This window comes from Elaeis guineensis, chromosome 1 (assembly GCF_000442705.2).
Source record: "Elaeis guineensis isolate ETL-2024a chromosome 1, EG11, whole genome shotgun sequence".
In the NCBI taxonomy this organism is placed as follows: Eukaryota; Viridiplantae; Streptophyta; class Magnoliopsida; order Arecales; family Arecaceae; genus Elaeis; species Elaeis guineensis.
The window spans coordinates 167,299,211-167,443,389 of record NC_025993.2 but is presented as its reverse complement, the minus strand read 5'-3'; the positions used below and the strand labels follow the sequence as shown (position 1 = coordinate 167,443,389).

The window sequence follows — 144,179 nt, the reverse complement described above, 5'->3', positions numbered from 1 at the left end:
CAAGTTTAAGGTCACTAGGGATTGTCATATAAATGATATCAAAATTTGAGATTATAATTGATAGAGTATGATAGATAATATCAGAGTTTAAGATTATGATCATTAAGGATGTAATATAATGATATTACAGTTTAGGTTATGATCATCAGAAAATATGATTTAAGCGGTATTTGAGTTTAAGGTTATAATTATTCAGAATTATAATTCTAGTGATATCTGAACTTAGGTCATGATCATAAGGAACATGATAGATATAAAAGAGAAGATTCAATATTTAGATTTCGAATCAATAAATAGTAAGATGAAATTTATGCATAAGTGGCATATGTTATCTATAATAAAATTGACGAGTTATATCTTGGATTTCAATTAGTAGGGTGGCCTGAATATAAGAAGAGTTGACCTTGAAATGAAGTGGGAGGTATTGATAAGTTATGTTGAGTATACTAGATGATTTTGGAATGTTAAACTTATATGATTGAAGATCATGATATTTTTCTAATTTCGATGATAATTATCTGAGCATTATGAATTTTGGACTTATCAAAAGAAAGTTAATTAGGGTATGGTCTAAGAAGAAATTACATCATATGAGAGAGAAATATTTTTGAACACTGAACCTATAAAAGGTCATATATGAAACTCAATCTTAGATGAAAAATATACTTAAATTTTATTATGAGAATATGAGATACACATTTTGATGAAATCTTTGGTTACTCAAAATATCATATTCTGAATATGATTCTTTGATCTTTCAAGTTGCATTGAATTTCAAGTCAAAAGCTTACTTTTCTAAGTGGATCAAAAGTATTTTGATATTGTTGTTAAATTAGAGAAGAAAATTTATTTTATCAGAGTATGATATACAAGTTATGATGAAATCTTTAATAATTCATATTACCATCTTTGGATTAGTTTTTTTTAATTTTTCTTGTGATTATTGAAGATGGTGAAGTGTATTAATTATTCAAATCAAAGTTTGGATTTTTTTTTTATTTATTGAACTAAGATATCTTGCTAGTGTTAAATTTTAAATGACTTATACATGGAACAAGATTTTGTATGGATTTATTGATTAATATTAAGGGTTGTGATGAAGAGAGATCTATAAGAAATAATCAAGTTGATTCTACTTAAGGATGCTGGCTTGAGTTCTTCTAGTTTGTCAAGTTAGAATTAATTCTTTTAAAAAAGAAGATTGATTTAGAAATTATCTAAATGATTGTAAGGTAAATCTAAGATTAACTCCAATTAATTCTAGATATGTTGGATTCTTGAAGAGTGATGGAACTTATGCAATGATTTCAAACATAGAAAGTGGATCAAGATTTAATTTTTATATGCTATACCCAAAGGTAGTAAAGATAAAGAAACTTAAAATTTTGTCCTAAGTCTTATATGAAATTTGAAGGTTAGATCTATCCTAGATTGATCTAACATATAAGGATATTTTTATCTTTGATATAATTATATAATTTGATAAATTAAGGTCAGAGTGCGCAGCAAAAGCATGGTGATTTAAATCGATTAGAAATATTAATTCTTTGATTTCGAAGATATTATGGAATATATTAGTTGTAAATAAAGAATGATTTTTAATCTGATCATAGTCGGATAATATTTGTTAGTAGGTTGCTTCATTGTAGATAATACCAAGAAATCCTAGATATCTCAAGTTTATTAACAGCTTGATAGTTCTGTTATCAGTTCAAACTTAGAATGTCCTGACATAGATCTCATATTTTTTAAAAATTTAATATTATTATTTGGACTGATATACAAGATTGAGATTTTTCTTAAGATGAGAGTCTATATATAAAATTTGTTGGAAGGTCAAGAGAAGAAAGAAATCGATGATTGTGAAGAGTGTCCGATGTTTGACCTTTATTTATTTTCTATCAAGGATAGTCTGAGATAATTATGAATTTCGAGTGAAATGTATTAGATAAATAAGGGTGGTATATTAATACAAGTCCAAAATGTTACAGTTCTTCAAAAAGTTGAGCAATCAATAAGAAGGGATGAGTTTGAGATTTCAAATAATTTGGTTATAACAAGATCATGAGAAATAAATAATATATAAGACATTATTGTAAGCTTGAGAATGATATGAAGAATGTATACTTTAAAATATATCTCAACAACATAACTTAATTTCGAGGACGAAATTATTTGAAGGGGGGAGAATGTAACACCCCGGTCCAGAATCAGCCACAGCCAATAAAAAAAAAAAAACAGAGGAGGAAGACTCCTAGCCGAAGTCTTCTTCCTTCACGATTCCGGCAAAATCGGACTCAAAGAGTCCGATTAGGGTAGGAAACCTCCAGTATAAAGATTCTCCATCCTCTCTTAGGAAATTACAACAAAAATTTTGAGGAAAATCGAGGGATTTGAGAAATTTTCTCAAAGGTTACCGTGGGTGGTTGATCGGAAGAAAGGGGGTCGTCGAAGCTTTCTTTGGACAGCGGAACAAGGTATTCCTCTTCTCCTTTTTATTCTCCGGTCATCGATGTTTTTGGGAAGCCGGCGAGGTGCCGGTTCGGGCTCAAACAGGGATACCCTGTTTGTGTGATCTTTTTCCTTTTCTGCCGCCGGCAACAGGGACGGTGGCACTGCCACCGACAGGGTAGCACCGCCGGTGTCGGGACGTTGCCGGAAAGGGTGGCCAGAGGTGGCTCACCTGGCCGGATATGGGAGAGGCGCTCAGAAAGAGCGTGGGTTCTCTGTTTTTGACCGCGGGAAGAAGGAAGAAGAAGAAGAAAAGAAAAGAAAAAGGGAAAAGAAAAGAAAAGAAAAAGGAAAAGGAAAAAAAAAGAAAGAAAAAGAGAAAGAAGAAAAAGAGAAAAAGAAAAAAAAATAAAAATAAAAATAAAGAAAATAAAAATAGAAAAGAAGAAGAAGAAGAAGAGAGAGAAATTTTCTCTCTCTCCTCTCCCTCCTTTCTCTCTCTTTTCTCTCTCCTCTCTCTACCTTCTCTCTCTACATTTTCTCTCTCTAGATTCTCTCTCTAGACTTTTCTCTCTCTTTACGGATTTTGTCTCTCTAGGATCTTTTCTTCCTCTCTGATTGCATCATGAACCCTAGGATATATTTGAATTAAAAATATGATGAATTGAGGTTGCTCCGAAATTCGTGCGGTAGATCTGATTTCAGTCCGATCCTATTCGAAATTTGTAACACTTGATTCATATTGAGTCACCCTGATAGGACCTCTGATGATCTCGATCATGACTGCCTCATCGGAAGGATACGAAGATTTCTCTCTCCACTTTCTCTCTCTACTTTCTCTCTCTAGAATTTTCTTTTTTTTCATGAATTTTCTCTCTCTAGAAGTCTTATGGATCAGTGGAGGATCCAGATACATAGACAAGTCCTAATTTTGGTTAATCCTAAGAGAGATCCTCGATCTGTATTATTAGGATCGATTATCGGTAATTTTCTCCATATATGTGATTTTTATATTGATCAGGGTTATGAAGAGATGATTGTCTGCAAATGATATCGAGTGGAATATTTTGTTAAATAAATTCATAAATCAAAGAAGAACATTGATTTCTGTGCTTGGATCAGTCACCGGTAAAGGTAAGAATCTCTGTACATGATCACTATTATATATATGCTATTTTACTGTTGGTCTTGCATTATTGGTTTTGCATTGTCGGATTTGAGATCGATGAATTTATTATATCTGAGATACTGTTATTTGATTTTGAGCATGAGTATGTTATGTCAATATATATGTATCAGAGATTGATGGCATGATTATATAGATATGACATATCTGAGTTGATCATAATGCAAGTCGGAATTGATTTGATGAAATCAACACATAATGATTAAATGAAAAGAAAGAGATATATGGTATGGACTAGCCTTGTCATGTGGAACAGCCGGCCAAGAGCTTATGCCTGGGACAGCCCCCACTGGCTTACAGGTGGATCAGCCGGCCAGGAGCTCATGCCTGGGACAGCCCGCCAGGAGCTTATGCCTGGGACAGCCTCTCACGGGCTTTGGTACGTGGGACAGCCGGCCAGGAGCTCATCCTGGGACAGTCTTGAAAGACTTTTTAAGTGGATTCGATCCGGATGATGACTGAGGTATAGACTTGGATAGTCCAGAACCAGAAAGAAAATGTTAAAAATCATGTGATTATGAAAAGAGAAATGAAAGATAAGGCATGAAACAATTGTTGAACAAAAGTGTTTCACCTGTTAACATATGATGATGCATCTATTTTGACAAGACAGCAAATTTATGAATGTTTGCATTATTCTAGACATTGAACATGAGATTTTATATCTTACTGCTTATCCTTATTTTCAGATTATATTATTATATCAGTGTGATATGGGAATTCTTACTGGGCTGCAAAGCTCACACCCCTTCATCTTTTTTTTTCTTCTCAGAGTTACAGGATGACTTAGATTAGCTATGGTATGGATTTGTGAGTGAGCGGATGCATAGATAGAGTACCGTTGATACTTGATCAGAGGATTGAAGAAATGTTAATTGTAATTATGCAAGTTTTATGAATTATTGTTGAAATTAAATATTATGGTTGATAAGATTGTAATGATTTAATTTGGCCTTGCATATTCTTTAGGGCTTGCTCTAAGGAGTGTGCGGCCATCACGTATCCGACCCGGATGTTGGGTTCGGGGCGTGACAATTTTAGAGAGAGAAAGTAAAGAGAGAATCTATAAAGAGAAAGTGGAGAGAGAAGGCAGAGAGAAGAGAGAGGAAAGATAGAGAAAGGAGAGAGAGGAGAGAGAAAAAAATTCTCTTATTCTTTTTTTTTCTATTTTTTTCTATTTTTTTCTTTTTCTCCTTTTTTTTTTCTTTTCTTCTTCTTCTTTCTTTCTTTTTCTTTTCTTCTTTCTCTTCCCGACCGAACAGAGGATGGACCAAGGGAAACTCGGTGGCTTGGCTCCAGCGAGGGGCGGTGGCTTGACCAGATGTCCGATAGTGACGGTCGACGGCGATGAGGCAAGGGATGGCCGGTGGCAAGATTCGGCCGGCAAGAAATCAAAAAAAATCGAAAAAATAGGGTACCATCATTTTTTTTTTATTTTTCGATCATTGATCGGTCACCGACAGTCAATACTTTCATGAAAGAGAGATAAAGGGATGAGAGTCCTATTCTAGGGCTGAGACGCCGCAAACGACAGCGCCGGTGGCTGGAAAAGAAAGGAAGGTGGTCCGGCCAAACATGGGATCACCCTTTTCATGAATTTTCTGACGATCCCGATGGCCGGTGAGGATCTAAAGCCATAGGGAGAAAGAAAAGAGGGTGAGAAAGAAAAATTGGAGCCTTACCTGAGCTCCGATGGCATCTCCGACCTCTGATTTTCGATGAACACAAAAAGAGGAGGCCGCGGCTTTCAACGGAGAAAGAAAGAGGAATCTAGCTCGAATATCATCGGTGGAGGATCTTGAGGGAGGGGGAGGCCTGTTTATAGAGAGCCCTAGGCCCCGATGGTCCTAGGACTTCCATTCCGTTCGAGATTCATCGGAGAAGAAGACTCTTATCGGGAGTCTTCTTCCTGTTCTGTTTTTTTTTTTTTTGTATGGACTTTGGGCTTCTAGATTTTTATGCCTGGTCCAAGGCCCAAATGGGCCGGGTGTCACACTCCTTTTCTTCACCTTTTTTTTCCGAGTTGGAGTGCTGCCAAGAAACATGATTGGAATATATCAAAATTGAATTGATGTATGACTAATTGGTGTCAATTAATTTCAATAATCAAATCTTTTCTATTCAATTATAACAAAATACATGTGTACATGTAAACCCCAAAACAGAAATTGTTACAAAGATGCTGAGGAAAGAAATTTTAACCCACACAACGTATACAGATCTACAAGTCTGTATAAATAGAACTACGATTCACTACCAATATTTTCCCAAACAAAAGCAGAGTTATAGAAACCCAACCGAATTTGCTTTCTTTCAGCAAAGAATCATTCCCGAAGATTACTTCAGCCTATGGAGCCCCCTTCTATTATAGGAAGCCTATATAGAAAGTCCTTCTAACACTTTCTACATGAAGTGAAAATTGATATTCCTTATAAGACAGAAGATACTCATTGATTCTCTACATACAAGAATGAACATGAGAACACCTGAACTTTCAAAGTATACAGCTCATATATCAACAAATCAATCACATTTAAAAGGGCTTGTACTCCATCTCTCTCATTCTGACTTACCGAAGATGATCTACTTGAACAAGTGCTCCACACACGTCTGTGGAACAAATTTTGATCAAACTTCTAGTTGTGCCAGAAGTATTTTGGAGAGAACTAATTCATTAACCAGATGTAAGTCTGAACCCAGTTAATTAGCCAACTAAATAAAACTAGTCTAGATAACTATATAAACCTAGTCCAGATATGTGTCATCTGCTCCAAGAATAATCCGATACTTCTAACATAAATATACATATATAATATACTGCAAGTTGACGATAGCAATTACTCTGGTCCCTTGGCCAACATTTAAGTTGAATTTCATGGATTATTATGAAGACAAATATTTTTTAAAAAAATTAAAAAAGAAAAAAAAAAGTAGGAGAATTGGAGGAACAACCCATCATTCTTATTGTCTAATTAAGTTAAATTAATGCAAGTGCCACGTGATTAACAACCACACCACCTCGCCATTTTCTCCCTTCTCATTATTTCTCATGTTAATGGTGAACATATGTTTGGGTTCTCATAGGGAAAATTCACATTGATGTGATTTTCAAAGAATTTGGTATCAACAGAAGTGGAGGTTGAACAATTAATACTAATATTAAATGGCAAAGGAATTCTGACAGATATCTACAACCAATAGCAACAAATTTGAACTCTTATATGTTCACTAAATGTTATTTTGTCAAAATGATGTTATATAAGCAAGCAGGAATGTAGGCAAGCTCACCTATATTTGATAATCATGAAACAACAAGGGGAAAATATTTACCATGACAACATTGACCATATCACTCATTAAGATCTTTTACCGCCAATTCTTGAAAAGAAATGAGTTGCAGGTGATGCAAAAGTGGACACACACTTCAATAGGAGACCAACAATAATACCAAATAGATGATGCTCTAATAATGTGAAAGAAAACAGGCACAAAGGACACGATAGATATTATATAGCAATCAAGATCACATGTGCAAAGAAACATCAAGCATTAAGCAAACTATAAATTAGAAAAAAGTAAAGTATCATACAATCTTCCAAGCAGATAGACGTGTGTATAGATTTTCCTGAGATTTCATATATATTCTCGGAATGCTATGAAACATACAAATTTCATAAGTGAAGGAAATGCGATCAATTCCATAAAAGCCAAATGTAGATAAGAGGCAATCTATCAGCAGACTTCACTGGCAGGTAGCACAGTGGAACACCTCAATGATGTAACAAATTGATGATGCCACCATCAAGTTGCAAAGACAAGAGAAAACCAATATTTTCAGCATGGGTGTTAAAGCAAGAATCTTAATTGCCGATTGTAATTCCACAGGATAAGTGGAGACTAGTTGTTTTACATTTCTATATCCAGATGAGTACATTATGAAATCTCTGCCAAAAAAAAAAAAAAAAAAGAAGACACAAGTCAACGTTAGAACGCGATATAATAAAACAGCTTTCAAATACAGGTATATTTTTATGTCCCATCTATTCACATCCAAATCCTCTATAGCAATTTATGCACCACATACAATATAATGGAACACACAACTAGAACTAAGTTTCTCGCAAACGATTCTACTGCAGCTCAAAACCCATGCCCGCATTCACTAGGCTTTCTTTGTGAGAGGACCAGGGCATGCACAAAGACAAAAGATCACAAAGACCCACAAATTTCCCCTCTAGAAAGCATTCAAGAAACAAAAAGATGGGAAAGAAATGTCACGCCCCAAAGCAAACATGACTCTACTCTCTCTTACATATTGTTTGGATTGGGGGTACACAAAGATTCATAAGGAGAGGAGAGGGAAGGGTAAAGAATGAACTCCCATTTGGTAAAATTTTTTGAAAGATAAAGAAGAATAGAGAAGGGTTCTCTCAATCCCTCCGTACTCCTTAATCACTCAATTTTCTATACCCCCGATTTCGGGTGTAACAAGGGAAGGTTCACGCTTAATTTTCACTTTTCTAACTTATTCTTAATAAAACTTTAAAATTACAACTAGACCATTATATACTCTATCTTCCCAACCGTTTCTTTGTTCTTCTCACAATTCCGAAACCCTATACTCGTCCCTTCACCCACAACTCAAAAGGAACGGATATTTCAGAAAGCTAAAATCATTCTCATGTGAATGCCAAAAAAAAATAAAAAAAAAAAATAGATTTGAGAAGCATATTTGTCAGAAGGAACAGACATTTATCAAAATATCACAAACATTAAATAGTACATCTATTAATAAAAAAAATATATTTATTAAAATATATATAAAAGTTCTTCTATCCCTCCCTTAATCCTTCTATCCAAATAAGGATAAAGTATGGATCTTTCTTTACCCTTCTCCTCCCTTTCCAAACAAGAATTCATTAATTCCCCTCCCCTCCATTATCCTCATCTTCCTTCATGAAATTTTGTGTACCCCCAGTCTAAATAAAGCATTAGGATCTTGAACTCAGGCTACAGGAACAAGAAAGTCGGAAAGCTAAACGCGGCATCCCTCCACCGGTGCCCACCTCGCCACCTGCCACGGCAATGTGTGCTTCCTGAACCCAGGGCGGCGGCCATCAGCCTCAAGAATCTTCTTGTGGCACAAGAAACAAACATGAAAACCGCAAGAAATCCTGACCCCAACAATTTTGAAGTTTAATCCTTCCATCCATCCTCTCTTTCCTTTTTATTCCTTGAGCTAAAGACTTTTTACCCTGCCCACATGGTGGTGGTAATCCGGCCCCTGCCAACCACCAATGGCGCAGATTGTAGGAAAGCAAGAAGTTATTGCTCCCAATATGCGACAAATGAGAATGAGATAATAACTAAATAATAATTTCTTTTTATAGTGAAAATGGAAATCGTTATTCGAAAATCTATCATACCCATTATCTCAAGTTTTTGGTTCTCGTCATCCAACGGCGAGAAGGTTATTCTCACCTCGTGGCGCATGTGTTCTTTGGATGTCTCAATATATATGTCTCCTATAGTTTAAAAGATTGATGGCCTTCTAGATATATTTCATAGTACACCAGGAATTTTAGTTATCCGACTTACAACTTTGATTAGTGATAAAGGTTTATACTCTGTAGTCTATAAAGGTAAGCCTACAACCATCTAATATTCTTCGGTATGATGTAATTTTTCAACAAAAAATCAAATTGCATGTTTATATATCATATTTTTGTCAGTAATTTTCTGATACAGTAAAAGTCAAAAAAACAAAACATTGCTATGACGGTGAGCTTTGGCGTAACAATAAAGTTGTTTCATAATGATTAAAAAGATGAGAACGGCCTCTCCAAATGCAAGATAAGACTGCATATGTCTGACCCTGCTGAGATCCCGTAATGGCGGAGCCTGGTGCACTAAGGTGCCCTGCTTTCTAATAACTCAACAAGAGGACTTGGCAAGCAATGGCATTCTTATTTGGAAATTGATACTTCATCCGTTAGGATTATATTTCACATACAATGTTCTACCAAAACACAAATGAAGCAAAATAGCTCGTGCGACCATCAACACGGTAGGTGTATTTTATTCTATCATGCCGCCACTTCCTCCAGGTTTCAGAAGTGCTGATCTACCTTCCAGCCATATTCTCGCCATTCATAAAGCTCGAAATACAGGACCCCAGTCGGTGTTGTATCGGCAGGGTCTTCCACCACTTAACAAAAGTGGACTCCTCAAGCAACACATCCTTACCCAGCTTCCCAGAAGAAAGCCACATCGATGCCTCCTTTTCAAGTTCCAATACCTTGTCCTTCATTTCTTCGAAGGGCCTGCTGCTGCTGCTGCTGTCAATACAAAGTTCTTCAACTACTGCCCAGAAACATGATTCCATGCTGGACCATGCAGGCATTCGGTGTGCCTGCTCAAGCCATCTTTGGGTGTACTTGTAGCGTCTTGGCCTGCCTTTCACCATGTAAGGCCCTGTGTCCTCATTCTTTGCATGCCTGTAGTAGTTGGCAATGTCCAATGGCTCAACTAAGCAACGGTAACTTGTGCCCAGGTCCACCCAATCAGTCCGTCCCTCAAAGTTGTCAGGAAGTTCGTACCTTCTCAGCATTTCAACAATCTCATCCCAGAGCCCTGCAAGCTCAAGTCTCCTGACATTAGCATCGAAGTCTTCTTTGTCCTTCTGAAGTTTGAAGGTGTCATAGTAACCCAATCCGCGTATTTCACATGTCGCACGATAGTCGCTAAGGGACCTAAGAGCTTCTTGAATCTTGCTATAGTTGGCATCAATCTTGGCCTGGTTCCTGAGTCTTTGGTTCTCCCATTCTCCTGCTGCACGTAGACAAAGCCTAGCTTCCACGCTCTGAAATGCAAGGAAAACATGTGTGGTTGGTATGGAAGAAGTAAACGTATGCTAACTCAACATTTATTTAGATAACAAAAGAATATAGACAAAGGCTTTTTGTTGAGTTTGGGGGGGAGTGGGGTGAGGGGTGCCGGGGTGGGGGGGTGGGGGGAAGAGAGAGAGAGAGAGAGCAAATAAAGACTGATGCCAAATAAATATATAAAGAGCAGAAGAGTCCTGAGGATAGCATATGCACTAGATTATATAAAAATCATAGCAAGGCCTAGCATAGCTTGCATCTAAGTTGCTATATTATGTGAATAATGTCAATTTACAAGCCCAAAAAAAAAAAAAAATTATGAGACGGCAACTACCACAGATGTACAAAAAAATCTGATAAGAGTTGGGAGTGCGGCGAGGATTATGGAGTCAAATAAAATTATACTGTGATCTTAGGCCATTATTCTGTGTGGGTTACTGTGTTCCCACAGGATATGTGCTTAACAAAGGAAAACAAAGCTCGGTGATGCTCCTCAAGATTCAATAAGCAACCAACTAGAACTTCTAGTTCTTTGTCTGAATTTTGGAGTTTGGACAAGCATAGCAGAAACCATGCATCCATTGGTGGAAGAATTCCAAACAGAATGGTGATAAAGATCAAGAGAGGGTTAGAGAAAATAGCTCAATGAACAACATGAAAACGTTCCAAAGTGGTAAACTTGGAAGGGAACTCTTAAACTTCAACTCACATTTGCAGGATCCAATGGAAAAGTTTCAGGGTCAAAAGAACCAAATTGAGGCATGCGCCTAGACCTGTGACTGATCTGAATCCACATTAACATAGATGAGAATTGGAATAACGAGAATGTTGTTGTAGAAGAATTAGAAATGCTACAAAGGTGCAGAATAGATACCATAACTGATCCTGCAATCATGGCAAAAATATAGAGCCCAAACTCGGGAATAGAGGTCAACAATGAGAAGTGGGATCTGTGCATAACCAAACTAGTTCGAAAATTTGAGAAAGGCATGGAAAGGCATCTGCTATCAAGTACTCTATCCTAGTTGAAAACGAACAATGAAATAGAATGCATATGAATGACAATGTTAAGATGGGAATATGATATGTTTCAATGGACACCCTGGTATTTGGATTTACAATAGACCAAGTGAGCCAAGAGCCAAAGGTATGCAAGGAGACACTACCAATTACAGAGAACCAGGATTATAATGTCAATGCCCTCTAATTATTTATCCTGGATTTTTTGTTTTGCATGCCTTTGAAGTGGCTGATTTCGTTGGGTCTTTCTGCAGCTAAACTATTCTGGAAATAGATTACATAGCAAGCAAGCTAATACATTCAAGCATTGGATTACTTGCATTGCCTAAAAACATAAAATTGGTAAAATTATCAAAAGCTAATAAAAAAAGAACTTACCAACTGAAGATCTTCTAACATTGTTTCAATTGATTGCATCTCATCACTTATGCCATCATTCAAGCACAGTGGAATCACTTCCAAGCCGTCCATGGAAACTACATCTTGCATAGCTAAGCACTTTTTGATCTTTGGCTCATAGAGCAGATGCTCCTCTAAACATCTGTATGCAACCTCACTTAAGTCCTCTTTGGAAGTTAGCTGAAAACTGTAACATAGCACTTGTAAAATAGCATCTGGATTCTTCAAACTGACTAGCCCATTATCGCTACAGAAAACGTAAGTTCCAAAGGGTCTGTATGGAGAAAGTTTCACGAATCCAGGTATGACTTCCAGCAACGGGTTTGTACAGCCCATGGACAAACAGGCACGATGGCACGAAATGGACAGAGCATTCCTCAACACAGTGCTATAGAAAAAAATGACGAGAGGTTCTCCAATGGTGTTCAGACTGAAACACAGTGATTTTGGGCATAAGAAATGCAGAATGGCCTGAAATTCTTGCTTAAAGGATGACAGAGGGGCTAGCAAGCTACGTGGAATGACATCCACTGTGCTGACAAAATGTAAGAAGCAGCAAGACCAATCTTGGCGCTGGAGAGCATGGCTGAAAACCCTGTCACCAACTAGGGGAGACCCAAAAGTCACACAAAAAGGAAAAACTTGATCTTTATTGTCAGACTTGAAGAATTGTTCAAGAAGCCAGATTGCTGCAAGCACTGAAACAGAACCTCCTGAAGAATGCCCGGTGAACACTATTCGCTTCTTCTCAGCTAAAGCTCTATGAACCTGCATTAAAGAGCACTTGTCAACATGCTCCATTCCAACAGAAAACAACTGAAAGAATTTGAGGATATTAAAAAATTATATTATGATATTAATATGTACAGGTCACTTTCAGTGCACTCATTCTAGTAATCTGAAAAAGGAAATTCAGATTTGACAAAGCTTTACCTCTTTTTGAGGCCATAGAGAGGTCTAACAGTTATATGGCATTTGTACATCTTTTTAGCTTTTCAAAAACTAATTCATTGTTGCACTTGTGTTAAAAGAGGCCATGTCGAGTCCCAACTTCCACTCAGAAGATTAGTAAACCTCATAACATTTTACAGTTCCCCCAGCTCATCATTGCACTTGTGCTCCATCAGTAGCACTCACTTCCAACACTTTCTATTCAAAAACTAATTCATTTCTTTTTCAGCCCTATTAATTTAGCTGTTTAATTTCCACTGCATGAGTTACCCAGCTACTTAAATTCTCTATGCCGTCAATGTTTGAGCCCTGATGCTTGTATTAGACAAAGAAACTCAGCATGTCAATCTCACTATTGTGTCGTAGAACTACCAGAGAAGATTCCATATTGCTTTACCAGATAACAAAAGCAACAGCAGAACGTGAATCGAATTCCACAACTCTCCAAAACTATAATTTGTTTCCTAAAGAAGAGCCATTACATGACCTCATTGAGAGGCATAAAAACGAAGAATTTGACCAAAATTTCAGCACCTCATACCTCAGCTTGGAGCCTAGAGTCCTTGAGAAGCCTTTGGAAGGATCGCAAGAAAGCCCTATTCACACGAGCAGCCACGTCGTTGCCGACGCTCCTGAGAGAAGGGAACAAACAAGCGTCGATCTCCGACTCCCCGAAGGGGCCTCCCCATTCGCCGGCGAGAATCCAGTCGTCGACGGACCAGGACGCCGGGAAGGCGAAGACAGCGGAGGGGAAAGGATGAGAAACGGTCCGGAGAAGGAAATGGGAGGAAGGGGAGCGGTGGGCGGACATGGAGACGGAGCAACAGAGCGCGACGAGCGCCTTCTCCTCATCTCTCATCGCCGTTAGGCCCTCTCCCGACGCCATGGCCTCGCTCGGTTGGTGATGACGGGGCTCGATGTTTTATGTATTTCCCGTCTTCCGCTAGTCCTCCGGATGCCGGTGTCGGGGAGGGGGGTGTATCTTTCGCGCCAAAGAAGGATTCACCTTCCTTCGCGCGAATATACCGTTGGATCGCCAATCGTACATGCCTACACAACTCTCAAAACGATCAGTAGATGATCCAACGGTGGATTCGCCCAAAGGAAGGCGAATCCTACTTTCGCGCGAAAGATACACCCTGGACCCGAGGAGAGGACGGGTGGAGTACAAGGACTTTTTTTTCAGCATGGGGCCCGCGGGTAGTGGAGGTCTCCGTCTCCGCCTCCCCCGTCAAACACGTCGAGGACCGGATCGAGAGGTATGATTGGGGTTTTGAACAGTGTCCCTACCGTCCCTAGGGGTGGGTAGTGGGTTCCACCATTCGGTGGTTGCGATTGCTATGGACGGTGGGACCTGGCTTCAGCTAAGTTCGGATGCGAATTGCGTTCCCGGCCGGTCTGGAGCGGAATCAACTAACACTCACCAAGCCAATGAACGGTAGTGATACTCAAACGAGGAAAGCATGGAGGATGCTGGGTCCCACGTTTTGTTGAGTCAATGAACTGATTGGCGGGACCCGCTCGGATGGACAATTGGCAATTACCGTCCACCGAAGTTCGGTAAGTGGACTAGGAGGACGCTGTAAATTGCATATGAAGAGTAATTCTTTGTACACCGGGGCGTGTAATAAATCCGACATGAAGTGCACCAAGTGCACCGCATATTACAATTGGACCATATGGTATCTATGTGGAAGATGAAAAAGGATCTCATTCCACATCAAAAAAAATGAAGATGTATCAGATCGTGATGGACATTCAATGCCGGTCGCAATCTTTTTTTTTTCAAATTTTTACAGATGAATACACTCTTTTCCTCCATGATAAAATTTTTTTTGGCTTACATGTTTTTCCGCTTTATCATTTCAAATGCTGCTCTCTCTCCATCTTTGGAGATGCTCTTCTTCTGCCCTATTCAACCACTTCAACCCATCATCCAAACTTTCCAACTCCCACAAGATCTAAAGGGACCTCCAAGTCCAACTCAATGCCTTGGAGAACCATAGTTGGAACTCCACTTTCGCCATAAAGCGGGAGGATACGACAGCGAGCAGCGGCCTTTACTGCAATAGGTGCAGCGACTGTGATTTTGAAGCCGCCGCCAACGGCTTCTTCTACTACCAGCAATGCGGCTCCCAGAGCTAGGAAGTCATCGCCACCGATTGCATCGATGAGGATATCCACGACAATGGCTCCGGCATTGATTTCATGTACAGTATCTTCGACCATCGTGCCCGACGATAATCCGATACCCCCTCCACCACCCCCAATATCTCCAGAGACGAACTGCTCCACCCCCTCACCTAGTCTCTTTCCGGCTCCGTCGTTAAGAGGGAGGATGCGAAGCCCTCGATGGCACGGCCCTATGGGTTCGACAAACCCTTAGAGCCTCGCGACTTCGGGTCGAAGCTGTGGCTTGACATCGAGACTCTCATTGGCGGGATACAACTCCTGTGAGGCCCTGGTGGAGAGGTTCGGGGTGAGCCTGCTAATCTATGGGATTGTGGGGGGCATCTAGCTACGGTATGTGGCGTTGTCAAGGATTCTCTTTTATGACATCCAATACTGTTTCACGACTCTCTGTATTGTTTTATAACTTCTTCTACTGTTTTATGACATCTGGTATTATTTTATGACTTCATGCACTATTTTATGATTGCCACCACTGTTTTAACAATTCTTCTACTATTTTCTAACATCTGTTACTGTTTCATGATATCGTGCATTGTTTTATGATTTTTTCTATTATTTATGACTTTCTACACTGTTTTATCACTTCTTCTACTGTTTTATGATTTTCTACACTGTTTTATGACTTCTAGAAATGTTTGATGTCTTCCTAAAGTATTTTATAATTTTTTTCATTATTTTTTGAATTCGATACTATTTTATGATTTCTACCAATATTTCATGACGTCCGACACTGTTTTATGACTTCCGACACTGTTTTATGACTCTCTATACTGTTTTATGACTCCTTGCACTGTTTTATGACTTCCGATATTATTTCATGACACGTGACGGTACTATTTTATGACTCCACAAATGTTTCATGATATCCTATACCATTTCATATTTGATTCACCATTTCATGAACTTCATCTATATTTTATGACTTCCGACGCTGTTTTATAACTTTCGAAAATATTTCACTGTTGCATGACTTTCAGCATTATTTCATAACTTTCGATATTCTTTCATGACATTCTTCACTATTTTACGACATCCGATAATGTTTCATAACTCTCTACATTGTCTATAATGTGTTTTGGCATTGTTTCATGACTTCATAAATATGACTTCCACTATTTCATGACATCCGACATTGTTTCATGACTCTCTACACTGTTTTATAACTTCTGTCACTGTTTTCTGACATCTTGCACCATCTCATGACTTCCGACACTATTTCATGACTATCTCAACTATTTTATGACTTCGAGCATTGTTTCATCATTTTCTGTACTATTTTATGACTTTCTGCACTATTTTATGACTTTCAATAATATTTTATTAGTTCCACCAATATATTTTTATGACTTCCTCAACTATTTCTTGACATCCGACACTGTTTTATAACATCATGCACTATTTATGACTTCCTCTGCTATTTTATGATATTGTGCACTATTTTATGACTTCTGGCACTGTTTCATCATTTTCGTCAATATTTTATGATTTTTGATATTTTTTCATGACATCCGATACTATTTCATATCTTCCAACATTATTTTATGACTTTCAGTACTGTTTCATAACTTTCGATAATGTTTCATGATATCATGTATTATTTTATGACTTTCGATATTGTTTCATGACTTCATATTCTGTTTTATAACTTCTTCCACTGTTTTATAACTTTCTCCACTGCTTTATGACTTCTAGCAATAATTTCTGACACCCTGCACTATTTTATGACATCTTTTTCTCTGTTTATGACACCCTGACTCTAAATTATTCTCCAAGAAATTTTTTTGGTGATTTATTACATCTACGGCCCCATTTATAACATCCTATGGGCCTAGTCCAAATACTTTTTCCAAGGCATTTCTAATGAGATTTGTGAGATTTTTATGACTTCAAAATGACTTTCTTCAAAATGACTTTCTGACTTTCTATGTATAATAAATGATATCTTTTGCATAATATTACATCATTTATGCATTCCATTTGCGTTGTCTGATTCTAATCCTTGTGTATATCTTCTACAGAGCCTGATGCAAATGATAAAATCGATGATACTGTCGGAGGTAGTTGTCTCGAGAATCCATCTTCTTCTAGTATTGCATACAAATTTGGATAATGCTAACCTCATGTTGGAATGGAGTTCGATTCAGCAGCTAAAATATATAATATGTACAATTCTATAATGGTTATGCGAGAAGACTCGATTTTGGAATTACAACCATATGTACAACCATGTTTAGTAGGTCAAATGAGAAAAAAAGAATTATGTTTCAAATATCTAGCATGCTGGAGGGAAAGAACTTCAGATTCTTACACTATTTTATGACAACCTCCACTGCTTCATGACATCTTGCACTATTTTATGATATAAATAATGTGCAATATTAGTTACTTTCATTGGAGATGGTTGCATGATTCTTTAACTATGATCCAAATAACGTGCAATATTAGCACCTATGCCAAACCATGAGCAACATATGTTGAACTATAAAACAAAGCATAACAGCCACTTTGGTTAGGCATTAGCATTTAGTTGTGTTTGGCATTCCTTTCACTTTTCTTTTTTTTTTAATTAAGAAGTAGGAAACAAAAAAATTGAAGGTGCAGCACTATAGCACATTCATGCTTCATGCTACAGTGCTGAAGGTGCCTTCTGCAACAGTGCTATAGCTGAAGGGGCCTTTAAGGGCTTTCAGCACTATGCTACCTGAAGGTGCTTTGAGCACCGTAGCGGGAGGGGCATCTTTCAGACTATGTTGTAATACTGAAGATGCCTTCAACACTATAGCGGAAGGAGCTGAAGAAGACGCCTTCAGCACTATAGCACAAGGTTCGGAGGGTTTAGTCATCCTAAAAGGATTTAGTCTGGGTCATTGCAATCACCTAAAACTTGTTTAATCACTTAAAACTTCCTGTTTGATTTATGAAATCCATTCATGACTTCCATCATTTTAAAAAACAAACATCAAAAGAGAATTAAAAGAAATGAAATAAAAAATAAACATTCGTTATTATAACAACGATGTATATGTCATCAAATAAAAAACAATCACAATTTCGAAGTATCATCAATAACTTTTTGAAGTTTCTGAGCGAGCCCATCCCTTAATATCAAGACTCCAAGCTCACCATGATACCAAAAAATATCTTCTAGCATGAAATCCCATTACTCTAGCCTATCGCTCGAAATCTATATACTTAACACAATACAATGGATGGGCAGGCATCATCATCTAAAATTTTTCAATTCATGACTTCTATAATGTCATAAAACAATATTGAAAGTCATAAAAAAACACCCAATTTTAATGCTTGCATTGATTGTTTTATGGATGTTGGAGGAAGATTATGGCATATTTTTGTTGAATTTTTTATGATTTCATGCACGCATGATTTTACAAAACTAGTATGCAGCAAAATTTAAAAAATTTTCAGATTAAATCTAATTTAATCTAAGCATGCATAAGATCAAATCTTCAAACCATAACAAGATCATCATATGTGAGATAAGATTTAGATACAGAAATCAAATAGAAAAAAATAAATATAAAATATACCTGAATATGAATCAATCTTCAATACGAACAAATGATCATGGATATCTTTCGAAGATCCCTTTTAGCTGCTCAAGCGTCCATCCTCTACGGGTATTCACACGAGACTCTGATCTGATCAGAAGTCTTTTGATCTCACCGGGATGCTAGCTCTCTTGCAGAGATCGCATCTTGATGGTTAAAAATCTTCTTTTCTCCTAAGACACTCTTAGAGAACAAGAAGATGTAGGAGGATCTTGATCTCTATGCTAGAAATCATGAGAAGAATCATTTCTTCTCTTTTCTTCCTAAAATCTATATACCAAATCTCTACAATAGAGATGTAATAATTTTATCTAACTTTTGGACAAAAAGAAGAGAAGACATCCATGTCTAAACATGGACAAGAGGGAGGAGATAAGATATTCTAACAACCAACAATTGGTTGTTGTAAGAAAGAAGGGATATGGAGTCTCATACCTCACGCCTTGGACCTATTCACCGTCCCTTCTCTCCCTTATTTTTCTCCACACACAAGAGCTCCTTTTGGGCATCAAAACCTGGTACTAATCCTCTCTTACATGTCCCAAATTGCTAGGTATATATAGGCTAAGATAGAGTTTGAAATTGGATAGGATTCAAGAGTCCATAATGCCAAGGACTCTTATCCTTTTGATGCCGCCCACCCCAAAACTATTTCCGTCCAGATTTACACGGTAGAAAAAGGAGAAAATCTTTCTTTCTTACAAGCTAAAAAGAAAGTAAAAGTGGCGTCAAAAATTAGTGGAGGCGTGGGTTTATTTAGGCGCACAAAACTAGTTCAACGGGGAGTCCTTTTAGTGCAAGAAAAGGAAGAGTTTCAAGAACATGAGATTCTTAGATTAAATGGCTGTTTTAAACCCAATAAAACATCAATAAGTCCTAATCATATTAGGACTTGATTAGACTCAAATAGATAAGAATCCAAATCTGATTTGGAGCCCAATCTATTTAGATTAGATGTCTCCTAATTGGACGAAGAGTCCTAGTCCAATTGGACTCTTTTATGGTGCTTGAGTCAAACTTAATTTCTAATCCTAATTCAATTAGAATTTGGTATACCTATGAAAATAAGGATTCTTAGTCTAATTAAGAATACATACATCCTAGTCTAATTAGAAATTGGATCAAATCTAAATCTTAATTCAACTGGGACTAATCATCTGACCCTTTTGGGATTATCCTATAACCCTGTTGGGGTTGATCAAATCAAACTCATAATGAGTCAAATTAAATCCAATCAAATTAGACTTAATACAAGCCCCATTGCTTAATCAAATTGAGTCAATTAACAATCTTATTGCTAATTAATCATCCTATAACTCACTAACTCTTTAGTAAGTTACATAATGCAACATTTACATTGGATCAATTATCAATCAAATTGATAATCAAATTCTGTTACGATTCATAATCATAATTCAACCATCTGATCAGTCAAAAATATCTTTTGTGTGTGACCCCATAGATTTTATTCTGTCTGGTAGTGAGATATATTGTGATCTCTGTTACAATATCATTGAAACTCTTTTCAATAGATTGAAACCATTCTAACTCAACCCATCAAGAATCATTGATCATCAAGATGATCCTCATGAGTCTCACGATCCACCAGTAACACCTAGCAGTATGTAGTGGCAACCCAGCAGAATAAAAAATAAACCTCTCAGTGTAGTTACCGTATGATACAATCTCTCTATCATGAGTCCGATCAGATGGCAGGTCATGGATGAATCGTCAAACCTCAACATCGGTCATATGATAGATTTAATCAGCTCGAGTCCATTTATGATTCTATAAAAATTCTTTTCCATCAATCACACTGCTATGGTTATAGACTTAAGAACTCGGTCTCTTAAATTTTATAGGACTACTTTCTTCTTCTAGGATCGATAGATTCCATCTTGATGCATATCCTACTCCTACAGTGGATCAACTATCACCAACATCCACTACAAGGACTCATTGAGATTCATGTTGATGTATCAGTCAAACTCCTGCAGTTTTACTGTGAGCAGTAATGTCATCTCAGGTTAAAGATCAATCATACAACTGCAGCATCGAGAAAGTCACTAATGAGTGAGCAAACATCCATATGACTTCTCATATTGGTTACACTCAGTGCTAGTTATTCTCTAACAACCACCTACACTCTCGCTCCAGTGTCTCTATACTGCAGACTCGAGATCCATCTGTCTGAAGAAAGCGATCTGTGCACTGATCTATCCAGATCAATCACCATCTCCATGATGATCCTATGATCAGAAGTAATTTAAAAATTAATCATCAATGACACATGGCTCAAATTCTCAACTCCTTGAGAATATGTGTCATCATCTTGTTAATCTCTTGGATGATTCATGGATACATAAACATGAATGATAATATAACTGTCCAGTAAATACAAAATGATGTCCTAGAGATATGAAATGTGTCAGTCAAGATTGACTTCTAGGGCATACATCCAACAACCTCTCACTTGCACTAAAGCCAATCTACCATGTACTATGCCCCATCTTCACATGATAGATTTAAGTCTTAGGCTAGCTAAGTAACTTATTAGTAAGTCAACTACATCACATGTAGAGTTTGCTCTCTACACCTCTATGTATTTCTACCGAGATAGTCGCGTGTTCTGCTGCTCTATGTGCTTGGATATCTGGTGAGATCTAGGCTCCTTAGTAAGGACTATGATGCCATTGTCTTTGTAATATTATGTCACGACATCTGATGGCATGACAATTAATTTTGTAACTAACATTAAAATCAGAATGCATCCTACACATCTACAGTATACTCAGCTTTCATTGATCGATTATTTAGAATCCTTCTAAGATATCGACATAGGAACACACCCCATGATATAGACATTCTACCATCAATATCAGATATAAAATCTAAATTGATGTATCCTCCCACTCTTAGCTTTGATTCTTCTCCAAATTAAGAATATGTCCTCAGTTCTTCTTAAGAGCTTAAGAATATTTTCACATCAATCCAGTGCTCTCAGCCTGGATACAACTGATATCTACTTGTGACATTCATAATGTAATCAGTTCAAGTACTACATAGCATACGACTATGGCTGAGAGAGTAGTAGATTCCTCTTCAAGATTTCTATGCTGAACCATTTCAGCATCCAATCTATGTACTTTATCTATGAAAACACAAGCATCCAATTGCATCTATCACTATAGATCTTTAGGACACTCATTTTATGTCTTTTATGAAAAAATCTATATTCAACCATATTTTAATCGATGTCAGTATTGGACGCTCCCACTGATCTTTTTGAAATCCATAATTTCTTATATCTGATCAAACAATTTGATCATATTATCGAAATGACTATTCTAACTCCAAGATTTTTATAAACTTTGTGATCTCCTATCACAAGAAGTGAAATCTATAGGCTATTCCATATAGAAATCTTCAAAAAATCTCTACTTAGGAAAGCTATTTCATATTCCTTTCTTGGAGTCGATGTCTTGCATCACCTCATTGTTGATTCTGAGATCATCTCTATGCTCTCCATCTCCTATGAGAAACTACTTTCTCTACATCTTCTTTCAAGTATACCCAAGTACCTTTCGAGAGGATAGGAGATGCTATTATATATATGAGGTGGAGAAGAAATATACGTCTACTGGCTCATGATGAATAGGTTCTTAAGGTCCAAAAGCTCATCGCACTTCAGAGACGCTCTCTTTGAGCTTAACTTTTCTTCCACTGCTTCATCCTAATTAAACAATTTTTCAAGAATATAGCATGTCGGATCACAATCACATTGTAATCCTTTCAGAAAGTAGTATCCCAAACTCTTTTAGAATGAGCTTTATAGGTCTGTCCTCTAACATATCCACTTGCTATCTTAGATACCGACTGGACATCCTTGAATCTCAAAATAATTAAGCTTCAATTCTCACCATGCCATATCTCATACGGTGTGGTAGGAACATGTTTAGAGAGAATCCAATTCCATAGAATTAAAGTATGTCTCTAAAGAAACATAAATAAATCAGTGAATTCCATTATGGATCAGACCATATCTCATATAGTCCCATGACTCTTCTTATCTCATTGAGCTGAGATGTACTAAGAGCAGTCCAATATGAAACTATGCCATTTCATGAGATAATCGAGAAATTTTTTTTATTGATATTGCATCCTCGATCCGATTGAAGTACCTTAAGAAATTTTTTTGATTTATTTCTCTACTTTATATTTGAATTATTTGAACCTTTTAAAAATTTCAGATTTGTATCTCATATACAAAGTAGAGACAACTCTTTGGTTAGCACATCACATGGGCTACACACATCAAATGTATACAAGGATAAGTATCTCAGTGATCCTTTTCCTCTTGTCCTACAAAGATAGCTTGGTCATATTTTCTCAAAGAGATGATACACAAACTAGATTTGACTCCACAATCAATGAGCCCAAAAGTCCATATTTCTCCAGTTTGTTAATCATTTCTTCTCCAATATGATTTAGCTATAGGTTCCACATATACTTTAAATTTTATCTCAATTCTAGATGTATCAGATCCAATGACATTCACTGCTTGCTCAATTAAGTTGACATATGCATCACTATGCAAATGATAGAAATCGTCTCTAAGAACTAAATCCAAACGATGATCGTAAAGGACAGATATCTATGGCCACAACAGCAACTGTTGCCCTATAGTCAATTTAAGAGTCACTTCCTCAGCCCTCTATCTTTTCATCGACTCTACACTAGAGTCCACAGCTCAATTGCGAGAAGAAAAAATCGTAAGAATAATATTGAGTAATTTCGACATACCTACTCTAGGTGTGTCTTTGTTTCTTTAGGCTCTCCAGGTATTTACCTCTAAACTCTTTCAAGATTTCTTTGTTATCAACACTTTGATCAATTTAGATAAGGTGCCATGATGGTCTTTTATATAGTAGTTTATCATAAACTATCCATATAAACAAATCAAAAATTGCAAGATCAAATCTATAAGCAATTTCTTATGCATAATCATGTCGAGCCTTTCAAGCTCCTTAATTTTTTTGATCATTATCAAATAATGATCATAGATTGACTGCCCATCATGCATTATATATGCTGTGTGACTCTGATCACCTCATAATATTTGCAAATGAATTAACGTGTCGTAGGCAGTAAATATGTGCTCATGCATAGCACCTATCTTTATTGTCATTATCCATCCACTCATCAAGTATAGCTTGTTGACTATGGGTTGGATGGATTGTTAACATCAGAATAACCTAGTAGAGAACATAGCTTAATTTTTTAGTATTAAGAATAACTCTTAGATTTGTAAGCTAGTCTATGTAATCAGTTTCGATTAATCGGTTGATATCTAAGATTTGAGCTAGAGGGTTGGAAGCTGACACAATGAACAGCAAAGAGCAAAGATTCTAATTGGATGTTTGTACTTATTTTATGATTTGCTCTAGAAATTTTTAGATACAAAAAGAGACTCTTACTATTTTATCAGATCTTTCACACTCTCTGAGTAGAGAAATAAAAATTCTAATGCGATAATTGAGTTTTTAGTGGGTACTGCGGTCCTACCGATGCCGTGCACTTCACCTAACAATTATTGGTAATACAAATAAACATCGATGCATGGACAACTCTTTGCTCAGATGCTTCTCTAAGCATGTTGCAGCCACTTGATCTCTAAATCATGTGGGCTCACCTAATAGTTATTGCCCGTACTTCTTAGTTAAGCCAGACCCACCGTTCACAAGTAAGTGTAAAGCCATCATCGAGTTCCTCACCTAACAGTTATTGGATCCAACTCCATCTCTATCCTGCAGTAATTCTTTACTAATAGAGAGCTTACGTGATATCGATGTAATTGAACCACTGTGACCAGTCGAGAACAATCAATACCGATAGCATGCCTGCACATCTATAATGATGGAAGATCTAGGACTTAATATTTATAGAGAAATTTAGATTTAGATCTCATCTAATCAGTCATCACATGACTGATATAATTGGCATGGGCTAAATCAAATCACCAAACAACCATATTTGAGACTCAATCTTCCAAATTGGCCAGGTAAGTGAAGATTGGTGGGGGTCCCCTCGTTGTTTTTCTTAGACACCAATAAATTGATTGGATAAGCGAACGGAATCAATTAAATAACCACCTTTCAATTACTTATCTTAGACACCAATTGGATAATTGATCCGAATAGGTTAGCTTAGGTGAATCAGACTCGAGCCACAAAGTCAAATTAGGTCCTTAGATTTAATTAATTCTACATATGGGTGTCAATCGATTCGATCACAACACTTGTATGATCTTAGGCTCTATTGATCTCATTCTAATCAATACTTGATTCGGTTTGATCAGCTGCTAAATCGATGTAGACCCAACATGATCAAATCAGAAATCTTTTAATGTAATTAGATTACAGGACCTAACTTGATCTATTCATGATGAATCTCTCATGCACAAACACTAATTTTAGATTTTAAATCAAAATTTTTATATCTGAATTCTTTGCATGAAGAGTAAATTTTGATCTCGAAATAATTTTAGATCATGCATACAAATATGTATCATATATATATACAAGTTCAGATCATAGAAATAAATTTCAATCCTAAACATGCTTTCATATATCATATATATGAATTAAAACAGATCTCGAAACTCTTTTCAGATCTAAATAATAAAACATATATCATATATATGCAGTAAAAATTAGATCAAAAAAAATTTAATCTAATTAAAATTTTAACATCATTCTAAGACAACTATTCAGCATAACAAGTTATGCCAGAGCAACCTTATGTTTGAACGATATCAAAATTTTTCAGATCTGAAATTTTTCTCTACATATTTCAAATCTAAATCCTAATCTCATACATATGATATGGCTCTGATACCACTGTTAGATTTTTTATGATTTCATGCACGCATGATTTTACAAAACCAGTATGTAGCAGAATTTAAAAAATTTTCAAATTAAATTTAATTTAATCTAAGTATGCATAAGATCAAATCTTTAAACCATAATAGGATCATCATATATGAGATAAGATTCAGATACAGAAATCAAATAGAAAAAAATAAATATAAAATATATCTGGACATGAATCAATCTTCAATGCGAATAGATGATTATGGATGTCTTTCGAAGATCTCTTTTAGCCGCACAAGCATTCGGTCTCTACGGATATCCATACGAGATTTTGATCTGATCAGAAGCCTTTTGATCTCACCGAAGTGCTAGCTTCCTTGCAGAGATCACATTTTGATGGTTGAAAATCTTTTTTTTTCCTAAGACACTCTTAGAGAATAAGAAGATATAGAAGGATCTTGATTTCTACGCTAGAGATCATGAGAAGAACCCTTCCTTCTCTTTTCTTTCTAAAATCCATGCACCAAATCTCTATAATAGAGATGTAATAATTTTGTCTAACTTTTGGATAAAGAGAAGAAGAGACATCCATGTCTAAACATAGACAAGAGGGAGGAGATAAGATATTCTAACAACCAACAATTGGTTGTTGTAAGAAAGAAGAGATATGGAGTCTCATACCTCACGCCTTGGACCTATTCACCGCCCATTCTCTCCTTTATTTTTCTCCACGCACAAGAGCTCCTTTTGGGCATCAAAACCTGGTACTAATCCTCTCTTACACGTCCCAAATTGCTGGGTATATATAGGCTAAGATGGAGTTTGAAATTGGATAGGATTCAAGAGTCCATAACACCAAGGACTCTTATCCTTTTGATGCCGCCCACCCCAAAACTATTTCCGTCCAGATTTACATGGTAGGAAAAGGAGGAAATCTTTCTTTCTTACAAGCTAAAAAGAGAGTAAAAGTGGCATCAAAAATTAGTGGAGGCGTGGGTTTATTTAGATGCACAAAACTAGTTCAACGTGGAGTTCTTTTAGTGCAAGAAAAAGAAGAGTTTTAAGAACATGGGACTCTTAGATTAAATAGCTATTTTAAACCCAATAAAACATCAATAAGTCCTAATCATATTAGGACTTGATTAAACTCAAATAGATAGAAATTTAAATCTAATTTGGAGCCAATCTATTTAAATTAGATATCTCCTAATTGGAGGAGGAGTCCTAGTCCAATTGGACTCTTTTTTAGTGCTTGAGTCAAACTCAATTTCTAATCCTAATCCAATTAGGATTTAGTGCACCTATGAAAATAAAGATTTCTAGTCTAATTAGGAATACATACATCCTAGTCTAATTAAGAATTGGGTCAAACTCAAATCCTAATTTAACTGAGACTAATCATCTGACCCTTTTGGGGTTATCCTATAACTCTATTAGGGTTGATCAAATCAAACTCATAATGAGTCAAATTAAATCCAATCAGATTAGACTTAATGCAAGTCTCATTGCTCAATCAAATTAAGCCAATTAGCAATCCTATTGCTAATTAATCCTCCTATAACTCACTAACTCTTTAGTAAGTTACATAATGCAATATTTGCATTGGATCAATTATCAATCAAATTGATAATCAAATCTTATTACGATTCATAATCGTAATTCAACTATTTGATCAGTCAAAAGACTCTTTTGTGTATGACCCCATAGGTTCTATTCTATCTAGTAGTGAGATATATTGTAATCTCTATCACAATATCATGAAACTCTTTTCAATGGATTAGAACAATTCCAACTCAACCCACCAAGAATTATTGATCATCAAGATGATCCTCATGAGTCTTACGATCCACCAGTGACACCTAGCAGTATTAGTGATAATCCAGCAGAATAAAAAATGAACCTCTAAGTGTAGTTAGCGTATGATACAGTTTCTCTATCGTGAGTTCTGACCAGATGGCAGGTCATGGATGAATCGTCAAACCTCAACATCGATCATATGATAGATTCAATCAGCTCGAGTCTATTTGTGATTCTATGAAAAAAATTTTTCATCAATCACACTGCTATGGCCATAGACTTAAAGATTCAGCCTCTTAAATCCCATAGGACTACTCCCTTCTACTAGAATCGATAGATCCCATCTTGATGCATATCCTACTCTTACAGTGGACCAACTGTCGTCAACATCCACTACAAGGGCTTATTGAGACCTATGTTGATATGTCAGTCAAACTCCAGCAGTCTTACTACGAGCAGTAATGTTATCTCAGGTAAAAGATCAGTCATACAACTGCAGCATCGAGAAAATCACTAACGAGTGAGAAGACATCTATGTGACTTCTCGTATTGGTCACACTCAGTACTAGTTGTTCTCTAATAACCATCTGCACTTTCGCTCCAATATCTTTATACTGCAAACTCGAGACCCATCTGTCCGAAGAAAGCGATCCGTGCACTGGTCTATCCAGATCAATCACCATCTCCATGATGATCCTATGACCAGAAGCAATTTAGAAATTAATCATCAATAACACATGTCTCAAATTTTCAACTCCTTGAGAATATGTGCCATCATCTTGTTAATCTCTTGGATGATTCATAGACACATAAATATGAATAGTAATATAACTGCCCAATAAGTATAAAATCATGTCCTGGAGATATGAAATGTGTCAGTCAAGATTGACTTCTAAGGCATACATCCAATAATTTTCGACATATTGAATGGAGTAAGATGACCTATGGAACATCTGAAATGAAGCTTAGCTTTATAGTCGCCGTAGTCGCCTTGCTCCTCCCGCATATAAAATACTGGCAGAAGTCATAAAACAATACTGGAAGTCATGAAAGTGTAGGAAGTAATAAAACAATATAAAATGTCATGGATATCATAAATCAGTGAAGTGATTAAAATAGTATAGGATATCCTGAAGCAATGCCGGAGGTTATAAAACAACATCAGAAATCATAAAATAGTACAGAAAGTCATGAAACGGTATAGAATGTCATAAAATAATGTAGAAAATAATATCGAAAGTCATAAAATGGTGCACGACGACATAACACATTGAAAAAAGTCACAAAACAGTACCAAAAGTCATAAAATATTGCCAAAAATCATGAAACATCATAAGAAGTCAAAAAATAGTAAATGAAGTCATAAAACAATTGCGGATGCATGAAACAGTAGAGAAAGTTATAAAATAGGATATCATGAAACAGTGGAGAAAATTATAAAATAGTACAATCATAAAACAGTGAAGGAAGTTATAAAATAGTGTAGGATGTCCTGAAGCATTATCAAAAGTAATAAAATAATATAGGATGTCGTAAAACAGTTTAGAAAGTCATAAAAAGTATATGGAGTCATGAAACAATGATGGAAGTCATAAAACAGTACGAAAAGTCATGAAACAGTGTCAGAAGTCGTGAAGATGTTATAAAATATTGATGAAAGTCATAAAATATTGTCAAATATCAAAAAATAATGGAGGAAGTCATAAAATACTGTAGAAAGATATCAAATATTGCAGGAAGTCATAACCCAGTGCAGAAAGTCATAAAATAGTATAGAAAGTGATAAAATAATGTAGAAATTCATAAATAGTGGAGAAAATTATAAAATAATGTACGATATTATGAAACAGTGCCGGATGTCAGAAAATAGTAGAGAAATTGATAAAGCAGTAGCGAAAATCATAAAATAGTGCAGGAAGTCATGAAATAATGTTGGATATCATAAAAAAGAAAGTCATAAAATAAAACAGAAGTAATGAAACATTGTCGGATGTCATAAAATAGAACACCATCGATAACGCCACATACTATAGCTAGATGGTCCTCTACAATCCTGTAGATCAGCGGGCTCACCCTGAACCTCTCCATCAGGGCCTCGTACTTAGAGCTAGATCATCACCTATATCCCTTGTATGTATCGGAGCCGTATCTTGCCAGGGCATCAGGCCACAGCCCTGACCCGAAGTCACGAGGCTCCGAGGGCTCATTGTTGAACCCATAGGGCCGTGCCACCGAGGCTCCACGTCCATCCTCTTAATGACGGAGTCGAAAAGGGACTAGGTAAGGGAGCGAAGCAATTCGTCTCTGGAGATTTTGGGGGCAGCGGAAGGGACATCGGATTTTTGTCAGACGCGGTGGTGGAAGATATTGTACACAGTGCTGGGGTCGGAGCCATCACCATAGATATCCTCATCGGTGCAATCGGTGGCGACAACTTTCTAGCTCTGGGAGCTGCACTGCTGGTAGTAAAAGAAGCCTCGTCGCCGGCTTCGAAGTCATGGCCGCCGCACCTGTCACAGTAGAGGCCGCTCCTCACCACCGTGGCCTCCCGCTTCACAGCTTAAGGGGAGTTCCGGCTATGGTTCTCCAAGATGTTGAGTTGGATTTAGAGATTCCTTTAAATCTTGTGGGAATTGGGAAGCTTGGATGATGGATTGGAGCGGCCGAATAAGAAGGAAGAAGAGTGTCTTCGAGAACGAAGAGAAAAGACAGTGTTTGAAATGGCAAAGTGGAAGAATATGATAAGCCAAAAAAAATTTTGTCATAAAAAAAAAAATTATCTGCAAAAATTTGAAAAAGCAGACTGTGATGGACATTGAATGTCCATCACGAACGGGAACAAGCACGCCCTCTATTTTTTTGACGTGGAATGAGAACCTATCCCATCTTCCATGTAGATGCTACACGGCTCAATCGCAACATACGATGCGCTCTGTGTCAGATTTATTACACCACCCCCAGTGCACAAAGAGTTACTCTGCATACGAAATGCTGATGGATCTATCTTTCCTGTGCCATAAAAGAATTACTCATCTCCACCAACCGGTTAACAACCGGTCCAGTTAAATTAAAATATAAAGAAACAATCACAAAGCCACCTCCATTTTAGCTAGATCTTGGGGACCGTCCTCTCACCGGAGGACAAGTGATGTTGTCCAACATTCTAATTAAGCCTTGATAACTCCAAATAATGCGAGCCAAGTTTCTCAACATATCATTCCGAGACTTCAGTCAAAAGGCTTGTCCGCTTCAATATAGCCGTATAATAATATATGATCACATGATGAATAAGATATGATTTTTTTTTTTTCTTCAGTTGTCCTTGAAATATGATATAACAATCTAACAAATTATAATGAATACTAAATTTCAATAGACAAATTTTTGTCACATTAAGTAATTAATTTTAATAATATCCACGTATATTAATATCATTATCATTAGTAATAACGTCCGCATAGTGAATGGATTACTCTGTACAAACTTTTCTATTGGATATAAAGCAATGAACTTTAATGATGATCGAGCACGTTAATACCAGCATCCATATAGTAAATAAAAAATCTGCATATACTAATTGTTCATTTTAGATATATATAAGAAATAATAGATTGCCAAATCATTATACAGATTTAGCATTATAAGAAGAATTCAACTTGTGGGTGGAAAACTAAAGTGCAGCTCATTCCAAAGATAGTTTCATCAATCTAGTAAAGTATACACCAAGAGAAAGGAGCGGTTTCGTTGACTCATTAGCTATGCAGGTTGAACAGTTGGGTTTCCTCCAACCGGTCAAGGAAAAGAAATAAAAGATTGGGAGCCGACAAAAAACTGAACACCCTCCTGTCATTTTTGGCTGTAAATGTTCCACAGACATTCACCATAATAATGTTGAACTGCAAGAGCGCAGTCAAGTATCATAAATTATTATAGCCATGCAATTAGAGCAACTGCCCACCATTTCAAGAAGGTATAGATACATATATAGGATTTTTGCAAGCTAATACATGAATTAATCCAATATATATTACTGTTGCTTTTTAATGTAAAAGTTACCAATCATAAGAAATTGTAAAATGGGATGCCCACAGTAAATTGACTCTCAATGCCTATTCTTGGGGAAAAAGAAATAAACAAAACATAATATACTGCATGAACTATCATAAATAGAATCATATCCTATGATTCTTGTGCGGTCAGTCTTTCAAATATTCCCTTGAAGGCTCCTGCAGTAATGGTACAGACATGCATGCCTACTTTACGCAATACCTGGCAGCAACAGTTGAAACCATAATCTCAGCATCAATCAGTCGCAGTCCTGAACATCCGAAACAGTCTATATGCCTTCCTCCAAAGGTCCCCCCACATGTTCCTTGGATTGGTCAGGAAGCAACTTGTTCACCATCTTTTTCTGGACAAAGCTATGAGCTGAAATAGGAGAAAAGATATGATGACTCGTGCACGCATGGTTGTCACAGGGCACACATATGGCTGTATTTCATATGTCATGCAGCTGAGTCCTACAGCAGCTTTCAACAGCAGAACCGGGGTGGTTCCCAGCTGAGTGCCTCATTCGTGAGGAGCATGTGTCTTTCAGTCAGTTTCGGTCCAGGTCCTTTTCCTTTCTGGATTAGAGTCCTTAATCTAGTATTCTTTGTAATAAAGAATTCCATTTTTCCAGTACAATAAAGAATTCCTTTAGTGATTAGACTTTTTAGCCCTTTTCAATGGCAGAGAACTAAATTTATTAATCCTATTGTTACAATAAAAATCATATATAACCTAAATCTTTAGCTTGAGGAAACTTGAAATCATGTTATCTGTATTTTAGTGGTGTTTGATTCTTCCTATGTCAAACTCCATTTCATACCAAGTTGGTAGCTTTAATAGAGGAAGTTCCGTAAATCAACATAAATCCTTTTGTAACTGCAAGTCTAGAATCGCCCAGGTTGGCCAGCCTATATTCAATGAAAGCAATAGAATTCTAGAGATGCATGTGGATCTGAGTGGATCCAATTCATACAGTTGCAGATTTAAGCAATCTGACCAGACAAAACAACATCATTCTCCCCACCAATGAAAGAGATGAAGCAACCGAAGAGTAAGCACTGAGATTTGATCAACTTCACAATCTTTTCGAACAAATAGCATAAGGATTTATAGATCCAGGTGCTGAGAGTGCATGTATTAATCTTGACTGATACAATCAAGACCCACCTCCATGGAGTGATGCTCTATGTGATAAGTTATGTAGAGAATAAGCCATAAATATACATGAAAATCTAGCAAGGAAGACATTGCCAAGAGCAAGCCTGCTATAGGAATCAATGTTGGAAAGTTCCTCGATTAAAGAAGTTGGAAAGTTCAATAATTAAATATCACTCAAGCACCAAAACTTGTGCCCAAAGATGTTCATTCCAAGTTATTGATCTCCAATTGTAGAATCCACAAAGATTGACAAAAAAGTAGTTTTCTCCAGCTAAAAGTCATGCAAGCAACCACAAGGCTTTACAACAAAGGACCTTTAATGGAATATATTTGAGTCTAGCCATCTAGGCTCCTAAGATCCCTAGGAATATTAGTCTTTTAGGCAATCCCAGTCCCGAGCCTGTCTTTTGATTGTAGCACATGCATACTTCAATCAACAAACTTTAAGTGAGGCATTTGAGTTACAAAAGGATTACATTGAGGATTTAATCTATCAATTATCAGCAGCATTTGAAAAATATGTAACTTCATTTTTGGTTACAAAAGATGTTAAAAAGTATTCTACTATGCATAGGCCGAGTTGAAGATATTTTTATCAGGATAATGTTCATATGGTAGTTCTGAAGTTCTTTTATAACATAATTATGTAACCTTATATTGATGGTTTTGAAAATTAAAAAAGAGGTTCGACACTCAAAGGACTTTGGTCCATCCTCAATGCTTGCATTGGAACACAAGTGGCTGCATCCCCTTTGTCCTATAGCTAGAAATGAAAGAGAAAGCGGAGGAGGAAAAGGAGGTTGGATTAAAACCACTTCAAATAGGCCACCAAACTGTGGCTACAAGGAAGGACACTCTATAGTTAAAAGTGAAGATATTTCTATCACTCATCTAATATAAACTCAACATTTCAGCAATCCATCTTCCACATTGTTTCTTTTACTTATTTCTTGTCTTAGTTTCTTTCCATATTTAGTTGTATTTATATGTTCCATTTGTATTGTTTGGAGTATCACTGATTTGTAAAGGGTTATAATGAAAAGTGATGTAATTCCATTTCCATGGATATGTGAAAGCTAAAGATTTCACTCAGCAATCCATGTGTTAGTGATTTCAGTAAAAAAGAAGGGGTAATTCACTAACCTGACGAGCAACCTGTGCCACTCTCCTACTGTCTCTGGATGACTCCCTTACTAAACTAGGTTTCTGAGGCTCCAGCGAGGCTATTTGTTTATCTCCCATCATTTTTGATGCACTCCTTTTTTCTATAGAAACAGTTTCATTGTTGCTAACTGGAGATTCTCTCTTCCGCTTCCTCTGAAATGTCTTGAGAATTCTATAACTTCCAGCTTCAGCAGGTCCACTCGACCTGCAAGTTTTCTCATCCTTCAAATCAGGATTTTCGAATAGAGCATTGCCTGTTCCATGGGTCACTTTTTTCTCATGCATAGAAACATCCAAATCCACTGCTACTCTATGATCTGATGTTGTTAACTTTGAACAATTCATCGGCAAGGAGCCATTAGTATCATCATCATTAGTGTTAGTTGTGCTCAACAAAGGAGGCTCCCTGACACTATTTTCTTGACCAGTATGTCCAGTTCTAGACTGCAGGCTCCTACAAATTTGGTTCACAGAATGCCAATTATGTCTTGTTACAGTTCTCCTGGTCGTTATTATACTATTGCCATTCAAAAGCTCAGGCTTCTCATTATTTAATAATCTGCTCAAGTTACTTTCACTATCTTTTGAAGTTTTACTATTTCCAGTAGATAGATGAGCCATACGAGAACTCTGAGTTTTCTGAGGTGCCTCACTGACTGCCCCATGCAAAGTTTCACAAGATTTAGTCAGGTTATTTTTCCCAGCAATGTTAGAACAATCAATATCAGATGATCCATGACCTGACTTGCCGTACGAAGTACTGCAGCCGGTAGACTTCTTAACAAGCTTACCTCTTGCTCTTTGTTTTATCGAAGAAAGAGTCCTCAAATAATCAACATCGCATGGTTCATAATCTTCCTTTTCATGATCAGTATCACGGCTTCTACACTTTGCTGCTAGTTTCCATCTAGTTCTTTGTTTTATTGAAGAAAGCTTGCAGAACTCTAAAGCTTGGCAATTTACAGAGCTGCTAGCTTGCCGGGTCACTTCTTTAGACTCAAAGGAGTTCCCCGCCTGATTTACTGTTTTAGCTGCCAGGGCAAGATCTACATTTTTAGGTCTTTCAGCATTTCTTTTGTCACATATAGTTGCTTTGTTCTTTAAGATTGACAACCAGTCAACACTTTGCCCAGGCTGCCCTCTCCCAGTCAAAAGATTTTGTTCAAATGCACGGATCCTTTGGGTGCAACCATTTCTATAAAGCTCTGGTTCTTTGCTGCTTGGTACAAAGGATGCTAAATCATGGCTGCCAGCAGACTTTTTTGATGCAGTGCGATCCTTTAAAGCAGTGCAGTTAGTGCCAGATGTTGGAACATTTGTAGATCCACTCTTAGAACACAGCAGTGAATGAGAAGTAGATTTGCATTCTTGGCAGTAGTCATTGTCATAAGTGGCATCACCATCCGCACTTTGTTCATCCAAAAGCTTAGCTTGGGTGTGCTTTTTATTTTCCAACTCAGTTTTCACTATTTTTAATTCAGATCTAAGATAATCTATTGTATCCTTTGCTTTGTTGAGCCGACCTTCAAGCTCCTGAATCTTTCTTACCTGACCTAAGTTTGCCTTCTCTGCTTCTTTAATCTGTAAAACAATGCATCTTGTCAGCGACAATTTCAGTCTTTTTAATTTTTAAAGTAAGATAAGAAATTCCAAGCAGTTTTAGATTAATTGAGCTGAAGAACAACAGCATACAATAAAAACTACTCAAAAATTGGGAATAAGAATAAAAACTAGTTAAGATAAAATCATAGTCACACTACTCTCGGAGTTACTGAAATATTTTTCTATTACTAACAAATTTGGCTGCATTATCATCTGGTAACAACTGAAATATTTACTAAAAGTCATAGCCCTAGATAGGAATTCTAGAAAACGAGGATTTGTAAATGGTTGGGACAAGGCTTGATGGTTATGGTTATGATTGTGATTTATGATATATTTAGCCATTTATCAAAGTGCACAAATTACTCATAGCTAATTCATGAAACATCAAGTATCTATTCATATTTTAATTGTCGTTGCTTTGATCACTAACATGCTTGTATGTCACGATAACCATAAATTTTGTGTAGTTAAAATTACCAAAAGATGGCCAAACAATATGCACCACAGGGAGAAGCAATAAAATTCAAGCCATTCAAGTATGATTCAAATGGATTCTGCAGCCAACCAATCCATAATGATCTCAGTAACAAATAACTAACCATGAGAACTTACACTTATCTGTCGGCAATAAAGCTTCCTCGAGTTGAGAAAATGCATTGTGTGTGCAAATAGAAATGGAATAACAGAATGTGTGGAGAGACATATAAATTTAGAAACCACCAAATTGGTCATCTTTTACACATGTAGGAAGACATCTATACCAGATCTATACCAAAAAATGTAGAGGACTCTATCGGCGTTCGTTTTATAATTGAAATTTACATTGTCACTGATAGATGCAGAAGAGGCCTCTAAACATTTAAATTTACTCTTTGATTATCTTTTATATTCGTTCACCGTTTTATTTGAAGCATACATGCAGATACAAACATATGTATGTATTCATGCACATGTATATAAATCAATTAGATTTATATATTCTAAGTGTGCAAATACATATACGTATACATATACATATACATGTATACAGGTGTGCACATTACATACTTGTAACTGGAATACTTACCCCATGACCATTATGGGATATTTGGTAGTGAAGGGCTATATGTAGGTCAGTTTCATCTTTGATATGATCTAGGAAGGTGAACTTGAACCTTTGTAAGTTGTAACAGTGTTTGCATGGATAAGATGAACCTACTTCACGCATACCGATGAGAGCAACCTGTGCATTGAAGCATGCATCCTGTCTCTAAGGAAGAAGGATCAACTAATTGAATCATGAATTCATGATTTACATGTTAAAAAGATCTTGAAACTTTCTTCCAGCAAGCATATCTGCCACATTCTGAGCTTGTCTTTCAACATACCAAAAATATTACTCCTATGGTGTTTGATGGTTTTTGTAAATTCTCCCATATACAAAAATATAACCTCCTCCTTTTAGAATGCAAAAAGTTTCCAATATAAAAACTGTATTACTTGGTCAAAACCAGACTTTAATCATCAAAAGAAGAAGACAGAGCAACTTCTAGGTATATATGAAAATGATCTGTTTTCTTATGGTAGTTGTCATCAGCAATACTGAAAACCTTATTTCTTAAGCTTTAACACAGTTGATCCAGCAGTGACCTTGGTCTAATTAAGAGTTGGATGGAACTAGTTGTGGGATGAAAAGGAAACAGACCTAGCATAACTTATGTAAAAATCATAAGGAAGGAAGAACCAAGCAATATAGCCCCAAATAGGAAATGTGGCATGACAAGAACCATAAAACCAATACAGAAAGGGATTTTGCTTATAACTTAAGTTGGGGAGCTAGGCACCAGTTCATAGCTCGAGAAGAGACTGTATGCGATGCAGTTTGCAACGAAATTTTAATCGCAATTATAATAACCAGAAGTAGCAGGAAGAGACTAGAAAGCAGACATGGTAACAGTTTCATCAAGCAAAACAACCTGAGCAATTCAGCTATAGCAGCGGTAGATTTGAGGAAATATCTAGGTTAGGAAAAGATTACTTTGAAGGAAATGGATTCTTAAAAAAAAAAATCGTTTTGATATCATTCCTTTGTGAATTCCACATCCAATAAGAGATATCCAGCAGTGATAGGAAAGAGAGATTAGGGATTTTAGTCAGCAATTACGGTGTAGCACATCAACCCAAATGTTACTCTTTCCCAAGTCAAGTGTGATGACGTCTTCTGCGACAATCCAAACCTCAAAAAATAATCCAAACACCCACGATCTCAGGAAAAGAACATCACAAGTAACTCTTTCGACCAAACAGATGCATAAGAATTGATATCAAGAGATCTCGACCCAGAAATAAAACAAGACCCTGTGTAGCCACGCATCTGGGATAAATGAAGCAGTGGCAACCACCTCTGAGTCCATGATGCTCTTGAGACGGAGAAGCATCGCTAAAGCCTCCTCCTTGGTGAGGGACAGGCTGTGCTGGAACCGGATGGCCCCGCGCTCCGATTCAAGAATACGAGACGCCGATTCCTTCGCCATGTTCAAGATCATGTCTGCGTATGCCCTCTTCAACGCTGTCATTTTCTGATCCTATAAATCAAAAAAAAAAAAAAAATCAGAAGAGACGAGATAAACAAGAATGAAAGCAAGAAATGACGTCGGTTTTTATATAATATATGTACGTATATCTTTTTGGAAATGAGTACCTCGGAATCCTCCGTCATCGGCAGAAGAGAGGGTTCGGTCGTTGGCGGGTCGGCGGAAGGAATGGGAGACGGAAGTGACCTGCGGTTTTACCCCCGTCTCTTCACGCTGCCGCCCCCAATCTTTCACTATATTTACTGCCGTTTGGTTGTTTCAAATCAGCATTTCGAATTTCTGGCCCTTTTCCTTTTGGGCAACTGACGCGGTGGACCAACGGACGACCGAAGTTCTAGAAGGGCAGCGGCTGTAACTTTTCGCACGAAAGATGGCTTCTCCTTGCTTCGAGCGAATCCACCGTTGGATCGCGTAATGGTCGCTTCCAGCATGAAATGAACGAATTCGTGGTGCTCGGGCGTCTGTGTGGTGCGTGATCCAATGGTCCACGTCGCAAAAGGCATGATCGAACTGGGAACGTTTGTGATGACTTTAATCGTTGAGACACGTGGTAGTGGCAATATGATCGTGCTGTTCTTTTATTGTGTGACAAAGCCGTCAACAGTGGTCAATAGCGTTGTTCCTGTAGATGGGTTTGAGCCCGTATTTTTTATGGATTGAACTTGGGTTGAGTAAAGCCAGCATTTTATAAGCCTAGAAAGTCAAAAAAAATATCTTGATTTATGGCATGGAGTGGAAATATCAGTCTACCGAGCTAGTGAAGTTCTTAAAAGTTGGACCAAGTGGTCTGAAGTTGATTTCCATCTTAATTAAGATTTGACGTTAGAAATATTTGAGAAAAAATTGCCTCTCATTATGTAACCCATTGCTTGCGCATTTTTCTATTAAACAAAATACTGTGTAATTGTGTTGTATAGGTTGATTCGACAACAGAATATGCTATGTTCCCTACATGAATTGAGTGCTTGAGCACATTCTAGCCCATTACGGATTTATTTGAAGATGTTGTAGTTTTTGATTAAAAAATAATTTTTAATAAAAACTATATTTTGATATCAAAAACTGTTTTATGATAAAATAATTTTTTACTTGACTGCAAAACTATACTGAAATTGTAAAAATAATTTATTGGATGTTTTGTTCATAGACTCAAAAATTATTTAATTTTAAATAATAAAATAATCAAAAAAATAAATATTTAAAATAATTTCAAAATTATTTGAATATAAATTTATTATTTTATATTTATAATTTTTTTGAGTGAAAAATACAACTCAACTTATTTTAAAAATAACGGATCTGTCATGCCACTCCAGAAATGCATTGTTGGGCGCATGATCGAGCGGGGAGCATTTGTGACTTTAGGTCGCTACGATACGTGGTAGTGGCAATGTGATGTTGCTATTCTTTCACAGTGCGACGAAGCTGTCAACAATGGTCAACAGCGCTATTCCCATAGACGGGTTTGAGCACGTGTTTTTTATAGGTTGAACTTGGGCTGAGTAGAGCCAACACTTTATTAGCCTCGTAAGTCAAAAAAAAAACATTTCATTTATGGCATGGAGTGGAAGTACCAGTCTATTGAGGTAGTAGAGTTCTTAATAGTTGGATCAAGTGATCTTAAGTTGATTCCCATCTTAATCAAAGTTTGGGATTAGGAATATTTGGGAAACAATTGCCTCTCGTTACATAACCCATTACTTGCAAACCTTTCTATTGAACAAAATGCAGTGCAACTATATTGTGTAGGTTGTTTCAACAATGGAATACACTATATTTCTAGTATGAATTAAGTGCTCGAGCACATTTTAACTCACTATAGGGTTGTTTAGGGATGCTGTAATTTTTGGTTATAAAATAATTTTTAATAAAAAATATATTTTGATATTAAAAATATTTAAGATAAAATAATTTTTTATTTGGATATCAATATTTTAAAATATTTTGAAACTGTTGAAATAATTTTTTGTTGCATGTTTTATTTATGGACTCAAAAAATGGCTTAATTTTGAATAATAAAATGTTCAAAAAAAATAAATATTTAATATAATTTTAAAATTATTTTAATATAAAATTTATTATTTTATATCAATCATGCTTTCGATAGAAAAATACAAGCCAACCCGTTTTAGAAATGGCACGATCACATTCGGATGTGTCATGCTGCTTCAGAAATACGTTGCTTGGCACGTGATCAAGCTGGAAGCATTTGTGATGACTTTAGGTTGCTAAGATGCATGGCATTAGCAATGTGATCGCACTATTCGTTTGCTATATAACCAAGCTATCCCTAGTGGTCGACAACACTTTCCCGTAGATGAGTTTGAGTCCGTGTCTTTTATGGGTTGAACTTGGGCTGAGTAGAGCTAGCATTTTATAAGCCTAATAAGTCAGAAAAAAAATCTTGATTTATGGCATAGAGTGGAAGTGTCAGTCTATCGAGCTAGTAAAATTCTTAATAGTTGGACCAAGTGAGCTTAAGTTGATTTCCATCTTAATCAAGGTTTAGGGTTGGGGATATTTGGGAAAGAATTGCCTCCCGTCATGTAATCCATTCCTTGCAGGCCTTTCTATTGAACAAAATGCAGTGTAATTGTGTTGTGTAGATTGATTCGACAATGGAATATGCTATGTTTCCGGCATGAATTAAGTGCTAGAGCACATTTTAGCCCATTACAGGTCTATTTGGGAATGTTGTAGCGTTTGATCAAAAAATAATTTTGAGTAAAAATCGTATTTTGATATAAAAAATTATTCTAAGATAAGATATTTTTTTATTTAATCATTAATATTTTAAAATTATTCTAAAGTTATAGAAATAATTTATTGTATATTTTGTTCGTAGACTTAAAAATTATTTAATTTTAAATAATAAAAATGATCAAAAAAAATAAATATCTAAAATAATATTAAAATTATTTAAATATATATAAAATTCGTTACTTTATGCCTATCATTCTTTCCAGCAAAAAATATAACTCAACCCATTTTAGAAATAACGACCGCATTCGGATGTGCCATGCCGCTCCAGAAATGTATTGCTTGGCGCATGATCGAGCTGAGAGCATTTGTGATGACTTGTCGTTGAGATACGTGGCAATGGCAATGCGATCATGCTGTTTTTTTGCTGTGTCATGAAGCTATCAGTAGTGCCCGACAGTATTGTTTCGATAGATGGGTTTGAGCCTGTTGGGGAATACCGACCGACCCCGCTCACGTCGATTTATAATCGGGCATACCCGACCGACCGACCGGTCGATCGATCGATCACCGGACGACATTACCGACCGATTAATGGCTCTCTACCGACTGAGGATATGTCGGTCGGGCAGATCTTTTTCGCTCTCCCGACCGACTACACCAGGGAGTCCGATGGCCGACTCTTGCAACATGCCCGACTGACCGTCGGAAGGGTCCGAATCTCCACCCGACGCCACTCAGCTGGCCACCGATCTAAGGTCGGTCGACTCCTCCGATCGTCGTACTGCTGCCAGAGACTGTCAGCCCTGACAGCAGCATGCGGCACTGCCGCCTAAGGGCATTATCCCGCCTAGGGCATTGTCAACCCTAGTGATTTGACAGTCCCACGACGACGTGACACTTTCACGGCGACTCTGACAGTCTACAGTGAGTTGACAATTCCTCAATTGTCTGCGCCATTAATGACGGCGCCATACTACGCTCCACTATATATATCGGGGAAGGCTACAGTGCTAGAGGCCCTTGGAAACACACAGGCTGGCCCTCTCTCTCTCTCTCGTTGAGTTCTTTGCTTTCTTCTCACTGTTGCCTAGTCTCCTCTCTGACTTGACCGTCGGAGGGTCCCCGTCGGAGCCGCCTCCGGTCAGTGCGGACTTTCTTTTGCAGGCGCTCGTTCTCGGCGATCAGGCGACGAAGGGATTGGCCGCAATAGATTGGCGCACCAGGAAGGGGGGAGCAGAAGACACTAATGACAAAGATAAGAGCTCAACGATCGAGAGTCACCGGATCGGCGAGGCGCTCTTCCCGTCGGGAAGAGGCCTCCCCTCCACCCTCCACGGCGGAACCCAGCTCTCCGCACCCCGCGGTGACCACGGAGGCGCAGATCGCGGCAATCGTACGGCAGATGATCGTGCTGACGGACGCGGTCAAAAGCCTCCAGCAATAACCGGCACGGCTGCCGCCATCACCGATCGGGCAACCGGCGGCACGTCCGATGCCCTCCAGGAGCAGCCGCCGACGCCCGCATCGATCTCCGTCGCCTCCGCGCGAACGCCTGCCACAGCGCTCCCACGGAGAGGAGGAGGGGCGGCTGCGGCGCGATGCCCGTCGGTCCCAGCAGCCTTCTCCCTCCCCGCTGGAACGAGCGAGGAAGGAGAAGCGACCGCGAACGCCGTCCGCCTCACTCTCGGAATCTTCCAGAGACTCCACTCCTGGGGTCTCCCAGCACCGACGGACGGACGACTACGAACGTAGGTTCGAGGAAATCGACCATCAGCTTGCACAGTTGCAGGTGGACGGACAGAAGTCCGCAAACGATGTCGACTTCCAGACCGCCCAACCTCTCTCCCGACTCATTCTCAACGAACCGATCCCTAGTCGGTTCAAGATGCCATACGTGGAGCCCTACGACGGCTCCACCAATCCAATCGACCACCTGGAGAGCTACAAAGCTCTCATGACGATTCAGGGGGCAACCGACGCTCTCTTTTGCATCGACTTCCCCGCCACGCTCCGCAAAGCTGCCAGGGCCTGGTACTCCGGTCTTCGATCGGGAAGTATCCACTCTTTCAGACAGCTCGAGCACTCTTTCGTGGCTCACTTCAGCACCAGCCGGAAGCCGCCGCGAACGCCGGACAGCCTTTTCTCCCTTAAATAGGGGGAAAATGAGACGCTCCGACACTTCGTGGTGTGATTTAATACGGCCACGCTCGAGGTCCGGGACCTCAACGAAGACATGGCTATCTCGGCCATGAAACGGGGGCTGAGGGCGTCCCGATTCACTTACTCCCTGGACAAGACCCTACCCCGGACGTATGTCGAATTATTGGAGCACGCGTACAAGTATATGCACGCGAACGAAGGAGCCTCCGACCAGCGCTCGACCGAGTTCAAGGGTCCAAAGGAGAAGCGAAGGAAGGGTCGGGACCCCGCCGGACCTAGCAGGCCCCTGACCGATGGTCGGGTCTCGCCTCCGCGACGAAACCAGAAGTCACCCCGACGGCAGACTCCAAGGCCGACACACCCCAGGTACGACTCCTACACTCCTCTCTCTACTCCCCGTGCACAGATTTTGATGGAGATCGAAGGGGAAGAATACCTGCGACGGCCTCCACCTCTGAAGGCAAAAGGCCTCGACCGATGGAAGTACTGTCGATTCCATCGGGGCCACGGCCACAATACCGAGCAATGCATCCAGCTTAAGGATGAGATCGAAACTCTCATCCGCCGAGGGTATCTCGATAAATTCTGGAGAAACCCGCCGACTCGACCAGTGGCCGACCGACGACCCCAACCGACTGAGGAAGCGACCACTAATCAGCCGACGGTCGGGGTCATCAATATGATTTCCAAACGACTTGGCCCGGGGACAACTGCTGGAGGGGAACCCACGAAGAAGCTGCGCCCGGATGACGTGATTACTTTTACGGAGGAAGACGTTCGGGGCATCCAAACTCCCCACGACGACGCTGTTGTTGTCTCGGCAACAATAGCAAACTATGATGTAAAAAGAATTTTTGTAGATAATGAAAGTTCAACAAACGTTTTGTTTTACTCGACCTTCTCCCGGATGCGACTATCAACCGACCGACTCAAGAGGGTCCCTACGCCCTTGGTAGGCTTTGCCGGGGACGCCGTCGCGACGGAAGGTGAAATTACCCTGCCCGTGACGGTCGGCACCGAGCCACGACAAAGCACAGTTTATTTGACTTTTGCGGTCGTCCGAGTGCCTTCGGCCTACAACGCCATACTTGAAAGATCCGGACTAAACACCTTCAAGGCGATTGTCTCAACGTACCATCTTCTAGTTCGATTTTCGACCAGGAACGGAGTCGGAGAGATGCGCGGAGACCAACAGCTCGCTCGTCGATGCTTCCAAATCTCCGCTCAGAGCGATAAGTTGAGGGGCTCCCTGACGATCGACATACTAGACCAACGGGAGGAGGAAGAATAGGGTTCGCCGGTCGAACAGCTCGTGTCAATCCCGATTGCGGAAAACCCCGACTGGAAGGTATGGGTCGGGTCTCAACTACCCAACCCAGAACGGCAACGGTTGACGGAGCTGCTGACGGCCAACGCCGACATATTTGCTTGGTCGGCAGCAGATATGTCGGGCATCCCCCCGGAGACAATAACCCACCGACTCAACATCGACCCGACGATGAGGTCGGTGAGGCAGAAGAAAAGGTCTTTTGCTCCCGAAAGACAGAAGGCCATCGACGAAGAAGTGGACAAGCTGCTCGAGGCGGGCTTCATCAGAGAAGCCACATATCCCGATTGGCTCGCCAATGTTGTCATGGTCAAGAAAGCCAACAAAAAGTGGAGGATTTGTATTGACTACACCGACCTGAATTGGGCCTGTCCAAAAGATAGCTTTCCACTTCCAAAGATCGACCAGCTGGTGGATGCGACCTCCGAATTTCGACTGCTCAGCTTCATGGACGCCTTTGTCGGGTACAATCAGATCCAGATGGCGCCCGAAGACGAGGAGCACACTGCCTTCGTGACCCCCAAGGGCCTCTACTACTATCGAGTAATGCCCTTCGGGCTGAAGAATGCCTGTGCCACCTACCAACGACTCGTCAATAAGGTCTTTAAAGACCAGATCGGGTGCAACATGAAAGTATACGTGGACGACATGCTGGTGAAAAGTGCGCAGATTCCGGATCATGTCCAGGATCTCGAAGAAACCTTCCGCACTCTACGACAACATCGAATGAAGCTGAATCCGACTAAGTGCGCTTTTGGGGTGACCTCGGAGAAGTTGTTCAGATTCTTCGTTTCTCAACGAGGAATCGAGGCTAACCCTGAGAAAATAAAGGCAATCATCGACATGCGTCATCCGAACACCAAGAAGGAGGTCCAGCAACTGAACGGAAAAATCGTCGCTCTCAGCCGGTTCATCTCTCGATCGGCTGAAAGGTGCCTCCCGTTCTTCAAAACTCTGAGGCAGGCAAAGGGCTTCTCTTGGTCGGATGAGTGCCAACGGGCCTTCGAGGATCTGAAGAGGTACCTGACTTCCCCACCGCTGTTTGAGAAGCCGGAGGTCGGGGAGACATTGTATCTCTATTTAGCCACCTCCCCTGAGGTGGTCAGTTCGGTGCTCGTCCGAAAAAAATGAGAGCCGAACCCATCAGCCTATCTACTATACCAGCAGAGTGCTCCGCGGTGCTGAAGCTCGATATTCGGAGACGGAAAAGATGATTTTCACCCTGACCATCTCCGCACAGCGACTCCGCCCATACTTCCAGGTGCATGCCATTGTGGTTCTCACCAACCAGCCCCTGAGGGCGATATTGCGCCGACCTGACACCTCGGGACGACTAGCGAAGTAGGCGATGAAGCTCAGCGAGTTCGACATACAGTACCGACCGTGACCTGCCTTAAAGGCCCAGGTCCTGACCGACTTCATCGCCGAATGCCCGACGGCCGACCAAGGGTCGGAAGGTATGGACCCGGGATGAGACGCGGTCTCCGAGCCAGACCCGATCTCCACCTGGGTACTGCACATCGACGGAGCTTCAAACGGTCAAGGGAGCGGGACTGGGTTCCTGCTCACCAACTCGGATGGGGTAGGCACCGAGTACGCCCTCCGATTCGACTTCAAAGCCTCCAATAACCAAGCCGAGTATGAAGTGCTCCTTGCCGTCTTGAGGATGGCGAAGGAACTTTGGATCGACAGCCTCCGGGCATTCTCCGATTCTCAGCTGATCGTGGGGCAGGTCAAAGGTGAATTCGAGGCGCGAGACCCAGCCATGGTAAAATATCTCCAGAAAGTGAAGGATCTCGTGATGCGCCTCAAGTATTTTGAAATTTTTCACATCCCTAGGTCGGAGAACGCCCGGGCCGACGCACTCTCCAGACTGGCGACCTCGGCTTTCGACTCTTTGGGCCGGATGTTCGTGGAGAACCTCGAGCAGCCGAGTATCGACCAGGGCAAAGAGGTGCTACAACTGACAGCTGAACCAAGCTGGATGGATCCGATTGTTCGGTTCCTGACTGACGGGATCAGCCCTGAAGATCCCACGGAGGCCAGGCGGCTCCGATGGTCGGCCTCCCAATATGTGATCATGGATGGCCGACTCTACAAAAGGTCGTTCTCCCTTCCCTTGCTCAGGTGCTTGGGACCGACCGACGCAGATTATGCTCTCCGAGAAGTGCACGAAGGAATCTGCGGGAGTCACTTGGGGGGCAAATTCCTAGCCCACAAAGTCCTGCAACAGGGCTACTACTGGCCCACCATGAGGAAGGACGCGGCTGAGTTGGTCCGAAAGTGCGAACCATGCCAGAAGTACGCCAACATACAATACTGACCGGCCAGCCAAATTGCTCCTATTGTCGCTCCATGGCCCTTCGCTCAGTGGAGGGTCGACATTCTCGGTCCCTTCCCTCCAGCATCGGGCCAAAGAAAGTTCATAGTCATCGCCATTGACTACTTCACCAAGTGGGTGGAGGCCGAGCCCCTGGCGCGATTACCGAGCGAAAGATGGAGGACTTCGTCCAAAAATCCATCATCTTCAGGTTCGGATTGCCGATACCATTGTCACCGACAATGGGCGATAATTCGACAACCAAGACTTCAGAGACTTCTGCGCAAAGTTTCACATCATGCACCGACTGACTTCAGTCGGGCACCCACAATCCAATGACGAAGTCGAGGTGACCAACCAGACCATACTACACGGGCTCAAAACCCGACTAAATGAAGCCAAAGGCCTCTGGGTCGACGAGCTGGGCTCCGTTCTGTGGGCTTACCGAATGACCCCCCGCGTTCCGACCGGAGAGTCGCCTTTCGGTTTGGCCTATGGGACAGAGGCGATGATTTCACTCGAGATTGGACTGCCGTCTACCAGGGTCGAGCGGTATCAAGAGCTGGACAACTCTGATTGCCAGAGGGCCGACCTAGACCTCCTCCCTGAACTGCAGAACGAGGCCCAACTTCGTATGGCTTCATACCGACAGAAGGTAGCCCGATATTACAACACCAAGGTCAGACCAAAGCTTTTCAGGCCTGGAGACTTAGTCCTGAGAAGGCAGAAGTCTCGAAGCCCCTGGATCAAGGGAAGCTGGCTCCGAACTGGGAAGGGCCCTACATGGTAGCAGACACCTATGGGCCGAGGGCTTACCGACTGGAGACTCTGGAAGAGAAACCCATTCTCCGGACCTGGAACGCCGACAACCTGAAGTTGTATCACCAATGAACTTTGTACTTGTTCATTCGGAATACAAATCCAGTTTCAAATTTCGGAGTTTTAACTCTTCGACTGACGATCGGCACTCACCAAGAAGGTCGAGTCCCGACGTCCCGACTCGGACTTTGTGTCTGCGTGAAACCGACGGCCCGACCGCCGACGACGTATCAGGCGCCCACAAGGGCCGAACCATCCACGGCGACGGGAGTTGACACTCCTTCTACGGTCGAACTTTCGAGCCAGACTATCGGCTAACTTACCGATTGAGCCCCGACCAAAGAAAGGCGAAAATGCCTACGCGACCGCCGTCGTGACTTACCGACCGAGCTACGGTCGGTCGAAAGATACTCGGCTTGCCACCGTCTATCACACGATGCAACCAAAATCGCATTCATGACTCACCGACCGAGCTACGGTCGGCCGAAAGATATTCGGCTTACCACCGTATATCATGAGGCGCAGTGTAAACACCCAACACAAGGGTATCGGGATCCGACTTATCGTCGTTTCCCCGACTAAACGTGCCGGACAATATCCGACTGAACGCGACGGAAGGGACCCGACTGCCGAGCTTTATCCGACGGTCGGTCGGCTTTCGACTCAACGAACGCGCCCGACTCACAATCGGGCGAAGGACGCCCGACTTAGGCCCTCGACCATCGAAAGGCCGATCCAAAGTCGGGACTTATTCTACCTTCGTGGCGGCACGAATGGCCGAACATCCTAACTGATCTATATGGGTTGGCGACTTACGTGTTCGGATGCATTCCACGATACATCAAAAGAGAAAGACAAGCAGAAGAAAAAAGTTTAAGTCCAAGAACTTTGATTTCATTGAAGATCAAAATAGGCTTTACAAAGTTGGGCCGAAGCCCGAATACAAGCCGGAGCAAAAGCAAAAAACAAAAAATAAAAACCGACTAATCATCGGAGTCGGCCTCCTCCACCGGATAGCGACGAGGGACGATCGACGAATCCGCCCTGGCTTCGGCAGTCGGGGCCGCCTGATCTTCAGTAGCCCGCTCTGTGTCTTCTTCGACTTCTGCCCTGGTGGAAAGGCCTTCCGATACTGGTTCGGCCGTCTCCTCCGCAGCTGGGGCCTCTGACTCTGGCAGAACTATGCTGTTGAGATCAAGCTCCGGGTACAGGCTTCGAATGGCTTCCCGAGCATCTTCGTATCCGATCCGGTACGAAAGAAAGCCGCTCTCCAGAAGCTCTTCTCGGTACTCTTCCGAGTCACGGAAGTCCTCGATGGCCCGACCCATGGCCTCCTTCGCCGACTCTGCTTCGGCCTTCGCGATGTCTGCGTCGGCCTGGGCGATGGATAAGCCTTCTTCGACCTTGGCAAGATTTTCGAGGCTTACTCGGAGCTGCTCGCAGTCGGCCTCCAGCTCCTTGGCGAAGTTGTCTCGCTCGTGCCGAAGCCGGCGGATGGTCTGGGACTTCTTCTTCGCGTCGTCCCTGGCCGACTGCAGCTCCGAATCTGACGTCGCCAAAGCTCCCTTGAGTCGGGATACCTCCTCCGTAAGTCGGGAGGCCTCCCCCTCGAGTCGGCCCTCCCGTTCGACCGACTGTTGCAGTTGGTCGACTAGGATGACCTTGTCGGCTTCAAGGGCTGCGACCTTGTCCCTCTAAGCCGCGCGCATGTCGCCGAACTTTCAGTATCCGGCCTCTAGCTCGGATATGTTGAAGACCAACTGCACAAGACGGAACCGACCGTCAGGAGATCGGGCTTACGGAAACCATGTTGGAAATAAAGGAAAGAGGAACTTACCCGGATCATCATCGGGTAGAACGAAGACAGCATGTTGGAGACACGCTGGTTCTTCATCGCCTCGATGTCTGCAGGAAGAAGGAGCGCCTGGCACAGCTTCCTGGCCAAGTCGTGGTTGGCCAGACCCGATGCACCTTCGGGGAGGGGGAAGTCGGTCGATCCCCCGCCAGTCGATCGTCCTTCGTCGCCCGACGCCATGGGGGCCTTCCCTCAGCCTGACGCCCAAGCCCTGACATCGGAGATAGACGGCAGGCTTGAGCCCGATCGAGTCTCGATCGACGGCGCGGCAGCAGCAGGCTCTGGTCGCTCGGGACCATGAGCCTCCTCCCGATCCTCCTCTGCCTGCTGGGCGGCCGACGCGCCATCTATCGACTCAGCCGCCCTTCTTTCAGGCGAAGCGGCGCCTTCGCTCGACGGTCCCTCGGACGGAACTTCGACAAGCACTGTCGGCGCCGACAGTGCGATGACAGGCTCCACCCCCGACCCAATCGGTTCGCTCGGCGGAGCTGCACGGGGCCTCTTGGGAGGCCGCGACGGTCCGGCCCCTTGCACCGGCCTCTTTCGGACGGCGTACTGACGTACGTCGGCTGCCGTCAGTCACGATCTCGACGGCATATCTACAAAAGGACGACAGATGGTCAGTACCATAAAGAAGAAATGAAAAGAAGAAAAAGGGCAAGAAAAATGAAAAACTGACCTAGGCGGGGGACCGGGCTGAGGCCGGCGTCGTACAGGGCCTACTCGGTGACGAGCTCACTCTGCTTCAGCATCGAGATGTCCTTCAGCCGGTGGAAGTCCTCCCGATCTTCAGCCTCCACCCGACTGTTCTCGTTCGGCTCAGTTCGGAGATTCTCCCAACGGACAGGGAACCCCCACGGAGTGGAAGATGATGCAAAGAAGAACTGGTTCTTCCATCCGTGAATGGACGATAGAAGATCAGTAATGAAGGAGAGCCCCTTCCAAGGAACGAAGTACCACCATCCTCGGGCTTTAGGGTGGGGTCGGAGGACGAAGAAAGCTCGGAAGAGGGAGATCCGAGGATCGGTCGGCAAAAGCCGACACAGAAACGCGAAGCTGACTATCAGCCGAACTGAGTTCGGCACGAGTTGTGCCGGGCACAGTCCGTAATAGTCAAGGATGTTTTGGACGAACTCCGGAACCGGGAAATGAAGGTCGGCTCGGAGGTCCTCCAAGTAGAAGGCCACCTGGCCCTCGGGCGGGCTGTTAATCCGACCGTCAGGGGCGAACAGCCGAAACTGCCCCGGGATGCGGTATTGCTCCCGGAGCCGATCGACGTTCGGTCTCGAAAGTGAAGAGACCTCCACCTCCGAGGTCGATCGAGTGTCGTCAGTCGGCTCTCCCGACCGACCACCTCGTGGAGACGTTCTGGCCATGGACTGAAACAAACGATAGGGAATAAAGAGGAAGGAGATGGTGAAGATGATGATGGCCCTCAGAAGAAGGAGAAGGAACTACTAAGAAGAACGAAAGCGGAGAAGAGTACCTGGAATGAGGACTTACGCGCGCAGAGTCTCGACAGTGAAATGAGGGGGGTAAAAAACTGAATAGGGGCAACCCTGTATATATAGCGCCCCCCGACGGTCGAGATGAAGGCACGACCAATGAGGACTCCCCAGATCTTGCCACATGGCGTCATCCGAGCCGTCCATCGGCCCGACGGTTCGACGCACCTACCTTCAGATCGAGCCACGTCACCTCCATCCACTCCAGCGAACCCGTCCCAATGGCCGCGCGCCACGTAGCATAAAGGCCGCGACGTTTCATGCCCCCGAAGGGACGGCGGGAACGGCGGTTCTCCTTCCCGATGGGACGAGACGTCTGACACCGACAGGACGTCTGACACCGGCGGGACATCCGACACCTACAGAACGTCCGACACCAACATGACACCTGACGCCGACGGGACGGGACACCTGACGCCAGCGAATCGCTCGGCATTCATGAGACGCCTGACATCATATCGACCCGCGGTACGGTTGAAACTTGGCACACAGTAAATCCACTCCTTTTCGCCCGGCGTTGCTGCCCAAACGAAATCATTGGCCAGCGCACCATCCGACTCAGGAGTGGAGGGGGGCAACTGTTGGGGAATACCGACCGACCCCGCTCACGCCGACTTATAATCGGGCATATCCGACCAACCGACCGGCCGACCGACCGACCGGCCGACTGACCGACCGATCGATCGTTGGACGACATTACCAATTGATTAACGGCTCTCTACCGACTGAGGATATGTCGGTCGGGCAGACCTTTTTCGCTCTCCCGACCGATTGCACCAGGAAGTCCGATGGCCGACTCTCGCAACATGCCCGACTGACCGTCGGAGGGGTCCGAATCTCCACTCGACACCACTCAGCTGGCCACCGACCTAAGGTCGATCGACTCCTCCGATCGTCGTACTGCTGCCAGAGACTGTCAGCCCTGACAGCAGCATGCGGCACTGCCGCCTAAGGGCATTATCCCATCTAGGGCATTGTCAACCCTAGTGATTTGACAGTCCCACGGCGATGTGACACTTTCACGATGACTCTGACAGTCTACAGTGAGTTGACAATTCCTCAATTGTCTGCGCCATTAATGACGGCGCCATACTACGCTCCACTATATATATCGGGGAAGGCTACAGTGCTAGAGGCCCTTGGAAACACACAGGCTGGCCCTCTCTCTCTCTCGTTGAGTTCTTTGCTTTCTTCTCACTGTTGCCTAGTCTCCTCTCTGACTTGATCGTCGGAGGATCTCCACCGGAGCCGCCTCCGGTCAGTGCAGACTTTCTTTTGCAGGTACTCATTCTCGGCGATCGGGCGACAAGGGGATTGACCGTAACAAAGCCCATGTTTTTTTCTGGGTTGAACTTAGGTTGAGTAGAGCCAGTATTTTATAAGCCGAATAAGTCGAAACTTATGGCATGGAGTGGAAGTGTCAATCTATCGCTTCAGTAAAGTTCTCAATAGTTGGACCAAGTGACCTTAAGTTGATTCCCATCTTAATCAAGGTTTGGGGTTAGTGATACTTAGGAAAGAATTGCCTCTCGTTACGTAACCCATTACTTGTAGGCTTTTCTATTAAACAAAATATAGTATAATTGTGTTATGCAGGTTGATTCGACAATGGAATACGCTATGTTTCTGATATGAATTAAGCGCTCGAGCACATTCTAGCCCACTACGAGGCTATTTGAGGATGCCGTAGCTTTTATCAAAAAATAATTTTTAATAAAAATTATATTTTAATATCAAAAATTATTTTAGAATAAAATAATTTTTTAATTTAACTATCAATATTTTAAAATTATTTTGAAGCGGTAGAAATAATTCATTGTACGTTTTGCTCATAGACTCAAAAGCTACTTAATTTTGAATAATAAAATTATAAAAAAAAATAAATATCTAAAATAATTTTAAAATTATTTTGATATAAAATTAACTATTTTATATGAGATTAATATGGAGAAAGAAAAAGTCTTAATAATGTTGGACAAAAAATGAGATATGAAAGGAGACTAAGAATCCTGAAAATTAGAAAAATAGGGATATAAATGAAGATGAGAGGAGATTAATTGAAGATGTGGATGGAGATAAAGTAAGATTAATTTGAAAAAAGATTGATAGATAAGAAAGTCGAATAAAAGGGGATGTAGATGGAGATGAGAGAAGATTAATAATTCTAAAAATCGAAAAAAAAAAATATATATGGAGATAAGAGGAGATTAATCGGTGATATGGATGAAGATGAGATGAGATTAATGTGAAAAAAGAAAAAATTATGATAGAGAAGTAGAAAAAATAGATGTATAAGAGATATTGAGAGGATAACACATAATTTTTTTTAAAAAAAATTTCTTCAAATATGATGTTTAGCTTATTGTGCTGTATCCACGAAATGCGGGAGGATAATAGCTTTACATAAACCACATTTTAAGGGTTATTAAACATAATCCAGAATTATTTTTGGATTATAATCAAATACTCAAAATTCTGCTTTTAGATCCGAAATTATTTTTGATGATTATAAATACACCCCTGAACATGTACTACAAGATAAACAAGCTTGCCACTGCTCCCTTTTAGAGTAACTCATCCATCCTTTCATGGAAGTCTCTGTTTTTTCTAAAAAAAATGGATCCAAGTGTGTTTATTTCTCCCCTCTACCAATCAATTGGGAGCAGATTTATTTAGCTTCAACACTCAAACTATGTATTTCTTTCTCGGGTGATGGAGAGCTTCTACACCCGGTCCCCCTCCACCAGCCAAAGACAGATAAAAAAGATCAGATTGTCCTCCTTGTTTCCCACCCAGGAATTATTGTCCTGTTACTACTAGTTTTTGGATGGTGATATTTTGATACACCTGCCAATCTATCTATACATGAACTAAACAAATTGGTTTGATCATTTTGAATGAGACTCTGTAGTGATCAAGTTACATTTGGATGTGTAATTGATCCAAAAGTCAGTTAATTAGAAGCCAATCAAATTTTAATTGGGTGTTACAGCCCAACATACCATCCAAAAAAGATAACGTAAAGATATTATTTGAGCTTTTTTGGTCTTGTATAAATATCTTATATCTTTCTGATAAATTATTGATGTGAGACTGAATACATATCTACATGGATCCTCACATACTTTCTCATTTGAACTTTAGCACCCTCACCGAGAGAATGATTAAAATCTATCTAAATCGAATCATAAACACCATGATCGGCTCATGATTAATCTAAATAGGCTTATGCTCCAATGTCCTCTACTACATATATATCATGAGCCGAATCCACTATAATGCTACTAGATGCCATGCTCCAAATTCGAGAACTAAACACATGCCCGTACAAATCTTTTTATTTAGCCGAATCCACTATGATGCTACTAGATGCCATGCTCCAAATTCGGGAACTAAACACATGCCTGTACAAATCTTTTTATTTAGTCTCTAATAGATGCATAATCGAACCAACTCTGGTCGAGCTTGGATTTAATCAATCTTAATTTGTTTATCACAGTTGTGAGCTTAATTTTGAAGCCAAAGATGCCGATTGAATCCCAAATTGAGCTAAAGTCAGGTCAAACTAAAATCAAGGTCGATTAAAGTTTCAATTATAACTCGATTAAGCCTGATTTGAAGCTTAGCTCGAACCCAAGTTGACATTTAACTGATTCCAATAATATATTTTTGATTAAACCCTTGATCCAATGGTATATCCATAATTCTATGCAATATACAATCTTATGGATAGAACTTAACGTCCAATCCGAAGATACGAGTGAACTCTGATCGTGGCTGACCTAAACATCAGCCATCCATCCATGCATCGGCCACTGACCCCCACGCCAGCTGTCGACTCGTAACTGGCTTTCCCACTTTTCACCTGCATCTACATCCACAAGTCCTTGACCCATACTCAGGTTGTCGACCTCCAACCTCGGCCTCCAGCCCTGGCATTAGCATCTGACCCCCTCTCTAGGAACACCTGGCCACTGATTCACCTATAGACCGCTGCTCTCATCATCGAAATAATCCTTGACATTGGCTACCGACCCAAATTTGAGGTATCGACCCCCCACATTGGCCTCGACCTAGCCATTCACCGTAATCCTCATTATCCAATAGAGGGCTGTTGAGGTACGCACCTTCTGCCCCTTACTTCATTTGCTGTACCTAGGGACGTTTGTAGGGAACCCTTGTATGGCCTTGTTAAATCTAGCCATTAAGAAAAGCGGCTGATCATGACATCAACAGAGAGCTCCCATACGGTCTTTTTAAATCAAGCCATCAAGAAAAACGGCTAGCTGCGCATGGAAAAAGATCACGTCAATCATCAAATCTCAGGTACTCAAGCCGTAGCGATTAAAAAAAATGGCTAGCCACATGTGGATAGGGTCACATCAACTATCAGATCTTGAAAACTTCGTTTGGAGTTATCAATGGAAGCGGCTGGCCACGTGCCAGGTGAGGTATCGCCATCCGCCAAATCCACGAAAATCAAAGTGAGGATTTTAAGGGTATGCTCCACGAGGGCAAAATGGTCTCCTGCAGCCTTTTCCTCTCACGACTCCCACATCTATAAATAGAGACAATCAGAGGACCTCTAGAGACAAGTAACTCTCTCACACGCTCCTTTCCATCTATTTTAGATTTCTGACTTGAACTTCGGAGGATTTCCATCAGAACTACTTTCAATTAGGGAATTGTTTTATAGGTCTGGTCACTGTCGTCCCCATCGGACTTCACCTCACTCCAACACCTTCGACCATAGCTAAATATTTGCCGCAACATACAATATATATGATATGTAAATATATTCGAGCTTACTCAACCTGAGCCTGGCAAAATCAGGTAATTTATAACCCGCTTACAATTAATTTCAAGGTCATTTTACTGGTTTAGCCTTTAACTATTTAGCTTTTAATGGTGCTTGATCCAAGCTGTCATTGAGAGTCGCTCTAATGAATGAATACTCGGTTCCCATTCTTAGAGTTGTCTGATAGAATCTCAATATTCTACCGCCATCGAGATAGCATCATACATAATGTGAGATGTTGTTGCGATTTATTCTTTCGAGATTTTTTTTTTTCTTGGCCTTCCATGTTACATAAGGCTATTAGAGTTTTTGTGTGCTGCATAAATTGAGAAGGATCCGAAGTCGATAACAGCTCATTAGCATCATTCCTAGAGTTCATGATACATGGTCAAGTGTTGCCAATTAGAGCCCATAGCTAATGAATTCAAGAGCAAAGGAACAATAAGTAATGAAAAGTTTCATCAACTTTCGTGACATTGTTAGTTACTTTATAGTCCTTCGACCTTCACATAGCTATTTATGCCATCTTCACATAGCTAATGAAATGAATAAGAATAATTTGAGATCAGGCCATGTCATTAGTTAACAACTCAAGCGTGGACCAGGTTCAACTTGATCTATAAATGACACAAAATAAATCGAGCCTGATTGATGTTTAAAACCATGCTTGGTTGGGTCATTCAATGGGATAAGTTAAGCCTAAATTTGAGGTCCACATACATTTCTTTTGGACTATTCATTTCTATATATTGGCACCAAAATCCTATCCGACCATGATGGCCTGGATGACATCCATGGAGAGATATTGATTTACTTATACATAAAAAAAAAAAAAGGGAGAAAAGCTCATTGAATTGGTTCCACTAAGTCTTCTAATGCTTGAGTCAAAAAGGACTTGGAAAAAATAGCAGCCAAGAGAAAATATAAGAGAAGATTATAGTAGTTTAGATGTTGAGATAGAAATTTATGGCTAAAAGGCTTGATTTTCATTAACTATAATAATGGGTTTATATACATGTCATATAAGATCAATATCCTTACATCAAAGGGATTGAACAAAATTTGATATGATACATACAAAGAAAATCCAATAAATATGTACAATCTTGGCACAAAGCATGCGATAAAATTTGATTAAAGAATGGAATATATCTTAATCGCATAATTAGCCATATCGTAGCTAGCTATATCTATCAATTAGAGTTGCATGATTTGCCGAGAGGATCAAGAAATAATTTCCATCACATGGTAGTATATAGTTGGTCATATTTGCTGGATTTTGTTGTATGACTTTTTAGGAGTATTAAGATGAGATTTTGATCACACAAGATTGTATGATACCATCAATAGAATATTTGTTGAATATGATTTTCTTAAGTCTTTCATTTTATCTCGATCATTTTATTTGGATCTTATCAGGTCAGTCTTTTCATTTTGGCCTTACGATGCCTCATTCTACAAGACAAGTCTTTGATTGGATTAACTCCGATGGGATATTTCGATGCTCAAGTTAAAAAAAAAAAAAAATCAGACGAACAACATATTATTGGGAGAGAAATGATTGTCTATCTTGAGGCTCCCATTTGGCCCTCTATTTATGGGCAAGGATAGAAGTACTATGAGAAGTCTGGAGAATCAGATTGTTAGCCTTATCTTATTGGGCAAAATACATTTGTTATTTTTTGTCTTATCTGAAGAGATGCTTCATGATCCTTTGCTTTATCTGCTCATGATAAACTATCAAATGGATTTCAAGATTTTTCTAGTTGACATCGATCGGGTGACGATATCAAATATAATATCTTCCCAAAATGTTAGTCTCGAAGATATCTCAGGTTAGTCTCGAAGATATCTCAGGTTAGTCTAAACTAAGGTCGGGAAGGGTTGAGGTATCTGCACGTTGGCTTCAATCGAGGCAAAATTTTTTCATCCATATCATTCGGCTTTGGCGAGCTTAGCCTTGTGCTCTTTAACTTGATCTTCTAATGTTGGCTTTAAGAGCTCAGCCCTTGGAAGTTCAGTCCTGGAAAGTTCGATCTTAGGAGTTTGGCTTTTGGGAGTTTAGACACTGGGAGCTTGGTCTCGGACTTCTCAACATGGCCTTTTGTTTGCTAGATTGGTCTCAATATTCATGTTTGGTATTTTAACCTCAACATTGGCTTTCATTTTAGCTTCACTCATCTCCTCGATCTTAACCTTCACCTCGGTCTCCGATGTCACTTCGACCTTGATCATCACCTAGTCCTTATCTTTCACTTTGTTAGGACTTGATGCCTCAAGATTCAGCCCACATTGAGCCCACAACGTGATTCGCGGTGAAAAATGGAGTCCAACGAGACCAAGATCATCCGAAACGGAGCTCAGATGGAGAAGATACGAGCTTTTGAAGTCGGCACGAAACCCGATGCGGCGGAGGACCGCCGGCGGAGCGGCGGCGGTGTGGCCACAGGCGCCGCACGGCTCAGGCGGGGCCAACACGTGGGATGCGTGACCCAGGCACGCGGCCCAGCGGGCGGGCGGCCCAGCCGGGTGCGCGGCCTAGGCCCACACGCGCGGGCCGGCCCAGGCGCCCTGCCTGGGCCCTGTTCTCCGGTCCATCGTGAATCGGGCGGTCCACGAGTGGGCCTGTGGACCGCATGGACATTTTTCATGCATTTCACGCAGTCCACGGCACTATTTCATGGACCGATCACGATCGGAGGGTCTAGGGAGCTCTCGGTCATGATCCGACGGTCTGGGACGTGATTTGGGTTGATTAAGGACTCCTAAACCTAATCTAAGTCATGTTTAACCCTTTTAAAAGGGCCTGTGACGCAGAGGAAAGGGGGGTGGTCCGGTTTTTTGCAGAGAGCGTCATGCGGAACCTGAAGATAAGAGAGAGAGAGAGGCGTGAGGCTACTGTGAGAGAAGGAGCAGGGCTCCTGGACAGTAGATGCCAGGCACTTCAGGGGTTCAGGGGGTCTTCCAAGAGAGAGAGCTTTTGAGAGGAAAACTTTTAGAGAGAGAAAATTGGGTGTACAAGGGTTGAGGGTGAGGTCTCCTCTTGTATAATTTCTTTTTCATAGTGAAGTTTGCATGCCCCGTGGAGGTGAGTCCTTTTGTGGCTAATCCACGTATTTTGATTGTTTTGTTTTGTTTCTTCTTTCTTCCTACTGCATCGCGTGGTACTGAAAGGATCTTGGGAGGTGGTATCCTGGCCAGACATCCACCCAACAAGTGGTATCAGAGCAAGGCAGTACAAGGATACAGATTGCAACGGTGGTGAGCAAGATTGAAAATGGAGAAGACAGGAACAATCAAGATGGAGATCAACAAGTTTGATAGTAAGAGCAATTTCTCCATGTGACAGGCAAGGGTGAAGGACGTGCTCATCCAACAGGGGTTGATCGATGCTCTCTTGTGCGATAAGAAGCCGACCACCATGGAGGTGCGGGATTAGAAACGGCTACAGATACAGGCGGTGGTACCATCCGCATGTATTTGCGGATGAGGTGGTGATCTATGTGCTGAGCGAGACTTCCCCGATGGTGCTGTGGTCGAAGCTCGAGGAGTTGAACATGACGAAGTCTCTCACCAACACTCTTTTCCTCTGGAGACAGTTCTACCAACTGCGGATGACTGAGGGACAAAGCATGCAGGAGCATCTTAGCCACTTCTAGAAGATCCTCATCGACCTCCTCAGCATTGGCAAGAATGTTGACGAGAAGACCAGGGCACTGGTTTTGCTGGCGTCGCTTCCCCCTTCGTATGAGTCCTTGGTGACTGCTTTTCTAGTAGGGAAGAGCACCATCAAGATGGATGAGGTCACCGCGGTGATACTCCAGAATGAGGTTTTCAGGAGGGAGAACCCAGCTTCGAGCTCAGGTGGCGGTAGCTCAGCTTTAGTGGCTTTTGAAGGAGCAGAGGCGGTAGATGAAGCGACAGGAGATCGCAACGAGGACGATCAAAGTCCAGAAGGAACTTGAGCAAAATCAGGTGTTACCGGTGTGAGGAGTTGGGGTATCTAGCCAGAGATTACCCTCAACTCAAAAATCGGACGGTGACTGCTGTAGCAACGGCCGGCAGCGATTCAGATGGAGATGTCCTGGAGATATCTAACAAGATATCTACTTCTTTCCAACAGCGGATATTAGATTCTGCATGCCCCTATCATGTATGTTGTAGAGAGGAGCAGTTTGACTCCCTGAAGAACAGTGAGAGCACTGTATATCTGCCGGATGGATCGAGCTATGCGATCAGAGGCATTGGGATGGTCAGCTGGAGGATACATGACGGTGCAGTGAGGAGATTGGGGGAGGTCCGATACATACCTGATTTCAGATGGAATCTTATCTCACTTAGCAGAATAGATTCGGGAGGCTACAGGATGGTAGCTGGTGGAGAAATTCTGAGGGTGCTATGCGGCGATAGGATTGTGCTGGAGGAGAAGAAAGGGAGCAGAGGACATTATTACCTGGCGGAGAGCCCAATGCGAGGTGGAGCTTCGGGAGCCAGGTGGAGTCCAGAGCGAGATGAAGCTCCAGGAGGTGGATTGGGCACGAGACAGGAGACTCAAGAGGATGAGAGGCGACATCGCAAGGTGAGATTCCTATTGCCGCAGGACGATGCCCCGAGCAGGTCTCAAGTCAGGAGGAGCACATCATACGACGGAGATGAGATCGAGCAGTCTGGCTCGACTTCTATGTTTGTCCATCCATGATCAGCAGGCGATTGCCCCAGGGCATGGGGGCGAGGAGATCCAGAAGTTCTCAGAGTTTGGAGGAGGCCGAATATCTTGTCGAGGTGGAGATTGTTAGGATTTGATGCCTTGAGATTCAGTCTATATTGAGCCCACAAGGTGATTTGCGATAAAAAATGGAGTCCAACGAGATCAAGATCACCCGAAATGGAGCTCGGATGGAGGAGATACGAGCTTTTAAAATCGACATGAAACTCGAGGCGGCGGAGGACCGTCGGAGGCCGGCGGTGGTGCGACTGCAGGCGGCGGTGCGCGGCCTAGGCGGGGCCAACGCACGGGACACACGGCCCAGCGGGCGGGCGGCCCGGTAGGGCGCGCGACCCAGGCGGGCGCACGGGTGCGGCCCAGGTGCCCTGCCTGGGCCCTGTTCTCCGATCCACCATGGACCGGGCGGTCCACGGGTGGGCCTGTGGACTGCGTGGGCGTTTCTCATGCGGTCCACGGCACTATTTCGTGGACCAATTGCGATCGGAGGGCCCAGGGAGCTCCCGATCTTGATCCGATAGTCTGGGACGTGATTTGGGTTGATTAAGGACTCCTAAACCTAATCTAAGTCATGTTTAACCCTTTTAAAAGAGCCTGTGACGCAGAGGAAAGGGGGGTGGTCCAGTTTTTTGCAGAGAGCGCCGCATGGAACCCGAAGAGAAGAGAGAGAGGCGTGAGGCTGCTGTGAGAGAAGGAGCAGGGCTCCTGGACAGCGGACGCCAGGCACTTCAGGGGTTCAGGAGGTCTTCCAAGAGAGAGAGAGCTTTTGAGAGGAGAACTTCTAGAGAGAGAGAATTTGGTGTACAAGGGTTGAGGATGAGGTCTCTTCTTGTAAAATTTCTTTTTCATAGTGAAGTTTGCATGCTTCGTGGAGGCGAGCACTTTTGTGGCTGATCCACATATTTTGATTGTTTTGTTTTATTTCTTCTTTCTTCCTGCTGCATCGCGTGGTACTGAAAGGATCTTGGGAGGTGGTGTCCTGGCCAGACCTCCACCCAACACACTTTGACCTCGATATTCACCTTGATCTCGGCCTTCACTTTGGCATTGGTCTTCATCTCGGTCATGACCTTCACTTCAACTTTGGTCTTGATCTTGATCTAAGCTTTTACCTTGATCTTAACTTTTACCTTGTTTTCAACCTTTACTTTGATCTTAGTTTTCACCTCGGCCTTGCCTTTTACTTTGACCAAGTCTTTACCTCGGCATTGGCAACTCATAGACCTGTTGACTTGCAAGAAAGAAGAACATAATAATAAATGAGGGCTTAACAGTCTCTCACCATGAATGCTTTGAGCCGTGGGAGTTTTTCTCTTTAAGAGCATGTTCTTCTTGGAGGTGGAAATTCAGGATCCATTATCCATTATAATTGGAGGCGGAAATCAAGGATGAGCCATATGAGCTATAACCTTCCATAATCATCCTCTCACTTTTGGATCTTCTTAACTGTAGAGGTGTAACAGTTAAGAATTCAAATCCTTTCAAAATTACTCACCATATCTATCCATTGACAGCTTAATTTTATACCGCATCACATAATTATTTGAACTCCACAAACAAAATGGAGTCCTGGTCTGGTTATCTATAGACCGGATCCGCTTCAAACAAATGGATCGGGCACAGCCCTGCCACTTGCCATTGTTTGGGCTGGGCTGGCCAAGTGCGATCCCAGCCGGAGGATTTATAGCTGATGATTAGATGTCAGCTAGCACATTCGCACTCAATGGTCAAAAAACCCTACCCCCAACATCATCACTCGGAGGGTAAAACTGTAAATTAAGGAAAGTTTCGGATTCCCTCTCCACGAAGCGACCGAGAGGCGCCACTGCACCACAAAGTTTGAAACCCCCGCAAACGACCGGACTCCGACTAGATAGTCATAGGGCCCCAGTCTTATTCGGGGACGTCTGTGTGCGTGCCCTTTAATGACCCCTTGTTACGCTCTCGCCCCGTGCCTGGGTCTCCGCCCCTTCTTTTCTCTCCTCCCTCTCCCCTTCCGTTCAACCATCGCCCTGCCGTCAGGGAGACGCCTTACATCGGCGCGCGTCGGTGACCCGACCCCTCTCTCCTCTCCTATAAATTCCTCCGATCTCTTCCGGTCCCTGTTGTTGCCCTTCCCCCTCTTGGAGCGATCGAGGTCGTCGGGGGCGATCTTGTTGGAATTCCAGATCCGGATCTTTGTTCTCCGATCGGACTCCTCCCGGGGCCGTTTCTTGGAGGCCCTAGGTCGGCGCTCGGATCGGATCGGTGTACCGTGAGATCTAGATCTTCTCGTCTTCAGAAATCATGGAGGCCATGGAGGAGTTGATCCAGCTATCGGACTCCATGATCCAGGCGGCGGCCCTCCTCGCCGACGCGGACCCCGACGAGCCCTCGTCCAATAGAACCTCCACCTTCCTCAACGTCGTTGCCCTCGGCAATGTCGTAAGCCCGCTTCTGACCCTACTCGCCCCCTTCTCTCCCTCCTTAACTCGTGGTTACGATTATCTTGCCTGTTCTTGCAACCCTAAAACTCTAAAACATGGGGTGTTTTCTTGACGGATTCGGTTATTCTGCTCTTCGTCTGAATTGCGTTTAATCTTTTTGGAAATCTCATCACTCTAAGATGTTTCCAGGGTGCTGGAAAATCGGCGGTCTTGAACAGTTTAATCGGGCACCCTGTTCTGGTACGCTTTCTTAGAAATTAATTACCAAGTCTTCATTTTGTTTCCTTATTTTAAACCTTTCCCATGAATCCGGCCTGTATTGATGAGTGGTTGTTATCTTGTTAAAGCCGACGGGAGAAAACGGTGCCACTCGAGCGCCCATCAGTGTTGATTTGCAAAGAGATGGTTCACTGAGCAGTAAATCGATCATCTTGCAGATAGATAACAAATCTCAGCAAGTTTCTTCCAGTAAGATATTTTATAACCCCGATGAACGCTTTTATTTATGTAGTCCTCGTGGTTTCTTTTCTTCTTTTAGTACTATCAGCTAATTAGATGCTTTTTTTCTCCGTTTTTCTAGTGTTTTTTTTTTCCTAACCATTTTACCGTGGTGACTTGATGAGCCTCCATTGCTGTGCTTCCTGCGTCTTGATCATGATAGCCGTGGCACTTTTTTGTTTTTGTTGTAGGTGCTCTTAGACATTCTCTTCAGGATAGACTGAGCAAGGGCACAGGAGTTCATAGCTCAGGAAAGAGCCGTTCGGATGAGATATACTTGAAGCTTCGGACTAGTACAGGTTTGTCGATCTTTTTTCCCCTCTCAGATGCAGCTTTAGATTCCACTGACCTTGTCACTGTTCTATGCTCAGTAACACTGAAAATTAGTTTTTACAAACTATGAATTTTTTCCCTCAGCTTTCTTGAAAATATCTAGGTTTTGATAAGTGTGTTTTTTGTTTGGGCGGTGGGGGAGTAAAATTTAAAATCTCTAATTTGCCATGACTGTCACTATTGATATTATCATGCATATTAGTATGATCAACTGCTTACCTTCTAATGTTCTTGTGTGGAGAGCAAAAATGATAACTCTCACCTTCATACCATAAGAAGCTTGTCAAGTTCCATACTTGTCGGTGGCTTATTATTGTCTTTCCTGTTATACCTCTGTCTATAACATTGTCAAGGGCTCAGTCATGATGTACAGGTATAGTTTGCTTATTTTTAAATTAAAAAAGAAAGGTAAAATACAGGGACAAAATACAGATGCTTTTATGGCTGGAGTTTACAGAGTTTTGTCAGCTTGGTTTTTTGTGGAAACCAGCGACATTGTTGGGCCCAATGGTTTTCTTGCAGTGGGTTTTGGATTGGGTTAGCTGGCCAGCCACCATACTTATTAATAGACTAGAAAAACCAGGGGTTGTTTCATCTGGGATGTTGCTGTTTTGATTGCTTAAGAGGTATGTGATTGAGTATCTATTAGAGATCTTAGCAGTCAAGTTAAACGAGAAGATTAGTGTTCGGTAACAGGGTGTTCTAACTTAATATCTTTAAATTTACATCTCAAGGCTGCTTTTAGGAAGACTTTTGGTGCTTCAGTAGAATGACTATGGTTTTAATTCAAAATCTTAGAGTTACATCTGTTATAGAGATGATAGCAAACTGCATACTTAGCTTACAAGCCTTTGCCCCATCAAAATTAATATTCAAATGGTTTTATTCCAATTGTTATATGTCAGTCATTAAAACTTGACATCTCTTGCTTTATTCATTGTTGGACCTCAGCATCCAATTGTCATGTTGTTTATTTATTTTGTTCCACGTCAATAATGATTTTTTAAAATTTTTTTATTATGGATTTCTTTATCGATTATTGTAGTGCAACTAACCACCCAATTTCCATGTCTTCATACTTCGTTTTCGCTTTTGTATCTCTAAAGGATCTTATGGTCCATCTTATCCTAATTCATCCTCTGGTTTCACTCCTTTTCCTTTGGTTTCTAGTATCTGTAATTACAAAAGAATGTTGTTTTGCCAGACTTACTAGCGATATCACTTGATAATCCATATCCCACAGCAAATTTTTCTTCGGCAGAACTGCTTGTAAGGTTGCCATTCGAATTTCCATCATCATTGCTCATTTTCATGTTCTTGAATTTCTGCTCTTGCTTTAAATGCACTAACTTTAGATATTTAGGAGGCTTCTTAATGTGTTAATGTTATATGATATTGATGGTCAAGACTAAGAGGAGGTGAACACCAAATGGTAACTTTCAGCATATAACTGGAATGAAACATGAATACATGGAATGCAACTTGAATGCGATTATAGGTGGAATGAACTATCAGACTTTAATTAGGGAACACTTGATTCTTCAAACATATCTTTCCTAGATGGCTGTTGACTTGTGCACTTTGACCTTTATTAAACTCTTTGTGCTGGTGGTTTTTCATGAGAAGGTGCATTAGAAGAATATTTAAGCGCATGCTTTATGATTGCCTAAGACTACAAACCTTAAAAACTAATCTGCAATGTTTATCTTGCATTACTTGCTTTCAGGTGACTGTTTGCTTTATTTAATGACACTGTTCAGCTGCAGCATACTTTGAATTCTGTTAATTTTTGTTGTATTAGTCACTTCTACTCTGAGCTGACATGCTTTTCTTTTTACCAGCTCCTCCTCTCAAATTGATTGACCTTCCTGGTTTAGACCAGCGGGCCATGGATGAGTCCATGGTAAGTAGCTATGAACACTTACCTTCATTCCAATATTCATAGACGCTATTGGATAATTTCCTATCTTTCCACTGGTAGCTGCTAAATTCTTGATAATATGTATGATATGTGCTGGATAAGGGTAATTGGCAGAATAGAAATCAAGCTGAATATAAGCAAAATAATGGTTATGTAATGGTTTTGAATCTGCTTGATGTTTTTTTCCAGAACATTTGTTCTGGCAGCACTAATTCCTTTCTTGTCTGTATTGGGGGATGTGGTGGTAACATGTATTGTTCCAGATCAGTGACTTTGCTGCACATAACGATGCAATATTGCTAGTTATTGTACCAGCTGCCCAAGCACCAGAAATTTCTTCATCTCGAGCTCTTAGACTAGCTAAAGAATTTGATGCGGAAGGTTCGTACTACTCTATAGCTAATTGCCCAATCTCCATAGTTATAACAGTAATCGTTGGAATGATATTTATGTTTACTGATGTTTTTATCTGTTGTCATCGATTGATTTTGTTGTCGTTGTTGTTTGGGTGTTTCTGTGTGTTGCAGGGACAAGAACAATTGGTGTTGTTAGCAAGATTGATCAAGCAGCTGGAGATCAGAAATGTCTTACAGCTGTTCAAGCTCTTCTTTTGAATCAGGGACCACCAAGAACTTCTGATATTCCATGGGTTGCATTGATTGGACAATCTGTTTCTATTGCTTCAGCACAAGCTGGATCTGTGGGATCTGAGAATTCACTCGAAACCGCTTGGAGAGCTGAGAGTGAAAGTCTTAAATCTATACTTGCAGGAGCTCCCCAAAGCAAGCTGGGCAGAGTAGCATTGGTGGATAACCTTGCCAAGCAGATTCGCAAACGGATGAAGCTTAGGCTTCCGAACCTTCTTTCAGGGTAAATCTTTTTACAAGTTTTACATACTTTTAGCTGCGCAATAGTTAGTTATATTCTATTGAATATTACCTTACACAGATTAATAAATTCCAAATGTTTGTTTGGAATGTCAAGTGTTTGGAGGAAAATTATGCTAAACATATTAAATTCGCAGTGTGCTTTTCATCCCTTCATCCCTACTTTCCATTTGATTATGAGCTACCCACTTTAAGAGGCATACTGGATTCACCATAACAAAAAGGTTATTTAATTGGCTCAACATCTTCAATAGACCTCTGTATTACTCTTCTCCCTAAAATGAAGCATTAACATGGTCTCAGTTGTTGGCCGTGTTTGAACTTCATCAAATGCAGCAATGCACAATTCCTTTGTGAGATGTGAACCGTCCATGCAGTTTTGCACATTTGCTGTGGACACAGCATGCTGGAATTGATGACACTTGGTACTTGTTGTTTCAAGCATGTTAGATATATGGACTGATACATAAAATATCTAGTTTAAGGGTGTTTGTTCATATGCTAATTCTTGTATATCATGTCATCTTCGATGTTGGAGGGGTTGTTACATTTTCTCCTTTTAAGTGCATACTTGCCCATGAAACTAATTTCCCTCCCCTGGTGGATGCATTTCATTTTTGCGATATGTGACACTCGTTCTCCTCAAGCAACATGATTTCAGAGTAGAAAATTGCATTCCAGGTTTGTTGCTATAATTTTGATGACTTAAATGTGAGATTTGGCTCAAGCTCTGCTAATTTACATCAATGTAGAAATTGATTTGCCAACTCCAAAAGACAGTATACTTGTCAAGAATGCCACAGGCTGAAGTTGATCATCTCATAGATATTTTTGCTGGCTTACATTCCCAAGTTGAGAGAAAGTCACGTAAAATTTGAATTACTTTTATTGTTCAAATTAATCTTTGCAGGTTACAGGGTAAGTCTCAGATAGTGCAAGATGAATTGGTAAGGCTTGGTGAACAAATGGTACAAAGTGCAGAAGGTACTAGGGCTATTGCTTTGGAGCTTTGCCGAGAATTTGAAGATAAGTTTCTTGCGCACATTGCAGGTGGTGAGGTCAGTACTTATAATGTTTGTGGTTGTATCCTGAGGTTTTTCTTTTTCTGCATATGAAACTGATATGCAGTTGCAAACCTCTGGGTTGGCTACATCATCATGTGCTTGCATTTCCCTATATCTTTTGACTTTGGAAAATATGTTGGTGAATGCATATCTCACTACACCACATTGCCAATTGATGTAAAGATTAGGGTGCTTACATGTTCCAACTATGCTTTAACTTGCTGGCATCTTAATTGGAGATACCTCACTATAATTTCTGGGCAACATGAGTAAATATTGAAGAAAATAGAGCAAATAACTGACATTGGTAACAATCCTTCTCCCGTGATGCGTGATTCGCTATAAGAATCTTGCTTTCTAGTAAGTTTACATATTAGATCAGTTCATTTGACGTGGAAGGTATTCTAAGCCATTTGTTACTAGCTCTTCTCGAGTGCATATAAATATTATTCTTATGGGCTGGAAACCTGATGGCTACAGAGGAAGTGGGGTGCTCAGCTGGATATCTAGCTGGATTCTTGATTAGAGTAAAACTAGAAAATTAGCAATTAGTTGAAAGAAATTAAAGGTCAAAAGTTTAATTGGGAGAACAAAACTTCTATGTGCACTTGAGAACCTATTTTTGTATAATATGGAAGTCACCGATGCAAATTCAGTTATCTTTACAAATTAATAAATATTAGTTATTCATAAAAATTTGGTTCAAAGTTTATTGTGACAAGCAACTCTATCAAGTAATGAATGACCAACAGCCTCAAAAGTTAGAAATAAACAGGTCAGAACTTGTGATAAACAAACAATGAGGATTACAATCAGCACATTTGACACTTCAAATGCTGCAACCACCATGACAATCCAGACACATCTTGAGTAAGCTGCCTGAGACAGGTGAGCTGCTTGAGCACATGCTGGATGGCCTGTTGCATGCATGGGTCATTTGGTTGGTTGGGCCCAAGTACGGCTATGGAGGATTGCCTAAACCTAGGTGATGGTATTTAGAATAATTCACCTTCATCCTGTGTATCTGACTAAAAGAGGAAATAGGCCTTTGGAAAGACCCAATTGAGAGTAAGGGGTGGATGGCAAGTGGGGCAGCTAGCCTTTGATCTTTCTTTTCTTTCCTTGTCTTACGCCTTCTTTTCTTTTTTTTCTTTTGTTTCTTTTATCCTCTATCTGTCTGTCTATCTGTCTATCTCTTGGGTCCTCCCTCCCTCCTCTTCATCTTGTCCTTCCTAAGTTCAGACCCTTGGTCGCTACTTCCTTCATGCTGTTGGTAAGATCAAATGGCCCTCATAATTCTTAACTGCTGGAGATGGCCCTGCTCAATTTGTCCAGTCTGCCAGTCCTCTAGGCTCGCTTGGGGAAGCTTGGGGCCTCGCAACTTGAATCACTGAGTACAGTACATGATAAGGGGCATAGTTAATCTTTATTCTTGCCTGACCTAAACTCAGAAAAGAAAAGGGGTAACCATCTTTTAAAAAAAAAAAAAAAAGCCATCAATCCTAAAAGAAATTCTAAGACTTAACAAAATATCATGCTTTCAAATGAGCTTTTCCACACCCCTATTAGCCCCATTCACTCTTAAACTCGATTTCCTTCTGGAATAACCTAAATCATTGGTAAGGTGAATGTGTATCAATATATCTCAAGTACTTCATATGATTGAGATATAAGCTTGAGGATATTGGAATGCAGAGGGTTTAGTGTGAGGAATCTACCATTTTATTATTCTAGATTTGAGATAATCTTTGGGATATTTTATAATTGCAACTTAAGCGTTTGCCAGGATTTTTTGTGGCTTTTGAAGATTGATTTATGTTATTTTGAGTTTTAGTACCAAATATGAGCAAGCATCCAGTGAAGTTGGATGAGCCATCTTTTATAGAAGTTTGTATACATGAGTTTAATAGTTGAAAGTGGAATCATTTATAATTAGGTTGAGAACCATCTTAATCCGCTACCCTCTTTAATTTGTTTTTATTTTAATATTTTGAGTTTATTACCGTTTATAGTATTGCGACAAATCGAAGTCCTTTGAAGCTCTGCTAGTCTTCCAGCCTAGTTAATCTCCATGTAGTTGACTCTTAACATAACCTGTAATCAAATCCATAAGCCATGACGAGATTACAAGATTGTGGGGCCTTTGAATTTCATGGCCTTCAAGGGATCAATTGTGAAAGATGCACATGCAGACTGCATGGTACTTGTACATTAATTTTCCTCACATGAAGGCAATAGACTCACTGTTGGAAAAATGACCCAGTCATTTTGATCTTCCTAGCAGAATGTTATGATTTTAGCACACCTCAAATAATCAATGATGTTTATGGTCAGTCACACTACTACTTAAGGACTCAATCAATGGATATTCCGATGAGGTCCAATGATCAGATTTGGTCCTTTTGGGTAATGAAGAATGCATGGAGAGCATGTGAGAGTGCAACAAACTTATTCTACTTGGTGGGTTCTTTTTTTTTTTTGTAGTAATTTAACAACTTTTAATCATGCCTGAGGCTTCATAGAAACTTCATTTTTTTTTTTTTTTTGAGTATTCATCTTAAGTTAAAGTTTTAGAGACAATGGCTGTGTCATTCTATTGAATGCAGTAGTAGATGTGATTGATAGCTACTGATAAATTTACAAGACATTAAGTGGCATAATTGCAAATACCATCTGGAAGGACTAGCAAGAAGGTCTTTTCTCAGTGCACCCATTCAGGGATTTGTATTGGAGGAACAGGAGCACACAGAAAGGTGCCGATGGCTGCATTGAGATGAGGATTGCAAAAAGAGGGAACAACTTGGTAAAACTGCAAACAGAGTGCTTATTGATGATGAGACCTGTCCTTGACCTTGACAACTCTGTTGTTGCAGAATAACATGTCAAATTAAATGCAGACAGACATTTATCTTGAAGTCAGTTGATGATGTTGAATTTCTTTCTTGCCTAGCAGGACAATAGTGTTCTCAGATCATGTGAGCTAAGGGCATTTAAACATTGGGCAACAACGTTCTTCATAGTTTTAGAAGCACTAATGACTTTCTTTATTAGAATGTCGCTACACTCTTGTTGGGTGGGACATTCTGGTCTTCTGCACCCCTTTTATTATAGTCCACTTTCAAGTTTCAACACATGCTCTACAAGAAGAAAGTAATGAACACCCACACCATGCTGGTATGTCACATATTGATATTTGTTGTTCCATTTGACATGATAAGTGTCAGCCTTGAAGCTGTTGTTAAGTTAAATATGCTGCAGAGATGAGGGATATTTCTGAGATGAGCTGCACCTTAGTTTCCTAATTTTGGTGCCAGTGCATGAATGGATTTCATTGCAGGTGAGAACGTGGATCACCTAAAAAGAAAATTATAGCAAGGATGCACTAAGGATCTGTGTTAGCAAAATAGATGCATCTTACTACTAAGGTCTACACATCTGAGGAAGTTCCAAATTAACCACATTATGGAATTGAAAGTTGACGAGGCTAGACCAGGCTATTTAAAGGCTGCGGAATTCTTTTATTTGGGTCTGAGAGAAGTTTTCAAATGACCATGATGGATGGAAATTATTTATGCCTTTTAAGCATTACATTTTGGGAATTAAAGCTTGCACTGCTTTGTAACAATGAACAGCATTTTAATACAATATCATTTGTATGGTACGAATATTTAGTTGTATTTGCTGGCTGTCTCGTTTCATTTGTTTAGACAATACTTAAGGCACGTAATTTGCAAATTTCCATTAGTCATCTAATTTCGGTCATTGATTGATCTCCACTCTTTGTTAGATGCTCCTAATGCATGCATTTCATTTACAGGGTGCAGGTTGGAAAGTTGTTGGAAGTTTTGAGGGAAACTTTCCTAACAGAATAAAGCAGCTTCCACTGGACAGACATTTTGACATCAATAATGTCAAACGGGTAGCTTATATGTATTTATTTATTAATCAGCTTTTATTACTCTGATCACTAGCTTCTAATTGCTCCTTTTATCTGATTTTGCAATCCAGATTGTGCTGGAAGCTGATGGTTATCAGCCATATTTAATTTCTCCTGAGAAAGGTTTGAGATCTTTGATAAAAGGAGTACTAGAACTTGCAAAAGAACCAGCACGCCTTTGTGTGGATGAGGTATTTCAAATAATTGTATGGTATCCCGTTTGCTTAGTTGAAAAAAATCTATAGTTATGTGTTGAATTTCTTCATTGAATGATTTACACAAACCATTGTGCATTCTTTGCATTCTACATAATTTCCATGCAACTTCTACATCTTGGATGTTGATGTTGGAATAGATGTACTTTACCTTTCAAAGTATTAAATGGTCCTTGGTTGCAGTTCTGCTTTGTTATGGAATTTGTTCATTTGTCCTTTGCAGTGTTCATCGGCATGATTCTCATTTCTAAGTACAGAAAGGTCCTAGTAAGGATCAGTACCCTTGTATGCTCATTCTGTTCTTGTATTAATCTTTATTGAAGTTCATTTCAGCGTATTTTTACTTCCTCTCCTTATCAGATGCTGAAGATGTCCTCTCTCCTTCTCTCCTCTCTCTTTCTCGAACATTTGCTTACAGTTGCTTGCATTAGTATCTTCAACTTTCTTTAAGAACCACCTTCAACTTTTTAAATGGGGGCTAGGCATGATTTTTGAATATTTGTATTTCTTTTCAGCATGCCTATAATAGATTTACATTCTAACATGTGTAAGACCACCTGCTTGTCAAGGACATAAAACCTATCATGTAAAATTGACAACCATTTTTTAAGATGATTTTAATGTCTTTTTGTATATAATATATATGTTGGATGAATCTGTAAATTTGGGTGCATATCTTCTATTGGTACTTATATTTTCAAATGCCCAAACAGGTTCACCGTGTTTTGATTGATATCATTTCTGCTTCTGCAAATGCTACCCCGGGACTTGGCAGATACCCATCATACAAGCGTGAGGTAGTGTCACTGTCAATACCAATCTCATTTAATAGAAACAATTTTTTTCCCCAATCCTTTCATTCCGGCTATTATACATGACCGTTCCTGTGATAGTTTTCTATAGAATTTGAGTATCATAGTGTTTTTTGGCAAGGTCATTGCAATTGCAAGTGCTGCACTAGAGGGTTTTAGGAATGATGCTAAAAAGATGGTTGTTGCATTAGTTGACATGGAGCGTGCTTTTGTTCCTCCTCAACATTTCATCCGCCTGGTACAACGAAGGTTTGTTTGTGTGTCCTGATGATTCTATTGTTTGATCAGATTAGGCTGATAAATTTTACATTCATCATTAATGGGCTTATATCTAATAGATAAATTGCTACGATCTGCCCAAGCAATTGTCCTTGTTATGTGCCCCCACACACACCCAAAAAAGAAAAAAAAAAGATATGTTACTATACTGCCAATTATGTTCTCCGTTTCCTGCATCTACACTTGATAGCTGATGCAATACCACTTCTATAGCAAATCACTGACTATCCCTTCTGAACTCAACCGCTTATGTTTCTGTTTATTTATTTTTGGGTGAAAAAATGTTCCTACCACTTTTAAGTTGTTCATCATTAGTGTAACCTATGAAGTATCAACGGAAGTCCCCTTTTTTTATGCTTTTGTGTATTATTTTTATGTACTTGACTTTTTATGATTTTTTAAAGATTTAATCAGAAATGTAGGCCATTTGAGTTTGCAGAAATCTGTATTCATGTTATTTTATAACCCAAAGCTATCATTAGCAAGAACATATTGCAGATTAAGCATATAATATTGTGCCTTTTCATATCTTGAACAATTGAGTTACATTGCTAATTTTTTGGGAGAGCATAAACTGAGGATCTCAAAGTCTTTGAACTTCACATTCCTCCTTTCTTTGAGTAACCCATGTAAGATATTACTGTTTCTGCTGGGCTGAAATTTATTTATTTAAAGGTTATGTATTTAGGTGATTTGAAACCAAACATTCTAAGGTTTTAAATTACAAATTAGGTTATTCATTCTAGATTTTGTCCAAATGTCACACTTTGTTTTCCTTTTTGCAGATTCTCACCACCATTGTGGGAATAGCATAGTTTCAAAATTTTTTGGATTCTTTTGGCCTTGGCTCCAGCAGATACTCTTCAGACATATGTCTAAATGAAGTTGAATGTACATACTTGAATATGTAATGCAAATTCTCTGGCTGGAGTGCGTTAGCGGGACAAGGGGCAAAAGTATCTGAAAATTTCAGGATCGGATCATTCTTGCTGTAGAAGTTGTAAAAATATGCAAAAGCAAAAATAAAGTGGGCCTTTTCTGTAAATATTTACTTTTTTTTTTTACTCATCTTAACCAGTAGATCCAAGCATTATTGCACAATCTTGAAGATTCATCTTAAAGGCAGTGGCATGAGTCACATTAAATTCATAAGATCAGATTCTTCATAAATTGTAGCATCAGAAATAGTAGCATTTATGCTTAGAGTCACATGACTACATTAAGTGCTTGTTTAACTAGATCTTTCAAGTTTCTACCAGATTCTTACCACACCTATCTGTGAACTTGGCAAGGTTGGTTGGTTGGTTTGTTTGTTTGTTTGTTTTTTTTTTTTTTTGCCATAGTCCACATACATGCACACACCTAGATAGTATATACATAAACATATATATTCTTATATATATATATATATATATATATGTATGTATGTATGTATGTATGTATGTATGTGCGTGCATGCATGCGACATACATACATTACATGCATGCATGCATATAATTGTTTCAATAAATATCTTTTACAATATATGTTCTTTTTTATTTATAGCTAATTACTACTCTTTCTTACTTTTCAATGGTTTGGGCATATATGTATGTGTGTGTGTGTGTGTGTGTGTGTGTGTGTGCATACATACATACATACATACATTACATACATACATGCATGCATACATATAATTGTTTCAATAAATATCTTTTACAATATATGTTCTTTTTTATTTATAGCTAATTACTACTCTTTCTTACTTTTCAATGGTTTGGGCATATATGTATGTATGTATGTATGTGCATACATACATACATACATGCATACATACATACATGCATACATTACATGCATGCATATAATTGTTTCAATAAATATCTTTTACAATATATGTTCTTTTTTATTTATAGCTAATTACTACTCTTTCTTACTTTTCAATGGTTTGGGCAATTTTAAATAATTTTATTCACACATTTGCGGTAATCAATAAATAAGTTTCCAGCAATTCATTTTATGCATATCTGATGGGCTTAATGCATATTGATATTTGATGCACATGGCCTTGTTAGGTTCTACAGGTCATCTAAGGTAGTTTATGATACCTTGACTATGGGTACATTAAAGTTATTACATAATGCATGGATAAGTTGTCATAAAAATGCTGTCTAAATGTTTTCAAAACATTTACTTTGACTAATATGATAAACAAAAACAGGGAACAGAAAAAAGTTATGGTAATACTATAATGTCACATTTGTGGTTTTCTATATTATTCTTTTGCATGTAACTAACATAATATGCTTTGACTAGTATTGAATTTGTATGTGATACTTCCAATGTTATCAGTGGATGAATCTCTCTGCTGCCTCTTTATATCCTGCTGCAGTCTAAGAAGAAATACTTTGGTATATACTAATTCATGAGTGTAATGATGCTCCATAAGTAAAGAAGTAAGATGAAGTAAACAGTATTAATGTGGATGGAGATGGCAGTCAACCATTAGAAAAGTTCTAATGAGGAGGCTAGGGTCTGATATTTTTGCCTTGGCATTGTTGTTTGCAAGCACTGGGTGCATATTAAATTAGTAGGCTTGCATTGTAAAAACTTGGGTGTCTGCTTTCATTTCCTTCCTGCTCTCTGGATTTATATGCTGCTGAGTCCTTTTTTTCCATGTTGTTTAGGACATTTTAAGTTTTTGTTTGCTATGCATTTTGACCCTTATTTTAATTAATCTCATAGAATGTTTTCCTGGTGTACATTTAACGTTAAAATTTGCTATTATTTCTTCTTCTTTTTTTAATAATAAAAATCAGTATCCTACAATCCTCATTCTTTTGGCTTTGACTGAGGGTAGAGCTTCCCTTCCATGATGATCTTACTTGGGAACTTCATGAACTACGGAATTGTTCTTGTTGAGATGCTTCCACAAATTGCCCACTGACATAAGCCAGGAATCGGCAAAATTTGCATGAATTATTGATATCACGTTGAGAATTGTTAAACAATTTTCACCTTTTTTTCAATATATCCACTCATGCAAATATTTGGTTGTCTTCTCATCTCTGAGTTGTGCACAATAAACAGTCCCTAGTCATTGGGAAAAGGCTTGGTTGTTATTCTTGACATAAATGGATTCAGATGTGCTGTAAACTTAGTTGGGAGGTTGGTCAACCTTATGAGAGATTTTCAACATGAAACTGATCTATTTATGCAGTTCTCTAACATGAAACTTTACTAGAATGGATAGGCAACGCCGCGAGGAGGAACTGAAGAATCGATCATCAAAGAAGGCGCATGAGGCAGAGCAAGCTATATTGAACAGAGTGAGTTTTTCCTTTTTTTGTATTGCAATCTAAATTCGTATTAGCAATAAATGGTTTACATGATTTTTGAAATGTTTGCATTGCGATTTTCTCTGGTTCGAAAAGTTTGAAATGTTCATGTTGCTATTTAGAGAGTTATGTGGCATTAACAGAGTTCTTCTGTTTCATTTTTTATATTTTTTATGACATGTTTCTATCATATCAACCAGGCAACAAGCCCTCAACCAGGATCCCAACCAACAGGTGGTAGCATGAAATCGATGAAGGAGAAGTCTAATCAATCAGAGAAAGATGCAAAAGAGGGATCTGCCTTGCAGATTGCTGGTCCTTCTGGGGAAATAACAGCAGGTTAGTACTTTTTCTGGTCGTGTTTTCTTGGCAGTATATCTTATACCATATTAATTACCTAAGCTCTATGTAGTCCTCTGATCACCTGCATATATTGTAACCATCTTTTAGAACACTGGGAAGGTCATGATAGATAAATGGCTCAAATTGTTTTGTTTCCTAGTGGGCTTTCTTTGCTGAGTGCCTGAGGCACTCATATAAGTTACTTTAATAACCATTCACCCACTTTTAACTACCTTTCCCTACATGTACGTCTAATGTTGGTATATCTTGAGCTAGGTTTCTTTCAGATTTTTCCTAAAGATTTTATTGGATTAACTTAAGTCTGAACATAATGCCTTCCATCTATCTAAAAGGGTATTTGTTGAAGAAAAGTGCAAAAACAAATGGCTGGAGCAGGCGATGGTTTGTTCTCAATGAAAAAAGTGGAAAAGTTAGTAGTATGATCTTTCTATACTTTTATTCTTTATTCTTTTTGATTTAATATAGTATGTCTTTGGTTGGAATGATTAAACCAATCTGACAATGACTTACTGTTTCAGCTTGGTTACACTAAGAAACAGGAGGAAAGACATTTCCGTGGTGTTATCACTTTGGAGGTATTATTTGCTTTCCTTTTAATTTCTCTGGATATCATTTTCCAAAAAAACAATAGAAAGGGTGGTATGGGGTTTAATTTCACAGCAAGGTTGCTGTCCTTTGGTATTTGTTGGAACTTGGAGATATGTTAAGATGAACCTCAAAAATGTGCTTAATATTCAAATATTTTAAAATCATAATTAAGTTTGCATTATGACTTGTTTCTTCTTTTGCTACATTTCCAAGTAACCTGAGTTATGGACTTGAATGTAGTTGAAAGTATTTAAGTTGGGACTTGAATTCTGTGGTGGGCATGGAGGTTTTGTTTTCCGTTCTGTAGGTTGGTTGATGAGGTTTCTGTTCCTATCAGTCCTCTCATACATCACTCAGTTTCTTCATTTATTGGGGACCCACCGTGCGATTTTGGCATGAGAAGAATCTGCAATCCCAAGGAATTGAAATTTCAGTTGAAACCAAAATGTTGGTCTGGATCTGAAGTTGCCCGAGTTTTGCCTAAACTAAAATGCTTCCGGTTTGATTTTGACCTGTTTTGGCTGTTTAAGTTGAAATCGACTAGTGTTTGAACTGATAATGACTTATAAAGGTCAAAAGTCTTATTTTTAATCTCTTTCTGATTCTTTTTTGTTTTCCAAAAATATTGAACTTGCTCGTAGCTGACAGGTTGATATCCTATGAAGTATCTTTACAAAATTAGACTCAAACTAAGCATGCTTGAGTAGATTTGATAACACACACATGTTTTATGGGCTAAAAGGCTGTTAGTCCTTGCTCATATTTCATGTAGTTCAAAAACTTATAGAAATTAACAAACTATGATATGAATAGCTTAAAGAACAACTTTTACTTTGTCCTGATGCATATATTTGGTGATAAAAATTTGGCTAACTAGTATATTAAATTTGCAAATATATCTAATGACTTTTAAAAGTTGTATGGTATTTTTTTTTTGTTTTTCTTGGTTTTTTGAATTTTTAATGTTTTAATTCGTTTCGACAATTTTAAAAACATTTCAGATGTGGAACTATATGTTTTCTATTAATGTATCCTTTTGTTTTGTTGTTTTTCTTTATGATTTATTATTTTTTTGGGTTTTTTATTGTTTTATATCCAGATTTTCAAAGTTTGAATGGAAACTGCCTCAACTAAAAACTCTCTTGGCTTGACTGGAATCAGATTTGAAACAAAGTTTTCAAATTTATGGCCCAATTCTTTTATTGCTCATGCTATTCTCTCTCTCCCCTTATCAATTTATTCTTTTATTGATTATCTTTCTGAAGAGTAAGAAAATTGAATGCATTTTATCAGGGATTCAGGTCCGAGCGGAATGTCTCGGGATATCCCGTGGGACATCGGGACGGGGTACCATTCCATGTGTTGGGACAGGCCGTCCTGCTAGCGTTCCAGCATCCCGATTGGGACGTCTTGGGACATTTTCTGTCCCAAGTGTCGGGATGGGGCGGGACGGCGATGCGTCCCGTTCTATGGGAAAATTGGGACAGTCCCGTCCCACGGGATTTAAAACCTTGCATTTTATTGTGATTGGGTGCCTTCTGCAAGAAACTCAGTTCTCTCAAACATATAAAGTTATATAAGTAGTTTGCAATTTGTGTATCAGTTTCCAATTTGCTGAGAAGATTGTTGGTTACAGATCTACATATGCCCTCTCTTTCTTGATTGACAGGAATCATGTCACATTAGCTTTAGAGGCTAAAAGCATGCTGTTTTCTTTAGTTACTATTCCACAACTTACATCAAACTGGTTGGTGTCCTTCAATTTTTTTCTTAATTAGTTTATTAGTTCTGCAGGAATGCAATATTGAAGAGGTCACAGATGAGGAGGGACCTCCTAAAAGTTCCAAGGACTCAAAAAAGGTAAATGGACCAGATTCTGGTAAAGGCCCAAGTCTTGTGTTCAAGATAACTAGCAAGGTTCCGTACAAGACTGTTTTAAAAGGTAACTTCTGCATGCATACATTACTGCAAGGATGATTGTTGCTCCTCTTTATCTGGTTCCACATTTAATTGAAACAATTGTTGAGCTTGCAGCACATAGTGCTGTTGTGTTAAAGGCTGAGAACATGGCTGACAAAGTTGAGTGGGTAAACAAGATACGGAATATTGTCCAACCTTCAAAGAGATCACCACAGAAGGGCATGCCTGGTTCTGACGCTAATCCCTCCATGAGACAAAGCCTTTCAGATGGCTCTTTAGTAAGTCCTAACTTTGTGAATACCATCATCTTGAACAAAGCTGGAAACTAATTCTCATACCCTAAACCTTCCTAGGTTTCATCTTTTTCCTGAAAAACTCTGGGTTTATTGAGTTGGTATGAAGAAGTTGGTTCTTATAGTTAAAATTAAACAGCTCCAAGCTTTTCATTTTCAAGGGTATATGTAATGTTATTGCAATTATCTGGAAGTGATGCTTCCTGTGCTGCTACATACATTGCTACTTGTAGTCTTCCAAGTCTCTGAGAGAACTTGCGTTGATTTCAAAGGATGGTTGTTCTTTTTTCTCCTTTTTAGTGATTTTTTTAAAAAAAAGATGAATACTGATCTGTCAACTGTCGTGCCTCTCTCTCCTCCTCTCACACGCGCACGCACATCCATATGCACAAAAAAAACACTTTTTGCTTCTCTTGATTCTAGTTATTTTCGTTTTTCTGGAGTTTCGACTCCTTGTGACCAAAGAAAATGGGCGCGCGCGCACACACTCACAAACACAGACATGCATGCATGTGCACATTTTTATATAGGCATTCTGGACTACCTTCACTTGGTGCTGATCAGACACCAAAGATGTGCTCAAAACTTGTCAACATTTCATTGTGATTTTAGTACTCCAACTAACTCGATTATTTTCCAGGAGACGATGTCTAGAAGGCCTGCTGATCCAGAGGAAGAACTTAGGTGGATGTCTCAAGAAGTTCGTGGTTATGTGGAGGCTGTTTTAAACAGCCTTGCTGCAAATGTTCCAAAGGTCTCTGAATTATATTTTTCTGGGCCTTATCCACCTAATTGGCATATTCTGGATTCTGAGTTCTACTTCTGACTGTGCAGGCAGTTGTGCTTTGTCAGGTGGAGAAAGCAAAGGAAGACATGCTGAATCAGCTATATAGTTCTGTAAGGTTGGTTGCGTTTTTCGTTTTTTTTCCCCCAGACAAATGAATTTAAGGGTACAGTAATGTAATCAAGGTGGGAAAAGAAAGCAGAATTTTATACTACCAACTTCAAAGATGGGGGTTGCAAAGTGGGACCTACACCATAAGATGTGATCTATAAATGTTTATAAATTAAAAAAAAAAGTTATTTTGGAGATCACTTGCCTTTGGATCAAGTCAGCTCAATAGTTCTAATTCTAATGGCATGATATTCTGCTTTTGGGATGGTTTAGGGAATAGGCATTTTAAACCCATGATTTAGTGGAAAGGGTCTAAAACCTACAATTTTTTTTGCTTTAGGCATTTTAAACCATGTATGATGTGGACTGTATCCAGTGGTTTAGAAATGCATTTTGCAAATCCCATCTTTGAATTTGGTTGGGTATGAGAACTCTTTTTTGCATTATGACTGATTTATAACTCCACTTGAATATATCTACATATACATGCATAGGCATGAGAATTCATGAAAATACAATTTTGTTATTGCATCCTTGACATTCAATGAAAATCTGCTGTTCTTATGAGCCCCACCCCAATTGTTACCTTTTATAGGTCAGTCCTGACTGTTGTTTTGGTTCTGATGATCATCTTGCACATGTGTATCCTGGGTGGTTGAGTTTGCAGGCATGTGTACAAGCTGTTTAAATGTGTATATTACTTTGAATTGTTTATGTACTTGTGCTATGCGCCTGTATGGATGGACTAGCTTCTTCTTGGACCTTCCTGGCTTGAGCTCACTGTGGGTGAGGCTGGATGAAGTTTACACAGAAGATTTCATAATATAGCAAGAGTTGTAGTATCGATATGTACTGATCTCTACCGTCTGTTCCTGAGTGTACTGTTAAGATACTGGCATAGGTACAACCCCTGTGCGGTACTGTACTAACACATCTAGTACCCTCATTTTTGCTGTGTTTGCACATGGAGCCATCCTGTGTGTCTGTATTGTTCCAACACATAGTACCAGTATGTGTACCAATGCTGGTAGTTTAAACCCTTATTCTAGTCTATATTCTTTCACATTGTTATGCCATTTCTAACTTAAACTTTGATGATACCCTTGCTTGAGTTCAAAAAGCCAAAAATTTATCATGGTTTACATTTTTTTTTCAACCAGTTTTAATGTTATCAGAACTCTTGCCTTGTCATAGAAATAATTGCACAGCCAGAAGAATGCATACATTTAAATTCTGATATGAAAATCTTCGCCGCCATAATAACCATATTGCATTTAATAGTAAAGAAATTACAGCATTATTTGCTGGGCCTTCTTCGTTTTAAATATAATAATCATCTGCCAGAGATTTGTGACTATTTGTCAGGCACTGTTTATTGCAATGGACTTGGAATCTCAAATTACAGTAATTATTGAGGACCCAATTACTGTTATATCTTTCTAAATATTATCTGCCAAAAAATCTAAAAAACTATAGGGAGTCTTCTTTAATTGTTGTTTGTATGTTCCTTGTATGCATAACATTAGGTTCTAAATAGTTAAATCATTGATTACATGTGATTTTGATATGTGGAAGTTATTATGGATGTTACTTCATATGAGTAAAGTTATGGCCTTTCAGATTGTACCTTATTCATTTTAGCCAAATGATGCGGATTAGGTGATAAATACAGTTCTTTGCAATTAGAAGGCATTATGACTGATGGTGATGATTTAGTGAGTATATGGTAAACTTGAGGATAACATTATTTAAGCTATTATTTTGTTTGAGGTAAAAAATTGAGATTGTGATGTGAAACATAGTGATACCTTTTGTGCTGTTCCTCTCACATGAAAAAGGATGACAAGATTGCATTGTTTGTATCCAGTTTATGCCTTCCAATCCCTGTGGTGCGAGTTTTTTCAATTTTATAATCATAACCTTGTTTTGTTTGATTATTTCTAGTGCTCAAAGCACAGCAAGGATTGAAGAACTGCTCCAAGAGGATCAAAATGTCAAGCATAGACGAGAAAAGTTTCAAAGACAGTCTTCGCTTCTTTCTAAACTCACTCGTCAGTTAAGCATCCATGATAATCGAGCTGCTGCTGCTAGCTGGTCCAGTAATGGGACTGGTGCAGGTAAGAATTTTATGACCTATATAACACTTATGTTGATGTGATCGATGGACTCATCATTCTTATGTGGACTACAAGCTTTTTCTTGGAGAAAAAGCAATGATACCTGATGCATGGTTATGCATTTGACTGTTTGCCATAGTACATTTCTCTCGTTCTCTTATATGTTTTCTTTTGGAACATTTAATATTTGTGCTTTCTAACATAGATGATATTGTTTCGCATGAAATATGAATAATTATTGTCCAATATTCCATGATGTTCTCAAGCGTCAAATGTTTCACTTCCATAAACTGCATAACAAAATTTCATAAAACAAATCTTATTTTACTCCATGTTTCTGGACAACAGGCAAGCTTTGTGTTCATGTTTCTAACCGAGCTGGTTGTATTCCAGACATCACCTACCTGTGCGGTTCCATTAGTTTTTTCAACTTTTTTAGCACGGAGCGCTAGCATCTTTTTTCTGGATAATGGTGTGACTTGTATTTTACCTGGGAAAATATATGCATGATGCATACAGTACTGTAAAGTTGATTAATTTCTGTTAGGAGTGTCCAATCTAGACTGGAAATATGATGCGTTTTGATTTACTGTCTCCGCAGAAAGCAGCCCAAGGGCCAATGCTTCGGCTGATGATTGGAGATCAGCATTTGATGCTGCAGCAAATGGACCTGTGGACCGCTCCTTTGACAGATCTAGCAGCAATGGCCACGGCCGTCGGTACAGTGACCCTGCACAGAATGGTGATGCCAGTGCAGGTCCAAATTCTGGTAGCCGTCGGACGCCAAATAGGTTGCCCCCTCCACCACCGCAAAGCAGTTCATCAGTGTATAGATACTAGGCGGCTAATGGTTTGAATGGTAGCTAATATTCTATGTATTCTTGTTGGGTGCACATCTTCCTGTGCTTTTCTCATTTTGGTAAGCTGATTCAGGCAACGGTAGAGAAGAAACAACAGCATAGTCCGACCTGCTAGACCATTCCATTCCTCATAGAAATATGTCTATTTTTTTTTCAGACTGGAGAATACAAGATGCCCGTGATCTTGTCATGCCATGCCTCAGCAAGGAACCACTCAGTTTGTTACGAGTCGTAGCAATTTTTCTCGTCACCTTTTTCTGTTAATAGAGTTAATGATACATTTAGATGTAATCTCTTTTCCTTTTTCCAAGCAACGCTGTGTAAATTCATACTGCCAGATGGCCCAGTTGTTTCCATGTCCATGTTGTTTTCTGTAGCCTTTCTGTTCCTGTTAGCTTGATAAATTGAGTACTAAGCAATTTGCTGTGGGTGTAATACGACGCTTTGCTGACAGACCTCCCAAAAGAGTTCTTGGATGATCAGTCGGAATATTGGAGGCATATTTGAAAGGCCATGATTAGATGGAGTAGCATATAGGCTATCTAGCTGACGTAGTGCTGAGCAAAAAAACCTTTTAATGGAAGACAATATTGCTAGTCTCATTTTTGGGATTTTTAACCGGAGTGTATTAGTGAGATTCAATATTTTTGTTCTGAGTGATCTTTAATTGATTGGTGAGCTGTTACCTTGTTAGCTTTGATGGTTCCTAGTCACATTAGCTGAGCGGTGGGGCTCCAAGGTGTTTGCCATTTATCAGTCTTGAGCCTAGAGACAAGCAACCAGGAGGTTACATCCTGCACCACGTTTAAAGGAAACTCTTTTAAACCTTTCTTTAAAGGTGAAACACTAGACTATGACTACTGTAGATGCTCTTCTACGTTAATATCAGTTCAAGATTAACTTTTTTCTAATAATCTACTCTAGATTTAACGTTTAAATGCATTCACAATTGCCATTGTCCTTTCAAACTTGTTTCATATGACTAATTAAAAATGGAAGCAGGGTTCCGGCATCCATTACATTTTATCCTTTGACCATGTAATAACGGAGACCCCTGTAAAGCTGTACCTGGATGGGATGCTTATTGGCTTACACACCAGCTTAAACCCAAGCCTAACTAAGAAGGCTGTGATGCAGCGACAGCGCATAGAGGATTGTGGTTCATTTAAAAAAAAAGGCAGAATAGAGTGCTCAACTTTCACTCATTCATTCATCATTCAACCCATTCATTCGTTAAACAGATTCTAGAGCTTCCATCTTTCCACTGCATTTCTATAGACCAATGACACGAGGAAGGTCATCATGTAAATGTTTTTAAAAAATATCTAATACTCCCTACAGTAATGCATATGATTGATCCTTAAGCACAGACCATATTGATCATAACATGGATCCCCATAATTCAAACCCCTGAATTTCACTGCCTCGCGTTTGCTATCTGACTCCTTAACTGTTCCAAAGACATCCTCACTTGTCATCACACAGCTCAGCTCATATTAAGCCTGTGGGACTGACGAGTACCGTCGGTGTTGATGCAGATACTGCTGCTGCTGCCTCTTCTGTTCCTGGAGTTCCCCATCCCAACTACTAAAATAAGCCCCTCCCTGGTGTAATTGGTGGAGCTTCTCAGGGTCCTTCGACATGAAAGCATAGGTCTTACGTGGGATGGGCGTCCTTGCCTCCACTCGTGGTGGCTCTTCTTCAGGGACTAGAAAGCTTTCTTGCACTGGCAATGAGTTTGCCTGGCTTTGTTGCCACAGCTGATATTGGTTATGGTGCTGATGATACTTGCCTCTGGAACTTGAGAAAATTCCTCCAACGATCAGTGCTATAGATGAGCCAGCACCAGCAACAAGCTTCCCAATCGAGGTGAAGAGCCCCTCTTCTTCTCGCTTCTCTGATTCATCCTCAGTTGGGATTAGTGGTGGTCTAACTGAAGGTCTCCTTGGCTGCTGATGTGGACTAGGTGTCATGCTTGATTTTGGAGTTATAGGTTCCTGAAAGAAATATTTCATAAGACTGAATGTTGATTGTAGAGCAAGAACAGCAAAAGCATTTGGGGAAATTGGCAACTGAATAGGCTTTCTAGCTTTCCATTTATTACCAGGGTATTATATCATGGTCTTCAGAATTATTTTAATAAAATGAAAGCTTTGAGACATATCAAACATAATAATTGCATACGTTCATGGCACTAAGCTGTTCAAGAAATATCAAAAATTGCAATGATCTAATATACTAGTAAAAGAATTTGAAAGAAATCTATTTTTTAAATAAAACAATCTTGAATTCTTGCAAACTGAGCACCTTTATCCAGTTACTATGGTTAATTACCAGTTTTGAAAACCATTAGAGAAGGCAAGAATAACATGCATAATTTTGTTAAGGGTACTGCCTCAATTACATCCATTTGCAGGAGATATCAGATAATGGGCCAGCGTGAAGCATGCTAGCAGCTAAAGATGAAGTCAATCGGATTGGTATGTCATGGCTTTAGTGACTAACAGCACAACCTTGTGGTTGAAGCTATTTAACTTATCATTCTCACCACATGACATCTGTTATTAGAAACTCACATGTATGGAAGAAACAATCGCTCCCACTCGTCGCTGCAGTAATGCGAGCATGTAGCCAAAGAAACCAGCAGCAAAAAGCACTGCAATTCCTGCAATGGAAACCCAGACTTGTCATTAAGTGATCTTGTGAAAGAAGACTTGTAAGTCTACATATCAAGTTATTATCCTCCTCAGAAAAGAAGAAAAGCAAGTGCAGGGATAAATAATGGCATGTTCTACCTAGAGGGAGAACAGTTTCATACTGGCATGCACAATCATCAAAATGTAGCTGGATCTCCCGGATTGCCTGGTTTCCTCTGTCTACAACCAGAAGAGAGCAGCTACTACCAATGTAGACCACCTCAAAATCGTTAGAAAACTTTGCATCTTCACTTGGCCCGTCTACATGTCCCTCTCTATTCCACTTCCCGCCAGCTATTGTTGTAACCCCTAAAAAAAGATACGGAATCTGAATTTGCACTTTTTTTGGAATTATTCATTTATTTCTTGCTTCAAGTGTTTCTTTTAACTGTTATTTCCACTCATATGATGGAGCCATAAAAAATATGGTCAATTATCACCAAGAGAAGCAATAGTCCAAATAGAGTCTACTAAGCAATTTTCTGTAGAATAATTCTCACAAACAAATACCTTACAGCAATGTCATTTGCCAACTAGGGGAAAAAAAAGAGCAAGAATTGGCCTAGGGCCTGATTGCTATCATTATTATGTTTGTGTCTTTATTTCTCCAAAATTAGTGAACCACCATTCTTGAAGATAGCATTTGTACAAAACTTCTGCTATTCTGTTTACATTTTCACTCTTCTTTTTGATAACAATAAATCACCAAAACCTTTATAGACTTTATAAACAATTTCAAAAAAGAAATCTGTTTCATCATACATGTTGTTCAGTCTCATTCATTTTTATTCTTGGGCTTCTGAAAACAAAATTGGAAAACAAAAGCAATAACAAACAGGCCCTTAAGTGACCAGAACACAAAGTCAAAGGCCGCAATTTCCAGAGAAGAATTGGAATTTAAAAATTAGGGGGTCATCTAGTGACTCAAACGGGATCACCACAGTGATCTAAGATTACTAGTGATCATTGTCTTGGGTTAAATCTAATCCCCGGTGATCTAAGATCATCATGTTTGGTATACTATGTTTTAATGATTTGAATATTCCTTAGTATCCATGATTAACTTGTTTGCTATTCCATGAAAATTCAAGATCACTGACCATATAATACCAAAATTGCCCATGATATATTCCATAAAAATATTTTTATTAGTCATAAAAATATATTATAATAAAATACTAATATTTTTGTTATAATATTAATTATTAATATATTTCAAAAAATATATTTTTTAGTCCTTTAAATTATTAATCCTATAAAAATATATTAATGGTTGTTATAGAATTAATATTTTTATTCATTCTAAAATATATTATTTTTAATACTAATATTTATTTTGTTAAAATATAAATAAAAATAATATATTAAATAATTTTATTATATAAATATAAAGTACAATAATTTATTTCAACTATAATCTAAAATTATTGTTAAATAATAATATGATAATAATATAATTACCACTATATTATAATATAATACATCATAAATATAATATAGTGTATTGATATATAAATTTTTTTCACTGAACCAAGGGATCTTTTTATCCTCAAATTTCAGTCTAAGATCACTGCTATGGTGAGATTTTGGATACCTACCTCAAGGACGGATATCCTATCACTGGATTGGATGATGATTTAAGAAGTGACGGTGATTTGAAATCATGATCATGTAAAATCATGGTATAACCAAATACGGTGATTTCATCACCTCTATTCATATTACTTTTGATCTTGGGATGATCTTCCTATACCAAATGCCCCCTAAAAGTGTGGCTATGCTGATCAAAAAGTTATAGAAATGAAAAATTTAACTTGTTTAGGCATTCTTGTTTTATCTCAACAAATTGAATGGGCCTCTGGCCTCATTTCTTTTTCTCTCAAAAACTTGACTAGATATTCTATATGATTGTTAGGAGTTATAGATACTAGGGCTAATAGGTTCTACAAACAGAACATGATCTCAAAAAAGAAACAAAAGTACAAAAGAAGATTAATAATTAAAATACAACAATATAAATTAGAGCATGTCAAGAATGAAAGAAAAAAATACATGCATGCATGTGTGAATGCACACATACATACATATAGGAGGATTAATGACTAAAACGTAAAAGTAGAAATTAAAGCACGCCAAAAAAGAAGAAAAAGAATGCATTCATAGACAAAGTCTACGACGACAAGGCATTTGATGAAAATTTGTTTAATCCATGTCCACCACTTAGTACCGTAAGGAAAGATGCCTTATGGCTTGTGTGCACGTTCCAGGAACCAAAATATACTTGACTTGTGCGATCCAACTTTTCTCCTAAATGTATTGCATATACGTGTAACAATGTGATATCTTTATAATTCTCTACTCAAGAAATTTAGTATTCAAATTGACCTTATAATACATAAATTATTAATACATGCATGATCCTAAATGACTTCTGTTTTGCCAGTAAAAGAACTGTACGCTTTACATAGCAAAAAATCACTCCAATGACCATGCACCTAGCAGACATAACAAAAGATGGCCATAAAAGCGTAAGATTAAAGCTTGCAAAGCTCAAAATGTATACTCAGTCATGATACCACTAGCAGGAATATCATGCACATAAATAACTGCTCGCAATGTTACAAATTAAGCACTCATAGAAATTAAAATCTTAAATATTCTAATTTTACTCAAGCATGCAATGGAAGAAAACACATTGGAGAAACAAAGAACACTCAAGTAAATAATATACTAAACTATATATTTCCATCAAGGCACATAAATAAATAATCGGCAACTTGGGTACACGTGGCTATGGGGCCACACACTCTGGAACTAACCTCATACCCAGATTCTCTCTTTGTTTCTTCCTACACCTTCTTTCTTAACTTACCTCTTGTACGCACATACATCCATCCTTATATAGCCTTCTCACAACCATTGTTTTTTCACAATATTAACTAGATAAACACTTCATTTTTCTAGATCTCATCAACTCCTTGACTCATACAAATCAACAAGATTCCTCAACTTCTACACACATTGAATAAGTTTGTTGGACTTCTTGACATAATTCATACATTCAATCAATCCAACAAAAGCCTCTTAACTAAAAATACTTCTTGGTGCTTCTTGTCATTGAGCATCTAGTTTGATGTGACTCCTAACATGAACATCTTATAACAGTTAATTCCACTTCAAGCTTTTGATTTGCCTATAACAATCACCTTTCTCCTTGTTTAGTGTTCAATTTTTTTTTTCCTTTTTTGTTGCATTCTTGCAGTTGAAGTGCCAAGGCCGCCACTGTCCACATGTAGGTCTATCCCTTTATCTCGCAACATTTTCTTCTCCAGTGTCCTTGAAAGCCTTCGATGGCGATTTTAATTGCATGCTGCGGCACTTTCTTTGTGGACCTTGTATTTTCAAGACAGTTGTATCATTGTGATCAACTGGTGATCCTTTTCTTGTAGCCCTTGAGATAACCACTTTTAGGTCACCAATGTTTGAGTTGCCACTTTTCGGCACGCGGACTTACCTTGACAATATTTGGTCACCACACTTAGGCCAAGTCTGTACTTCATCTCCCAACATGCTTTTTCATTTTCTCTGTTCTTCCTGTCTTCTATGTCTCTTGGAGGAGCACCCTCCCCCATAACTACTTTGAGGACACTAACCTCCACAAAAGCACATCCCATAACCAAACACCAAAAAATTTTAAAGGTCAAATATCCTATCTAAAAGACATTGTGCTCGTAGAAATTGTGCTCGTATGTACTCTTAATTTTATTCAAGCACCATCTAAGTGACCCTTATATAGCCCTCTCTTGACTTTTGAATTTCATATATTAAATACACAAAGTTACAACTCTCACATACTAAATTTATTGACTCCTTGACTTATACAAAACAATAGGAAGACTCCTTTTACACATAATTAATAAACTCATGGACTCTACACGATTTTTTTTTTTTTTGAAATAATCTAATACTTAGGTATATATTGTAATAATGTCTTGATCCACCTTGATGTGGCTAAGCAACCTGAGAAACAGCAAAAGATGGCTATACTAGTTGTGAATGAAATCTTATCATCATAGAAAGCCTACTTGATCACTACCTCAACAGGGATAGTATCACCCTTCTGATTAAAGTTTGCTGAAAGAATATTTTCTGACAATGCATACTTCCAACCTAAAATTGCTAGCATCACTATAGTGCCAAAAGAAGTTCATGATTGATTCATCTTCTTACTTGCATTGATCACTGTCCTTACTTGTCAACAATGCAATGAATATAAAACCCAAGAACATTGTTAAGAGAAACATTAATTCATTACCCTAAGTGCTTCTTACAATATAAACACAATCAACAGTTGTCTCAAGCTCAACTTTAGAAATCTGACCCTTTTTTTTGTTTTGGGGGGTGGGGGGGTGGTTGTGCAGGTGGGGGGTTGGTGGTGGGGTTGTGCAGTAAGACTTTCATTTTTATAGAAAAGATATCTCAATATTCAGTCCAAATTCCTCCTCCATCACAGCCGCTGCTCTTGTTCCAATTTATCCACATAAATTCTGAGATTACCTCTGCACTGGAGCTATTCTAACATACATATATATTTTTGTCCCCATCACAAACAGTTATTGGCCATCTTATCTTTTGTTGGAGACAGAGAATCACTCCCATGCTTCCTTTAAAGATTAAATGTGATGCAAAATCCAATGAATTATCTCTCTACTGCTGAGTACAAAAGAATAGCAAAAATAATGCTTTGGTGACTCGTCTGTAAAAAGTCATCGTATTATCAGTTATCAATATGCATAGATTTGAACCCAGATCAAAATTTTTCAAACATGTCTGAGGATCTGAATCTGTACCAAAGACCCATTAAATTTAGCAAGAAGGATCCACTCCTAATTCCTAAAGATTTGGATTAGGCATGAGGAAGATTCTGGACTATAAGCCCCCAATGCCAGCCCTAGTTTCACTTGTTGAAACCACATCCATTTTATCGAGTCAGGTCATCTTCCTTCCACATCCCCACAGAACAGGAAACCTCCACTCTCATAATACATTAGATGGCAGATCACTTACATCCTGAAAAATTAAAAATATGTTTCAGAGGTCTTCTTGATTAGCATAAGGTTTAAAGTGTTGCTGTTGGGTTATTTGACCTGGTCAACAGAACAAATAGGTGTGGCATTTTTTTTAAACAGAATCCTAAAAGGACTCTTTCACCGCCTTTCACTGCCACACGTCAGAGTCCTAAAAGGGCTCTTTTTTTGGCCGCCTAGGTTTTCGTGTGGTTTATTTATATGCCACTCATGAGGACAAGAGGTGGTTCACGGGCTCTTTTTTTCTCTCAAGCGGCGTCCAGACTCCTCAGTGGTTTTTCATGATCTCATGGCACGGCACCTTTTATATTTTTTCTTTCTCTATTTTTCAGATATAGATTGAGAGAGAAATTTTTGGGGTGTACGGGGATTTGGAATTTTGTATGCTTCTCCATTGTAATCCTTGATAGTAGAATTGCTCATCTTCGTCCGTGGACGTAGGCACACTGTCGAACCACGTTAAATCCTGGTGTGCTCTTTCCTTTTCTTTTGCATTATTTTTGGATCTATTTTTCATCGATTTGTTCTAACAAACTGGTATCAGAGCTATTCTATTCCCTTGATGGATTAAGATGATGACGAAGTTTGAGATCCATAAATTTGACAGGACCAACAGCTTTGCATTATGGCAAGTCAAGATGCGTGCTGTACTGACGCAGCAGGGATTACAGAAGACACTGTTAGGAAAAGAAAAGATGTCCGATTCATTGACACCAGAGCAGAAGGAGGAGATCGATGAGAAAGCTCTTACGGCAATACAGTTATGTCTATCAGATGAGGTATTGCGTGAGGTTCTAGATGAAAGGACTGCTGCAGGACTATGGCTTAAGTTGGAGTCTCTCTACATGACAATATCCCTTACCAACAAGTTGTATTTAAAGCAACATCTCTTCATGTTGCGCATGACGGAAGGTACCTCTATTAAATCTCATTTAGATGAATTTAGTTCTATTATTATGGATCTCCGCTCGATAGATGTCAAAATTGAGGAGGGGGATGAAGCCCTTTTATTATTATGTTCTTTACCGCCCTCTTACAAGAATTTTCGTGAGACCTTTTTGTTTGGATGAGATACTTTGTGTCTTGATGATGTCAAGTCCACCCTACTTTCAAAAGAAAGGATTGATATGCAGATGAGCACTGAGAAAGGTGGAGTTTCATGAGAAGGTTTGGTTGCTAAAGGGAGGTCTTAAGAAAAGGGTTTTGGCAATAAAGGTACATCCAGGTCAAAGTCAAAGCATAGGAATATGATTTGTGATTATTGTAAGAAGAAGGGTCACATAAAAGCTGATTGTTTCAAGTTAAAAAATAAAAAACAGCAGAAGAAGAATGATGACAAGCGTCAAGGTCAGAAAGGCACTAACACTGAGGCAGAAGCAAGTATTGCTACAGGAGAATTAGATGGTGATGATATTGTCTTCACAGCTACAAATAAGACACATAGACAAGATGAGTGGTTTATGGACTCCGCGTGTTTCTATCATATCTGTACTCATAGAGGGTAGTTCTCGACATACAAGCCTATTCAAGGTGGAGTTGTATTGATAGAAAATCATGCCAGGTGTACAGTTATTGGTATTGGCATTGTTCAGGTGAGGACTTTATCGGAGGTTCGGTATGTTCCAGATATAAGAAAAAATCTGATCTCATTGGGTACTTTTGATGCTAAAGACTTCAGATATTCTTCGGCTGATGGATTGATGAAGGTCACTAATGAAAATCTTGTAGTAATGAAGGTCAAGTTGTCCGACTTGTTGTATGTTCTACAAGGTTCCACGATGACAGGTTCAGCGGCGGTGACTTCTTTCTCCATGTCAGATTCAAATAGCACCAAATTATGGCATATGCGACTGGAGCATATGAGTGAGCATGGTATGACAGAGTTGAACAAGAGAGGTCTACTTGGTGGTTAGAGTTTTGGAAAATTAGACTTCTGTGAGCATTATGTTCTTGGCAAACAAAAAAGAGTCAGTTTTAAGGCCGCAGTTCATCAGACAAAAGGTACTCTGAACTACATTCATTCAGATCTTTGGGGACCCTCTCGTACTCCTACCAACGGTGGTGCTAGATATATGTTGACTTTTATTGATGACTTTTCTCGTAAAGCATGGGTGTTCTTTCTGAAAAGTAAAGATGAGGTATTCAGTTATTTTAAGCAGTGGAAGGCTACGATTGAGAAGCAAACTGAAGAGAAGATTAAGAGATTGAGGACTGACAATGATTTAGAATTCTGTTCGTCAAAATTTGAAGAATTCTGTAACAAGGGATCGTTAGACATAAGACGTTAGGCATACTCCATAGCAGAACGGGGTACTTGAACGGATGAACAGGACTCTTTTGGAGAGAGCTCGATGCATGCTCTCTAATGGTGGCTTGGCGAAGAGCTTTTGGACAGAGGCAATCTTTACGGTAAGTTACCTAGTAAATCAATCCCCACATTCGGTTCTTGATTGTAAAACTCCGAAGGAGGTATGGTCTGATAGCCCTTCTAATTATTCTAATTTGCAAATATTTTGTTGTCCTGCTTATGCTCATGTAAATCAAGGCAAGTTAGAACCTAGGGTTAAAAAGTGCATTTTTATTGATTATGCGTCGGGGGTTAAGGGATATAGACTGTGGTGTCCTAAATCATCTAGATTGCTTATTGGTAGGGATGTCAAATTTGATGAGTCTGTTATGTTATATCTTAACCGTGTTTCTTCTGATAAGACCCCGAGTGCTAGTGAGTAGATGGAGGCAAAGACCGAGTGCTAGTCATCAGACACCTTAATTAGTGAAATCCCACAAGTTGAGAGGCAAAGTATTGCTACAAGTAAAACGAGGAGACAGATCAAACCACCGTAAAGATATGGCTATGAGGATTTGGTTGCTTATGCTGTTTCAACGGCATATAAGATAGAAGAAGATGATGAGCCTTCCATATACAATCAAGCTATTTCTAGTGCCAGTTCTGTAGAGTGGTTAGTGGCGATGAATGAGGAGATGGAGTCTCTTCATAAGAATCGCACATGAGAGTTGGTAAAACTGTCTACAGGCAAGAGAATTGTTGGTTGCAAGTGGATCTTCAAGAAAAAAGACGAAATTCTCGATGTGAAAGATACAAGGTACAAAGCTCGTTTAGTTGCTAAAGGCTACAGTAAGATAGAAGGTATTGATTATAATGATATTTTCTCACCTGTTGTTAAGCAGACTACTATTCGTGTCCTCTTATCATTGGTAGCCATGCATAGTTTGCACCTTGAGCAGCTGGATGTTAAGACAGCCTTCCTACATGGAGAACTTGAGGAGTAAATTTATATGAAACAATTGGAGGGATTCATTATTGAAGGGAAGGAGGATCATGTTTGCCTGTTAAAGAAATCACTTTATAGCTTGAAGCAGTTTCCTCGATAATGGTACAAGCGGTTCAACTCCATGATAGGTCACGGATATTCGAGAAGCAAGCATGACAGTTGTGTGTACTTCAGGCAACCTGGTAACGGATCTTTCATATATTTGTTGCTCTATGTCGATGATATGTTAATTGCTTCCAGTGACATAGTTGAGATAAATAAGTTGAAGACATTACTGAAAGGTGAGTTTGAAATGAAAGATCTAGATGCTGCTAAGAAGATCCTCGGAATGAAAATTAAGAGGGGCAGAAAATCAGGATCATTGCATTTGACACAGGAGAAATACATAGAAAGGATTCTTTGGCATATTGGGATGATAGATGCAAAGTCGGTGAGCACTCCCCTTGCGGCACACTTCAGACTTTTAGCCACATTATCACCACAGTCCGACGATGAACAGGAGTACATGTCACATGTTCCTTATTCTAGTACTATTGGGAGCATTATGTACGCCATGGTTTGCACACGGCCAGACATCTTCTATGCAGTGAGCATGGTTAGCAGATATATGACCAACCTTGGTAAGACTTATTAGTATGCTGTTAAGTGGATTCTGAGATACCTACGAGATACCACTAATACTTGTTTGGAGTTTGGGAGGTGTAAGGATGGTGTGGTTGGATATGTTGATTCGAATTTTCTAGGTGATTTGGATAGGAGGAGATCATTTTTAGATTATGTTTTCTCTATTGGTGGATGTGCAGTTAGTTGGAAAGCTTCATTGCAACCCATTGTAGCCTTGTCTATGATCGAGGTGGAGTATGTCGCTATGACAGAGGATGTGAAGAAAGCTATATGGCTATGAGGCTTATTTGAAGAGCTAACTTCTAATCAGAAGTTGATGGTTGTGTATTCAGACAGTCAAGAGTGCTATTCATTTATCTAAAGACCAAATGGTTCATGAAAAAACAAAGCGCATAGATGTGAAGTTTCACTTCGTTTGAGATGTGATGGGCAAACGCACAGTGACTGTTAAGAAAATTGGCACTGCGGACAATCCAGCTGATAAGATGACAAAGCCTCTTCCAGTTGCTAAGTTCGAGGATTGCTTGGACTTAGTTGGTGTCTACAACGCTCAATGATATCCTTTGGGGTATTTTGGTAAAGATGAGTATTTTCTACTATTTTGTATTTGTGAGCATTTTACTTTGAGGAGTGCATTTGTGTTAACCAAGTCAAAAGGTGGAGATTGGGTTATTTGACCCGATTAACACAACAAATAGGTGTGGCATTTTTTTTAAATAGAATCCTCTTTCACCGCCTTTCGCTGCCACACATCAGAGTCCTAAAAGGGCTCTTTCTTTGGCCGCCTAGGTGTTCGTGTGGTTTATTTTTATGCCACTTCATGACGACAAGAGGTGGTTCACGGGCTCTTTTTTTCTCTCAAGCGGCGTCCAGGCTCCTCAATGGTTTTTTCACGATCTCACGACGCGGCACCTTTTGTATTTTTTCTTTCTCTATTTTTCATATATAGATTGAGAGAGAAATTTTTGGGGTGTATGGAGATTTGGAATTTTGTATGCTTCTCCTCCATTGTAATCCTTGATAGTGGAATTGCTCATCTTTGCCTGTGGACGTAGGCACATTGCCGAACCACGTTAAATCCTGGTGTGCTCTTTCCTTTTCTTTTCTTTTGCATTATTTTTGGATCAATTTTTCGTCGATTTGTTCTAACAGTTGCCAAAACCCAAAACCTAGCAAAATGCAATTCACCAATCAAAACATGGGTTTTAGTTAGTTTCATGTGGCTTTCGTTTGTTTCAGCTAACACATGTCAATTTTGGCATTAGCATGTTTTGCTTGAGGAAAAACTGACTCAGTTCTGAATTGGTCTTGCTTGAAACTAATAAGCTTAAAATAAAACCAAAATTGTTTTCTCATAATTACTAGGATAAGGTAAATCTTGTTTCAACATCCCATTTTCAATCACCTCGTAAAAATCCAAAAGTCTTCCAAAAGGAATGAAGTTTTAACTTAATCTGTATCATTCGTTGAATTCCTTTTTGCCTCATCAGCTTGAGTCTTTTTTCATGTTCTTCCCAAGTCTTGGAGAATGTTGTAGGGTAACTCTTTGATCACATGAGTTTAAACTACATAATCAATAAGGTAGATCTCCCCACACCTGGAGTACTTGGTTTTGACGTACGTCACATCTTACACAGAGCTTCTCCAGCCAATAGCTTGGCACCAATCTATGAAGTGCTGATCTCAAATGAGAATTGTCTACAACACAAATAGATCATATAGTGGTCCATACAATCAACTCGTACATGTGAACAAGAGTTTCTACTTGATGTTAAGGTCAACCAACCATCAACGCTTACAATACTAACAAGGTGGTATAAATGTGGTACTCCTAAAATGAATCCACCCTTCTTCCTCATCTCCATGGAAATAAAATATCTGATATCAAAGTAATGGCTACCTTGTATTCTAATTCTCTCATGTGTGAAATGAAGCAATGGACTCTTCCAGTAAGTAATCTCTACTCTATCTTTTGAGACAATCACCCAAAAATTCAATCATAAATGTATCCGACCTATAACAAGACTATGCCCCTATCATTTCAAGTTCTAAAACATTACAACAACTCTTGTAATTCTAAAGGCAACCCATTTCAGCAAAGTTTCTTTGTTACAACCAATCTTTTCCCATCTCTTGGCATCTCCTGTAGTTCACTCTGCTTTCCCATAGCCAACAAATTCTGCATCCATATATGACTTAATAGAGCCCTCAATAGAGCATAGTTTTCCATGACAAGCAATCAATTAGTTTAGCTTGAGCTGTCACTGCTTCAAACACTTCCTCACTACCAGCATTATGTCCACATCAGGTACAAACATCTCCAGCATTTCCTTTCCCCTTTGTTTTCACACTTCTCAATCCTTCTCATGTTACAAATCTTAAAACTACAGAGCCTAAGATGATGTCTTGAACTTTCAAGAATTTCCAACAATAATACCTTCTCGTAGAAACTGAAATAATTTTCTTCTTTTAGGTTAAGTAACTACAAGATGCATCTTAAGTACCAAGAAAGCATTCAGCTTATTTCTCCACTGGACCTCTGCTCTTTCGGAAGAAGCCACCAGCAACAGCCAACCCATCCTCTCTCTCTCTCTCTCTCTATCTCCCCCCTCCCCCCCACCCTGTTTTTTATTCCTTTTCTCTCCTACTATTTGCTTTCAATTCCTTCTTGTGCCTTCATTATATTAATAAAAATTGGGTGTTGCACACCTCCCTTTTCTCAAAAAGAGTTAGCAAGTGAGAATTCAAAACAAAATCAGGAACATTACAGTGTGTTGATTCTCTCAGTTATGGTGCAAAATATTTCCTTATGGTATTCAAATACAGGACTGGAAAGAAATTAACAAAGTAGCTAAAAAGCTTATTCCGGAATAAAAATTTAAAAAAATGTCTCCCATTTAGAAATTCTTCTCAATGTACAAAACATCAGCATAATTGCCAATAAACATGCATAATATGAAGCAGGTTACGTAAGTTAGAGCCTCAAGGTACCAGATGGTCCTTGTAAATTGCACAACTTCAAAGATACAGGGTGGTTAACCAGGTGCAAATGATAAGCCTCACTCAAGTTATCTAGAAAAAATATTAAAATTAAGAAAGATAAACACTATATTTCAATATACTAGGTGGGTGGCATCATAAATCCAAGCACTGTCATGAAAATAACTGTTCTATAATTAAGGTTCAAGAGAGCCCTTTGATTTACCTTTGTCACTAATTTTCCTGATTGCCTTGTTCATGGTGTCTGCAACATAAATGTTACCCTTGTCATCCACTGTAAATCCCTTTGGATGGTTCATCCTCGCTTCCCGTGGTCTCCCATCAACATGACCAGTGTACCCTTCTGCTGAACCGGCAACAAGCTTAGGTCTGCTGTCTGTTTTCTCCCCAGAGTTCAGAGAGACTAGCATGATCAATATAGACACTTCAAATAGAAAACAAGAAGATTTCAAGTGGTCCAGAGACATTTTGCCGAGAGGAACAAGGCAGACAAGTATGGTAGAACTTGAAACGACCCATTTGAATAAACACACATGAAAATATGTTCTCTTTAGAGAACTAGGATGGGAGAAAACCTGGCCAAAAATTGAGATGAGGGGGGGACCCTAAGACAGGTCATTGGTACTCTCCCTTTAAGACTTTACAAACTACACTAGTTAGCACACTCTTCAAGAAAATATATATTAAAAATAAAATGAAGCAAAATAATCAAACAAAAAGCATTCAAGATGATGATAAAACTTGTCTAAACAAGGTTAAATTTTAATTCCTGGTTGTCTGCATTGTACAAAAGTCACGACATCCTACCCAAATAAACCGTTATCACAGTTTAACAAAATGCTTGAATAGGGTTATAGTTAGACAAAGCCATATGGATTCCCCGCAAGTATAGAGATATTATAATCTTCTGGAAATAAATTCAAAGATCATGAGTCAATAGGTATAACAGAAAGATGAACAAACTGAAATACAAGTTGCATCAGAACCGTGAAGTTGAGCAAGTTCAGATGTTTCAGAACAAACATCTAAAATGAAGTGGGAGCTTGGCATTGAAAAAAGAAGATAAGCACAACTATTCTTAGACAGTGAGAAACAAGGATGTTGACCCCATAAGCACATTTTGGATTTTTATTAAAAGATAAAAATAAAAATTCAAATTATATTCAGACAACATTTATCCAGAAGCAAACCAACAAAAAGCCAAATCTCCGCTCATTCCAATTGGGTTCAATTCAATTACTTAAATAAAAGTACTCAAACAACCATAACACTGATTGATGTAATAATCTGTAGATTTAATAGAAATTCGTCAGTAACCAGTCTAATAGCACAAAACTCAACGGATTGCAGTTCCTTTTAAGGTCCAGGTATATTAAAAAGTTAAAATGACTAAATTTCTGGAAATTATGGAATGTATACCAGCAGAAACCAAAAGCAATAACAATCAAAAAACAAACTGCAAACGTAACAGAAGATAGAAAACGAAGCCCACGCACATCTGGACAATGGCGGAGATATCCTGTAAATGTTGCTGTTCACAGAATCAAGAAGCAGAAGGTCTCCACTCGGAGACACCCCGACGGAGAACGGCTCGATTCCAAGCTTGCCGCCATCGAACACCGTCTCGACACTGTACCCCCTCTCGAATTTCATAGCCGTGCGGCCGGATATCGCTGAAAAGAACCGGAACGATCACAAGAACATCCAAAAACCACAGAAAGAAACCACAAACGTAGAGGAGTCATACCGTTGCCAATCTTGGCTGTGGGTGTCAATGACCACAACCGCCTAAAAAGAGAAGACAATGCACTGGCGAAGAATCCACCGACCAGCTCTAAAGATATTAATAAACCAAAAAAAAAAAAAATCCAAGCTCGAAATCAAGAAAGCCTAATGGAGTTGTAAAGAGAAAAACTAGAAGACGAAGACGAAGCGGTACCCACTTGCCGGCGAAGCGGCCGAAACCGAGGAAAAACCGCTAAATAAGGCCATCAAAAGGAGCAGCGCAAGCCCTTTCTTCTTCTCCATACGGCCAATTACTCCAGAATAAAAAAAGGGTGGGAGAGCGAGAGATAGAGGGAGAGATATATTGACACGGTTCAGAGAGCAAAGGCTTTGATCGATCGCTCAAAAGAGCGCAGGATCGTCGAGAATTGAGGAAGAGAGAAAGAGCCCATCAAATTCCTCTTTTTTTTTTCCCTCGTCTTATGGTCCTGGTTATATGGACAGTTGTAGGGGGAATGTGTAAACGAGGAGTGGAGGGAAGAGGGAATGGAGCAAGGTAGTGAGAGTGAGGAAGGAGCATTGTGTGCTATATATATATATATATATATAAAGCTTTTGACAAGTGGATTAAAGTTTTGTGATTTATGGCTTGCTAAATGCGAATGACCGGACCCAGTACTGTCTCAGATTATTATTATTATTATTTTTTTAAAAGACTTAAAAGTTGAGATTCATCTTCTCCTTCTTTTATTATTATTATTATTATTTTTTTTTTTTTCTGTTTACATGAAGGTCTGGTTTTCTTGTTTTGAGATGAAGGTTTGAAAATATGGAATATTTTTTTATTGAATCATTCCTGGGGCCTTACCATGGCCACTGACAGCTACCTTATTTTGTGGGTTCGAGTATAAATGTATTCCCCGTTCTCCATTTTATTGTCCTCTTTTTTAAAGCGTTTGTGATTCTACTTGTAGTGCGCGGTCCCTTGGGGGCAATTTTGGATTTTTAGCGTTCCGGTTGCTAAAATGCTGAGTGCTATCACATTTGATGATTAGATTGATCGACGATTGTAACCTGAGATTCTTTATCTAATCTGCAACACAATGTAATCGAATGGCTTAGTTTAAACCTTGTTTTGTTTTAATTGTGATGCTCTCAAAATTTAAAGTTATAATAGTAAAGTGATTTGGACCTCTTAAAGGAGACCTCGTTCCGATCAATGTCAAGGGTGGCTGACAGAATGAGCTGCTGGTATATTATTGACTATTTAGATGCAGTTAACAATAAAAAGATATTCTCTATATGAATATTTTTAGCTATGTTCTTAAATATGCATGGTGAAGATTCAAGGATGAGCAGCATCCACTTTCAAGGTGCAAAAAGCTAAATCTCTCCTCTCAGTAGCATCCTCCTTGACCCCCACATGCTTTTATTTATCGCATCTATCCTTCGCTGTCCCAAAGGGCTGGGATGACTACTAGGTGGACAAAATCCGCAATGAACATAAAGTGAAATGAATCCATCTAATAATTGAGAAATAAATTTACTTAGTATGATTTCATCCTGGATCTATAATGGATGTAGTCCACCTGATAATATTTTATTGATGTAGAAGTGAAGTAGTAGTTGTTGGGATAAACCGACTGATCCCGACTTTGGTCACCACGACTCCAACTGCGTATCGACTGAACATGCGGTTCCGATTCTTCATCGACCGACTGAACGAACTGCATCGACTTACTGTCGGCTGACCGACTAATGATTTGACTACTACCGATCGACAGCAAACGACTTAGACCGTCGGCATAATAGAACTACTAGCTAACGGTCACGCATAGTTTCTACCGACATATAGTCAGTTCTACCGATATATGGCCGGCTAATCTGCTCAACATACCATAACCGTCACAAACGGTTATCAACTACGTGTCACGATTATTAAAGAGAATTAACGCCTCACTAATTTCATATTTATGATCTGATAATTTAGCACCATAAAAATCGGGATCACGTACTCGACGGTTACATCAGAATCATCCATAAAAAGGAGATAAGTGAGTAATACTGGTAAGCCATCTCGGGGCTAGAACTCTGCTATTTTCTACATTCAAAAACTACTGTTCATCAATTTTTTTCTCTGACTTAAACATCGAAGGGTCTCCGTCGGACACTAATCCAGTCTGTGTGGATGCTGTCTTGTAGGTGCTCGTTACCGGCAATAGGCAACAGAGAGTTCGCCACAATAGATTGGCGCCCAAGAAAGAAAAAAGATCATATACACCATGACGAAGACCAGAGCCCAACACTCCACTGCAATTGGATCAGCGAGGCACTCTTCCCATCGAGAAGAGGTTCATCCCCTCCTCCAGTAGCAGAGCCTAGTTCCTCACATCTTGTGATCACCACAGACGTCCAGATTGCTGCGCTTGTGCAGCAAATGAATGTTCTCACGAAGGCAGTCAAAAGCCTCCAACAACAGTAAATCCAGCAGCAACTGTCGGCGGAGCAATCGGTGGCACAGTCGGTGCCGTCTAGACACAGCCGTCGTCATCCATGGCGATCACCTTCTCCTTTTTCAGAGCGACCGTCTCGGCTCTCCCATCGAGACAAACAGCAGCATTCTCGACACTCTCGTCGTGCCACCCACCACTTGCGAGGTTCATCTCCTTCCCATCTCGGCTGCATTAGAAAAGGAAAACAGCCGTGGACACCTTCTGCTTCTCCTTCAAGCTCGTCGGGGGATTCTACCCCTGGAGTTTTCCAGCAACGGCGGTTTGACAACTATGAATGCAAGTTTCAGAAAATCAACTGCCGACTTGTCCAGCTTCAGGTGAAAGGTCGGAAGTCCTCCAATGACTAAGACTTTCACACCATCTAGTCTCTCTCTCGGCACAACTTGGACGAGCCGATCCCATCTCGGTTCAAGATGCCGCAAGTGGAGTCATATGACGGCTCCACCGATCCAATCGACTATCTTGAGAGCTACAAAGCTCTCATGATGATTCAGGGGGTGACCGACGCCCTCTTGTGTTTCGACTTTTCGATGATTCTTCAAAAAGCTGCTCGAGCTTGGAACTTCGGACTTCAGTCGAAAAGTATATACTTCTTCGGACAGCTTGAATGTTCTTTCATAGCTCACTTCAGCACCAGTCGAAGGCCATCACGAACTTCTGATACTCTCTTCTCGATCAAGAAGGGAAAGACTAAGACACTTCGAGAATTTATGGTTTGTTTTAATGCGGCCACGCTTGAGGTTAAGGACCTCAATGAAGACATGGCCATATCGGCCATGAGAAAATATCTGAGGGTATCTCAATTCACATATTCTTTGGACAAGACTCTCTTCCGGACTTATACTGAACTTCTGGAGTATGAATACAAGTATATGCACGCGGACGAAGAAGCTTCTGACTGATGCCAGAAAGAAGACAAAGGTCAGAAGAAGAAGAAATAGAAGAAGGGAGGAGATTCGGCCGAATCAAGTTGGTCGTCATCCAATAAGCGAGCTTCGTCCTGACGATAAAGTCCAAGGTTGAATTACGGCTGGTATGACTCTTACACTCCTTTTTCTGCTCCCCGTGCGCAGATCCTCGTGGAGATCGAAGGAGCAGAATACCTACGACATCCTCCATCGATGAAAGCATCGTCAAGGAACCACGATCGGAGGAAGTATTGTCGGTTCCATCGTGATCATAGTCACGATATCGAACAATGCATCCAACTCAGGAATGAGATAGAAGTCCTGATTCGATGAGGCTACCACAAAAAATATCAGAGAGACCCGCCAACTCAACCTCCTACCGATCGACGACCTCAGCCGACTAAAGAAGCTGTAAATAATCAGCCGACTGCAGGAGTGATCAACATGATCTCTGGATGACTGGACTGGGGGGCAACTTCTGAAGAAGAGTCGGCGAAACGGTGATGACTCAACAATGTAATAACTTTTTTGAAAGAGGATATTTGGAGAATTCAGACTCTTCATGATAATGCTGTTGTTGTCTCGGCAACAATAACAAATTATGATGTAAAAAGAATCTTTGTAGATAATGGAAGTTCAATTGATGTTCTGTTTTATTCGATTTTTTTCGAATGCGACTACCGACTGACCGACTCAGAAAAGTCTCGACGTCATTAGTCGGCTTCACAGGAGATGCTGTCACAATGGAAGAAGAAATCTCTCTCTCCTTAACCACTGAAATCGAATCACAACAGAGCACCGTCTTCATAACATTCACGGTAGTTTGAGTACCTTCGGCTTATAACGTCATACTCGAATGATCTGGACTCAACATTTTGAAAGTAGTGGTTTCGACATACCATTTATTAGTTTGATTTCCGATGAGAAATGAAGTCAGAGAGATGCATGGAGATCAGCAACTTACTCAACGCTGCTTCCTTATCTCCATCCAAAATAATAAGCCTGAAGACTTTCTACCTATCGACAAATTAGACCAAAGAGAAAATCAAGAAAATGGTGAACCAACTGAATAACTGGTTTCTATCCTATTGAAAGAAGAATATCTCGAAAAAATGATCTAAATTGGATCACAACTACTCGACTCAGAGCAGCAACAATTAATAAAATTACTCAGAGCCAATACCGATATTTTTGCTTGGTTGGCCATCGACATGTCCGAGATTTTTTTAGAAGTAATAACTCACCGACTTAATATCAACTCGAACATTAAGCCAGTGAGACAAAGAAGCGATCTTTTGTCCCTGAAAGATAAAAGGTCATTGATAAAGAAGTCGATAAGTTCCTCGCAACAGGCTTCATCAGAGAAGCTATATATCCTGATTGGCTCGCTAATGTGGTAATGGTGAGAAAAGCCAATGAGAAGTAGAGAATCTGCATCGACTATATGGATTTAAATGAGGCTTGTCCGAAGAATAACTTTCCATTGTCGAAGATTGATCAACTGGTTGATGCGACTTCAGGTCATCGACTTCTGAGTTTCATGGAAGCCTTCGTCGGGTATAATCAAATCTGGATGGCACCAAAAGATGAGGAGCACACAGCTTTTGTAACCGACAAAGGCATATACTGCTACAAAGTAATACCTTTCGATTTGAAAAATATCGAAACTACTTATCAACGGCTCGTCAATAAAATCTTCAAGGTCCATATTGGATGAAATATGAAGGTGTACGTAGATGACATACTGGTGAAGAGTTCTTAAACTTTAGATCATATTTGAGACCTGGAGGAAGCCTTTGGCACGCTTCGACGACATCAGATGAAGTTAAACCCGACTAAGTATACATTTGAGGTAACCTCTGAAAAATTTTTTGGATTTCTTATTTCACAATGAGGAATCAAGACTAATCCCAAAAAGATAAAGGCCATCATCAACATGAAGCATCCGAGCTCAAAGAAAGAGATACAACAACTCAACGGAAGGATTGCCGCACTTAGTCGATTCATTTCTAGGTCGGTCGAAAGATGCTTGCCAATTTTTAAAACTTTATGGCAGACAAAGGACTTCTTATGGTCAGATAAAAGTCGACAATCCTTCGAAGACTTGAAAAAATAGTTGGCTTCTCCATCTTTGCTTACAAAATCGAAGGTCGAAGAGACATTGTATTTCTACTTGATGACTTCAACAGAAGCGGTTAGTTCGGTGCTCGTCTAGGAGGATGAAAATTGAATCCATCGACTGATCTACTACACGAGTAAAGTACTTCACAATGCTGAAGTTCGATACTCAAGAACGAAGAAAATGATCTATGCTCCAATCATATCGGCACAATGACTTCTCCGTACTTTCAAGCACATCCAATTGTGGTCTTGACAGATCAGCCAGTGAAGGCGATCTTACATCGACCTGATACATCATGTCAGATGGTGAAGCGGACAGTGAAGCTTGACGAGTTTGACATACAATATCGTTCACGATCGTCCATGAAGGCATAAGTTCTGATCGATTTCATCGCAGAATGTACAATATCCGACAATAAGCCAGAAAATATAGATGATAATACAATAAAGTAGGTTACGACTCTCGAACCCGACTTAAGGTCGATCTAGGTGCTGCACATCGATGGAGCATCTAATGCACAAGGTAGTGGAGCCGGCCTTATACTCATAAATTTTGAAGGAGTAGTCACTGAATACGCCATTCAGTTCAATTTTAAAGTCTCAAATAATCAAGCCGAATATGAAGCACTCTTAGCCGGCTTGAAGAGAGCCAAAAAGCTTGAGATCGACAGTTTGAAGGACTTCACCGACTCAAACTGATTGCTGGACAAGTCAAGGATGAATTTGAAGCCCGAGACACCACTATGATAAAGTATCTTCAGAAGATGAAAGATATTACAGCGAGCTTGAAATATTTCGAGATTTTTTACATTTCCACAATCAAAAATGCTCGGGTCGACATACTTTCATGATTGGCTACTACCGCTTTCAACTCGCTAGATCGGACATTCGTTGAATGCTTCAAACAGTCGCGTATCGACAAAGTCGAGAAAGTATTACAGCTCACTATCGAACCAAGTTAGATGGATCCGATCGTCCAATACTTGACCAATGGAATTCTTTCTGCAGATCTTTCAGAAGCCAAACGACTCCGATGGACGGTCTCTCAATATGTAATAATGAATGGTCATCTCTACAAAAAATCGTTCTCACTTTTCTTGTTAAAGTGTTTGGGACCTACAGATGCCGACTATGCACTTAGAGAAGTATACGAAGGAATTTGTAAAAATTACTTGGTGGGCAAATCTCTAGCTTATAAAGTCCTGCGACAAGGATACTATTGGCCCACTATGAAGAAAGATGCAGCTGAACTTGTCCGAAGGTGTGAACTATGTCAAAGTATGCAAATATACAATATCAACCGGCTAGTCAGTTGACATCGATTGTAGCACCATGACCCTTCGTACAATGGAGAATCAACATACTTGATCCTTTTTTCCTGACATCTGATCAGAGAAAATTTATAGTGATTGCTATTGACTACTTCATCAAATGGATAGAAGCCGAACCTCTGGCCCAAATCACTGGAAACAAAATAGAAGACTTCATTCAGAAATCCATCATTTACAGATTCGACTTACCGCACACCATCATCATCGACAATGGTCGACAATTTGACAATCAAAATTTCAGAGAGTTCTGTGTGAAGTTTCATATCACATACAAACTCACATCAGTCGACCATCCACAGTCAAATGGAGAGGTGGAGGTAACCAACCGAACAATCTTACACAGGCTCAAGATCCAACTGAATGAAGCCAAAGATCTCTGGGTGGAAGAATTATATCCGATCTTATGAACGTACCAAATAACTCCCCACATACTGACTGGAGAATCTCTTTTTAATTTGGCTTATGGAACTGAAGCAATAATCCCGCTCGAGATCGGACTGCCATCAACAAGGATAGAACAATACAGTGAGTCAAGCAATTTCAAATATTGGAGGGCCGATTTAGATCTCCTTTCAGAACTCCGACAGCAAGCTCAAGTTCGGATGGCTGCATATCGACAAAGAATAGTCCGGTATTATAATGCAAGAGTCAAGCCGAAGGTCTTTCGATTAGAAAATTTAGTTTTAAGAAAAGCAGAAATCTCAAAACCTTTAGATCAAGAAAAAATCTCTCTGAATTGGGAAGGACCTTACAGAATATCCGAAACTCTTAGACTGGCGCATATCGGCTAGAAACCCTTGAAGGGTCGACAATTTTCTGAACATAGAATGCCAACAATCTGAAGATGTATCACCCATAAAGTTATTGATATATACATTATTTGGAATACAATACAGAAATTTCAGAATCACAAATCTTGATCAATTTCTATCAACGATCGACTATATGTTGGCTTTCATTGTAAAAGCCGAACTATCGACTATACTTCGACATGGAGTTTATTTCAGCTTTCACTGTAAAAGTCAGAGAATCAACTGCTTCGGTGGCGACTGTATTTCGATTCTCTTGTAAAACCGACATACCGACTGCAATCTCAAACCGACATCAAATATACAGGCTTTTACTGCAAAAGCCGTAGTGTCGATTATATCTCGATTTTGAATGTCGGTTTTCTACTGTAAAAGCTGACTACAGTCAAAAGACTAATATGCTGACTTAGTTCCAACTAAATGGAATGAAATATCAAAATGATCAAGATCAGATTGAAATTATATCGATATGGCTACGGTCAGTCGAAGGATATTCAGCTTGCCACCGATTATCAAATGATCTGACGTACAAACCTGATCAAGCATCGGATACAGGATATTCGACTTACCATCATTATCCTAACTTCTATTAAGTACGACAAAGACTATGCGACTAACGAATATTCTACAAGTTCTATCGAATGATTGGATCATCGATTAATGTTCGGTGGCTGCTTTACATTGCAGGCATTGTAGACTTAATATTCTAGACAAACAGTCCAAACTTAAAAGAAAATGCTTTCATTCATTATCAAAAGGAAGTTACAAAATTGGATCGAAGTTCGATTACAGGTATCTGATTACACAAAAAGAAAAGTAAAATACACCGACTAAGCTTCATCACCATTCTTATTCCTTTGCTCTGGTGTAGTGTTGGCGAGTTGAACAACTTCAGGCATGGTCGGTGCTTCATCTTGAGTCGGCACGGTTTCTTCTTCAGCAACCCCATCTTTCAATCTTGGAGGGATGATGCTGCTCAAGTCGAGGTTCGGATATAATTTTTTGATCGCATCTCGACCGTCTTCATATCTGACATAGTACGAGACGAAGCCACCTTCAAGAATCTCTTCCTTGAATTCTTCCAAACTTCAAAAATCCTCGATTGCCCGACTCAATGCCTCTTTTATCGACTTTGCTTCCACCTTCGCCAAATTAGCATCGGCTCGAGCAGAGGACGACTCTTCTTCGGCTAGTGTCAATCTTTTCAGGCTGGCCCGATGACGTCCACGTTCTGCTTCAAGTTCTTCTATGCATCCGTCTCGCTCCTATCGAAGCCGGTGGATAGAGTGCTTTTTGCTTTTGATCTGCGACTCAAGAGCCGAAATAGCCTCGTGAGCCAACTTAAGTTTGGCCTTTGAGGATGTTAAATCGTCAGTTAGTCAGAAAATCTCCTCCTGAAGCTTGGCTTCCTGCTTTGCCGTCGACTTAAGTTGTTCGAGTGTGGCCGCTTTCTAAGCATCGGTGGCTGCCACCTTATTCATCCATGACCTACGAAAATCACCGACCTTCGTGTAGTCGGCTTTCAGGTCGAACATGTCGTAGATCAACTACAGACAGAAGATAAGTTGGGTTAAAAAAAAAAAAACTTACCCCGATTATCATCGGGTAAAAGGACGAAAATATCTCGACCACCATTCGTTTCTTCTGATGCTCTTAATCAACTGGAAGAAGAACGGTTTGGCACAGTTGCTTGGCTAATGTCAGATTGGCCAGGGTCGATTCATCACCAGGTACTTGAAGATCGAAGTGAACCGTGTGGCCCTCCGACGCTGCATCTTCTGTTGAAGTCATTGGAGCTTTCCCTCGGTCTTTTGTCGGCAGCCCCATATTCGAAAGCGAGGGGAAGCTTGAACTCGACTGCACCCCAGCTGAAGGAGCAACTGGTGCAGCCGCAGATTATTCGGGTTCTCCTGCCTCGACCCGAACCTCCTCAGTTGATGGAACTATCGATGGTGCTTCGGCAGTTCTCCTTGCCGCCCTTTCTTCAGACGACACAGCAGGGAGCACTGTCGGGGCTGACAGTGCTAGGACCGACTCAGGAACCGATGCAGATGGAGCATCGGGTTCCTCAATCGGTGTTGAAGCGATGACTGGAGCTGGTGCCGCTTGAACTTGCACCGAAGTTTGATGCCTCTTCGATAGTCGAGAAGGTCCAGCCTCGGATGCTGCCTTCTTCCTGACAGTGTACTGATGAATGTCGATGCTCGACACTCACACCCTCGACTGTATGGCTGCAATGATAACAGAAGTTAGTACAACTCAACAAGTAAAAGAAAAGTGAAGTCCAAAATAACCAACCAACTATACTATACCTAAATGGGCGACCGAATTAAGGTCGGCATCATAAAAGGGCCTGTTCGGCCACAAGCTCCTTCTGTGCCGGGACCGTTATGTCTTTCAGCTGATGGAAGTCCTTCCGATCGCCAACCTTTACTCGACTATTATCGTTGGGACTGGTTCGTGGATCGCCTCAACGGGAAGAAAAACTTCAAGGAAGGGTAGAGGAAGCGAAGAAGAATTGGTTCTTCCATCCATGAATGGATGATGGAAGATCGATAATAAAGGAAAGATCTTTTTGGGGATTGAAGAACCACCATCCTTGGGCCTTCAGATGAGATCAGAGGATGAAGAAAGCTCGAAAAAAAGAAAGACGAGGTTCAATCGATAGCAATCGACACAACAAGACAAAACTAATTATCAGTCGGATCGAGTTCAGTGCCAGCTGAGCTGGACAAAGTCCGTAGTAGTCCAAAATATTTCAGATAAATTTTAAAATCAAAAATCGAAGATCCGTCCAAAGATCTTCAACATAGAAGGCCACCTGGCCCGAAAGAGGGGTATTCATCCAACTATCGGCTCCGGGGGCGAAAAGCTAAAACTGCTCTGGGATATAATATTGTTCCCGGAGCCACTCGACATTCAGCTCTGAAAGTGAAGAATCCTCTACCTCCGGACTCGACTGGGATTCTTCAGTCGGATTCTCCAACCGACTGTCCTGAGAAGGAGAAGTCCTAGCCATAAGAGACAAGATTCTAAAGAAGGCGGAGATTCTAAAGGAAAAGGGACTCAAGGAAAGATAGGAACTTGATCTGAAAAAGATGAGAATAACAACCTCAGATGCTGGGGTGACCGTCCAGCAGAGTTTCAGCACCAAGAAAGACAAAATGAAAAGTAAAAGTTTGGTTGAGAGTGACCCTATATATATAGGATCCCTCAACGGCCAAGATGAAGGCGATCGAATCGAAAATTTATCAGATGATGATACATGGCAATATCTGGACCGACCATTGATCAGACGGTTCGACGCACCTATCTCAAATCGAGCCACGTCATCCTAATCCGCGTGAACAGATCCGACCCAATAACATTTGAGCACGTGGCACAAATCTACTTGTCAGAATCATATCGTCCGACGCCGAATCAACTTTTCGAAATGACATTTGATACTGACAACTGATATCGAATCGATCGGTCAGTGCGATAGTTTAAAGACGATCGTACCCATCAAAATGATAAAGCAGTCGATCACCCATATCTCGAAGAAAGCAGCATCAAAATCGAGGTTCGATGTGATAGAAATAACTTTCTTCATCCAATGTGACGAACCACGTGACAATATACACGTCGGTTCATCTTGAACTTGAGAGTGGGGGACAACTGTTGGAGTAAACCGATCGATCTCCGACTTTGGTCACCATGACTCCGACTGCGCATCGACTGAACATGCGGTTCTGACTCTTCATCGACCGACTGAGCGAACCGCATCGACTTACTGTTGGCTGACCGACTAATGTCGGCTGACCGACTAATGATTTGACTACTACCGATCGACAGTGAACGACTTAAACCAGCGACATAACATAGCTACTAGCCGATGGTCGCACATTGATTCTACCGATATATAGTCGGTTATACCAACATATAGCCGGCTAATCTACTCAACATACCATAACCGTCACAAACGGTTATCAACTATGTGTCACGGCTATTAAGAAGAATTAACGTCTCACTAATTTTATATTTATGGCCTGATAATTTAGCGTCATAAAAAATGGGATCATGTGCTCGATGGTTATACCAGAATCATCCATAAAAAGGAGGTAACTGAGTAGTACTGATAAACCATCTCGGGATCAGAATTCTGCTATTTTCTACATTCAAAAACTACTGTTCACCAACTTTCTTTTTTGACTTAAGCATCGGAAGGTCTCTGTTGGACACCAATCTGATTTGTGTGGATGCAGTCTTGCAGGTGCTCGTTACCGACGACAGGCGATGAGGAGTTGGCCGCAACAGTAGTCATACTTGCTTAGCTTATCTAAGTGGTAAGTTTATTCATTTATTCATTCATCAATTCGTCCATTCTTAAAGCACCTCAAATGCAAGTAGGATGCATGGTGAGTTCCGAATCTTTAAGTTTTTATGTTTAAGGTATGATGTAGTAATTTACCAAAAAAAAGTGTAATGAAGTAAAACTTGCAATGCTTTTTAAAGTATGATTATGTTTAAATATACTTTCAATGTTTGATTTTTATTTGATGCATTTAAAGTGAATATAGATATAAAGTTTAATATCCATTTAATATTTGAATATACATCTGTGTTTGTCGAAGAAGGATAAATATAGATATAAGTGTCCATTTGCTTTACAATTGGAATCGGGGTTGAAATTGAAATTAGAATAGGATTTGAGTACCAGGAGAAAGTAGAGATTAGATTTTGCAAGATTAGGATATTTTCATTTTTCTTTTGAATCAGAATAGAAATGGGACTCCCTCCAATAAAATAATTTGATCCGATTGGAGAGAAGAAAGATCTTCTTCAATCTACACAACTCGAATCTTAAAAAAAAAAAGAAGATAAAAGAATTATGAAAATAGGACTTAAATCCTCCATTTCTTTCATCGATTAATTCTTCATAATATAAACTGAGATACATAGCCCTTATTTATAATAGTAAGATCCTTCCTTATACAATTCAGATTGGATTCCTCTTCGAGTCCATCTTTGAAAAATTTAAGTTGGACTCTTTTTCCTAACTTAAATAGGACTGGATCCCTAAAAAAAGATAGATAAAAAATCATTAACAATATTAAAATTTAATAAGAGATTGATCTTTATTTTTACATCAATTTTACTTGCTATTGCTCCATCTATTTTTTTATAGATTAGAAGATAACTTCCGATCAAAATCTTCTCCACAAAAAATTTTTTTGGTTTGATCAGCCTATTTTGAGACTTAAATAATAAAATTTTGACCTAATTCAACCTTTTCATGGGCAATCTCAGAGTTTTAGATCTTGAAAGGACACTCAATTTTTTTGTAAAAAAAAAAAGATCATCTCAATTGAGCAATGTATACTAAGTTATCATTTTCTAAAATTTGACACTTTATTCGGCTTCTTGATATGATGGATTTTGCTCCTAAATTCTATCTATCTTTCCTTGAAGTGGCCAATGTAATCCACATCGAGTCGTCAAAGTAATGAAAATGATCGACATCGAGTCTAATGATCTTCTTAGATATGCGTACTGATCAAAATGATCTATATCAAATTTGATGATCCATCTAGATCACAACTGCAATAAAAATCATTTATTCTCATTTTCATTCTAAAATCTAACTCTCCCCACACAAACATCTATTAAATAAACTAATATTTGATGGGTACCTAATCCATTATATGTCCTATATACAATGCCCTCCACATGGATCATAGAAGACATGTGACTTCACTTATTTATTTTTTTCAGTAACTACTTTATTTATTTATTGAAAAATTAATATTGCTTGAATTTTAGTTTATACGACCATCGGATGAATGTATTTTTGCTATGTCACACATTATTATAAAGCAGGAACAATTCGTTGTATTTTCTCACATAAAATCCACAAGATCAGTTAGTACTAAATGAAAATTCCATTCTTATTTTTGCTGGTTTAGCTATTAATAGCTAAAAAAATTGAATTAACTAGAAAAAGGGATGGTTACACACTATATCAAACTATCAATAGCTGTCAATATCTTGATAAAGAAGTATTTGTGGAACAATCCTCAAGTTTTTTGATCTGTGCCATCCGCATTATGTTTGTCATCTTCGGCACTCTCTTTATAAGCTTAAACAAATTACATGATTATGATTTCAATGCCTTAATTCTTATCTTCATGAACCATGCTTTTCTAGATCTTGGATTGATATATCTCCTTTATCAAGTGCACGAGCACGTATGCTCTTCTTCTCCTTGTATATATTGATGATATTATTCTCATAGATAGGCTAAATGCTTTGCTCAATGACCTATTATTTTCTCTTACTTGCAAGTTTGTTGTAAATTATCTAGGCTCACTCCATTACTTTTAAGTATTAAGGCTCTCACTTCGTATAAGATGGCTTAGTTGTTTTATAATCCAAGTATATTTTTGATCTTCCTAAAAAGGCTCAAATGGATGCCCCCAAGCCTACTATTATTTCGGTACCATTTGGGTCCAAGCTCTAATTACATGCTGGTGATCTATATCTAGATCTAACTAATTATCATAGTATGATTGGGCCTTTCAATATCTTAGTTTCACTGGGCCTTGTCTATGCTATCAACTATATATGCTAATAGCAAATTACTGAGCATTGGAGAACTAATAAATAAATTCTACAATACTTAAAGTACTCTATTCATTATAAGCTCAAACTCAATAAATTATCTAGGATTATCTTATATGCCTATTCGGATGCATATTAGGTCGGAGACTCAGATGATCAATGATCTCTAGATAACTATATTTCTTGACTCAATATTATTTTATGAAGTTCAAAGAAGTAGCACATGTGGCCTTCTCTAGCACAGAGTCCACATACAAAGAATTGGCTAATGCTACATCCAAATTTAAATAGATTTAACAGTTATTGTATGAGTTGGATGTATTTCTTCTCTCTCCTATACTTTTGTTGTGATGACCTAAGTATAGTTTATTTGATAGCCAATCTTATTTTTCATATCCATATTAAATATATTGAACTTGATTTTTATTTTGTTTGTGAATGGGTAGCTCATAATCAATGCATTTTGATCCATCCCCTTCGAAGAGCGGTAGTTGATATATTAACTAAAGGTTTATCCTCTCATCAATTTTTCACTCTCAAATCCAAGCTCAATGTATAGCCCATGCCTCATTCGCCTAAAGCAGGTTGTCATACGAGGCAAATGTGGCAGTATTACTATCCACATTTAAAATTTAAAAGGATAATAATTTTGGAAACAAGCTTGATTGCCTTCCAAATATGGCACCCAATTCTTGGAAATTATGATTGAAAAAAAATGAATTATCTTCTTATCATGGCTATAATTACCTTCTTCTATTGCCGTCATATGATTCTAATTTAGTTATAATTTTCTTTTATTATTTTTTTTGATAATTTATATATACAAACATAGTAATTCAATAAATATCATGAAAGATTATAGCTGAAACAATTTCTCCCTTGATAACCAGCAAGGAACAAAATATGGATTTCAGACTGCTACTTCCACGCGCCATTCCGTTAGCGGCAGTGAGGGATCGACGCTGTACAGAGAGCTACGGAAGCGACTAACCGGCTTGTGCATTGTCTCCCCAAGCACCGCATCGGAATGGAGTGGTGCGGTGAAGCATTTTTCTTCCGTTCGTGGACTGCTGTACAATATCGTACCCGTCAATAGAATCAGCACCGTGCTGCCCTTTGACATGCAAATCCACCGTGCAAACTCACACGAGAATGTACATTCGCACGTGCTATCAGCGTCGAGGAGAGAGACGATATAAGAAGCCCAAAAAGGGAGGAAATAAATTAAAAAAAAAAAAAGGTGCGTCGCATTTCCCCATTGCGACCCTTTTACGGGATTATCTGGTCTCCCCACGGGACCCACACCCCAACCACAACCATCCGCCCGTTGCCAGCTGGCAAATCCATCCACAAATCGCTGCCCCGCCCGTCGAGTCCATCTGTTTCCCTTCCCCGTATTCCTCACCCCTCCTTCCCTTCCCCCCGTCGAGAGAGAGCGGCGGTGGGGGCGTGGAGGAAGAGAAAGCTTGGGAGGATTGGTGTCGGGGTTGTTCTTTTCTTTTTCTTCTCCACGCCGCTTCCTCTCCTCTCTCCTATCGATTCTCAAAGGGACATGTGATCCAATATCTTCATTAATTTCATTGGCAGTCCGATCCATTATATATCCATCTAATTGTTTTTCTCTTAGATCGGGGCGATGGATTCCAAGACCCGCTTGGCAATGGACGAGCTCTCGTTCGCCAACCGCCGGCGCTGCTGCTTCTGGGTTCCCTGGTCCGGCTCAAAGTCGTGGGAGAGGATAGCGGTGGCGGCGGAGGATCGGACCGAGGAGCCAGGGCCCACCAAGGGGCGCTGGTGGTGGACGACCGGATTGAAGGCGTTGATGAAGTTGAGAGAATGGTCGGAGAAGTTGGCCGGCCCGCGGTGGAAGACCTTCATCCGGCGGGTTGGCCGCCACACCCGCCGTCCGGGGAGCAGGTTCGGATATGACCCCCTAAGCTACGCCCTCAACTTTGATGATGGAATGGACAACGAAACCGAAGACGCGGTTGCCCGCCGGGGATTCCCTGCCCTGTACGCCGCCCCACCGTCGTCGACCAAGGCGTCGATGGTTCTTGGCGGGCGAGCTCCGCCGCCAATTGAGGTGTAGTATCGTTGGATGGAATGATAGCTTTGTGTTCTTAAGCAAGACAAGGAATACAAACTTGATGCCCTTGGTTTTCTTTCTTTACTCTTTTATTATTATTATTATTATTATTATTATTATTAATTTTTATGTTTTGGATTTTGGAATTGGAATTGTTGGTAAGGAAAAACATGTTTAGATCATGCACCACATGTGATTTTTACAATGTTTCGTCTTTGACTGGGAATGAGTTGACTTAGCCCGTTATATTTTTATTTCATTTTATCATGAGTTATACAGTGTCAACATGTATTATCTTGTTTATATTATATATTTTATTCAATAGATATCCAGATCTTTTTGGCTTTTGAATTTAATTGGATTTTCAAAATTCATGGGTTGATGGTGCTACAGAGTTGTAGGAGAGCTGTAGTGAAGATTGGGAAAATTCTATACGATACTGTCAATTGTTTTGACAATTTAATTAGAAAAGAATCTTATGACATTTGAAGGAACAGTAAAAACCCAACAACTAATGTTATTTAAGTTATTAACCTCTGACATCCAATAGTTATATGCGAAACCCATATCAATGATATTAAATTATTGATTTCGATAAATGTAGTGCATGCTCCAACAAATATAACAATTCAGTAGTACTTCGATAATTTGAAAAGCAAGCCTAGTTCTATTCTCTTTCTTTCTCTTGCTATTCTCTCTCCCACGGAGATCTTTTTTCTCCCACAGGATGCAGGTTGGAGTGGTGTTAGGTTGATATAGCTATCCGAATGGCCTGCCTAATCCATCTATCCAGCAGGTATCCAACAGGAAATCCAGCCTAATCCTGCTCGATTACCGAAACAGGCCCTTAAAGAATCATAGAGATAATCTTATTATGGCAAAGTTGTGTTGTTTCTTAATCTCAGTTGAATGGCTTTTCACTCATGCAACTCAAGCTGCATTCAGATCAAGCATCTCCTCATAGAGACCAAGGCCTGTTCAAATTTGAAAGACATTTGCTCTATATGCTGCTAATGATGTTGTGTCGCAGACTTGGAATTTTATTGTATCTTCTAACAATGCAACTGCAAATATGGTGCTTAAACTCGAAGCTGCATGTCTAGTGCTAAAAGGATGGAGCACAGAAATCAGAAACTTTACTAGGAAAAAGAAAATTGAGCTGTTGGCCAATATATGGGACCTGGATCAAAAAGAAGAGTACTCTCTATAAAATGGTTGTTGGAATAGAGAGCAGAAGAGCATTTAAATAAGAACTTAATTAGATATACATGAATGAAGAGGTTAATTGGAAACAATGATCTAAAGTAAAACAGCTAAAAGAATGAGATGGTAATACAGATTTTTTCCACAGGGTTGCCATGCCAACTTTCACCAGGAAAAAAAACACAATTGGATATTCAATATAGAAGTTGATGGGATGACCTATGGAAATTAAAAAAACTCTTCGCGGTTTTCTTTGGGAGCATACTTGATTCATCTGAAGAGGTTTCTTTAGACCTTAATTGGAGCAACTTTTATTCTTCATCATACCCTGATTTAAGCCCTCTTGATAATCCTTTCACAATAGAGAAAATCAAAAAGTCCATTTTTGAATTTATTGGAGATAAAAGCTCGGGATCAGATGGCTTTTTCATGTGTTTTGATCAAATATGATTTACTAGCTCTTTCAACCAGCTTTATGAGTTCAGTCTAGATAATTATGCTATTTTGACTCTGATTCCAAAAAATGAGGCTGCAAGCACACCTTCAGATTTTTGTTCAATAAGCCTAGCTACTTTACAGTTGCATTAAGAAAATAAGCAGAGTCTTCGCAAATCATCTCAAGCCTTTCATGAAAGCTCTAATATGCTACTACATGTAGTAGTCACTAAAGGTGGATCTATTCTCGACAATATATTATGTGCCAATGAATTTCTTCTCTTTTTTAGAGGAGATCTTGCCTCATTATAGTTTTTAACTTGATTTCTCCAAAGCTTTTGACAAACTTAATTTGAATTACCTACTAAAGCTATTAGAACATAAAGTCATTCCTAGGAAATGGATTGAGTGGAAAGGCAAATATCCTTCTATCCAGCAAAATTTGCTGCTTATATTAATGAGGAGGTAGGTGACTGGATTCTATACAGATAAGGAATTGGACAAGGGGACCCTTTTTCACCTTTCCACTTTATGCTTGTAGTGGATTTCTTGGGTAGACTTCTTAATGAAGCAACTTTGGCCAAGATCTTTGTTGGTTTGGATATCCTCTTAGAGCATAGTAGAACCAAGATTCTTCAATATACTGATGGCATGCTAGTCTTTGCAAAAGCTAGTAAGAACGACATCTGTGTTTCTCTATCAATTATCAGAAGAGGTCCATGCAGTGATTGGGAAAACTCGAGGACAGAAGATTTTGGTACTTGGCTTTATTGCAAAGCTACTTCTCTTCCTCTTAATTACCTAAGGTTGTCTCTCAAAAGTTGGATAGCTCTCTAAATCGGAATGGATGCCATTAATACTTCGGATAGAAACGTTAACATACTAAATACGTAATTACCTATCATTTGGAGGTCGCCTTATACTTTCTGTAGTACTCCGTGTTTTCATTTAATTTACAAGGATAGACAAGTATGAACATGCCTAGGGTTGAGCATGGTCCAATTTGGACTGGTTTCATGCTTAAACTTAAGCCGAATCAGTCCTAAACGGTTTGGCATTTTTAAAAACCAAACTAAACCAATAAAAAATTGAAACCAAACCAAACCAACATGATTTAAATGGTTTGGTTTGGTTTGATTTACCAGTTTATATTATTTCTTTTTTTTTTGTGATTCATGAAGATTTATTTCCTTTTCACATAAGAGCACCACCAAGAGAATTTATGAAATAAAATGATTTAAATTGACATAAGATATTGTCACTCAACAAAATAAAATTTTTAAACAAATATCATCATTAAGGATTAAGATAAAGATCTCCAACACATTACAAAAAAAATAAACAATTTAGTAAGTAAGTCACTTTTCGTTTAAGACTAATCAATACAAAATCAAATTGATAAATAATACTATAAATTCAAAATTATTTTCTAATACATTAATACTCCAACATAAAAATATTCTAATCAAAATGACATTATTTTATTAAAGCCAATCCGATTTGATTTGAAAACGGTTTTATTTACGGACAAATATGAATCAATCCAAATCTGTTTTTTATATGTCAAAAATTAACCAAACCAAACCGAATAAAATTTTAAACCAAATCAAATTTACGGCTTATTTGGTTTTATGATTTGATTGATTCAGATATGGTTTTTGCTCACCCCTAAACGTGTCTTTCTCCAGAAAGACATGGCTTTGGTGCATGAAATCTCTTGTTTGGCAAACTGGAATATAGCATGCCTAGAGAAGAAAGAAGGTGGGTTGGCGGTGAAGGGGAAGGGCCTGCTATTGATAAACTTCTCTCTTCTAGCCAAATGGGTCCGGAGGTTCTCTAGAAACGAGCAATGACCATGGAGGAAGCAAATTTATTAGACCTATAATAGAAAAGTCAAATTATCTGCAAAATAGAATTTTAAAAGAAGTTGTTAGGATATACCGACTGATCCCCGCACGTCGACTTATCTTCAGATCGATCCGACTGATATCCGACTCTACCCACCGGATGGACAGACGACTTCGATAATGACTGCCGATGATATCCAGCTGAAGGTATGCCGGCCGAACAGACCAATATTGTTCCCAACCGACCGACCGAACTCATATCACCGACTCATTGTCGGGGGTGGCGGCCGACGTCCGACTTTCACAAAGCACCAGATCAGCCGACGGTGTTTTCGAGTCATCACCCGACGTTCCGGCAGCCGAATACCAACATATAGTCGGTCAGCCCATCCAAACGCCGTACAACCGCTATGGACTGTTGTCCTGTCAAAGACATGCTGTGCAACCACCCTAGGATATTGTCCTGCCAAGGACAAGGGTTAATTCTGATAACCTGACAATCCATGCCGATTTGACAGCCCCCGACGATTTGACAACTCTTCATTTGTCTGCACCATTAATGGCGGGAACATACTGCATTCTACTATAAAAGAGGGTAAGGCAACAGTTTTGGTAAGTTTTGGCAAGCTTTCTCAAGCTCTCTTAAGCTTTTTCAAGTTGAGCCCCTGGTTCCTTCCACTGTTGCCTAGTCTCCTCTTTGACTTGACCGTCGGAGGGTCCCCGTCGAAGGCATCTCCGGTCAGTGTGGACTTTCTTTGCAGGTGCCCATTCCCGATGATCAGGCGACGAGGGGATTGGCCGTAACAGATTTTGGCGCGCCAGGTAGGGGGTTCGACGGAGGTAAGACAGCGAGCTCCATAGAGCTTGAAAAATCTCTCGGGATGACAAAAATCAGGGCTCAACGGTTGAGAGCTACCGGATCGGCGAGGCGCTCTTTCCACCGAGAAGAGGTCCCTCCTTCACCTTCCATAGCGGAACCCAGCTCTCCGCATCCGATGGTGACCACGGAGGCACAGATCGCGATGATCGTGCGGCAAATGACCGTTCTGACGAACGCGGTCAAAAACCTCCAACAGCAACCGACCCAGTTGGCGCAACCGCTGGCAGAACAACCGACAGCATACCCTATGCCATCCAGAAGCAGCCACCGACGCTCGCATCAACTTTTGTCTCCTCCTCAAGAGCAGTCGTCTCATCACTCCCATCGAGAAGGGGGAGGCGGCCACAGCACGACACCCGTCGGTCTCGATGTCCCTCTCCTTCCCGACTGGAGCGAGCGAGGAAGGAGAAGCGGCCGTGGACGCCGTCCACCTCACTCTCAAATTCATCGGGAGGTTCGACTCCTGAGATTTTTCAACACCGACGGTTGGACAACTACGAACGTAAGTTCGAAGAAATCGACCGTCGGCTTGCCCAGCTCCAGACGGATGGTCAGAAGTCTTCAAATGACGTCGACTTCCGGACCACCCAATCTCTCTCCCGATTTATCCTCGATGAATCGATCCCTAGTCGGTTCAAGATGCCTCATGTGGAACCTTACGACGGCTCCACTGACCCAGTTGACCATCTGGAGAGCTACAAGACTCTCATGACAATTCAAGGGACAACCGATGCCCTCCTCTGCATCGGCTTCCCCGCCATGTTTCGTAAAGCTGCTAGGGCCTGGTACTCTGACCTCCGCTCAGGATGTATCCACTCCTTCGGGCAGCTTGAGCATTCTTTCGTGGCCCATTTCAGCACTAGCCAAAAATCGTCACGAACCTCGGACAGTCTTTTCTCCCCCAAGCAAGGAGAAAATGAGACACTCCGACACTTTGTGGCTCGATTCAATACGGCCACTCTTGAGGTCCGGGACCTCAACGAAGACATGGCTATCTCGACCATGAAGAAGGGGCTAAGGGGGTCTCGGTTCACATATTCCTTGGATAAGACCCTCCCCCGGACGTACGCCGAATTACTGGAGCGCGCGTACAAATACATGCATGCGGATGAAGGAGCTTCCGACTGGCGTCTGACCGAGGGCACGGGTCAGAAGGAGAAGTGGAAGAAAAGTCAGGCTCCTGCTGAACCCAGTAGGCCCTCGACTGACAAATGGGTCTCGTCCCGATGATGGAGCCCGAGATCGCTCCGACGGTAGAGTTCGAGACCGACGCATCACAGGTATGACTCCTACACTCTTCTCTCTGCTCCTCGTGTGCAGATCCTGATGGACATCGAAGGAGCGAAATATCTGCGACGGCCTCCGCCTCTGAAGGCAAAAGGCTTCGACCAGAGAAAATACTGTCGATTCCATCGGGGCCACGGTCACAACACTGAGCAATGCATCCAACTCAAGGATGAAATAGAAGCCCTCATACGACAAGGGTATCTCGAAAAGTACCGAAGGGACCCACCGACTCGGCCCCTTCCCGACCAATGACCCCAACCGACTGAAGAGGCAGTGATCAATCAGCCTACTGTCGGAGTCATCAACATGATCTTCAGATGACTGGACCGAGGAATGACTGCTGAAGGAGAGTCGACGAAGAGGCCGCGTCAGGATGATGTAATCATCTTTATAGATGAAGATGCTCGGGGAATCCAAATTTTCCATGATGACGCTGTTGTTGTCTCGACAACAATAGCAAATTATGATGTAAAAAGAATTTTTGTTGATAATGGAAGCTCGACTAATGTTTTGTTTTACTTGACCTTCTTTCGAATGCAACTGTCGACCGACCGACTCAGGAGAGTCTTTATGCCCTTAGTAGGCTTCGTCAGGGATGCCGTCGTAGTGGAAGGAGAAATTGCATTTCCTATGACGGCTGGGGTCGAACCACGATAAAGCATCGTTTGCATGACCTTCACGGTCGTCCAAGTACCTTCGACCTACAACGCCATACTTGGAAGACCCGGACTAAATGCTCTCAGAGCGATAGTCTCGACATACCACTTGCTGGTCCGATTCTTGACTAAAAATGAAGCTGGAAAAATACGCGGGGATCAACAGTTCGCTCGACGATGCTTCCAAATCTCAACTCAAAATAATAAATCGGAGGATTTCCTGTCGGTCGACAAGTTGGACCAACGGGAAGAGGAGGGACGGGGTGAACCGGCTGAACAGCTGATTTCCATCCCGATGGCCAAGAATCCTGAACGGGCGATCTGGGTCGGGTCGCAGTTGTCCGACTCAGAGCGACAGCAACTGATAGAGCTACTGAAAGCCAATGCCGACGTATTCGCTTGGTCGGTAGCGGATATGTCCGGCATCCCTCCGAAAATAATAACTCACCGACTTAACATCGCCCCTGGCATGAGGCCGGTGAGATAGAAGAAACAGTCTTTCGCCCCTGAAAGATAGAAGGCCATCGACGAAGAAGTAGATAAACTACTCGAGGTGGGCTTCATCAGAGAAACCACATATCCTGATTGGCTCGCCAATATCATCATGGTGAAGAAAGCCAACAAAAAATGAAGGATCTGTATCGACTACACCGATCTGAATCGAGCCTGTCCGAAAGACAGCTTTCCATTGTCAAAGATCGACCAACTGGTGGATGCGACGTCCGATCATCGACTGCTCAGCTTCATGGATGCCTTTGCTGGATATAACCAGATCCGGATGGTGCCCGAGGATGAAGAGCATACGGCCTTCTTGATCGTCAAGGAAATTTACTGTTACAAAGTGATGCCCTTCGATCTGAAGAATGTCGGAGCCACCTACCAGCGCCTCGTCAATAAGGTCTTCCAAGCTCAAATCGGGCGCAATATGGAGGTGTACGTGGATGACATGCTGGTGAAGAGCACACTGGCTTCAGATCATATCCAAGACTTGGAAAAAATCTTTCACACTCTTCGACGACATCGGATGAAGTTAAATCTGACCAAGTACGCCTTCGGGGTGACTTCGAAGAAATTCCTCGGGTTCTTCATTTCTCAACGAGAAATTGAGGCCAATCCCGAGAAGATAAAGGCGATCATCGACATGCGGCACCCGAACACCAAAAAGAAAGTGCAGCAGCTCAATGGAAGGATCATCACGCTCAGCCGATTCATTTTTCGATCGACTGAGAGATGCCTCCCGTTCTTCAAAATCCTGAGGCAGACAAAGGACTTCTCTTGGCTGAATGAGTGCCGACAAGCCTTCGAAGATTTGAAGAAATATCTGACTTCTCTGCCCCTGCTCGTAAAGTCAGAGGTCGGAGAAATATTATACCTTTACTTGACAACCGCTCCAGAGGTGATTAGTTCGGTACTCATCCGGGAGGACGAGAGCCGAATTCACCGACCCATATATTATACCAGCAAAATGCTCCACGAAGCCGAAACTCGATACTCAAAAGCGGAGAAGATGATATTTGCCTTGGTCATATCAGCGCAACGACTCCGTCCGTATTTTCAAGCACACGCCATCATGGTCCTCACCAACCAACCCCTGAGGGCAATCCTGCATCGCCCCGACACATCAAGATGACTGGCAAAATGGACGGTAAAGCCGAGCGAGTTCGACATCCAGTACCGATCATGACCTGCTTTGAAAGTTCAAGTCCTGGCCGACTTCATTGCAGAATGCCCGACAACCGATCGAATGTCGGAAGATGGGAACTCCAAAGAAGCCGCGACCTCTGAATATAACCCTGGGTCAACCTGGGTGTTACACATAGATGGAGCTTCCAATGCTCAAGGGAGCGGGACCGGGTTCCTGCTTACCAACTCAGAGGGAGTAGTTACTGAATACGCCCTCCGATTCAACTTCAAGGCCTCTAATAATCAAGTCGAGTATGAAGCGCTTCTCGCTGGCTTGAGAGTGGTGAAGGAGCTCGGGATCGACAGCCTCAGAGTCTTCTCCGACTCCCAGCTGATTGTGGGACAAGTCAGGAGTGAATTCGAGGCACCAGATCTGACCATGACGAAATATTTTCAGAAGGTGAGAGATCTCGTAGCACACCTCAAGTATTTCGAGATCTCTCATATTTCCAGAACGGAGAATGCTCGGGCCGACGCACTCTCCAGACTCACGATATCTGCCTACGGTACTTTGAGATGGACGCTCGTAGAGAGTCTCGAGCAACCGAGCATCGATAGGACTGAGGAGGTGCTACAACTGACGACTGAGCCAAGCTGGATGGATCCGATCGTTCAGTATCTGACCGACGGAACCAGCCCCGAAGACCCCACGGAAGCCAAGCGACTCCGGTGGACGGCCTCCCAATATATAATGATGGACGGACGACTCTACAAAAGGTCGTTCTCCCTTCCCTTGCTAAAGTGCCTGGGGCCGACGGACGTGGACTATGCACTCAGAGAGGTGCATGAAAGGATCTGCAGAAGTCACCTGGGAGGCAAATCCCTGGCCTACAAAGTCCTACGGCAAGGTTACTACTGGCCCACCATGAAGAAAGATGCGGTTGATCTGGTTCGGAGGTGTGAGCCATGTCAAAAGTATGCCAACATACAACACTGGCCTGCCAACCAGCTGACTTCCATTGTCGCCCCGTGGCCCTTCGCCCAATAGAGAATCGACATATTCCATTTTTTTCCTCCGGCATCTGGCCAAAGAAAGTTTATAGTCATCGCAATCGACTACTTCACCAAGTGGGTGGAGGCCGAACCCCTGGTGCAAATCATCGAGCGCAAGATGGAAGACTTTATCCAGAAGTCCAACATCTTTAGATTCGAACTGCCACACACTATCATCACCGAAAATGGGCGACAGTTCGACAACCATGACTTCAGAGAGTTCTGTGCGAGATTTTATATCATGCACAAGCTGACCTCGATCGGACATCCACAGTCCAACGGAGAAGTCAAAGTGACCAACCAGACCATTCTGCATGGATTGAAGACTCGACTGAATGAAGCCAGGGGCCTCTGGGTCGAGAAATTGCACTCGATCTTGTGGGCATACCGAACAATACCCCGTGTCCCGATCGGAAAAACTCCTTTCAATTTGGCCTATGGGACGGAGGCAATGATCTCACTAGAGATCGGGCTACCATCGACTAGAGTTGAGCAATACTGTAAACCAGGCAACTTCGAGTGTCGGAGAGCTGACTTGGACCTCCTACCCGAACTCTGACGCGAGGCTCAATTCCACATGGCTTTCTACCGACAAAGAGTGGTCCGATACTATAATGCTAAAGTTAAGTCAAAATTCTTCAGACCTGGAGACCTGGTTTTAAGGAAAGTAGAAGTCTCGAAGCCCCAGAATCAAGGAAAACTATCCCTGAACTGGGAAGGACCCTACAAGATAGCGGATACTTGCAGGCCGGGAGCCTACCGACTTGAGACCCTGGAAGGGACGGCTATTTCTCGGACTTGGAATGCCGACAACCTAAAATTGTATCATCAGTGAATTCTATATGCCCTTGTTCGGAATACAACTCAATTTTAAAGTCCCAGAGTCTACAAAGTTTGGCTCTCCATCGAGGGTCGGTCCTCGCCAGAAGTACGAGCCCCGACGCCCCGACTTGGGCCCGATATTTCGTTGGGAACCTATGGCCCGATCGCCGACGGCACATCGGACTCTTACGAGAATCATTCTGTCTACACTAACGGAAGGCCAGCACTGGCGATGAAACCTCTCTAAGTTGATGCCGCGCTCCTTCCACAGTCGACTCTCGACCAACGCGGCTGGCTAACTTGCCGACTTAGCTTCGACTAAGAAGGATAAAATGCCAAGACGACCACAGTCGCGCTTGCGACATACCGACTCGGTTATGACCAATCGAAGGATATTCGGCTTGCCACTGTTTATCATACATCGCGACGTATACGCTCGACCAAGGATCGGACAATGGATATTTGATTTGTCATCGTTATCCTATCCGAATACGTCGGACACGACTCGACAATCAGATTCTATGGCATGATCATGTCAACAAGCTACGTCGCATTTGCGACATACCGACTCGGTCACAATCGATCGAAGGATATTCGGCTTGCCATCGTTTATCATACATCACGACGTATACGCCCGACCAAGGGCCGGACAATGGATATTCGATTTGTCATCGTTATCCTATCTGAATATGTCGGACACTACTCGACTATCAGATTCTATGAAATGATCATGTCGACATGCCACGTTCGGAGATTGGCCGACACCCGACCCGACGTGCACGCTCGACCTACAGTCGGGATGGCTCTCGACCATCGGATCCTATGCAATCTGTACGACAGTCAGGACGCCGGCCTGCGATCGGGGCTTACTTTGCCCTTAGCATGGCGCGCGCTACTGACTACCTTGATCAACTACGTTGGGTCCTACCGAACGTCCTAACGAGGTATGTCAGAGCTATGACCTATACTCTCGGGGATGGCTCGGCGAGACATACACTTTGAACCGCATGCGGAGAAAAGTTTGAAAAGTCTTTGATTTCATTTAGTTAAAATTAGACTTACAAAATTGGGCCAAAGCCCGATTACAAGTATCCAAGGCGAAACAAAAAACAAAAAATAAAGGAATACAAAGACAATGGGGTAGACACTCCGACTATTCATCAGAATCGACTTCCTGCATCGGGAATAGTTCGGGAGCAATCGGTGTACCCGCTCGGGTCGGAGAGAGATCGAAGGTTGGAGCCACCTCACCTTCGGCAACTCATTCCACCGACCCAGGGTCGGCCTCCTCTGCAGCCGTCGGATCCTCCGGCATAGGGTCAGCCTCCTCCTCTGCGGCTTGGTCCTCTGACCCCGGAGGGACGACGCTGCTCAGGTCGAGCTTTGGGTGCAGACTCTGAATTGCATCCCGGGCATCCTCGTACCCCACCTGGTAGGAGGCGAAGCCGCTCTCGAGAAGCTCCTCTCGGTACTCGTTCGAGCCATGGAAGTCCTCCACCGCCCGGCCCAGTGCCTCTTTAGCCGACTCCGCCTCAGCTTTCGCTATGTCGGCATCGGTTTGGGCGGAGGACAGATTCTCCTCGGCCTTAGTCAGATTCTCCAGGCTAACCCAAAGTTGTTCGCGCTTGGCCTCGAGCTCTCTGATGCAGCCGTCCCGCTCACGCCGCAGTCGGTGAACGGAACGGGTCTTGTGCTAGACCTGCTCGTTGGCCGACTGAAGTTCGACCTCCGAGGTGGCTAGGCCATTGGTGAGTTAGAAAATGTCCTCCTCAAGCCTAGCCTCGTGGTCGACCGACAGCTTCAGCTAGTCCACCAGCATCGCCTTCTCGGCTTCGGTGGTTTCGACCCTATTCTTCCAGGCCGCCCGAACATCGTCGAACCTCCGGTACCCGACCTTCAACTCGGACATGTTGTAGATCAGCTGCAAATAGAAGGCTGGTCGTCAGAAAAATAAAATGATGAAAACAATAATGAAGAAGAAAGAAAAAGAAGAAAAACTCACCTGGATTATGGTCGGGTAAAAGGAGGAGAGCATCTCGGACATCGGCCGACTCTTCAAGAGCTCCCGATCGGTCGGGAGAATGGTTGCTTGATACAACCTCCTGGCCAAATTATGGTTGGCCAGGGCCGATGCTCCTTCAAAAACCCAAACATCGGATGATGCAATGCGGTCTGCTGACTTTGTGTCGTCCGTCGGCACCATCGGAGCTTTCCCCCGATCAGTCGTCCAGGCCTGAAGATCGAAGAAGGATAGGAAGCTTGAACTCGACTGAGTCCCTCCTGAGGGCACGACGGGAGCCACCGTAGGTCGTCCAGGCTCACGTGCTTCGATCTGAACCTCTTCCACAGGTGGGGGCACCGACACTCCTTCGACTGTCCCCTCTACCGCCCCTTCCTCGGACGGTGCCTCGGGTGGCACCGTCGGTGCTGACAGGGCGATGATCGGTTCAAAGTCCGACGCTCGTTCAGTGTCGGGCTGTGCGGCCGCCCTCGCAACGGCGGTCGGGGATGATGTCTGGGGCCTCTTGGGTGGCTACGAAGGTCTGACCCTGAGTGTCGGTCTCTTCTTCGCCGTATGCTGTCGAATGTCGGTATCTGTCAGTCTTACTCTCGGCGGCATGTCTGCAATTTCAACAAAAAATTAGCACAAGTGCAAAGATGGATGAAAAAGTCAAAAGAAGACCGACAGACTGAACTGTACCTAAGCGGAGAACCAAACTCAGGCCGGCATCGTATAGAGCTTACTCGGTGACAAGCTCTCTCTGCTTCGGCACCGACACATCCTTCAGTCAGTGAAAGTCCTCTCGGTCTCCAGCCTCCACCCGACTGTTTTCGTTCGGCTGAGTTCGAGGGTCGCCCCAATGAGAAAAAAACCCCAGGATAACGAAGAAGAAGTAAAGAAAAATTGATTCTTCCATCCGTGGATCGACGATGGAAGATCGGTAATGAACGAAAGACCCTTCTGGAGATTGAAGAACCACCACCCTCGGACTTTCGGGTGGGGTCGGAGGACAAAGAACGCCCGAAAGAGAAAGATGCGGGGAAAGGTCGGCAAGAGCCGACACAACAAAGCAAAACTGATTATCAACCGGACTGAGTTCGGCACCAATTACGCCAGACAAAGCCCGTAATAATCCAAGACATTCCGGACGAACTCCGAAATCAAAAAGTGAAGACCTGCTCGAAGGTCCTCGACATAAAAGGCCACCTAGCCTGGAGGCGGGTTGTTAAACCGACCCTCAGCCCCAGGGGCGAAAAGTTCGAACTACTTCGGGATACCATACTGCTCCCTAAGCCATTCGACGTTCGGTCCCGAAAGTGAAGAAGCCTCCACCTCCGGGTTCGACCAGAAATCATCGGTCGGGTTCCCCGACTGACTTCCTCGGAGAGAGGTTCTAGCCATAACGCTAGCCCCTAGAAAAGAGAACAAAAAGAAAAATACCAAGGGAGTAAGGACGCAAGAAGACAAGAATGAAAAAACTTCGAGAAGAGCTTTCAAAGAAGTGTAGGAACCAGATCTAGGGTTTCAGGATTAGATCTTGAAACTTTTTAAAGATCATACAGCGGAAGACTAAAATAAATCAAAATTTATTTTCTAAAATCAAAGAATTCCTAGATCTAAGATCCTATAACATGATTATTACATAGCATTAAATCAAAAATTAAAATATATAAATATAGCATGAACTACATGTTGATCATATCAACATGTTTCTATACCACATCTAATGTATGTATTAAACAATAGATCAGATCTATTACCTTGCAAGTTAGATGCTCTAACCTCGCTGATCCGGGCTTAAGGATGATGTTGCAAGCCGGACACGCATCCAGCCTCTAGGAGTCATCCACACGAGCCCACGAATCTCGATCAGAAGTCCTGCTTCAGAAAATCAGCACAGTATGCTAGTACTGTGCTGATCCTTCTTTGATGGTTGATCAGGTGCCTCCTTCTTCTTGATTTGGACTCTTCCAAAGATGGAAAGTAAAAGGAGGAGTTTCAGATCTGAGACGCTCTCAGAAAACTCACGATGGAGGGAGGAAAGATATGAAAACAAAAAACCCTAGAAGAAGATCCTCTTCTTCTTCACGTTTTTCTCTCTAGACATCCTAACTTGCGTCTTTTATATCTCCACGACCCAAAGGTCTTTCTCTCTGATTTTTGGATGGCACAAAGGTCTCTCAAATCTCTATCTTTTCATAAAATTTCATGAAGAAATTCAATTTATACAGAGAGATATGATAGAGTCCTTGTCTAGATCAAATACCTAGTCAAGGCTTATCCAAACATGGCAAGTTAAGGGGTGCCCAACTCTTGAGCACCTCCTCCATATTTTTGTGCATGGATTACCAGCAAAGGGTGCACAATATGTACCCTAAAATTTATAAAAATTTTAAAAAAAATTTAGATAAATTCGGTGCAAAATTGAAAGAGTTTTGGATTTCTAAAACTCTATCTCATAGAATTCGAAATCCAAACTTATTCCTTTTTTATTTGATCCAAACCACCTTCCATGTAAGAAAGAAGAGAGGAAACCTTTTGTGAACATGGGAGAGACCTGGGAGAGAGCTTTTGTCACACAAAATAAGTAGAGATTGGCATTGAATAAGAGAGAGGACGTGGGGAAGGCTTATGTGGCGCAAGGTGGAATCCTAGTCTTACTAGGATTCTATCTTATGACTTGTTTTAATTTGATTTTCCAAATCAAATCAAATCAAAATTAGATCAACCTAATTAAAATAGATCTTAACCCAATTAAGAACCTAATTTAATCAGATTAAATTAGATTTAAATCTGATTTAATTTTCTAATCAAATTAGAAATTAGATTGACCCAAGTCCTAGTTGAACTAGGACTAGTTTTTCCTTGCACTTGGCTTATCCAATAAACCAATTGGACTTGATCCAATCAAGTTCAAAATAAATCTAATTAAATTATATTTAATTAGACTTAATCTCAGCCCATTGGCTTAATCAAATTAAGCCAATTAGCAATCGAATTGCTAATCGATCCTCCTGCAATACTTGCACTGGGTTAAATGTCAATCGTATTGATCATTTAACCCTAGAACGATTCTTAATCGTTGATCAACTATCCGATCGGATCATGAACTCTAATGTGTGTGACCTCATAGGTCCGAACCTAAGCCGGTAGCACAGGAACAAATTTCTGTACCAATCGAAGTGACCATCTAGCAATGGTACCCGACGATCGGATAGGTCGAATGTGTAGAACAACATCCTTAGAACCCATGCGGATATAGTTTTCATATAATTCATCCTCTTGATCAAAATGATCATAGGACACCCCAGAGTTCAACTGTCAACTCTGATTAGGTTGTCCACATTGTATTTCAAAATATCAAATCCATCTGATGGATTACCCTGGCCAAGGTTTTGCTAAATTGAAATACAGCGACTCATTCTTCTCCAACTCTTGGAGTGGTCAATCCCATCTCGATCACACTCTGACTTCGTAAGTACTTGACTGTGCCCAGAAGCCTTCCGTCTCTGAATTAGAAATTCAGTTAGTCTAGTACCAAAGCACAGTGAGTTGCTTGCAAGTCACTGAGGCAATCTCAAGTCTAAGGGACACTTATACTTATATCCCATCAGAGACATTCTCGACAGCAGAATACTCTGGAGTTGGTCACGTTCAATGATAATGTACCCTTACATCTCACCTGTATACCACACCAGTGTCTCCACACTCTTTGGTTAAGAGGACAACCAACCCATATGGCTCACAGCGATCTATGCTCGATAGAAGCTGTCGTCCTTATTAACAGCCTATCATTTAGTCGTGAACTGTTTTAAGGACTAATCGATAAATCCTCTCTTTATCGAATCTAAATAGTCCTAAGGACTTCATCATAACAACGGAGTTCATTAGAAGATGAAAGCTTATGATGAAGATGCCAAATATATTTTATTTATTAACAAATCAATTACAATACTTGGTTGCTCAACCGTCAACAGCTTGACGATTGGCTTTTTGGGATATATTTTTCAACAACTCCCACTTGTCCTAAAGCCACTCGGCACAGTATCTAATACCCATCTTCGACTTGTGGTTGTCGAACTCCTTTATCGCCAGGGCTTTAGTGAAGGGGTCGATCAGATTCTTCTTTCCATCGATCTTCTGAAGGTCGACGTCACCTCGATCCATGATCTGTCGGATCAGATGGAAGCGACGCAAGATGTGCTTCATCCGCTGATGTGTTTTGGGTTCCTTCGCCTGAGCTATGGCACCAGTGCTGTCACAGTAGCGCAGGACTGGACCATCGAGGGAGGGTGCTACTCCGAGCTCGTTGATGAATTTTCTCAGTCACACAACTTCCTTCGCGGCATCCGATGCTGCAATGTACTCCGCTTCACAAACAGAGTCTGCCACAGTATGCTGCTTGGAACTCTTCCAGCAGATGGCTCCACCATTTAGAGTAAAGATATAACCCGACACGCTCCAGCTGTTATCATGGTCAGATTGGAAGCTGGAGTCTGTGAACCCCACAAGTTTCAGATCTGACTCGCCATAAACCAACCATTGGTCCTTAGCATTTCTCAAATACTTAAGGATGGTTTTAACCACTTTTCAGTGATTTTCTCCAGGATCAGATTGGTATCTACTCACTACTCCTAGTGAGTATGCCACATCTCGTCTTGTACATGTCATGGCGTACATGATAGATCCCACGGCTGAAGCATATGGGACTCTACTCATACGCTCTCTCTCTTTAGGAGTTGTCAGACAATCCTTCTTAGAGAGAGAAATTTCATGGCCTATCGGTAGATAGCCCTTTTTGGAATTCTCCATACTGAACCTCTTCAGCACAGTGTCTATATACATGGACTGGGATAACCCAAGCATCCTTTTAGATCTATCCCTATAGATCTTCATCCCTAGGATGTAGGTTGCTTCACCCAAGTCCTTCATGGAGAACTGTGATGACAATCAAATTTTTATTCCCTGTAGTGCGGGGATGTCATTCTCGATTAAGAGAATGTCATCCACGTACAAGATAAAGAATACCACAACTGGACCATTTGCCCATTTATAGATGCAGGACTCTTCTCCATTCTTAATGAAGCCATACGTTTTGATCACCTTATCAAAACGCATGTTCCAACTCCGAGAAGCTTGCTTCAGTCCATAAATGGATCTCTGAAGCTTGCACACCTTGGACTCATCTGTGGATGTAAACCCCTCAGGTTGTATCATATACACCTCTTCGGTCAGCTCTCCATTCAGGAAAGCTATCTTTACATCCATCTGCCAGATCTCATAATCCAGATGGGCAGCTATTGCAAGCATTATCCGAATGGATTTGAGCATTGCCACAGGAGAAAATATCTCGTCATAGTCAATACCATAATGTTGATGATATCCCTTGGTGACTAGACGGGCTTTATAGGTCTCCACCTTTCTGTCTGCACCCCTCTTCCATTTGAAGACCCATTTACACCCAATGGGTTTAACCCCTTCAGGTGGATCAACCAATGTCCATACATCGTTGACCTTCATGAACTCCATTTCGGATTTTATGGCTTCAAGTCATTTTTCAAAATCAGATCTCTGCATTGCATCCATATCGGTGATCGGATCCTCATTATTCTCATCAAGTTAGATGGGATCACCGTCCCGGACCAAGAAACCGTAGTATATGTCCGGCTGATGCGGTACTCTACCGGATCGCCTTAATGGTGCAGGTACATTGGGCTCCGAATATGATCTAATCATATCAGACTCAAGTTCAGCTATTGGTGTCGGTCCTTCTACCTATTGAACTTCATCAAGTTCAATCTTAGAGGCAACGGTTTCTTCACCAAGGAACTCCTTTTCTAAAAAGATTGCCTTAAGACTGACGAACATCTTTTGTTCATCAGCATGGTAGAAAAAATATCCTTTTGTCTCTTTGAGGTACCCTATGAATGAGCATTTGTCAGACCTAGGTCCAAGATTGTCTGTGACTAATCGTTTGACATAGGCCGGGCACCCTCAGACCCTAAGGTGTGAAAGTGCTGGCTTACGTCCCGTCCCTATCTCATATGGAGTCTTAATTACAGACTTACTTAGAACCCTATTTAACAGATAACAGGCCGATTCGAGTGCATATCCCCAGAAGGATATCGGCAAGCTAGCAAAACCCATCATGGATCGGACCATGTCTAACAGAGTCTGATTCCTCCTTTCAGACACACTATTATGCTGTGGTATTCCTGGAGGAGTCCATTGGGAGAGAATCTCATTCTCCTAGATATGTGAGAAACTCACTAGAAAAGTATTTTCCTCCTCGATCAGATCGAAGAGTTTTAATACTCTTCCCAGTTTATTTTTCTACTTCACTTTGGAATCGTTTGAACATTTTAAATGAATCCGACTTATGTTTCATCAGATAGACATATCCATATCGGGATAGGTCATCCGTGAAAGTTATGAAGTAGAAATATCCATCTCTAGCACTGGTGCTCATGGGCCTGCATACATCAGTATGTATTAGGCCCAAGAGCTCAGTAGCTCTCTCACCTTTTCCAGTAAAAGATGACTTGATCATTTTATCAAGAAGATAGGACTCACAGGTTGGAAGTGATTCACAATCACTGACTTCGAGGATTTCCTCTTGAGTCAATCTATTTATTCTGTTCTTGTTTATATGACCTAGCCTATAGTGCCATAAGTAGATATCTGACACACTATCTAATCTAGGGTGCTTGCTAGTAGAATAGACTCTTATCAGGCTTGATCTTTTTGGTCTGGCTCTGCACTGATGTCCCAGCCTGAACTTGCACCTTCTTCACTTTCTTCTTCTTGTTCTTCTTCCCTTTCTCAAAAGGTTGAGAACCAGAAGATGAACCTCCCACTAAGTTCACCGACTCCTTGTGAAGTTGGTGATCCTTCTCAAAGTTCTGAAGCAACCCCAGTAACCCGTGGTAGTTCTCTTCAGGCTTTGTCATTCTATAATGAGTGAAGAATGAGAGATAAGACTTGGGCAGCGAGTTCAGTATTGCATCTTTCCCAAGCTACTCATGCAAGGGAAAGCCGAGCTTGCTCAATCGTTCCATCAGCTCGATCATGTACAATACATGATCAGTGATAGAGGCATCATCCTGCATTTTGGCATTGAAGATGGCACAACTAGTCTTGTGCCTCTCGACGTCATCGGATGTGCCAAAGGCATCCTCCAACACTTGAAGCATGTCCTTTGGCTGAGCCATCTCGAATCTGCGACTGAACTCATCGCTCATGGTAGCCAGCATGATACAGCACACCATGGTCCGGTCACTGAGCCACTTCTGATAAGTGTCTCTGACTGTTCCACGTGCATTGACAGTTGGCTCCTCAGGTGCAGGATCCATTATCACATATAGGATCCGTTCATGCTCCAGGACTATCTTCAACTTTCGGTACTAGCTACCGAAGTTGGGTCCCACCAACTTATCATTATCCAACAATGATCGGAGCGATAGGAAAGTGGCCATATTTGCACAAAGGAGAACCATAACCTAATTAGTAATTGATTTATTAAACCTAAAGATTTGGACTTTAATCAAAAGGTTTCTTCCACTATTTTATTCGAATTGATAGCCTCTACCTCCAATTCGAGGAATTACCCTAATTCCTTAGTGGGTACTAGAATCCACTTAGACTGCACACAAGCCCAACTTTGGTTGGCCAACCCATGTACATCTAAGGGTAGGTTCATAACCAATTGTTTCTCTAAACAATTTCTAGTAATTTTAATTTTGCCCCAGAAACCTAATCAGTAGGCTTTGGCCTCCACTGTAAGGATCCGGTTAGGTCCAACAATTAACATGATCATACTTGGGGTATCTAACCAACGAATGATTAAGCCCAACTTTGGTTGGCTCACCTAACCACCATTAGAGAGATACTTCCAAGTCGTCATATGATGAGTGATAATTCCATTAGTCAACAAGCACCAGGCCTTTGGGTCTGCAATGATTATTGAGTTAATGGACTCATTATCAAACACCTTAATGGGAGGCTATGACTCAGTTATCTCCATAACTTTATCATTTTAAGGACCTAATAATTTTAGAAGATTTAAATAATATAGAGGATGAGGTCAGATGAACCAGCTTATCATGATCCTCCCACTGGCTTCACCAAGTCAGCTTAAGGGAGATCATTAAAAGGGCTGGTCTAGGAGCACCTAAATCAGTCACACTGATTTACCTAGCTAACATGGGTCAACTCGAATAGTCAAGTGATCCGATCAAAATATAATTTCACCAAGAGGCCAGGTAAGTTCGATCAGTGGGAGGGTCTGCCAAAGCTTGCCTTAGACACCATCAGAAATAGTCAGGTAAGCGGGCTCTCAATTAAAAACCACCGATCTGGTTTACCTTAGACACCAACTGGTTTAATTAGTTTCGATTAGATCAACCTAACAGTTCGTGCTAGACCGCTTAGCCAAGAATCAAGTCCATTTGGTTCTCGTTAAAGACATGGACTTGACCAACTACAACTATTTTAATTGATCTAGAGAATCCTTGACCTAATCTAAGACAACAATTGATTAGATTTAGTCAATTCTCTAATTAAGTCCATCTTCAATCTAACCATAGGTCTAACCCAATTAATGGACCTAATTCTCACTAACCCATTAACCCAATGTGTTATGATTTGTGTCTTAGGTTCTTCAATTCACAATCTTAGAACCTAATCAAACAACTTCTTAATTCTTAATTAAGTTTTGGGCTGAGGGTTGGGTTCGACTTTTCAAAAAATAATTTTTATATTTGTAAAATAATTTTACAATATGATTCTACCAACCATATTGTATGTTTGATTCATAATCAAGATACAAGTAAAATAAACATAAAACTACTTTAGATCTAATCTAAACAGGTTCATGTAATTGAAACAATTTCAACTTTAAACAATTTTTTTGCACAAAAATTATTAACAAAGAGATTTTATTTCAAATTTAAATATCTTTTAAATCTAATAAATCATAAATTTAATCTAGATCATATCTAACAAATTTATGATTAAAGATAGATCTACACAAACTAGGACAACCTTTGCACTGTAAGGGGTAAACCTTACAGCAGGACAACCTTGCAGTTTGTGATTGATCTAAAATTTTAATTTCAGATTTAATAATCAGATTATAAATTAGATCTAATCTAAAAAATAATCTAAGTATGTATAAATAATCATATAATAAAGAACCTAGGCTCTGATACCAATTGAAGGAACCAGATCTAGGGTTTCAGGGTTAGATCTTGAAACTTTTTAAAGATCATACAGCGGAAGACTAAAATAAATCAAAATTTATTTTCTAAAATCAGAAAATTTCTAGATCTAAGATCCTATTACATGATTATTACATAGCATTAAATCAAAAATTAAAATATATAAATATAGCATGAACTACATGTTGATCATATCAACATGTTTCTATACCATATCTAATGTATGTATTAAACAATAGATCAGATCTATTACCTTGCAAGTTAGACGCTCTAACCTCGCTGATCCGGGCTTAAGGATGATGTTGCAAGCCGCACACGTATCCGACCTCTAGGAGTCGTCCACACGAGCCCACGAATCTCGATCAGAAGTCCTGCTTCAGAAAATCAGCACAGTATGCTAGTACTGCGCTGATCCTTCTTTGATGGTTGATCAGATGCCTCCTTCTTCTTGATTTAGACTCTTCCAAAGATGAAAAGTAAAAGGAGGAGTTTCATATCTGAGACGCTCTCAGAAAACTCACGATGGAGGGAGGAAAGATATGAAAACAAAAAATCCTAGAAGAAGACCCTCTTCTTCTTCACATTTTTCTCTCTAGACATCCTAACTTGCGTCTTTTATATCTCCACGACCCAAAGGTTTTTCTCTCTGATTTTTGGATGACACAAAGGTCTCTCAAATCTCTATCTTTTCATAAAATTTCATGAAGAAACTCATTTTATACAGAGAGATATGATAGAGTCCTTATCTAGGTCAAATACCTAGTCAAGGCTTATCCAAACATGGCAAGTTAAGGGGCGCCCAACTCTTGAGCACCTCCTCCATATTTTTGTGCATGGATTATCAGAAAAGGGTACACAATATGTACCCTAAAAATCATGAAAATTTTAAAAAAAAATTGGATAAATTTGGTACAAAATTGAAAGAGTTTTGAATTTCTAAAACTCTATCTCATAGAATTCGAAATCCAAACTTATTCCTTTTTGATTTGATCCAAACCACCTTCCATGTAAGAAAGAAGAGAGGAAACCTTTTGTGAACGTGGGAGAGACCTGGGAGAGAGCTTTTGTCGCACAAAATAAGTGGAGATTGGCGTTGAATAAGAGAGAGGGCGTGGGTAAGGCTTATGTGGCGCAAGGTGGAATCCTAGTCTTACTAGGATTCTATCTTATGACTTGTTTTAATTTGGTTTCCCAAACCAAATCAAATCAAAATTAGATCAACCTAATTAAAATAGATCTTAACCCAATTAAGAACCTAATTTAATCAGATTAAATTAGATTTAAATCTGATTTAATTTTCTAATCAAATTAAAAATTAGATTGATCCAAGTCCTAGTTGAACTAGGACTAGTTTTTTCTTGCACTTGGCTTATCCAATAAACTAATTGGACTTGATCCAATAAAGCCCAAAATAAATCTAATTAAATCATATTTAATTAGACTTAATCTCAGTCCATTGGTTTACTCAAATTAAGCCAATTAGCAATCGAATTGCTAATCGATCCTCCTGCAATACTTGCACTGGGTTAAATGTCAATCGTATTGATCATTTAACCCTAGAACGATTCTTAATCGTTGATCAACCATCCAATCGGATCATGAACTCTAATGTGTGTGACCTCATAGGTCCGAACCTAAGCCAATAGCATAGAAATAAATTCCTATACCAATCGAAGTGACCATCTAGCAATGGTACCCGACGATCGGATAGGTCGAATGTGTAGAACAACATCCTTAGAACCCATATGGATATAGTTTTCATATAATTTATTTTCTTGACCAAAATGATCATAGGACACCCCAGAGTTCAACTGTCAACTCTGATCAGGTTGTCCACATTGTATTTCAAAATATCAAATCCATCTGATGTATTACCCTGGCCAAGGTTTTGCTAAATTAAAATACAGCGACTCATTCTTCTCCAACTCTTGGAGTGGTCAATCCCATCTCGATCACACTCTGACTTCGCAAGTACTTGACTGTGCCCAGAGGCCTTCCGTCCCTGAATTAGAAATTCAGTTAGTCCAGTACCAAAGCACAGTGAGTTGCTTGCAAGTCACTGAGGTGATCTCAAGTCTAAGGGACACTTATACCTATATCCCATCAGAGACATTCTTGACAGCAGAATACTCTGGAGTTGGTCACGTTCAATGATGATGTACCCTTACATCTCACCTGTATGCCATACCAGTGTCTCCACACTCTTTGGTTAAGAGGACAACCAACCCATATGGCCTACAGCGACCTATGCTCAATAGAAGCTGTCGTCCTTATTAACAGCCTATCATTTGGTCGTGAACTGTTTTAAGGACTAATCGATAAATCCTCTCTTTATCGAATCTAAATAGTCCTAAGGACTTCATCATAACAACGGAGTTAATTAGAAGATGAAAGCTTATGATGAAGATGCCAAATATATTTTATTTATTAACAAATCAATTACAATACTTGGTTGCTCAACCGTCAACAGCTTGACGTTTGGCTTTTTGGGACACATTTTCCAACAAGAAGGAGGATGGAAACAGCTATCTGGAACTGGGAGACAACTCATGGGACCTCAGCATCAGAAACAGGGCAGTAAAAAGTGAAGGTTTAGATGTAAGTGGCCGCATATATATAAGGCCCTTCGACGGTCGAGATGAAAGCACGTCGAATGAAGATTTTTCGGGTGTCGACATGTGGCAACGCCTGGGCCGTTCCTCGGTCCGATGGTTCGACGTACCTGCCCCAGATCAAGCCACGTCGCCTCCATCTGCGTGAACGATTTCGGCCCAATAGCCCCCTGACACGTGGTGGAAAAATTGCATCTTGGAATTAATTAACCGACAGCAGTTTACATTTCCAATGAGACGTTTGACATCGGATCGTCCATTGATATGGTCGCTAGAGTTGGGGCATGACGTGATGAAAAATCACTCCTTTCATCCGAGGCCATCGCCCACGTGTTCACGCGGGCCAACACGACATCGGACTCAGGAGTGGGGGGGCAACTGTTGGGATATACCGACTGACCCCCGCACGCTGACTTATTCTCGGACCGGTCTGACCGACATCCGACTCTACCCACCGGATGGACAAACGACTCTGACAATGATTACTGACAATATCCGACCGAAGGTATGCCGGCCGAACAGACCAATACTGTTTCCAACCGACCGACCGAACCCATATCACCGACTCACTGTCGGGGGTGGCGGCCGACATCCGACTTTCACAAAGCACCAGATCAGCCGACGATATTTTTGAGTCATCACCCGACGTCCCGGCAGTCGAATACCGACATATAGTCGGCCAGCCCGTCCAAATGCTGTACAACCGCTATGGACTGTTGTCCTGTCAAGGACATGCTGTGCGACCGCCCTGGGGCATTGTCCTACCAAGGACATGGGTTAATTCTGATGACCTGACAACCCACACCGATTTGACAGTCCCCGGCGATTTGATAACTCCCCAGTTGTCTGCACCATTAATGGCGGGATCATACCGCATTCTACTATAAAAGAGAGTAAGGCAACAGTTTTGGTAAGTTTTGGCAAGCTTTCTCAAGCTCTCTTAAGCTTTCTCAAGCTGAGCCTCTGGTTCCTTCCATTGTTGCCTAGTCTCCTCTCTGACTTGACCGTCGGAGGATCCCCGCCGGAGGCATCTCCGATCAGTGTAGATTTTTTTTACAAGTGTCCGTTCCCGACGATCAGGCGACGAAGAAATTGGCCGCAACAGACGTTGTTCAGCTCTTTGGAGAGGTGTTAGCCTTTCTCCTACCACTTCCGATATAGGCTGCAGTGTTATGTGGGAAATAGGCTTGCAGCTCTTTTCGGAGAAGGCCGGGTTGTGTGAAGGTTTGCTTAGAACAGTTCTTCCTAACCAGTTTGAACTTTGCAGGAAAAGAATGCTTTGGTGGCTGATTTCTGTAACAAGAGAACTTTGACATGGACCCTCAAGTTACCTGCCAATCTAACTAGAAAGTCACTAGAGGAGGTCAACACAGTGTCATCTATGTTAACAAGCCACAAGGTGGCTAATGTTGCTGATAAGCTTGTATGGAAGGAAAAGAAATAGGCACCTTTTCAACTGCTTCTCTCCGTAGTTTCCTTTGTAAAAGAGGGATCAAATGTCAGCTTGATTCATAATTGTGGAAGATCAGGACACCCCTAAAGCGAAATGCTTTCTATGGTTTGAGTCTTCAGAATAAGTCGAATGCTTGTGACAATTTAAACAGGAAGCTAGAATGCAATTTAGGTGCATGTGTGTTCTGTAATGAGCCTGTGGAGATAGTCCATCATCTACTCATTAATTGTTCTTTCATCAAGGCAATATGAGTTGTCTTCTGCTCTCTGATCGGTGTTCCTTCCACACAGGAGAGCATTTCTCTGAAGTTTGGTCAAGATGGAGATTGAATTATATAAGTAGAGATCTCCCTTCAGCGGTTGGCATGCTTATGGTGGCTATATTTTGGGTTTTTTGGAAGGCAATGAATGCAAGGGTGTTCCTAAACAAATTTTTCTTCGTCTTCACCTGTTGTGCTTTAGACACAGCCTCTTAAATCACTGGTCTCTCCTTTGCAACAGTAAAGAGTTAGCAGGGGTTTCTAAGCTATGGATGCTCATCAAGAAGCACCACACTTCTCCAATACTTCATATATTTGCTTCTTCTTATTTGCTGTAATCTGTTGGTAGTCTAACATAATCTTCTCTACATACATGTAATCTAAGGTGCTGTTTGGTATATCAGTAGTGATGTGATATGTAATCACCGTATTTGATATATCACTGGAATATCATTGGAAATAAAATTTCACTGTATTTGGTATATCACCAGATAGTGTATATTAGTAATGATGTGATATGTAATCACTGTATTTGATATATCACTGGAATATCATTGGAAATAAAATTTCACTGTATTTGGTATATCACCAGATGGTGATAGTGATAATCTATAAAATACCATAAATAGCTTTATATATTAGTACATAATAATTACTCTATAACTTGATTAAATATTCTTCATTTAACTCCTCACAAAATATGTAGCAGTAGTAATAATAATATTATTTATTTATTTATTTATTATTATAGATATTTATTTTGATGAACTTATTAAAATGATGTTATGATAATATTATATATAATCAAGTTTGATTAGGCTCAGTCAATTTTGACCATCAATATCAGGGCTGTCTAATAGGAATGATTTAGCCCATCAAAATAAATTAAAAAAAAAGAAAAGCATAAAGGATTTAATATGATCCATGCATGCCAATTAACCATATCTACCTATAGAATAAAATAGGTATCTAATAAATAAATAAAAGGTATCTATATCATTTAACTAAATCTGTCAATAAAAATAAAAAACGCATTTTGTAGATAGGCATCTGTAGAAAAAGATGAGGAGAATTTTTATTTTCTTCCCAATTTACTAACTAGGGATATTTTTATTCCAAAATAATTTCAGCACATCATCAGTATCCAGTGATGTACTATTATCTGGGATATGTGTAGTGATAGCATTACTATATTGTGCAATGATGCTATCATTGAATTTATCACTGGATCCTTCATCACTGGATGGGATTTTGCAATACCAAACAAAATGATCATATCATCTAACTCACATCATTGGGGTGATATTTTATATCACTCTCTACCAAACAGCAACTAAGATTTTTTCTTTCTTCTAAATTAGATCGTGTGGCCTCCCCATCCTTATATCAAATGGCCATGGCTCAAGTAACAAGTGAATTTACAAGAACACATAGGTCTTCTGAGCCTTTTTTTTTTTTTCTTTTTATTTTCTTTTTTGATGATGTTTTCTCTCTTTGAAAAAATCGTTATGGAAAGCTTTACTTGGTGTGCCATCACGTTATATAGTTGAATGTTTCAATGGAAGTTCGAAACATATTGTTTTATAATAACATAGATATAGATAGCTGGTTCGATATAGCCAATAGATTCGACTTTGGGAATGTCTTAGATATTGACCATCCACCCATCGAGATGCACTCACTCAACATAAATATTATGATCAATGGCTATAAGTACTGAATTATCTCGTCAAGTATCAGTCAAAAATAAAATCGTGAAGAGTAAAATGATAGAGACAGAAGACTAATCCTAGCTTGAAAATTTCATTGTTACTAGAAGCGATATAAAGGGTGGTTTATTTAGTCCCATCTAAATATTCAATACGAGAGTACATGACGCCACGATAGAGAGGTGTCACCGGCATCTATGTCCAAAGAGCTCATAATGCGTGGCCTTTCTCTTTCTCTTGGAAGATCCACGGAAAGAAAGGGGATTAGGTGATGCTGTGGTCCAGCAGAGTCACAGTCTCATGAGGAATACTCCTCAACAAGATCATAATGGAGATAGACAAGTGTCAATGAATTTATCGGGAAAGAGATAAGCTTAAATGCGACAGGCCTAGTAGTTTGATGCCACGACTCTATCTCAGATTTGATCTCATCTGATTAATTTGTATCTGATGGGAAATGCTCCTAATCAATATCATAAGGAAGACAACAGAAATATTAATAAAATTTGTTGGAGAAGAGATTAGGTTAAATGTGACAAGCGTAACCCAAGAAACCAAAAAGAAAAAAGAAAAAAAAAAACTCAAAAAATAGAATTAAAAAAAAAAAGATACCAAAAATAAACAAATTTAGGAAGAAGTTACGATCATTGCAGATTTTGTTAATCTGAACTTGACTTGTCTTAACTTCAATACAGCTACATCTGTTATTATCATAACCAATTAAACCTGGCTAAAACTAAAATAGAGACTTATGAATAGTATTATACCAAGCTACAATCCAGACTTGGCCAAACTAGCTTGAGCTGACCGAACCCTACCCTGGTTTTGTCAGGGTTAAAAATTTTGTAAGACTAGCCGAATTTTCATTTCAGAGTCGAGCCAACTTAGATTAAAGCAGGTCTTTTTTTCTTACCAAAAAAGAAACAGGGATCTTTTTGCTCTTGAGGTTCAAACTAGACTCATACTGGTTGCAGTCCTAATAACATGACTAACTAAAAGTTTTAGAAAGAGTAAAATTAAAGAGCTAACCAAAAATAGTGGCATAATAATCTTTCTGAAACAATTACTGCATCAACAACCAATCTTCATCAACATAGCCATGCCCCAAAAACAAAACCATCAAAGGAGACATTAACTTTGGTTGGAGGCATGGTTCCTATTTTGCAACTTTCTCAACCTATTTAACTTGTCAAAACAGTCCTTACATCACTCCTTGGATGGCAATCTCAGGTTCTGTGGCTTTAGCTTTCATTATGCTATCTCAGCAATGTGGACTTCTACCCTTTGAAAATCGCATACAAGATGCTTCTAGGGTCTGTTACGTGATACAATTGTTGCCTGGCACTATCATGGCCTTGGATAAATTTTCTGACTCTTCCATCTCTGATATCTTCAATACATATCCTGATTATATATTGAGCACTCTATTGGAGGTTATGCTGATGCTTCATGAATTATTGACACACTGCACTATAAAAACTATTGCTTATAACTATCATAGGCTTTCTTTTTTCAAG

General features: G+C 40.3%; 5 protein-coding genes across 8 annotated transcripts; 2 read left to right on the top strand and 3 right to left on the bottom strand.

Moving 5' to 3' along the window:
- Positions 1–9,584: 9,584 nt before the first annotated feature.
- LOC105060252 (protein EDS1B) lies at positions 9,585–18,573 on the bottom strand. The gene is made up of 3 exons (XM_010943873.4): positions 13,433–18,573; positions 11,920–12,708; positions 9,585–10,499 (listed from the first exon to the last, which is right to left on the bottom strand). Exons 1-3 carry the CDS (start codon positions 13,775–13,777, stop codon positions 9,762–9,764), a joined length of 1,872 nt encoding a protein of 623 aa, XP_010942175.1. The 5' UTR covers positions 13,778–18,573; the 3' UTR covers positions 9,585–9,761.
- A 12,760-nt stretch (positions 18,574–31,333) lies between these two features.
- On the bottom strand, positions 31,334–38,137 carry LOC105060253 (uncharacterized). The gene is made up of 4 exons (XM_010943874.4): positions 37,983–38,137; positions 37,684–37,866; positions 33,677–35,278; positions 31,334–31,753 (listed from the first exon to the last, which is right to left on the bottom strand). Exons 1-4 carry the CDS (start codon positions 37,998–38,000, stop codon positions 31,724–31,726), a joined length of 1,833 nt encoding a protein of 610 aa, XP_010942176.1. The 5' UTR covers positions 38,001–38,137; the 3' UTR covers positions 31,334–31,723.
- Positions 38,138–61,983: 23,846 nt separating this feature from the next.
- On the top strand, positions 61,984–83,186 carry LOC105060254 (dynamin-2A). Of its 3 annotated transcripts, XM_073247574.1 has the most exons (23): positions 61,984–62,509; positions 62,701–62,751; positions 62,859–62,979; positions 63,201–63,308; positions 65,184–65,245; positions 65,527–65,644; positions 65,791–66,133; positions 67,061–67,208; positions 71,032–71,133; positions 71,223–71,342; positions 72,080–72,163; positions 72,300–72,427; positions 75,681–75,765; positions 75,975–76,113; positions 76,470–76,546; positions 76,656–76,712; positions 78,520–78,667; positions 78,760–78,923; positions 79,579–79,692; positions 79,773–79,840; positions 81,778–81,950; positions 82,552–82,741; positions 82,968–83,186. In XM_073247574.1, the coding sequence occupies exons 1-23, from the start codon at positions 62,372–62,374 to the stop codon at positions 82,990–82,992; spliced, it is 2,763 nt and encodes a 920-aa protein (XP_073103675.1). In that variant the 5' UTR covers positions 61,984–62,371; the 3' UTR covers positions 82,993–83,186. The 3 variants fall into 3 exon arrangements, with proteins under 3 accessions (XP_073103675.1, XP_010942179.1, XP_010942178.1); XM_010943877.3 differs by having other exon boundaries at positions 61,985–62,509; positions 75,690–75,765; positions 82,552–83,186; XM_010943876.4 differs by having other exon boundaries at positions 61,985–62,509; positions 82,552–83,186.
- A 348-nt stretch (positions 83,187–83,534) lies between these two features.
- On the bottom strand, positions 83,535–99,787 carry LOC105060256 (uncharacterized). Of its 2 annotated transcripts, XM_073247583.1 has the most exons (7): positions 99,454–99,787; positions 99,258–99,344; positions 99,007–99,183; positions 97,716–97,913; positions 85,606–85,815; positions 85,387–85,475; positions 83,544–84,807 (listed from the first exon to the last, which is right to left on the bottom strand). In XM_073247583.1, the coding sequence occupies exons 1-7, from the start codon at positions 99,536–99,538 to the stop codon at positions 84,307–84,309; spliced, it is 1,347 nt and encodes a 448-aa protein (XP_073103684.1). In that variant the 5' UTR covers positions 99,539–99,787; the 3' UTR covers positions 83,544–84,306. The 2 variants fall into 2 exon arrangements, with proteins under 2 accessions (XP_073103690.1, XP_073103684.1); XM_073247589.1 differs by lacking the exon at positions 85,606–85,815 and having other exon boundaries at positions 83,535–84,807.
- Positions 99,788–114,880: 15,093 nt separating this feature from the next.
- LOC105060257 (uncharacterized) lies at positions 114,881–116,687 on the top strand. The gene is made up of 2 exons (XM_010943881.4): positions 114,881–115,600; positions 116,330–116,687. Exons 1-2 carry the CDS (start codon positions 115,154–115,156, stop codon positions 116,360–116,362), a joined length of 480 nt encoding a protein of 159 aa, XP_010942183.2. The 5' UTR covers positions 114,881–115,153; the 3' UTR covers positions 116,363–116,687.
- Positions 116,688–144,179: the final 27,492 nt, after the last annotated feature.

Coding starts and splice junctions, on each gene's coding strand:
- LOC105060252 (XM_010943873.4), bottom strand. CDS start 13,777: ATGGCGTCGGGAGAGGGCCTAACGGCGATGAGAGATGAGGAGAAGGCG. Junction 12,709..13,432: donor ACTCTAGGCTCCAAGCTGAG/GTATGAGGTGCT, acceptor TCTTTAATGCAG/GTTCATAGAGCTTTAGCTGA. Junction 10,500..11,919: donor TGTTAGAAGATCTTCAGTTG/GTAAGTTCTTTT, acceptor CTTGCATTTCAG/AGCGTGGAAGCTAGGCTTTG.
- LOC105060253 (XM_010943874.4), bottom strand. Junction 35,279..37,683: donor AGAGCATCATGGACTCAGAG/GTGGTTGCCACT, acceptor ATTGTTTTACAG/ATTAAAGAAGCAGAGAAGGC. Junction 31,754..33,676: donor TGGCACAGGTTGCTCGTCAG/GTTAGTGAATTA, acceptor CTCCTATTTCAG/CTCATAGCTTTGTCCAGAAA.
- LOC105060256 (XM_073247583.1), bottom strand. CDS start 99,538: ATGGAGAAGAAGAAAGGGCTTGCGCTGCTCCTTTTGATGGCCTTATTT. Junction 97,914..99,006: donor ATCTCCGCCATTGTCCAGAT/GTGCGTGGGCTT, acceptor TGATCATGCTAG/TCTCTCTGAACTCTGGGGAG. Junction 85,816..97,715: donor CAGGAAAATTAGTGACAAAG/GTAAATCAAAGG, acceptor ATCTTTTTTTAG/GGGTTACAACAATAGCTGGC.
- LOC105060257 (XM_010943881.4), top strand. CDS start 115,154: ATGGATTCCAAGACCCGCTTGGCAATGGACGAGCTCTCGTTCGCCAAC. Junction 115,601..116,329: donor GAGCTCCGCCGCCAATTGAG/GTGTAGTATCGT, acceptor TTTCTCCCACAG/GATGCAGGTTGGAGTGGTGT.
- LOC105060254 (XM_010943876.4), top strand. CDS start 62,372: ATGGAGGCCATGGAGGAGTTGATCCAGCTATCGGACTCCATGATCCAG. Junction 75,766..75,974: donor AGCAAGCTATATTGAACAGA/GTGAGTTTTTCC, acceptor CATATCAACCAG/GCAACAAGCCCTCAACCAGG. Junction 79,841..81,777: donor CAGCTATATAGTTCTGTAAG/GTTGGTTGCGTT, acceptor GATTATTTCTAG/TGCTCAAAGCACAGCAAGGA.